At 33.0% G+C, this 144,179-nt stretch overlaps 7 protein-coding genes and 5 long non-coding RNA genes across 16 annotated transcripts in view; 7 read left to right on the top strand and 5 right to left on the bottom strand.

Annotated features, from left to right (window-relative positions):
• The window catches only part of LOC128183666 (four-jointed box protein 1-like), a 19,832-nt gene extending 18,773 nt beyond the window's left edge, over window positions 1-1,059 (bottom strand). Inside the window, exon 1 of the mRNA XM_052852774.1 lies at window positions 1,041-1,059. The gene's annotated coding sequence lies outside the window, so the exon portion shown is untranslated. The remainder of the gene's footprint in view (window positions 1-1,040) is intronic.
• On the top strand, window positions 885-6,671 carry LOC128183667 (uncharacterized). The gene is made up of 5 exons (XM_052852775.1): window positions 885-1,018; window positions 3,892-4,145; window positions 4,599-4,643; window positions 4,922-5,008; window positions 5,356-6,671. The coding sequence occupies exons 2-5, from the start codon at window positions 3,942-3,944 to the stop codon at window positions 6,205-6,207; spliced, it is 1,188 nt and encodes a 395-aa protein (XP_052708735.1). The 5' UTR covers window positions 885-1,018; window positions 3,892-3,941; the 3' UTR covers window positions 6,208-6,671.
• A 972-nt stretch (window positions 6,672-7,643) lies between these two features.
• LOC128183668 (uncharacterized) lies at window positions 7,644-23,476 on the top strand. 2 transcript variants are annotated; one of them, XR_008243640.1, is made up of 3 exons: window positions 7,644-7,721; window positions 8,195-8,350; window positions 23,033-23,476. It is a non-coding gene; the product is annotated as an uncharacterized LOC128183668 (long non-coding RNA). The 2 variants fall into 2 exon arrangements; XR_008243639.1 differs by lacking the exon at window positions 7,644-7,721 and adding an exon at window positions 7,825-8,033.
• Window positions 23,477-29,437: 5,961 nt separating this feature from the next.
• LOC128183669 (uncharacterized) lies at window positions 29,438-34,708 on the top strand. Its single transcript, XR_008243641.1, has 3 exons — window positions 29,438-29,587; window positions 34,256-34,411; window positions 34,571-34,708. It is a non-coding gene; the product is annotated as an uncharacterized LOC128183669 (long non-coding RNA).
• Window positions 34,709-35,715: 1,007 nt separating this feature from the next.
• On the bottom strand, window positions 35,716-42,812 carry LOC128183664 (uncharacterized). Of its 2 annotated transcripts, XM_052852767.1 has the most exons (16): window positions 42,657-42,812; window positions 42,319-42,507; window positions 41,513-41,718; window positions 41,149-41,398; window positions 40,854-40,997; window positions 40,568-40,750; window positions 40,240-40,445; window positions 39,442-39,682; window positions 38,878-39,027; window positions 38,572-38,751; window positions 38,085-38,273; window positions 37,541-37,752; window positions 37,209-37,446; window positions 36,809-36,952; window positions 36,523-36,683; window positions 35,716-36,169 (listed from the first exon to the last, which is right to left on the bottom strand). In XM_052852767.1, exons 1-16 carry the CDS (start codon window positions 42,706-42,708, stop codon window positions 35,717-35,719), a joined length of 3,198 nt encoding a protein of 1,065 aa, XP_052708727.1. In that variant the 5' UTR covers window positions 42,709-42,812; the 3' UTR covers window position 35,716. The 2 variants fall into 2 exon arrangements, with proteins under 2 accessions (XP_052708727.1, XP_052708728.1); XM_052852768.1 differs by lacking the exon at window positions 42,657-42,812 and having other exon boundaries at window positions 42,332-42,493.
• A 14,995-nt stretch (window positions 42,813-57,807) lies between these two features.
• Window positions 57,808-60,766, top strand: LOC128183671 (uncharacterized). Its single transcript, XR_008243643.1, has 3 exons — window positions 57,808-58,015; window positions 58,984-59,139; window positions 59,311-60,766. It is a non-coding gene; the product is annotated as an uncharacterized LOC128183671 (long non-coding RNA).
• A 2,659-nt stretch (window positions 60,767-63,425) lies between these two features.
• On the top strand, window positions 63,426-71,082 carry LOC128183670 (uncharacterized). Its single transcript, XR_008243642.1, has 3 exons — window positions 63,426-63,523; window positions 70,424-70,563; window positions 70,761-71,082. It is a non-coding gene; the product is annotated as an uncharacterized LOC128183670 (long non-coding RNA).
• A 3,112-nt stretch (window positions 71,083-74,194) lies between these two features.
• LOC128183665 (uncharacterized) lies at window positions 74,195-80,966 on the bottom strand. 2 transcript variants are annotated; one of them, XM_052852769.1, is made up of 13 exons: window positions 80,725-80,966; window positions 80,081-80,224; window positions 79,796-79,978; window positions 79,259-79,464; window positions 78,465-78,705; window positions 77,900-78,049; window positions 77,485-77,724; window positions 76,972-77,160; window positions 76,435-76,646; window positions 76,103-76,340; window positions 75,705-75,848; window positions 75,415-75,579; window positions 74,195-75,059 (listed from the first exon to the last, which is right to left on the bottom strand). In XM_052852769.1, exons 1-13 carry the CDS (start codon window positions 80,768-80,770, stop codon window positions 75,025-75,027), a joined length of 2,193 nt encoding a protein of 730 aa, XP_052708729.1. In that variant the 5' UTR covers window positions 80,771-80,966; the 3' UTR covers window positions 74,195-75,024. The 2 variants fall into 2 exon arrangements, with proteins under 2 accessions (XP_052708729.1, XP_052708730.1); XM_052852770.1 differs by having other exon boundaries at window positions 75,488-75,579.
• On the bottom strand, window positions 80,900-82,376 carry LOC128185448 (uncharacterized). The gene is made up of 4 exons (XM_052855040.1): window positions 82,240-82,376; window positions 81,889-82,077; window positions 81,077-81,275; window positions 80,900-80,972 (listed from the first exon to the last, which is right to left on the bottom strand). Exons 1-4 carry the CDS (start codon window positions 82,289-82,291, stop codon window positions 80,900-80,902), a joined length of 513 nt encoding a protein of 170 aa, XP_052711000.1. The 5' UTR covers window positions 82,292-82,376.
• Window positions 82,377-89,853: 7,477 nt separating this feature from the next.
• On the top strand, window positions 89,854-91,777 carry LOC128183663 (uncharacterized). The gene is made up of 3 exons (XR_008243638.1): window positions 89,854-89,989; window positions 90,957-91,112; window positions 91,269-91,777. It is a non-coding gene; the product is annotated as an uncharacterized LOC128183663 (long non-coding RNA).
• A 140-nt stretch (window positions 91,778-91,917) lies between these two features.
• On the bottom strand, window positions 91,918-101,073 carry LOC128183656 (uncharacterized). 2 transcript variants are annotated; one of them, XM_052852759.1, is made up of 18 exons: window positions 100,918-101,073; window positions 100,570-100,758; window positions 99,747-99,952; window positions 99,393-99,642; window positions 98,748-98,891; window positions 98,463-98,645; window positions 97,926-98,131; window positions 97,133-97,373; window positions 96,572-96,721; window positions 96,157-96,450; window positions 95,657-95,845; window positions 95,120-95,331; window positions 94,788-95,025; window positions 94,388-94,531; window positions 93,989-94,177; window positions 93,515-93,658; window positions 93,231-93,391; window positions 91,918-92,877 (listed from the first exon to the last, which is right to left on the bottom strand). In XM_052852759.1, exons 1-18 carry the CDS (start codon window positions 100,967-100,969, stop codon window positions 92,416-92,418), a joined length of 3,654 nt encoding a protein of 1,217 aa, XP_052708719.1. In that variant the 5' UTR covers window positions 100,970-101,073; the 3' UTR covers window positions 91,918-92,415. The 2 variants fall into 2 exon arrangements, with proteins under 2 accessions (XP_052708719.1, XP_052708720.1); XM_052852760.1 differs by lacking the exons at window positions 96,157-96,450; window positions 96,572-96,721; window positions 97,133-97,373; window positions 97,926-98,131 and having other exon boundaries at window positions 91,919-92,877.
• A 2,308-nt stretch (window positions 101,074-103,381) lies between these two features.
• On the top strand, window positions 103,382-135,576 carry LOC128183657 (uncharacterized). Its single transcript, XM_052852761.1, has 14 exons — window positions 103,382-103,423; window positions 108,616-108,709; window positions 109,000-109,035; window positions 114,664-114,741; window positions 116,280-116,310; window positions 117,311-117,351; window positions 117,546-118,718; window positions 119,089-119,165; window positions 119,619-121,197; window positions 122,986-123,045; window positions 123,246-123,293; window positions 125,563-125,604; window positions 127,394-127,486; window positions 134,758-135,576. The coding sequence occupies exons 7-14, from the start codon at window positions 117,575-117,577 to the stop codon at window positions 134,925-134,927; spliced, it is 3,213 nt and encodes a 1,070-aa protein (XP_052708721.1). The 5' UTR covers window positions 103,382-103,423; window positions 108,616-108,709; window positions 109,000-109,035; window positions 114,664-114,741; window positions 116,280-116,310; window positions 117,311-117,351; window positions 117,546-117,574; the 3' UTR covers window positions 134,928-135,576.
• The last annotated feature ends 8,603 nt before the right edge of the window (window positions 135,577-144,179 follow it).

Raw genomic sequence — 144,179 nt, 5'->3', positions numbered from 1 at the left:
AATAAATATCTGTAAAAAAAAAAACAAACAAAACAAAACAAAAAACAAACCAAAAAAACCCTTCTGTACATACTGCCACCATCCATATGTAGAAAGTACTCGATATATTTGACATTGTGATTGATAAGATGTCCAACGCCAAAATTAAACGCATTTACAATGTATATTTGATACATTGCTTTATTTAGTTGCATGAATTTCAATTTAAAATGTATTAAGCGACATAAATGGTTTTTCCGTACAATACAAAAGTACCGAAAATTTACAAACTTATCTGCAATTTATTTTATATCCCAACCTAATGTCTCTAATTTTTCTGATAACACACAGGGTTTGACAGGCTGTCTGATTTTATTCTTTATGTGCAGTTATGTACCTGTATTTGAATAAAATATTATTGAACTCATTATCTGAATACATTTTGAAATTTGTACTATAAACTTATACACGCTGGACATGTAAATAGATGCAGGAAAAATGTAAAGTTTCATGTAATCGTGATATATAGTTTGTCCAAGTTTTGGAAAAACAGAGAAAGACACATCTATAAGGCGTATACATGTAATTCATAACAGCATAATTAATGTACATGTATCTGGATTTGAGCAAAATGTCTTATTACTTGAAAACTCTCCACAAAACGGCATCTTATAATATTTGTAATCTTTAAGTTATTCGGTGTTTCTTTTTTATTTCAATAAAGAAGAAAACTACGTTTTTTGGTTTTCATTTCGTGAGTAAATGTTTATCAAAAAAAGGATAGAATAAATCTCTCTAAAGTGCGCCAGGAATTTCGGTTTAAGTTTTTGATTTGTCTGAGAGTTTTGCTCACACGTATTGAATACATATAAACTGCAGGTAATTATCTGTTACAGGTGGGCTTAGGGCTTCTCATCGTCAGGGAAAAAAATATGAAATAACACACGGAGATCAGAGACAAACTTCAGAAACAAGAGGATCTATCGCCATGACAACCAGAGAGGAGACTCTTACAAGTCTGCCGATCCCGATCCTAAAGGTTATATATCATTTCTACTCACCGATTTAGACCTGGGGTGCATTAGGCGCCATTGTGGTTCATGCTTTTGTATAAAAATGCCGAACATGGAGATAAAACCATTACGCAGGCATTTTGAAAACACATCTGACAGTTAAGAAAAAACGATTTTTCATTTAAGGAAATAACATTTACAATTCCTTCAGGTATTAGCGGTGAGCCGGGCAGTAGATTAAGGAAAACCGTAGTAACTCAGGCACGGGACCTTATCAAGCCGCACAAGAAAGGAGCAAAGCCGCCGCTTTATGCAGTATTTGTTTGGGAATATGATTTATTTGTTCTTCGAGTATGGGGGCTTTGAAAAATTACTTAATGATGGAGCGAGCTTTTGTTGAAATTTTTGGCAAGAAACGCATTCGGAAACCTGGTCAATTTGCAGGGTAGAAATCGGTATGATAACATTGTTAGTGATATCTTAAGTTGGTTACCTTAAAATCTAATTAAATCATGATAAGGAAATGTTACTTTGTGTTGGACAATGGCGATTAATGACTGACACTAAGTAAATAAAATGGAGGTTAATTTCTACTAATGACGCATTCTAAATGAAACTTCCTAAGTCTTTGGAATGTCAAATAATAAATACATGGGATAACTGTTTTCATTTTTTTCCCATCTTTGATAATGTTTATTTGAAATATTTAAATCAGCGACATTGACTAAGGTTTATATCATTTCAGAGAGAGAGAGAGAGAGAGAGAGAGAGAGAGAGAGAGAGAGAGAGAGAGAGAGAGAGCGCTTCTGAGTTTTGTGCACTGTGGCATATGAACAACCCACATCATAATATTGACATTATCCAAAATAAGATAACCATAGGCCTATGTATTTACAATCTAAATCATCTCTTCACCTATAGCTATAGACAATTGCCAAACTTAATTTTGAGTGTATATACAATCGAAGACAAAACTTTGTAAATATATTGATATTCATCTTAATTTGATTTACTTACTGCTTTTTTACATGCATGCATCTCAACTCTTTAATCCGTGATGGACTTTATTATATTAAGTTAGTATGAATTAAGATGACCTAGGTCAAATGGGTCGGGTGCTTATGATGTTCAATTTCTTTTTGTAAAGATAGTTTTAATTATTTTACGACACAAAACTTGTACATAAACTCGCACATGGCACTATATTGAATAAATAACTTACTTATTTACTTAAATGATACATCATTAATTAGAAATTGTTAATTTTCTTTTTTTTTAATTCGTTCAGATACTCCAGTTCCGCTAAAAGTTACGCAAGCAGTTACATATCAACAAAAAAGAAAATGATAAATAAATATAAAGCTCCGAATAAATGATATGTACATATTTATGGCTTACTTGTGCGATGATATCTTCGTTGATACACTCTCAGAATAAAATAAATCGTGGACAAGTAAAAACAAGATAGTTGGAATAGAGTGCAGATAACACCCGGGTTTATTTGTATTAAGAGTGCAAAAAACATATTTCTTAAAACATCCCATTCTAAGACCCAAAAACATAATCCCACCAACACAAGCAACTCCTTTTATGATTCAATGGGGTGGGCTGAATTTAAAAGTAGTAAGTTGGGGAGATGTTTATCAGGCAAAGCGACATTATTTAGTGGAATATTTTTGATAGCATGAGAAACTCATCAAAATGCTAAGATATGTTGAAGATGGCGGTGATAACATTCAGACACTAAATTGACAGCTGCCTCGCTAATTAATGACTGTCTTCCTATACTTTAGAATTTCTGTTGACAAAATCCTGGGGCACAGAGTTTTTGAGCCCATTGACTTGTCTATCTGTACATCTCTATCTGTGCCTTGTCAATTGATGGAAAATAATTGGATGCAAATTCATATAATGTTTTATAAACAAATTTATACATTGCATTCAATGACACAAGGTTTTCTGAAACCTTAGTATTAAAGATTAGTATCTTTCATGCAAATGAAATGGGCATATTTATTATCATATAGGATGCAAGTTCATTAGAAACTGTTGCAGGAATTAAGTTTACATGTGCATGTTTGTAGATAAGGCCTACTAGTTAACAGGAGTAGGAAAATAAATGTTACATGCATACTATTACATAGGTAGACATTTCATTTGCTTTCCACAAGTGTGTTGGAGTTACAGTTCTTAGTGTTCATGTTAATGTTCATATATATATAGCCTTTTCTTTTATTCTTTTAAAAATGTGCAAGTTGTTTTATGCGAGCGGTCAAAATTCTCTATAATATTAATGTCTCTACAAAAGATGATTTTCCAAAAGAAAATTCCAATTTTATTAACATAATTATTCCTTTATACTGCCAGATAGAAAAATATTAAAGATAAAATGTTTCAATTAGGATTTGATAATTTTGTATAACCTTTGAACGTATAATAGTATTAAAATGCTTTTATATGAAAAAAGAAATGTGTAATTTAATTATTACATGTATAATAGTTTGGTGGCAAATTTTTCAAAGAAATTTCTGCTAAGCGTTTTAATAAATTGAATTTAACAAGCAGAGAAATTATTAAAAATAGTTAGAAGGTAAAAATTATAATAGACAAATACCTTTGCAAAATTTAAGCACAACATCTTTAAAATCAAAGAAAATCACATAGGACAGTTAAAAAAGCCAACAAAAATAAATAAAACAACATAACAAAAAACTTAAGATGAAATATATATATATATATATATATATATATATATATATATATATATATATATATATATATATATATATATATATATATATATATAAAACTAAACTCACAAAACCCTCGGATATGACGCTAGTCACATGGACAGGGATTTTGTCAACCTAATTAATTTGTATATCTTACATGTACATAGAAACATATGCATCACGACAGATACATCTTATAAGTCAAAACAGCATTACAATGTCGTCTGCCGAAAATCAAACGAAAAATGTTGAAGGGCCCACAACAGCTAGTGATGGAAAGCAGGAATTTGAGAATGAGAATAATGAGGAAGAAGAGGATGGCGTCAAAAGGGAAGATGGTGAGGACGAAGTCGACCATAATGGCTACACCAAAAGTGATTTTTTGAAGATTCCCATAACAGTTTCTGCCCCAAAGACCGAGGTATTGAATTTATTATTTACACTAGATATCGTCTAGATAATGTTGTGTGCACATGGTGACAAACGTGAATATATTTATTTTGTAATTTTATATTTTAAAGAAAATTGGTCACTCCAAATTTGTGGTAAGGCGTTTCACTTGTGTATTCCCCTTTTGTTTTATTCTATAAATTCTTATGAATAATTATGAACATGGGAGTGATTTTTTGACATTCATAATATTTCAGAAAAAGACAAAATTTCATTATTTTCATGTATGAAGCAATTTATTATTTCATTTTCATCATTTTCAAATTATATTAACCCCATTAACGTGACGATTTTCAATGATATCAAAGTTTTATGATAACTTTTAAAATTCATTTTATAAAATTGTTTCAATATACATGTATCTCGTTTCTACATGTACATGTACGCTTTATTCAAGCAAAATTTACGTGCGATTTCATTTCAGAAGGAACAGCCAACTGACGAATCTTTCAAGCAGACTCATGAAAATGTAATATAATTTATTTCTGACTATAAAATCAGTCAAGAAATTTGATAAAGACAAATTAGTGAATTACCGATCTGATAATGATAAAATAAAATTTGATATATAGATAATTTAAAGATAAAATATGAACTCTTCTAAATTGATTAGTTTAAATGTAAATATTTTATGTAATATCCTCATTTTACGCACAATGATTAAATTTGATTTTGTCATTAAATGTTATAATATAATGGAGCGGTTACAAGAACATAGAATAGTAATGTAATTAATGTATTTTGCAGGAAGTGGCCAAACCTTCACAAAACAGCGCAAAGAAAACAGGAGATGAACCTTTGCCGGAAAAAGAAATTGACATCGTCCAAGTTCCGGTAATGCAGAAATACATGTAAATTTATGTTGTAAATAATTTTTCTATGTTCTTTTGCAGATAATAAAAGTAATTGTTTTTAAAGGAAATACATGTATAAATATTTTCTTTTTTCTATTTTCAATTCATCAGCATATTTAGTACATCTGAGTTTGTAGGCAAGGGGTAGGGAACCCTGAAATCCCCCAACTAAATGTAAAATATTGTATTCAATCATAATATTTAAATCATAATAAAACACCAGATACATGTACGAAAAATGACTGATAATAAAAAATAATTGTAAAATATTTTTTTTATTTCAAAATCTTTGATCGAGTTTGTTTTTTGAGTTTTTTATGTTTTCAGAATTTTCCAGAACCAGGCCCAAAATATGACACCCCCTCCCCTCGTAAGTCGCACCATCGCGAAGGTTCGTGCTGTGGATATAGAGAGAATAATCCCCCCTGCCATCATCTTTGTAACCAAGGAGTCGGGTGCCCTCTATTTTCTCCCTCTGCTGCCCTGCCATTCTTCGGGTACCCTGTAATGATCATGCCTGCTTTCTCTCCGATGGGATTTTACGGGCAATGCATGACCAACATGAATCGCCAATTTGCAGATTGTTATCGAGGTGGAAACCAATATTTTAATGGCTGTTGCCACCGTCAAAATGTATCACCATGTTGTCCTTACGACGAAACTAATTCTCGTAATCACCGCAATGAATCCCAGGATCATTGCTATGATGAACGTCGCCATTGCTATGAAGACCCGACAACAGAATACACTTCCGGTAACCACCACCATCATCAACAAGATGGCTGCTGCGAAAATCAGGATTATAACTATAATTGCGAACAAGATGTCGATAACGATGACGGATACGATGATGCAAAGTCAGTGGAGGAATTGTTAGAGGAATACCTAGAGGACATCGACGAGAAAACCGAACGGATCCATGACATCCTCGACGATTATGCAGCCATGGATCTGTTTATCAGCGTACATGGATTCCAACCGGAAGAAGTCCACGTCACTGTTAAGGATGCCATCGTCACTGTCAAGGGAGACCACCAGTACAGCGAGGCTATGTGGGTACGGGTCCGTAATTTCTCGGAGAGTTACGAGATCCCAGAGGAGTTTGATGTCTCCAGGACCACAGCAGTCATTACTGGGGACTCACTGTGTGTGAGAATTCCGCATGTTGATGGGGAATAGGGACACGGGACTTCTCGTCATTTGCCTTACTCAAACCTTTATGACGCTTAAAAATGTTGCATGTTTTTTTCTTGGTTTTATTTTGCATAAGCAATTATACAAATTGTTTCGATTTTGAGATTTATTTTTGTTGTATAAGACATATTTTCATTCAGATATATTAATTTATCAATTATAAGTTTTAGAATTACAAATTATATTGTAGTACAGTAAAGGTGCATTAAGACATACTGACGCTACATATGGAGCTGTCTTCTCTATATCTTATTTTCTTTGTTGTAAGCATGCTTCATATAATTACTTTTTATGATTAAAAAACATCAGGATAATATAGCCCTATGGAAATCAGATACTCTCACAAGTGTTCAAAAAACCTAAACTTATATGCAATGTAAGTTTGATTTGGCTAATAAAGCTTCATGTTTATTAAATATTTATATTGATTTGTAATTTTATTACAATTAATTTAAGGGAATAATAAAATAATTTCTAAATTTTACATTGTTTAACATTTTATCGGAAAGCTAATTTTTGTTCCTTGGGTGAAGGAGGGTATTGGGTGTCTCTTGGACGAATTGGACTTATAATTGGACGTCCAATTATTACTTGCAGAAATCAATCGGTCAGTGAAAAAACAACCGTAATTTAGAGTACATGTATCAAATTAAAAAAGTATACAATGTATGTGTTGTTCATTTTCAATTGACTTTTAAAACAATTCATCTTATAGGTAGATAGATTCCTATACTGAGATAATAACAGGGTTTGCAACGGATTCCTATAAAAGGAATTCGAACAGTTGTATTATTAATTCAGAATAATGTAGCAAATGCATACACATAAAGTTGTGCGGAGATTTCTGTAACCTTTAATTTTGAAAGAATTACGGACTGCAAATTGTGGCCGATGGATCTAAAATGTCCAAAGCCAGGACGTAACGGCCCATTTTTATAATAGTGAATGTAATTACATGTATCAACAAAAGAAATGACAATTATAATATTGCTAGGGTTATTTTCTGTACTATAACTATATGTATTTAATACAATTAATTTTATTTTTCCAAGGGGGTCAAGACCCCCACCCCCATAGATCCGCGCATGTTGTATGGTAAAGTGCCGGTGATACCGCTATAAAAAATTAAATAAATAAATTTTAACCAACTCTAACTTTTAATGCTCATAAAAAAGAGTTTGGTTGAGTCAAATTGCCAGTAAATATAAAAAGAACACTACAATGATATCTCGAATGTAAATCCATGCTCACTTCCTGTATTACAATGTACTTTATACACATGCAGAGTATACCGTGCTTATCATCTTAACAGTGCAACAATGGAACGTTATTGTTCGACTGATTTAACAAATAACAATGCACGATTCATCCCTTACTATGGTCCTCTCTCATGTCTAAAGTACAGAAGATTCATCTCCAATCCTTGCATGTCTACATCTCGTGTAGGAGAAACGACATAAATGTTCAGTGAACTTGCATGTTTAAGATCAGTGTGGCAGGTAATGAAATCTATATTTAGCTGGTCACAAGACGTCGAGAGTTTACCTTGACAATTGTCACGTGATTTTTCTCCTGTAAATAGACAGCGTGATTTTTTCCGTAATATATATTTTATCATGTACAAAAATTTAGTTCTTAGTTCAATTAAGCTAAGGATTAAAGTTTTCATGTTTATTTAGTTTTAACTTCCATTGGAGAGTGTAAGAAAATCGTGTTCTGAACTTTTGAAAAAAGATATCGTACAGAAATACACAGTGACTGTTACACAGTGACTGTTTGGTATAATAAGCTTGGGATATATCCTCTGAAAGGTACAGAAAACCTGATTTTTTTCTTTTCAGTTATGCGATTTTCTAGGTAAACTTTTGGAGATGTATTGCAAAGTGACCATCTAACTGTTTTACAATCATTTATCAGGTAAAACTAATTGCAAAGGGAACATTAATGTAATGGACTACATGTATACTTTCAGTTTTACAACTTCAGGGACAAATCTTAGCTGTAACAAGACATGGACGTTGTGGGTGTAGCTTTGTACGTGTTGTCATGGATACTGGCCGCCATGTTTCTGAAAGCAGGCTTGGTCAAAGTAACCAGTCGTTTATTTCCAAAGGAACACCAACAAGCAGTAAGCAATGAATCATGAATTATTCATAGAAATGCATCATAGAGAGAAAAATATCAATTGATGCTTTTGACGATGCTTATTTTGATGCTTTAAATTATGATTAATGATAAATTGAGTAATTAAAGGATAATAGGTTAGTAAGGCTTTTAAACACAAATTAGAAAAGCTAATACACTCAACTTAACTTTCGAAAATCTTTTTTTTTTCTTCAGTTTTCAACTACGTTTATTTATTCAAATATTGATTTCAATTTTAGGCACAACTAGATACGATCTCGTTACGAGTAACGAGTAGGTCTTCCTTGCGATTTCTGTTTTTAATCATACCATGAATAATCGATATAATTTTAGAATTACCCCCCCCCCCCCTCACACACACACACACACACACACTTTCAGATAATTTATACAAATCCCTAATTACGTAATAAATGGGTGTTGCAATGAGTTTTCCAGATAGATATTGCTACAATTAACAACTTTGCTTTTATAATGCATTACGAAATCTTAATCGTTTTTATGTAATTTGTAATAGACTTTACGAGTTTCTTGCCCCCCCCCCCCAAAAAAAAGGGGGCCAGCCCCTTTTTCTTGATTTCTTTGAAAAGGTCTTAAGAATACTAACAATTTTTGTTCTTACACCCATCTAAAATTGTTGATCATTTTTGAGATACAAATGTATGAATATTTTAGGGGCCAGCCCTCTTGATCCTTAATGGGGACAGGAATTCGTGTTTTGATTAGTGGAATCGATTTAAATCATGAATTTAAACATTTTCTCTTCTATCATGTCTAACAAAAATGTCTACTTCTCTAGTTATATTGCGTCAAAGTTTAAGTACTTTGGCCCCTAAAAATCCCTAATTACGTAATAAATGGGCGTGGCAATAATTTTTTCTAATAGATATTGGTACGATCAACAACTTTGCTTCTATATTGCATTACAAAATCTTTATCGTTTTTAAGTTATTTGTAATAGAGTTTAAGAGTGCCTTGGCCCCTTAATAAAGGGGCCAGCCCCTTTTTATTGATTTTGTTGGAAAGAACTTTTGATTCTCTACCACTTTTGTTATATATGTCTAAACAAAATATCAACTGATAAAAAGATATAAATTAAAACGTGTGAAAATTTTGAATGAAAATTCGTGCCCAATTTTCGTGCCCAGGCGAGCTCCAAGAAATGGCGCAACAGGCATTAAACAACTACATGCTGCACAACTTCAAACTATAGTCTACCTATCCTGAAAATTTCATATTCATATCTCTTATGGTTTCCGAGTTTATAGCTGCACAAAATGGGTCGTCAAAAATTACAAAATGGCCGACAATTCGGTACCGGAAGTGACTACGAAAAAAATAAGAAAAACGTATGAAGTTTAGATCACGGCCAACAATCTGTGAAAAAATGGTTGAGATCGGTCGAATAGATTTCGAGAAATCTCGTGCACAAAATTTGGAAAAAAAAAATAATAATAATAACTAGATCTCGTTACGAGTAACGAGTAGGTCTTCCGTCCGATTTTGTTTTCATATGATACGATGAAATATCGATATTCTCTGCCAAATCTGCGATCTTGGTGAATCTAGGTTTTTTGTCTCGAGACCGAAAACGGACGAACAAAAGAGGTTTATGAAAATAAAAGCTAGGGTTTTTTATACATATGTTTAGTGTACACTACTGTTAATCATAGCAGATGAAACACCAAAGATAATCAGTTAAACTTGTGAAAAAAATGAATTGTTTGAACTCTTCTGGTGAGTACCGGAAGTGACGGTTGACAAAAGAAAACCCGTTAAATATATCTTCAATCGATTGTCTATCATTTATAAAAGTTTGTGTCTCTCTCAATCACTTACAGTGACTAAAATCTCGCTGGTATCAATTTTGTAAAAAAGGCTAAGTACCAAAGATATTTGAAATCTTGCTTGTTTTCAAGTTATCTGTAATATAGTTTACGAGTGTCTTGGCTTCTCATTTAAGGGGCCAGCCCCTTTTTCTTGAGTTCAATCGACAGTTCTCACGAATACTAACATTTATTGTTCTTACACCCATCTAAAATTGTTGTTCATTTTTGAGATACAAATGATTGAATATTTTAGGGGCCAGCCCTCTAGATCCTTAATGGGGACAGACTTTAGAGTTTTGATTAGTGGAATTGATTAGAATCATCAATGCAAACATTTTCTTTTCTACATTGCCTAACAAAATATGTCTCCTTCTCTAGATATATTGCATCAAAGTTTAAGTACTTTGGCCCCTTAAAATCCCTAATTACGTCATAAATGGGTGTGAAAATGATTTTACCTGATAAATATTGCTACAATCAACAACTTTGCTTCTATATTGCATTACCAAATTTTGATCGTTTTCAAGTTATTTGCAATAGAGTTTACGAGTGTCTTGGCCCCTAATTTAAGGGGCCAGCCCCTTTTTCTTGATTTTGTTGGAAAGAACGTTTAATTATCTACTATATTTGTTATATATGTCTGAACAAAATATCAACTGATAAAAAGATACAGATGAAAACGTATGAAGAATTTGAATGAAAATTCGTACCCAATTTTCGTGCCTACGCGAGCTCCAAAAAATGGCGCCACTGGCGTAAAACAAAATAATAGTGCACAACTTCAGACTATAGACTACCTATCCTGAAAATTTCATAGTCATATCTCTGATAGTTTCTGAGATCAGCTCTGCACAAAATAGGTCGTAAAAATGTACAAAATGGCCGATAAATCGGTACCGGAAGTGCCGACAGGAAAAATCTCAAAAACGTATGAAGTTTACATCAAGACTCATCTTCTCTGAAAAAATGGTCGAAATCGGTCGAATAGTTTTTGAGAAATCTCGTGCACAAAATTTGTGGAAAAAAATAATAATAATAATAACTAGATACGATCTCGTTACGAGTAACGAGTAGGTCTTCCGTCCAATTTTTTAAACGATTCGATTAAAATATCAATGAAGTTTAAGACTTTTCCCTCAACCACTTCCTTTTAGATAATGTATACGATTGTCAATATCCTTTAAAATGCTTAACAAAGAGTTTTGCTCTTTAACATACAGCACATTAAAGATTTAAGATTTTTTGTCCCCTAAAATCTCTAATTACGTCATCAATGGGTTTGGAAATGAGTTTTACAAACTGATATTGCTGCGATCAACAACTTTGTTTCTATAATGCATTACAAAATCTTGATCATTTTTAAGGTATGAGTAATAGAGTTTAGGAGTCTTTTGGCCCCTAATTTAAGGGGCCAGCCCCTTTTTCTTGATTTTATACGAAAGGTCTCATGAATACTAACATTTTTTGTTCTTAGACCTAACTAAAATTGTTAATCACTTTTGAGATACAAATGATTGAATATTTTAGGGACCAGCCCTCTAGATCCTTAATGGGGGCAAAAATCGTGTTTTGATAATAGGAATCGATTTAAATCATAAATTCAAACATTTTCTCTTCTATGATGTCTATCAAAATATGTCTACTTCTCTAGTTATATTGCGTCAAAGTTTAAGTACTTTGGCCCCTAAAAATCCTTAATTACGTAATAAATGGGCGTGGCAATTATATTTTCTAATAGATATTGGTTCGATCAACAAGTTTGCTTCTATAATGCATTACAATATCTTTATCGTTTTTAAGTTATTTGTAATAGAATTTACAAGTCTCTTGGCCCCTAAAAAGAGGGGTCAGCCCCTTTTTCTAGATTTTTATGGAAAGAAATTTTAATTCTCTACCACTTTTGTTATATATGTCTTAACAAAATATCAGCTGATAAAAAGATATAAATCAAAACGTGTGAACATTTTGAATGAAAATTCGTATTCAATTTTCGTGCCTAAGCGAGCTCCAAGAAATAGCGCCACTGGCGTAAAACAACACAATAGTGCACAACTTCAAGCTATAGACTACCTATCCTAAAAATTTCATAGTCATATCTTTGTTAGTTTCTGAGATCAACTCTGCACAAAAAAGGTCGTAAAAATGTGCAAAATGGCCGATAAATCGGTACCGGAAGTGACGACAGGAAAAATCTCAAAAATGTATGAAGTTTATCTCAAGTCTCATCTTCTGTGAAAAAATGGTTGAAATCGATCGAGTAGTTTTCGAGAAATCGCGTGCACAAAATTTGTGGAAAAAAATAATAATAATAATAAGAAATCGTACGAAAACTAAAAGGTCTTCCGTTGGAAACGGAAGACCTTAATAACTAGATACGATCTCGTTACGAGTAACGAGTAGGTCTTCCGTTTAATTTTTTAAACGATTCGATTAAAATATCAATGAAATTTCAGAATTCTCCCTCAACCACCTCCTTTTAGATAATGTATACGATTGTCAATATCCTTTAAAATGCTTAACAAAGAGTTTTGCTTTTTAACATACAGCACATTAAAGATTTAATATTTTAGTCCCCTAAAATCTCTAATTACGTCATCAATGGGTTTGGAAATGAGTTTTACAAACAGATATTGCTGCTATCAACAACTTTGCTTCTATAATGCATTACAAAATCTTGATCATTTTTAAGGTATGAGTAATAGAGTTTAGGAGTCTATTGGCCCCTAATTTAAGGGGCCAGCCCCTTTTTCTTGATTTTATACGAAAGGTCTCATGAATATTAACATTTTTTGTTTTTACATCCATGTAAAATTGTTGATCACTTTTGAGATACAAATGATTGAATATTTTAGGGGCCAGCCCTCTAGATCCTTAATGGGGATAGAAATTCGTCTTTTGATAAGTGGAATCAATTTAAATCATTTTTTCAAACATTTTCTCTTCTATGATGTCTAACAAAATATGTATACTTCTCCAGTTATTTTTCGTCAAAGTTTAAGTACTTTGGCCCCTAAAATCCCTAATTACGTAATAAAAGGGCGTGGCAATGATTTTTTCAAATAGATATTGGTACGATCAACAACTTTGCTTCTATAATGCATTACAAAATCTTAATCGTTTTTAAGTTACTTGTAATAGAGTTTACGAAGGCCTTGGCCCCTAAAAAAAGGGGCCAGCCCCTTTTTCTTGATTTGTGTGAAAAGGTCTTAAGAATACAAATATTTTTTGTTCTTACACCCATGTGAAATTGTTGATCATTTTTGAGATACAAATGATTGAATATTTTAGGGGCCAGCCCTCTAGATCCTTAATGGGGACAGAAATTCGTGTTTTGATAAGTGGAATCAATTCAAATCATTTATTCAAACATTTTCTCTTCTATGATGTCTAACAAAATATGTATACTTCTCTAGTTATTTTTCGTCAAAGTTTAAGTACTTTGGCCCCTAAAAATCCCTAATTACGTAACAAAAGGGCGTGGCAATGATTTTTTCAAATAGATATTGGTACGATCAACAACTTTGCTTCTATAATGCATTACAAAATCTTTATCGTTTTTAAGTTATTCGTAATAGAGTTTATGACTGTCTTGGCCCCTAATTTAAGGGGCCAGCCCCTATTTCTTGATTTTGTTGAAAAGAACTTTTGATTATCTACCACTTTTGTTATATATGTTTTAAAAAAATATCAACTCATAAAAAGATACAGATCAAAACGTATGAAAAATTTGATTCGAAATTCGTACCCAATTTTCGAGCCTAGGCGAGCTCATAGAAATGGCGCCACTGGCGCAAAAAAACTACATTGTGCACAACTTCAACCTATAGTCTACCTATCCTGAAAATTTCATATTCCTATCTCTGATAGTCTCTGAGTTTATGTCTGCACAAAATTAGTCGTAAAAACTTACAAAATCGGCCGTAAATCGGAACCGGAAGTGCCGATTTCAAAATTTAAAAAAACTTCTAAAATTATGACCACTGGCAATCATCTGAGAAAAAATGGTCGAAATCGGCCGAATAGTTTTCGAGAAATCGCGTGCACAAAATTCGTGGAAAAAAATAATAATAACTAGATACGATCTCGTTACGAGTAACGAGTAGGTCTTCCGTTCAATTTTTAAACGATACGATTAAAATATAAATGAAATTTCAAATTTCCCCCCCCCCCCCAACCACTCCCTTTCAGATGATGCATACGATTGTCAATATCCCTTGAAATGCTTAGCAAAGAGTTTTGCGTTTTCACATACAGCACATTTAAGGTTTAAGATTTTAGTCCCCTAAAATCCCTAATTACGTTATTAATTGGTTTAGAAATTCGTTTTACAAAGTGATATTGTTACGACCAACAACTTTGTTTCTATTATGCATTACATAATCTTTATCGTTTTTAAGTTATTTGTAATAGACTTTACGAGTATCTTGGCCCCTAATTTAAGGGGCCAGTCCTATTTTCTTGAGTTCATTTGAACGGTCTCACGAATACTAACATTTTTTGTTCTTACACTTATCTAGAATTGTTGTTCATTTTTTAGATACAAATGATTGAATATTTTAGGGGCCAGCCCTCTAGATCCTTAATGGGGACAGACATTGGTGTTTTGATTAATGGAATCGATTAAAATCATCAATGCAAGCATTTTCTCTTCAACAATGTTTAACAAAATATGTCTATTTTTCTAGATAAATTGTGTCAAAGTTTTAGTACTTTGGCCCCTAAAAATCCCTAATTACGTAATGAATGGGCGTAGTAACGATCTTGCCTGAGAGATATTGTTACGGTCAACAACTTTGCTTCTGTAATGCATTACAAAATCTTTATCGTTTTGAAATTATTTGTAATAGAGTTTATGAGTGTCTTAGCCCCTTATTTAAGGGGCCAGCCCCTATTTCTTGATTTTGTTGGAAAGGACTTTTGATTATCTACCACTTTTGTTATATATGTTTAAACAAAATGTCAACTCATAAAAAGATACAGATCAAAACGTATGAAAAATTTGATTCGAAATTCGTACCCAATTTTCGAGCCTATGCGAGCTCCTAGAAATGGCGCCACTGGCGCTAAAAAACTACATTGTGCACAATTTTAACCTATGGTCTACCTATCCTGAAAATTTCATATTCCTATCTCTGATAGTCTCTGAGTTTATGTCTGCACAAAATGGGTCGTAAAAACTGACAAAATCGGCCGTAAATCGGAACCGGAAGTGCCGATTTCAAAATTTCAAAAAACTTCTAGAATTATGACCACTGGCAATCATCTGTGAAAAAATGGTCGAAATCGGCCGAATAGTTTTCGAGATATCGCGTGCACAAAATTTTGGGAAAAAAATAATAATAACTAGATACGATCTCGTTACGAGTAACGAGTAGGTCTTCCTTGCGACTTCTGTTTTAAATCATACCATGAATAATCGATACAATTTTAGAATTATCCCCCCCCCCCACTTTCAGATAATGTATACAAATCCATTATAACGTAATAAATGGGTGTGGCAATGAGTTTTCCAGATAGATATTGCTACAATTAACAACTTTGCTCTTATAATGCATTACGAAATCTTAATCGTTTTTATGTAATTTGTAATAGACTTTACGAGTTTCTTGCCCCCCCCCCAAAAAAAAAAAAATAGGGGCCAGCGTCTTTTTCTTGATTTCTTTGAAAAGGTCTTAAGAATACTAACAATTTTTGTTCTTACACCCATCTAAAATTGTTGATCATTTTTGAGATACAAATGTATGAATATTTTAGGGGCCAGCCCTCTAGATCCTTAATGGGGACAGAAGTTCGTGTTTTGATAAGTGGAATCAATTTAAATCATATATTCAAACATTTTCTCTGCTATGATGTCTAACAAAATATGTATACTTCTCTAGTTATATTGCGTCAAAGTGTAAGTACTTTGGCCCCTAAAAATCCCTAATTACGTAATAAATGGGCGTGGCAATAATTTTTTCTAATAAATATTGGTACGATCAACAACTTTGCTTCTATAATGCATTACAAAATCTTTATCGTTTTTAAGTAATTTGTAATAGAGTTTAAGAGTGCCTTGGCCCCTAAATAAAGAAGCCAGCCCCTTTTTCTTGATTTTGTTGGAAAGAACTTTTGATTATCAACCAGTTTTGTTATATATGTCTAAACAAAATATCAACTGATAAAAAGATATAAATCAAAACGTGTGAAAATTTTGAATGAAAATTCGTACCCAATTTTCGTGCCCAGGCGAGCTCCAAGAAATGGCGCAACAGGCATTAAACAACTACATGTTGCACAACTTCAAACTATCGTCTACCTATCCTGAAAATTTCATATTCATATCTCTTATGGTTTTCGAGTTTATAGCTGCACAAAATGGGTCGTCAAAAATTACAAAATGGCTGACAATTCGGTACCGGAAGTGACTACGAAAAAATTAAGAAAAATGTATTAAGTTTAGATCACGCCCTAACATCTGTGAAAAAATGGTTGAGATCGGTCGAATAGATTCCAAGAAATCGCGTGCACAAAATTTGGAAAATAATAATAATAATAATAAGAAACAGTACGAAAACAATAAGGTCTTCCGTTGGAAACGGAAGACCTTAACTAGATCTCGTTACGAGTAACGAGTAGGTCTTCCGTCCGATTTTGTTTTCTTATGATACGATGAAATATCGATATTCTCTGCCAAATCTGCGATCTTGGTGAATCTAGGTTTTTTGTCTCGAGACCGAAAACGGACGAACAAAAGAGGTTTATGAAAATAAAAGCTAGGGTTTTTTATACATATGTTTAGTGTACACTACTGTTAATCATAGCAGATGAAACACCAAAGATAATCAGGTAAACTTGTGAAAAAAATGAATTGTTTGAACTCTTCTGGTGAGTACCGGAAGTGACGGTTGACAAAAGAAAACCCGTTAAATATATCTTCAATCGATTGTCTATCATTTATAAAAGTTTGTGTCTCAATCACTTACAGTGACTAAAATCTCGCTGGTATCAATTTTGTAAAAAAGGCTAAGTACCAAAGATATTTGAAATCTTGCTTGTTTTCAAGTTATCTGTAATATAGTTTACGAGTGTCTTGGCTCCTCATTTAAGGGGCCAGCCCCTTTTTCTTGTGTTCAATCGAAAGTTCTCACGAATACTAACATTTTTTGTTCTTACACCCATCTAAAATTGTTGTTCATTTTTGAGATACAAATGATTGAATATTTTAGGGGCCAGCCCTATAGATCCTTAATGGGGACAGACTTTGGAGTTTTGATTAGTGGAATTGATTAGAATCATCAATGCAAACATTTTCTTTTCTACATTGCCTAACAAAATATGTCTCCTTCTCTAGATATATTGCATCAAAGTTTAAGTACTTTGGCCCCTTAAAATCCCTAATTACGTCATAAATGGGTGTGAAAATGATTTTACCTGATAAATATTGCTACAATCAACAACTTTGCTTCTATATTGCATTACAAAATTTTGATCGTTTTTAAGTTATTTGCAATAGAGTTTACGAGTGTCTTGGCCCCTAATTTAAGAGGCCAGCCCCTTTTTTTTGATTTTGTTGGAAAGAACTTTTAATTATCTACTATTTTTGTTATATATGTCTTAACAAAATATCAACTGATAAAAAGATACAGATGAAAACGTATGAAGAATTTGAATGAAAATTCGTACCCAATTTTCGTGCCTAGGCGAGCTCCAAGAAATGGCGCCACTGGCGTAAAACAAAATAATAGTGCACAACTTCAGACTATAGACTACCTATCCTGAAAATTTCATAGTCATATCTCTGATAGTTTCTGAGATCAGCTCTGCACAAAATAGGTCGTAAAAATGTACAAAATGGCCGATAAATCGGTACCGGAAGTGCCGACAGGAAAAATCTCAAAAACGTATGAAGTTTACATCAAGACTCATCTTCTCTGAAAAAATGGTCGAAATCGGTCGAATAGTTTTCGAGAAATCTCGTGCACAAAATTTGTGGAAAAAAATAATAATAATAATAATAACTAGATACGATCTCGTTACGAGTAACGAGTAGGTCTTCCGTTCAATTTTTTAAACGATTCTATTAAAATATCAAAGAAATTTCAGAATTTCCACTCAACCCCTCCTTTTCAGATAATGTATACGATTGTCAATATCCTTTCAAATGCTTAACAAAGAGTTTTGCTTTATCACATACAGCACATTAAAGATTTAAGATTTTAGTCCCCTAATATCCCTAATGACGTCATCAGTGGGTGTGGCAATGGGTTTTACAAACTAATATTGTTACAATCAACAACTTTACTTCTATAATGGTTTACAAAATCCTAATCGTTTTTAAGGTATTTGTAAGAGTTGTTTTTAAGTTATTTGTAATAGAAATTACGAGTCTCTTGGCCCCTAATTAAAGGGGCTAGCCCCTTTTTCTTGATTTCTGTGAAAAGGTCTTAAGAATACAGACATTTTGTGCTCTTACACCCATCTTAAATTGTTGTTCATTTTTGAGATACAAATGTTTGAATATTTTAGGGGCCAGACCTGTAGATCCCTAATGGGGACAGACATTGGTGTTGTGATAAGTGGAATCGATTTAAATCATAAATGCAAACATTTTCTCTTCTATGATGTCTAACAAAATATGTCTCCTTTTCTAGATATATTGCGTCAACGTTTATGTACTTTGGCCCCTAAAAATCCCTTATTGCGTAATAAAGGGGCGTGGCAATGATTTTTTCTGATAGATATTGGTATTATCAACAACTTTGCTTCTATAATTGATACCAATATCTTTATCGTTTTTAAGTTATTTGTAATAGAATTTACGAGTCTCTTGGTCCCTGATGAAAGGGGTCAGCCCCTTTTTCTTGATTTCTTTGAAAAGGTCTTAAGAATACAAACATTTTTGCTCTTGCACCTATCTTAAATTGTTGTTCATGTTTGAGATACACATGTTTGAATATTTTAGGGGCCAGCCCTGTAGTTCCCTAATGCGGACAGACATTAGTGTTTTGATAAGTGGAATCGATTTAAATCATTGATGCAAACATTTTCTTCTCTATGATGTCTAACAAAATATGTCTACTTCTCTTGATATATTGCGTCAAAGTTTAAGTACTTTGGCCCCTAAAAATCCCTAATTACGTAATAAATGGGCGTTGCAATGATTTTTTCTAATAGATATTGGTACGATCAACAACTTTGCTTCTATAATGCATTACAAAATCTTTATCATTTTTAAGCTATTTGTTATAGAGTTTACGAGTGTCTTGGCCCCTAATTTAAGGGGCCAGCCCCTTTTTCTTAAATTGAATCGAAAGGTCTCATAAATTCTAACATTTTTTGTTCTGATATCTATTTAAAATTGTTCTTCATTTTTGAAATACAAATGTTTGAATATTTTAGGGGCCAGACCTCTAAATCCTTAATGGGGACGGAAATTCGTGTTTTGATAAGTGGAATCGATTTAAATCATAAATTCAAACATTTTCTCTTCTATGATGTCTAACAAAATATTTCTGCTTCTCTAGTTATATTGCGTCAAAGTTTAAGTACTCTGGCCCCTAAAAATCCCTAATTACGTAATAAATGGGCGTGGCAATGATTTTTTCTAATAGATATTGGTACGATCAACAACTTTGCTTCTATAATGCATTACAAAATCATTATCGTTTTTGAGTTATTTGTAATAGAGTTTATGACTGTATTGGCCCCTAAATAAAGGGGCCAGCCCCGTTTTCTTGATTTCGTTGGAAAGAACTTTTGATTATCTACCACTTTTGTTATACATGTCTTAACAAAATATCAACTAATAAAAAGATATAAATCAAAACGTGTGAAAATTTTGAATGAAAATTCGTACCCAATTTTCGTGCCCAGGCGAGCTCCAAGAAATGGCGCAACAGGCATTAAACAACTACATGTTGCACAACTTCAAACTATCGTCTACCTATCCTGAAAATTTCATATTCATATCTCTTATGGTTTCCGAGTTTATAGCTGCACAAAATGGGTCGTCGAAAATTACAAAATGGCCGATAATTCGGTACCGGAAGTGACTACGAAAAAATTAAGAAAAATGTATTAAGTTTAGATCACGCCAAAACATCTGTGAAAAAATGGTTGAGATCGGTCGAATAGATTTCGAGAAATCTCGTGCACAAAATTTGGAAAAAAAAAATAATAATAATAAGAAACAGTACGAAAACAATAAGGTCTTCCGCTGGAAACGGAAGACCTTAATAAGAAATCGTACGAAAACTATAAGGTCTTCCGTTGGAAACGGAAGACCTTAACTAGATACGATCTCGTTACGAGTAACGAGTAGGTCTTCCGTTCAATTTTTTAAACGATTCCATTAAAATATCAAAGAAATTTCAGAATTTCCACTCAACCCCTCCTTTTCAGATAATGTATACGATTGTCAATATCCTTTCAAATGCTTAACAAAGAGTTTTGCTTTATCACATACAGCACATTAAAGATTTAAGATTTTAGTCCCCTAATATCCCTAATGACGTCATCAGTGGGTGTGGCAATGGGTTTTACAAACTAATATTGTTACAATCAACAACTTTACTTCTATAATGGTTTACAAAATCCTAATCGTTTTTAAGGTATTTGTAAGAGTTGTTTTTAAGTTATTTGTAATAGAAATTACGAGTCTCTTGGCCCCTAATTAAAGGGGCTAGCCCCTTTTTCTTGATTTCTGTGAAAAGGTCTTAAGAATACAGACATTTTGTGCTCTTACACCCATCTTAAATTGTTGTTCATTTTTGAGATACAAATGTTTGAATATTTTAGGGGCCAGACCTGTAGATCCCTAATGGGGACAGACATTGGTGTTGTGATAAGTGGAATCGATTTAAATCATAAATGCAAACATTTTCTCTTCTATGATGTCTAACAAAATATGTCTCCTTTTCTAGATATATTGCGTCAACGTTTATGTACTTTGGCCCCTAAAAATCCCTTATTGCGTAATAAAGGGGCGTGGCAATGATTTTTTCTGATAGATATTGGTATTATCAACAACTTTGCTTCTATAATTGATACCAATATCTTTATCGTTTTTAAGTTATTTGTAATAGAATTTACGAGTCTCTTGGCCCCTGATGAAAGGGGTCAGCCCCTTTTTCTTGATTTCTTTGAAAAGGTCTTAAGAATACAAACATTTTTGCTCTTGCACCTATCTTAAATTGTTGTTCATGTTTGAGATACAAATGTTTGAATATTTTAGGGGCCAGCCCTGTAGTTCCCTAATGCGGACAGACATTAGTGTTTTGATAAGTGGAATCGATTTAAATCATTGATGCAAACATTTTCTTCTCTATGATGTCTAACAAAATATGTCTACTTCTCTTGATATATTGCGTCAAAGTTTAAGTACTTTGGCCCCTAAAAATCCCTAATTACGTAATAAATGGGCGTTGCAATGATTTTTTCTAATAGATATTGGTACGATCAACAACTTTGCTTCTATAATGCATTACAAAATCTTTATCATTTTTAAGCTATTTGTTATAGAGTTTACGAGTGTCTTGCCCCTAATTTAAGGGGCCAGCCCCTTTTTCTTAAATTGAATCGAAAGGTCTCATAAATTCTAACATTTTTTGTTCTGATATCTATTTAAAATTGTTCTTCATTTTTGAAATACAAATGTTTGAATATTTTAGGGGCCAGACCTCTAAATCCTTAATGGGGACGGAAATTCGTGTTTTGATAAGTGGAATCGATTTAAATCATAAATTCAAACATTTTCTCTTCTATGATGTCTAACAAAATATTTCTGCTTCTCTAGTTATATTGCGTCAAAGTTTAAGTACTCTGGCCCCTAAAAATCCCTAATTACGTAATAAATGGGCGTGGCAATAATTTTTTCTAATAGATATTGGTACGATCAACAACTTTGCTTCTATAATGCATTACAAAATCATTATCGTTTTTGAGTTATTTGTAATAGAGTTTATGACTGTATTGGCCCCTAAATAAAGGGGCCAGCCCCTTTTTTTGTGATTTCGTTGGAAAGAACTTTTGATTATCTACCACTTTTGTTATACATGTCTTAACAAAATATCAACTAATAAAAAGATATAAATCAAAACGTGTGAAAATTTTGAATGAAAATTCGTACCCAATTTTCGTGCCCAGGCGAGCTCCAAGAAATGGCGCAACAGGCATTAAACAACTACATGTTGCACAACTTCAAACTATCGTCTACCTATCCTGAAAATTTCATATTCATATCTCTTATGGTTTCCGAGTTTATAGCTGCACAAAATGGGTCGTCGAAAATTACAAAATGGCCGATAATTCGGTACCGGAAGTGACTACGAAAAAATTAAGAAAAATGTATTAAGTTTAGATCACGCCAAAACATCTGTGAAAAAATGGTTGAGATCGGTCGAATAGATTTCGAGAAATCTCGTGCACAAAATTTGGAAAAAAAAAATAATAATAATAAGAAACAGTACGAAAACAATAAGGTCTTCCGCTGGAAACGGAAGACCTTAATAAGAAACAGTACGAAAACAATAAGGTCTTCCGCTGGAAACGGAAGACCTTAATTATACTTACAGTTACTGGTTAGTACTTAAAACATGTTGATTTAAACTGATGTATGAATGCCAAAATTTTTAATGTCGATGCAATAGTGCTTCATGTAAAAAAACCAAAACAAAACTTGGATCGATGACCCACTGTTTGAATTCTTTTTTTTTCAATGAGTACATGTATTCATAGATAAAAAGAAAAGAAAGCAGAAAAAAGTCTCCTTCTTATTCACCCCTATGTTTTTTTTAAAGATATTCTGTCAACAAGATTACAATAATAAGTTAATTGTTTATTGTCATACTTTTCAGAGTAAACGGTTTGTTCTCTGTGCTGATGTGTGCCCCACTGTTTTATTCGGATATACGCCACCACCAGATGGATACATGTTTGTGATCGGAGTCATAGAGACGCTTTGTTCTATCCTGCTTATGCTTCCTTTAACGAATTTGCACGCTAGGATTTATTTAATATTCGCTGTCCTAATGGCGCTTGCAATTTACACCCATGGTGTTCTAGCACAGTTTGGCAAAATGGTACTCCCAATGTGTCTTTTTCTAGCGTGTTTAGTATTATACAAAATGGAACCTTTAACGTTATCAAAAATGCCTATAAAATAGATTAGATTAAAATAGATTTATATTACTTTGAAGCTTAGAATGCAAATGACTGTTAATTATTGTAACAACAAGTTACTATCAACATCAATAAAGAGAACTTGTGTTATTTGAGTGTTTTTTTTTCTATAAGTGTTTATTGATTATTTTAAAGTATTGTTGAAACAACTCCAAAATCCGGAATTGAAACCGATACATGTATGAATAACAACACTGCAATACTTAGCTATGCAATGGTGGCATATCTCTGCCCCTTGTGTGCAAGTTATTTTTCTATTAATTATATCGACATGCAAGATAAAGGTGTTGACATGCAAGATAGTTATGTCAACATGCAACATAACTATGTTGACATGCAATAAAACTACAATCAAATAAGAGTTATAAAAAATCTCAAATATCGCCAACATGTGACATCCGAGATGCTAGATATGTCAGCATATTTATCTTGCATGTTAACATATATAAGTTGCATGTCGACATAAAAAGGTAGCATCTAGCATCCTGGATGTCACAGGTGGGCGATATTTGAGATTTTTTGAGAATCTGTATAATTCTTATCTGATTGCAATTTTCTTGCATGTCAACATAGTACATGTATGTTGTATGTTAACATATTTATCTTGCATGTCAACATGTTTATCTTGCATGTCGACATCTTTAATAGAAAAAAGACTTGCACACAAGGGGCAGAGATATGCCACCATACTATGCTTCTGCATTACCAGCTTACAATTTTTGGCCATTGTTGCAGTGTAGATAGTGCACATCTTAGGTGTACGACTTTGCATTTAGTCACGGAAAGTGTATATCAGTTGTCCGACTATCGGTAATAGAGTAATAGAGGAGGGGGAGGGAACTGAATTTTTTTTTCAAATCGATAGTTTAAGTAAAATAGAAACATTGAAATAAACATCCGAAAAATAAAATCACTGTCCACTTCACACAATGCAGAATGACGCTCCCCCTTTTGTGAAATGCGTAGAAAAAATCTTAATATGGGTTCATTTTTTGTATTCACTTTACTCAGTTCAACTTTCTCTTTTCTGTCCTTTATTACTATTTTCTCATACCTATGAAAGAGGTACGGGTTAAATCGATGTATTTTCCCGGGATATCTTTTTTTCTTCAGTTTTTGCCACGTACTTAAACCTTTCACAGAATAGGAAGTGCTTCAAAACAAAGTTCTTGGGGATTTTCATTTTGCTTCGATATTAAATGAGGTAAAAGATCCTGGGATATACTTTTGAAGGAGAGCGCCAATGCACAATATAATTTCAAGAAAGCTACATGCAACTCTGTTCCTTTTATTGAGAAAAAAGGGGTTGAGGTTGTATCATACATGAATGCATAAAAGAAAAGCAATAAACTTTTACATATATGTAGGATAGATCTACTCCAAAATAATATGCAAAATAGCATGGTTTTTTTTTTCGTGAGTTATCCTAAATCAACTTGCACGTGTACGTGCACTTTTCAAAGTGTGGTCAACTTTCAAGAAAATGTGGGGCACGAGATTGTGAGGAACGAAAATACTTGTCAGTTTAGTAAGCTCCGGACAAACCCTGTATTTCTTGAAAGAGGAGGTATTGTTCTTCAATGTCCTTTAATTAAATTCTGCTTATAAGAAAGTTATCAATAATGTACATCTTTGCTATTCAAACGTAGATAATTTTAAGATCAGGTGTAAGCTTTATACCACTAGTATGTAGTTTTACGCCATTTTGGTATTCTTTTTTTATCTCTGATATCCGAACAAATATCTCTATATATATAACCAACATGCTTGGCATTATATCGAAGTTGGAGGTAAGGTACAAATTAAAAAAAGCGTAAGAACTAATAAATCTAAAATTGTAGAATTATTATATTGTTGTAAATAAACATGCTATAATTGTACAAACAAACCTCACCTATTGATTGTTCTTTTGCTTTTAATATACTTCGTACTGTATAATGACGCCTGGTGTTAAGCGTCTTTACACTTGTGAAATCACGTACGTACTTCTACCACTATAAGTAGATCTTATAATGACTAAAAGCATTACTAGTAACTACCCAATACATTTGTACATAATTGCATGCTGAGGTCACATGGTACACAATTTACAACAGCCACATTAAAAATGATGCCGTTTTGTGATTCTAATGGACAAAGTTATAATGGGGATATAATGTATAAGATGCAAGTCCAAACGGGAAAGATTTGTTTAGCAGTATAACATACAGTGGCTTGTACAGAATTTGCTGCAAAAGAAATGAACGTAGAAATATGGCGGTAAAGGACAACTTGCTCCCTATAAAAGAGTCGTGTTCAACTATTAATTAATGTCGCAGTGATATTCAATTTTCGACTTCAGGGGAATGCTTGTTTTGTAAATCTGCTGGATAAAACATGGACATCGTGAGCGGGGCTTTGTACGTGTTGTCATGGATACTGACCCTCATGTTTCTAAAAACAGGCTTGGTCAAAGTAACCAGTCGTTATTTCCAAAAGAACACCAACAAACAGTGGTAAAAATGAACCCTTTATATTTCTTATAATAACAGTTAAACATGAATGTTAGCGATGTTCACATATAAACATTATGTTTTAAAAAGAACTGGGTACGATAAGTATAACATATCGGCCCTGTCGAAATGTGAAAAATCAAACACATGATATCTTTAAAATGTTCGCCGGAATAATTCATGTAGGACACCCCATGCATGAAAGTAACTTTCGTTTGCTAAAATTCACGTGCGTTTGGTAATTGTAAACTCCGAAACCGGACCTTGTTTACGGATTTTGTATAATATATGGGTTTTTGTAATGTTTGATCTGATATTTCTATAAGGCCGCATTCGAGTACATACACCAATATTTCAGAATAGCACAATTTTAGACTGCTTATTAACATAGAAACGGAAAAAAATATGTACAAGACTGCGGCCACTTTTGTTTTTTATTTTTTTCTATTTTCAAGATGCACAAAAAATGAATGTTTTCATTGGTTAGCTAAGACGTAAGATGAGTTTCTTTAATATGACAATGCCTAAATAAATACTTAACTGTAAAAAAAGACTTTTGTTGACAATACACTTTAATTAAAGAAAAATAAAACCGTTCTTAGACACAGCGTATTTGAATTACTCACAATTACATACCGTGTATTGCAGATAAAATGGTGAACATTGTTGTGTAGTAAAAACAAATATACAATATTGATTTCAGGATGGATATAAGAAGAAATATTATTTTTAAAAACCTCAAGATTTCTTATAATTTGCTATTTAATGAATATAAAGTTATCTGTGTGTCGTTGAACTGTACATAAATGACGTAACAAGTGTAAACAAATGACGTCATAAATTATCTCTGTGAGAGAGAGAGAGAGAGAGAGAGAGAGAGAGAGAGAAGTTTATACAGATACATTTAAAATTTCAAAACAGTTTTATTTTCAAATCAGAAGTCAGATTCAAAACATTATATTTGTGTAGATTTATATATTTGGTACAAAGTTATTAGAAATATATACTATAGTCTGTCCCAAGATATTTATGCTGCATATTTGAACGATTTTTAATAAAAATACACATACCTGTGACTGAAGTGCAATTAAAATCGATGAAAGGGAAAATTCCCAAGATAACTTCATTCACACATTATCATTTTTCCCTCGTAAAAATTCACAGGAACGAAAACAGATTTCCTACAGAGATTTATAATGGGGAATGTTGACATCTTTTCTCATTTCGGAAATACTCGGGACACCTCGCGCAATTTTTCAACGTTATCATCCGGGCGTCTTCATCTCCTTGGCAATGGAAAAACCTCGTAGACTTTTTATTTTTAGCCGTGTACTGATACCAGACAAGCTAGAGGGGGCGTTTCAAAGGGGAAATCTTGGGATTTTTTCATACTTTTGAATGAACATCGTCTGAACCAAGAGGTATTTATAAATATTGAATAATTTAAGAAAATATGCGGCAAAAATATCTTGGGACAGACTATAGTAAATCAGACACTGAATGTTTGCCGATCCTGTTGAAGTAATTAAATCAAACTTAAACAAAAATATTTTCACAAGAAAAATATAATAGTGATCATATTCCTAAATGCATGCATTTTAAGCGCCCAGTATATTCACTAGTACATGGATATCATTAGTCTCTGTAACGGGACATGTGTCTAAGGGTTAGTCGCGTACATATTCTACAGTATTTAAAAAAAATACAACATTTTGCGTAAGAATGTAGGAATTCAAAACTAATGATAGATCTAGCTGTGTTTAGCTTTTTAAATGACAACTTTAATTTTAGAAAATACATTAAATACTTTTTTTTACATCGTTCACGGATGTCTTGCGTTAATTATTTCTTGATCGATCTAAACTATCTATTACGGTAGAATGTTGGTAATAATTGGTGTTGGGTTATCATTATTAACAAAAAATAATCAGTTCAGATTAAAACATTGTCAAATATATATTCATGTCGCTGGAATATTTACTGGAGGAATTAGATCGCCGAACAGGGGTGTGTCCCGATTTTTGATCAATTGATCGATTCCATTCATCTTGAAAAGATATAACTCGCGTGTCTTACTGAATGTAAATTAATCAATTAGTAGTCAAGTGTGCATAGTGTTTCTTCGATAAATTTCTTCTAAAACATTCAATCTAAAGTATAATATATATAGTTGTTACAAAACAAATGTAAAAAAAAATCATTTGACCCCCTCCCAATGGATTTATTCAAAACATTGGAGATCTAATCCTTTGAGTGTTAGGTAATTTAAAATCAGGTCTTTTACCGCATTTCACCCATAGTGTTCTTGGAAACTCTGGCAAAGTGACGATAGCAAGCAGTATTTTACTGGCGTGTATAGTTTTATACAAAACAGGACCTATTGCCTAATTAATAAAAAATCTTACATTAGACAAAGAATAGATTATACGATTACATCTTTGGAATTGTTCATTCATGCTGACTATAAATATAATAAAAGTTTACTTATTAGTACATTGTATTAAAGAAAACTTGTGAAAATTTAACATATTATACGTTAGACTAGTGTGTTTTCATAATATATAATGAAAATATAAATTTTATATTATAGAATATATAACTGTATAAGATCCGTTTTTGTTTGTAGAAGCTATGAATAGTTTAGAAATTCAATGTTTTGACTATCTACAATAAAATTAATTCAGCCAATGCCACGTGATGAAATACTAACAAAGTTATAACATTTTCTGCATTGTAAATTGATTATTCTTTAATAGTTAGTGTGGGATTCTGGTTAGTACATGTATTTTATGGAATTTTATATGCAATCCAAAATGTTAATTTTCTAAATATAATTATATCAAATTTTGTACTTATAGAGAATACAGGAAAGTACTGCTTTCTTTCAATTGGGTATAAAATGCATTGAAAAAATTCAATTCAAGATATCTAAATGTGAATGTGTTTTTGAATCATTAACTGAGAACTCGAGCAAACATGTACAGATAGCTGACAATAAAAGGAATATGTTTATGCGAGAATGATAACTTTATGCAAACGTTTATATACAAATGTGGTATAAAATGTTAAACAGAGGAGGGCAGACTCACTCATATAAAATTTTCTTCACCTAGTGTTTTGACGCTGTGAGCTGACATAGTTAATTTTTTTTTTGGAAGTTTTATTACTTTTGGTCTTATGCAGTATCTACTATATACAATACATAGACAATATATACGCATGTAGATATTCTGACATGTTAGTATACATGTACTTGTGACTGCATGATGTGTGTTGACAATAGGCAGTTATATATCAGGAACGTTTGCAGTAAATACAATTGTACACACTATGCGTAGTAGTGCACATCGTCTATTCTTTAATTTATTTAGCTTTAATGAATTGATCGATTAAAAATATATAGAACACAGAGCCTTTCCTAAAACACCTTAAAGAATTTACTCTTAAACATTCACACGACGAATCGTTATATATGTACGCGTAGCAAAGATCTAGATCTGTTGCAAGACAGCACGATTTTCTCGGGTAAAAAATATCCGTATATGCACGGGTTAATTTAAAAGTTCTAGTCGATTTAAAATAATCAATCGCAACTTATCGGGCCTTTCCAGCAGAACTCGGAAAATCATTTAACAGCTGGTTAAAGGAAAGACCAGGCGTGAAGTTGGGAAATTGTGAACAAATTCCGGGGCAAGAAATTGAGGAAAACGAAGAAACCTGTATATCTACTGTAAAGAGGTATTTGGTCCCTACTATCTCGTTAAGATATAATAATTTGTGCCTGTATTTTGTAAATACAGGGGGGGGGGGGGGGCAGATTGTTGTTGGCGTTTTAATTAAGGTCTTCCGTTTCCAACGGAAGACCTTTCTATTATTGTGCGGGTTAAGATTATTCTTATTTTTCTTTTTTTTTTTTTTCTTCCTAGACGCGAACTTTGAGGCTTCATATCTTGCTCATTTCTGAACGGATTTTGCTCAAATTTTCAGGGCTAATGGACTTTACAAAACACTATCTTCATCAATTCATAAAAGTTAGAATTCCCTTTCCGTTAACGAGTTATTCCCCTTTTAAAATTTTTTAGGGCCTTTGGTTTCCAGACAAAGGCTCCGAGACTATGATAGCAGGGAATGGGAATCCAACGAATTTGAATAACAAAGACATTGAAGTTGTATACATCGGTTTTTGTTTTTGGATTACGTTCCTTATTTAGGAAAAGGTAGGGGGTCAAAAAACAGGATTCCAAAAAGTGCAAAAATTTAGACATATTTTCCTTTATATCTTTTTAACGAAAAATATTTTGTTAAGACATGTAGAATAAAAGTTGTGCAGAATATCAAGGGCTTTCATTTGACACCAATAAAAAAGGGCTGGCCCCTTAAATTAAGGGCCAATAGCCCCTAAAAGTGTTTGCTTAATAACTCAAAAACGGTTTGGATTTTGATATGGATGTCGCTGGAAAAGTTGTTTGTTGGGATCTCATAAAGGTCGTAACAATATTTTTTTGTAAGTGATTTGTGTAGTATGAGTGTAAAAAGCTTTACATGTTGACATGTACCTGTTTTCATTTGACAAGTGAACGAAAGTCTTCGTGCGTACAACTGGCATAAAGTTGCCGCAGAAAGTATGCTGGTTTATACAGGAGGCATTAATTTATAAGAATTTTTTTTTGTTGGAGTACATGCTTTTTTTTAGGAGTTTAAGTCATTGTTGTTAAGTTCTTATAGTGCACAATCATTAAAAACGGCAATTGGAAAACAAAACATTCTTTTTCTTTTCTTTTTAACCACAAAATATGGAATTAAAAAACTCTATGCATTAAATTTTATTTATTAACTCCATGCATTTAAAATCTACCTTGTATCAGAGCTGTGTGTGTGTGTGTGTACCATTACGTAAGCTCTCCCTCGCCCGCGGCCGAGAAAATCGGTCACCATGCTCGCGGCTGGACTACCTAGCGGTCAGCGGTTTTCTAATACACGAGAGTTGCGTCTCTCATATTTGAGTTTATTTAGCCGCGAACTCAAGAATTGTTTTAGTTTTGATTACACAAAATCTTTTGTTGATTAAACGATTGGATGTCAAGTAAGAAATAGTTCATTTAATTAATAAAAGCAATGTCATTCTCTAAAGCAATAATAGACAAAGATCAATTGTGGGGTTTAAGTTTAAAATATATAACTTCTATTTGATAGAGTAAGGTCATTATATTGCGTTTCTGTGCGTTGTACCTTTACGAAATATATTCTTTGCCCACGGCCGAGGAGATCAGCGACGGCTGCATTACCTAGCGGTAAGCGGTTATTTAATACACAAGATTCGCACACCGCGACTTACACTTACATGCATATGAACGTGTTTGAGTTAATATAGCCGTATATACAAGAACTGTTTTAATTTTATGTTATAAAAGTTTGTCCTACTTGTATATATTTAATTAAATATTTGAGTGTAAATGAATATTAATGAACGATATTACTCCAAATCGGAAAAATCGTTAGACATAAACTAATGGTTGGTTTGTTTATGTAAACTACTTTAAAACCTGTACAATTAATGTTTTAAATCAACACCCCCCCCCCCTCAAATATTAAACATTTAAATGATGATAATCCCTCGCACATGGCTGAGGAAATCCGGCGCGAGTGGATAAGTGATCCGCGGTCGGTTCGTGTTCTTCTACATGTACATTATGACGCGTTTATGTTTCATATTTTGCACGGACACAACTATATTTTATTATGTTTTCAACTATTATATTGGTTTAAGATGAAAAAATAAATTTATTTTACTTGTACAGTTGATTAAGCATTGGTTAATACGATAGCGTATAAGGTAGTTTAAAAATCAAATCAAATTGTAATCAAAGTTCCATGTTACATGTTTGCGGTAGGTGCTAGCACGATAAAGGAATGCCCTGAATTGAGGCATTCGATGATTATTTAAAAATATATTCACATGAGTTTAAACAACTTTAGATTAGATTCTATCGGTCACATATTAATCACTACTGTAGTTTCATTGTGGAAGCGAACTCATTGCTGCACCCCCCCCCCCCTCCTCCCGCCCCGCTGACTGGTGCTCGCGCTGGATTTTTTTTTTAATTGGAGAAAAGATAGCAAGATCTGTCGAAAATCATTTTTGGTGGTTTCTTATGTGTAACATTTTGTTTCACTTTCCCACCCCTTTGTTTATTCGGCCAGTCTGTGTTAATTCAATTGCCGCATGCGACCGAGAATCATGTGTCGCTTCAGCGCACACAGCTCAGAACATTTATAGCCCCAGGTCATCAATTGTTATGTAATTGAGTAACAGTTGGAAGGGTGATTTTACTACATAAAATAATAAAATCATAATATAATCTATTTGAATTGAGTACCATGCGTATAGATTCCCATAATAATTAATTTTTTTATTACCTTTCTATGTTTACATTTAATTTTGTTCAAATAATTAATAAATTTTCTATCATTTAAATTGTGTGCTTCATCAAATACGTATTCCGATTACCTTGAAGTCATTAATTTTCCATTGGCTTTTGACAAAAGAGAGACGCCTGACCATCCAATGAAAACAAATACACAGAGTTTGATTGACAGGTTTAGCCAGGTGCAGGTCTCACCCGATGTCCGAGGTTATGTGTGCTGCTTGTACACAGCCGAATGGTCTCAGTAAGAGTTATCGATGTAAATAAATAATAAAAATACATGCTTATCAAAACATGATCGTGCAAGTTAAAGTTGATTTAGGTTTGTTCCAATAGAAATCATGTTTCACTAACTGTATTTAATATTTTTTATGTATAGCGAATTTTAATATTGTTTCAGTACTGAAACATCGCATGAAAACGTTAAATATACATGTAATTATCTGTTACTAGTCGTCTTTTAATATATATATACCTTTCTTTTGTTTGTTAAAAATTCGCTCAATTTTGTTAAAGTAATGTAAAACACGGGCGCCATTTTGAAACAATTAACTTGTCAGAGAGTTCCGAATGAAATCTGATGAACGTTTCACACGGTTCTCGCACGCTTTGCTCGAAACGATTTACACGCTTTGCCCGAAACGCTAAACGGTTTACATGAAACTCTAAAAGGTTTACACGCAACGTTTCTCGCATGTAGGCCGCACGCTTTTTTGGTGTAGTAGTACGTTTTAGGGTCTGTGAATTTTGTCAACACGCAATTCTAAACTTGCACATAGTCTTCAAAAATTTAGAAATATTTTAATATAGAAGTTATCTTTGAGAAAGGTTTACGTGTTTTGTAGGCGGGTTCAGTTTAAAAAAGAAATACAATTCCTGACATGAATCATGAGTACATACTGTTTATAACAATGCTTGCTACCCTTGAAAATTTAACTCGCCATTAAACATCTCACTTTTTAAAGAATGTTTGAAACGATTACATAAACTCTGCTCGACAAATAGTTTTCCTAAAATATTTTCTTCCTTTCTTTGTTTCAAAACACGTTTTATATACAGGCTTTCAATCACAACACGTTTTTATAACAAAAGCAGAACTGAAAGTATAGTCATTATAATCGTTTGACACCATATAACATATATTTTGAACTCGCAGCAACAACGGAAGACCTACTCGGGGCTTTGCCACGAGCTCTGCTCTAGTTAAAATAAGTCCCTTTGAACTTTTTTTTCTCCAAAATAGACTGTTTATGTCTAAATCGACTTTCAGCCTCTCTTCGAACATGAAATGCGTGTTCTTACCACATTGAACCACTATGATGCCAAACCTAATTCAGTCTTAGCAATATTAATATTGTGAAGTTTACTTTGTTATTTATGAAATGTCTCTAAAATTTAATTATCGTATATTACGAAAATTAAGAGAATTGTTTCAAGATGATACATTGTACAGCTATACATAATCAAAGTAGCAAGTCGAATTTACAACAGCATGTTAAGGAAACCTGGCGCTGTTTTAAATGATGTTCATTTATAAAGAAATAAAAGAGCCCTTTTTATTATATTTAGAGCATATGGAGAAAAAAGGGGTTTTCAACACAGTAATTTTCTACATGTTTTGATTGTTCATACAAACACACTGTCGAACTGGTTTTCCTTTTAAAGGGTCAATGATCGGCCTTGATAAATTTATGTAAACAATGCGGACAGTGCACCAGTCTATTGATTGACAAAAAGGATTTGCTGCGTTCTTTGTTATATATGGAGTAACGTTTATTCTCGCATTGATCTTCGAATGAAGCTCTGTATAAAAAATTTGCTTTTCAATGAAAATGAATGAATTTGAAATAATGTTCCTTAAGCACTTCATGTACTAATACTTACATTTGCAAATATGTTTCCTTATATGTTTCCTTATATGAACCTATAGAGTAACGAAAAAAGGTAAATTATGTGTGATCTTTTTGATTTCTGACTTTAGGGTAACATCTGATTTGTAACAAGAAGTGCAGGACAAAACATGGACTTTCTGAGCGTGGCTTTGTACGTGTTGTCATGGATACTGACCCTCATATTTCTGAGAGCAGGCTTGGTCAAAGTAACTAGTCGATTATTTTCAAAGGACCATAAAGAAACGGTTAGTAAAGATAAAATTGTAAGCCATGCATAATTAATAGGACAATGATGGGGATAAAGTTGATGACTAATCATAGTGTAATTGAAAATTAAAAACAATTATTGTACTAGTTGTAAAATTTGTAAAGAATGATTATTTAGTTTATTTTTTAATATCTAGAGACAAGAGTTTGCACAATATGCTACTGTGTGCCCCACTGTGTTATTTGGAATCACACCTTCACCAGATGGATACATGCTTTTGGTCGGAGTCATCGAGACGCTTGCCTCTATCCTGCTTTTGGTGCCTTACACCGATTTGCATACTTGGATATATTTAGTATTCTGTGTCATGTTGGCGCTTTCAATTTACACACATGATGTTTTAGAACAATACTTCAAAATGGTGTATGATATATGTCTTTTTCTAACATTTATAGTGTTATATAAAGTTGGACCTATAGCTTTAACAAACCAGGAAAACGATCTCGAATAAATTATAATTATACTTGTGTGACTGCAACTCTGAAATTTTAAGTAACAGTTGATTACAAAGCGTTGTAAACGAACACTTTAAAAAATCAATAAAGAAAACTTGTTCGATTTAAACATTATGATTCTACATTAATGTGCTGTTTTAATTTCGTCCATAATACACATGTCAATCAATATTGCCCCATTTGCACTTAGTTGAACTTGCATGTATTGTATGTGCAGGTTTTACTAAATGCAGTCTTGGGAACAATCTTTTTTACAGTTAAGCCACAGAAAATGGCTTACAAACACAGTGTAATAAAACAATGCATATAGTAATAACATATTTTATTGCATCGTATACTGTTTATTTTCATTAATTTTTTCGTTCAATGTGGAGCTTTTTTTTAATATTATGGAACAGTTATATAGAACACAATTATGAAAACTGCCTAACATTTCATGTGCATGATAATACATGTAGTTAAAGAATAAAATGGAAATTCATGGTGGAATACGTCTGACCATGACAAAAAGCATTCCCTTTTTCTCTGATTATCTCTGTGGCATTTCTGCCTATTTAATAAACGCTATAAGCTTAAATGGATGGGGGAAAATGAATGTTTGCTGATGAAAATGTATATATGAAAATGTATACATTGTAAGTTTTTTAAGTACTTCTTGAAAAACATGTAAAAAAGTAAAAATTATTAGTAATATACCTAGTATAAAAATCCTAAAATATAATAAAGTATATTGATAAAATGTTACATTCTACAAATATAATGTTAATTTTAAACATTTTGATTATTCTCATGCATCTCATTATCACAAATAATCTCATAGAGTTTAATTAATCTGGATCTGACATTTCCGGTTCCGGTACATATATCTGGAAGTTGTCATAATCACTGAGAGTCCTGCATGGAGCCTTATCAGGCTCCGTCTCTTTAGCCTTATTAATGACGACAGCAACATTACTTTCATTTTTATGACGTAACGGCCGCCATTTTCCTTCTCGGACGTTCTCGAAAACAGGTGGCTGCGCTGTAATACATTCTTCATTGTCGATGTTAATGTCAATTATAGTATTAAGGACGTCCAATGCTTTAGCCTCGTTTGCACTTGCAAAAGTGGATTTTTCGATTTTTTCGTCCTGGTAAGTCCAGTTTGGATCGTTTGTGGAACTACTTTTACTTGGAATAAGTTCTTCGTGACTTCTTCTGAGGTACTCGTCCGATTTGACTGACACACCGTCTCCTGACTTAGCGTCACTTGATACATCTGCATGAGATGTTCTTCTCTTCTGCAGAATGGGAAATGAACGCATGATAAATTGAATGTTAAAATATAAATAAAAGAGAGATTTTGATGATATTTGCTTTCAATAAAACAAGTAAATGTATGTAGAGACATATTTTAAAGTTACAAAATAAATTTTCTTCATTTATGATCAAGTACATTCATGATTGAAGAATAATTATTAAGATTATCAATATGTAAAAGAAAAAAAGTATAATTTTTTTTACCATCAATTTTTTCCCTTACTATAATCCAAGACACCAAAACACAAAAATTGAGAAAACTGCGCTGGAGTGGGATTGTTAGTTGTGTAATAGGTGATATTAAATAGAAAAAAAACTTTAGTTCTGTACTTACTGCTTTAGACTTCTTGCAGTAGTATACTGTTGCTATAACAACAAGTAAAAAAAACAAACAGACAGACACCGCTGCAATGACGATTATTTCCGTTTCCGTTAGGCCTGTGGGTCCTACTTGTGATTTTCCGAGGTTGAAATCATTTTCATCATCAACTATTTCTAATAAAACAAAAGCATAATTATAAATTTGGAGAATGAGAACAGCAATGACTAGAAATAAAAGCCAATGCTAGGCTCCATTTTTTCTTTAAAGCTCATGTTACTATTCCGCAGTTTATTTTTACCTGTACAGTTTGTTCCACTCTCCACCACCGTCCTGTTTTCAGTGCATGGTTCACATGTGAGCTGACCCGGAAGTGGTTGGTAATGACCTTCAGGACAAAGGATACATTGAGAGGATACCATGTACATTCCGGGGGCACAGGGAACTAGTAAAACAAAAACGTCATTTTGTTTCAATGAAAACTGCATGGTAGCAAATGATTTACTTATCCAGCAATATACATTGTGTAAAAAACTTAAAAAATAACAATCACTGTTTATCAATAACTATAATTGAGTCCTTCATATAAAGTTTAATTTATGGGCAATTTACAATATATAACATTGCAATACATGCAACCTTTCTAGGCAATGAAACATTACTAAAATGCGGCAACTTTCTATTGCTATTGAATTACATACCACAATATACTTGGCTTGTCCTGTTCACCAGATATGTCCTGTTATTACAACTATAGGACGGACTGCCGTGACTGGCGGACACTTTGGTAACGTCGGATAACCCCGAGGTACAGTTGAGTCGAGAGTACGGCATGAGTAGGGAAGGAACGTTAAGAAATATCAGCGTGATATAGTCAAGGCAAACCTCACGGACGTTAACGCTTTCTTCGTAGAACGTAATCAGTATTGTATTTGTTATCTGCAAAGAAAGCCCAATAATAACATTAAAGAATATCTTTTAAACCACTCTGTTTGATACTTTAACTTAACAATGCTATCATTAATGATCTTACTTGAAACGAGAGTGAAATTGATGTGATGTTTTCGATCTTCACACCCCCAGCGTTTATACCCAAATCCCCACAGTAGTCCGTGATGGTCTTCTGAAATAGTTCCTTGTTTCTTTCTGTGATTTCTCGGAAATCTTGAAGACAGGACAAAGCTACTTGGTCCACAGTGCTGTAAGTCATGTAGAGGGCGCTTGTTGTAAAGGGAATATCGTATTCTGTAGAGAGAAACCAGAACACATTACCTGTCGATTTTTCTTTCTTTTGAATTACCAAATATAAAATAATTTTACGAATACACCCGTTTTGTATTTTTTCATTGAAGTGGTAACCTTAATTATATCCTCCTAAGGGTTTAAGCAGTTTTTGGAAACATTCTATAATCATAATTAAAACAGTATTTATTTAGTATTTAGCAATTAAGCAATGCCCAGGTTTTAATTTTCATTGGTGAATATTTATGAAGTAAAGTGACGGTTGTTCAGTATAAGGTTTTCATTGCGATACAGATAAAAGATAGTTTTGTATAAAATTACATTTAGGTTCTTACCCAGACAGACTTTCCGGTCTGGAGTCCACACATCGCCCTCACACCTGTACTCTACAGACGCCTCCCCCTCACTGGTGACGTATCCACTACTACACTCTACCGTACAGGTTTGGTTGTGTGCAGCGCACGTGTATTTTGAATTTGAAATGGCTGAGGAAAGTTGGTTCAAACCACAAGGAATGGTGTAACCTTACAACATAGAAAAACACATATTTTGGAACATAAAATTGTCCCTGAATCTTCTGTTCCAACTGCAAATTTAAGTTTCATGATTTCCTAAAACTATTTTGTCGAGTTTTACAATCACTTATCTGGCAACAAGTCTGACTTCCATTCTATAAACCTATTAAATGACAAGGACTCTATGTCACTTTTTATATATTTTTGAACAATCTCGTAATACAATAATGTAATACTTATTTTATACGGGTGAGAACAGATGCCTTGGATAAATATGTTAATTTATCCATCAGTATCTTCCACCGACCTTTGGTAGTCCGCATTGCTGTAGTAGTCGGTGAAGAGCTCGTGGATTTCTCTGTCGATGTTGTAGTAAATGAGTATGTTGTGAAACTTTCCGTCGACTGCTCTGTGACATTTGGTATTAAAGTCACTTCCGTTACTGGCGAGGACCCAGTGTAAGATATATTACCCAAAGTTGTGATTTCTAAATTGTCATAAAAAACCTCAAACATAATAAAATCTAATGGCAAAACCTAGATAGTTAACGCTTTACGTTCTTATACTAAAAATTAATAAAAGTTCAAACCTATTTTTCTCATCATAGTCATACCTTCTAGCCGACATTCAGTGCGGTCCTCGTTTACTTTTGTCCAATCAGAGCAGTTGTGACAAAAGGTTTGGCCAATAATTGGTTGAAAAGTTCCATTGGGACACGGTAAGCATATCAAATCATTTTGAAATGTCCCAGCTGAACATGGAACTATGAAGAATGGTCAAAATAAAAAAAATGTCAAATCTCGTACGTAAGATATTATGATAAAGACAATATCTTATAATGATACCATTAATATAAACAAACTAAGGTAGTAATAAGGAATTTGTAGAGGAATTACTATAAAGAAATATTGTAATATACTGAATTAATAACATCTGTATAGGCAGGTATAGTATCATCTTTTGCAATGGAACTGAAACTAATGTGAATCAGACCATTACTTTTCATTATACTGTATACGTTTTCTTTTGATTATAGTTTTGAACTCGTACAGTTGGTTTCTACACAATCATCTTTTTACATTGATATGTAAAAATTTTACTTGGTTTCAGTAAAACAAACCCATAAAATGACAAAATCAGTTCATGCACTTTGTTTAGTTTTAGAACTCTGACTTACTGCAGTAGGACGCCTCTGTGGAGTTGATGACGAGCCGTCCATCCGGACAGTTAAGCACATCGCCGGATCTTTGTGCCGATACTTTGGTCACATTGGTTCGCCCGTCTGTGCATTGTAAGATTGTGTATGGATGTAGATAAGTCGTCCGACTTTTAAAAGTGATTTCTATTATGTCCATGCACAAATCCATTGTTTTTGTTGGCCATGATCCATAAAATTTCAGATGAAATGTCATCTTTATCTGTTAGAACATTAATAATTGTATTAGTGCAAAAAACATTTTTTTTAAAATTGATACTGACGCATTTACCATAATTAAATATTTAGAGAAAAGTTAAATAGCACACTTTTTACAAAATAATTCTCCAAAAGTAAGTAAATAATCTTAAAATATGATAGAAAATAAACTACATGTAAGTCAATACAAAAACTTTTTAATCAATATTTGGGCAATGGCATTCATAAAATGGGAAATTTAGATTGTACAGGTTTTCTCAAAATGAAAACTAATGAAATTTTGTTACTTTTTTAATAAATTCAAGCAAACCTTTCAACGGGATTTCAGGCAGAATTACAAATCATTATAAGGTCACTAAACTGTCTTGAAAAGCAAAATAGGTGTATATTTTGTGTTATCTGCTCAAAAGTGACATTTTACTTAGTTACACTGCCATGCGTTCTTATCACTGTTAAATAAAATGAAATATCTTATATCAAGCTAAAAAAGTAAAAAAAAAATTCAGATGAAATTAAAACTATTAATTTCAATATTATGAAACAACAACATCTATACTTTACTTGGAATGCGATGGATCCAATAGTTATATTTTCAATGGTCACGTTTCCGTCATGAAGTTCGCTACAGGAGGTAGATATATTTGTTTGGAAGTAATCTCTGTGAGCAGAAGTAAAGGCTTGGAATTGACTTAAACAAGTGGCCGCCACTGCATCGTTGGTCCTATAGACAGCTTCTAGGTCAACGTTGTATGTGGAATATTCATATTCTATTAATATAAAATGTTAAATGAAAAGCACATTTATGAATTAAAAATCAAATAAACTTAATGATCAGTAGCAATCAATGTTACATGGTTCCTTCAATGCAATTAATCAACAAGAGACTTACTTATACAACTCTTAAGAGGAGGAAACCATTCTTCACCGCTGCAGTTATACACTGTAGAAAGTCCCCCGTCATTTTGTATGTACCCACCCAAGCAGGTGGACATACACATTTGACTCTCGGAGTTACACGTTAAATCAATACTTTGGGTCTTCTGAGTAAGGAAAGTAGATACACACATCGAATCTAGAAAAGATTGAAAGAGATATCTTCAATTCTTATTTTCTAATATATGTTTATTGTCAAACAGGGACATAAAACGATAAAATGGATTTTTCTGCACAAGTACTTAGGCATTCAGTTCTGTCCTCTGTGACGTGTTTTCTGGATGGGCATACGTCACAGATCAGCTGACCCGGAACCGCCTGATACGTTCCTTGGAGGCAGGGCTCACATCGGGTCGAGTTTAGGTAATTTCCAGGAAAGCAAGGAACTTAAAAAAATTGTACATGTATATAAGGTTCAGTCATGAAATCTACTATACGATTGGTACATGTACCATCAATAGCAATTGCCGTCCAGGAATTTCTTCAGGACTAAAATCACTTTGCATCACAATATGTAGGTTCGATGGCATTTCTTACCACATCGAACACCCCCTGAACTCGCCAACGGCTGTGAACCCAACATCTCGGTACAGTTGTACTCAAAGGCGGCGCTCCATGTCGTCTGCTTCTTTGTTACTGTGCTGTGTGAAGCATTGCAGGAAATGACGGAGAAAGGTTTCAGATAGTTCTGATTCCCGTTAGATATGATTTCAATTATATGCATGCAGATATCGCGGGATGTTTCGGTGCCTTCTCCTGAGAATTTAACGTCGAATACAACATTAATCTGTAAAAAAAACAATATGGCAACTTGTCATTTATTTAATAAATATGAAGTCACATGTATTTTCATTTCTAAAAGTTGGATCTTTGTAGGTTAGTACAGTCATATAAAACTTACCTGAAAAGCCAAAGGTGAAAGTTCCAGATGTTCAATTGAAATAGATCCTGTCTCCAACTCTCCGCATGTCGAACGAATAGCATTCCGGAAGCTGCTTATACTCTCCCACATTCGGACGTTAAAACCGTAGAGACAGTTTCCGGCTGGCTGGTCCTCTGTCACATACACGATGGTAAAGTTTGTCGTCATCACTGGAGTCCTTGCAGCTGTCAACAACAAATATACCAATCTTGATAATCCAGCTTTCTTTGTTACATGTGCATGACGAAACGTGTTTTTTTTTTATAATACATGTATCTTGAAATATGTGTATATTACTTTTCAAGTAAGTCAAACACATAACAACAAGTTTACTTGCAAATTGTTCCTGACAAAAACACCCCATTCTAACAGTTAACCCACGCCGACTCTAAATATTGTCATTGAGCTTGTTAATGGCAAATCGTTAATGTAAGGATTTGATTTTGTTCGGAATATTAACTTCGTGTTAATATTTGATTTATTAGACCATATTTAACACAGCAACAATTAGTGAAAGCTTGACAATGAATGTCTTATAAGTTTAAAACACTTTTTATTTCAGTATCCAACAGATCTGATCTTTATTGGGAACGTTCTCAGAAATGTTGCATTTTTCAACATAAGATAAAGGTCTGATATTTCATTTTTTGTGTTCTTAAAATTCCATTTTTAAAAAGTATTGAGTACTGAGTAGTGTAGGATTAAACTATCACTCTAAGTTAAGATTCACTGCATTACACCCCCTGACACACACCACCCAAAAAATCCGTCTGAATTGTACGTACGCAGACATGTTACCGTGTTCGGGATCCATGAGGTACCGTTACAGACGTGATTCGTCGTCTGACTTCCGTTTTCTAACACATGACCGGAAGAGCAGGTGGACTGACAAGAGGTAGCGTTTTGATAACAGTTTTCCTGGAGTGTTGCGTTGTAAAGATGTCTGGACAGTTCCTCATTATCACAGGCGTACACTGGTTGTTAAGGAAAAAAACCGAAAATGTCACAGTAGAGTTGTTGCTTGTGTTTAATGGTGTTAACTTACTCCAATAAATTCTGCATATCATGAAAAAAATCTCATTTTTTGCTCAAGAAGTAAATATCCCCTCCCCACAATTCTTACCTTCTGTCTTCACAGTGACCAAACACAAAAGGAACACAACACAATTCTTCATTTCACGCACACCCGGAAGGTAATTCGGTCATAAAATGCACATTTGTTGATGCCAACATGATTAAACTTGGTGTCTTCTACGAGACGGGAAAATATTGATTAAATAGGTCGTTACGTTAAATGCCTTACTCAATTACTATTGCGACTGAAAGCGATCAGGCGGAACCAATCCATGGGAGATCTAATCGGTGAAATAATACCAGTATTTAACTTGACAGCTAAAATGAAAACTCTCTGAAAAAAAAATGATTATGCTTTTGAGCATTGACTTCTAAGTATGTAAAATCTTTGCATTGGTAACAAAATTTCTCATGTTGCAATATATCATTATTCAATTATTCAGTTCAGATATATGAACAGTTGCAATAAAAAGAAAGTTTATTGTTGTGCGCATCTAATGGCTTGAAATACATTTAAATTGCAGTGACGGAATTACTTCTAGATTTGTTTTTTGATATTTTAAAAAATCAAATATTTAAAAAGCCTGTCAAATAGTAAGAAAAATTCCATTTTAAGGAGGCTGAATGGCAAACACCTTGCCCGTCATTATTACCTTAAAGTAACTATAGTTTCAGAGATGAATCCCTTAGCTAAAACTTACTTTGTAAACAATCGAAATATTTTTAAAGTTTTAAAATGAGAACATTTTTCTATTTATTTAAACAGGGCTATAACTCTTCTTTTAAAGGGAATTTATTGAGGGAAACAAGTAGTTGGTTAGAACTTGTTTCTGATCAATTTAATTTTCATCAACTTCGTCTCGTGAGGTCAAACCCAGGGTCGTGAACCATACCATGGTATAATTTACACAACACCACAAAACGGTTTAAAATGTACGGTGTATCTATTACTTATTTGCTTGTGAAAAATTTGTATGTACATTATTGTATAGGGAAAGGGCTAAATAAGTTTTAGAACTTGTGCCCGATCCCATTGTAATCATTTTACAATAAAATAAGTTCAAACTAAACCTATGATTTGTTATAAATAACATATCCGGGTGTTTGCAAGCACAAAGTGATGCCGATGGACAGCACAGTTCAGAGGTTCGATATCGATGAAGATGAACAACGTTCACTATAGTTCACTCATGGTCCTAAAAAGTTCAACTAGCCTTTTTCTATTGTTTGCATTCATTGAACTTGTGCCGTATCGTACAGAGCGCCATTAGGATCTTCTGTTGAATTTGAGAGGTATGGAATGAAATTACAATTTTAGTGCTTAATATATATACAAGATACGTTTTCGTATTTTAATGTTGAAAAAAGCAAACACGAGTTGTCCTTCTTATCTCTGAAAATGTATGCCAATCCCCTTTAAAAAGTTACGTATATGGAATGTTTGCCATATGTTCGTATTCGTGGGTCAATCCAATCCATTTTTAGCTCACCGAGACGAAGTCAGGGGGAGCTTATTCTATACCCTCGGCGTCGGTGTCGGCGTCGGCGTCCGGACCTGGTTAAAGTTTTTGTTGCAGGTCCTGTATCTAAGCTATTACTTGACCTATCTTCGCCAAACTTGCATGGATGATGCATCTGGACCTACTTATGGACTTGAAAGACTTGGATGCTGAATCTGAGTCCTAAATTTCAGATGCTGGAGGAGGTTAAGGTTTTTGGAGCTGGTTAAAGTTTTTGTTGCAGGTGCCCTTTGATAGCAATATCTAAGTTACTGCAGGTCCGTACTTCACCGAACTTGCATGGATGGTGTGTCTTATGATACTGATGCTTCTGGCAGGCTTGAGTGCTGAATCTGAGCTATAGGTTTTGGATGCTGGAGGAGGTTAAGGTTTTTGGAGCTGGTAAAAGTTTTTGTTGCAGGTGCCCTTTGATAGCAAAATCTTAAGTTACTGCAGGCCCGTACTTCACCAAACTTGCATGGATGGTGTGTCTTATGATACTGATGCACCAGACAGGCTTGAGTGCTGAATCTGGGCTATAGGTTTCGGATGCTGGAGGAGGTTAAGGTTTTTGGAGCTGGTAAAATTTTTTGTTGCAGGTGCCCTTTGATAGCAATATCTAAGTTACTGCTAGTCCTAACTTCACCAAACTTGCATGGATGGTGTGTCTTATGATACTGATGCTTCTGGCAGGCTTGGGTGCTGATTCTGTGCTATAGGTTTCGGATGCTGGAGGAGGTTAAGGTTTTTAGAGCTGGTTAAAGTTTTTGTTGCAGGTGCCCTCTGATGATCATATCTTAGTTACTGCTGGTCTGTACTTCACCAGACTTCCATGGAATGTGTGTCTTATGATACTGATGCACCAGACAGGCTTGAATGCTGAATCTGAGCCATATGTTTCGGATGCTGAAGGAGGTTAAGGTTTTTAGAGCTGGTTAAAGTTTTTGAAACAGGTGCCCTCTGATGATTATATCTTAGTTATTACTTGTCCTAACTTCACCAGACTTCCATGGATGGTGCGTCTTGTGATACTGATGCACCTGATAGGTTTGAATGCTGAGTCTGAACCATAGGTTTCAGATGCTGGATATGGTTAAGTTTTTTGGAACAGGTCACATTTTTAATAGATAATAGTACTTTTTCAAACTTGCATAGTTGATTAAACTGTAGTATGAATGAATCACAGAGGAAGCTTCAGTTGCAGAGCTTGATCTCCATTATCAAGGATGCTAAAAATATATCTTAGTTATTACAGGTCCTAACTTCACCAAACTTGAATGGATGGTATGTCTTATGATACAGATTCACCTGACATGGATGTTGAATCTGAGCCAAAGGTTGCGGATGCTGGATCAGGTTAAGGTTTTAATTTCTAGTGCCCTCTGATGATGATATCTTAGTTATTACTGGTCTGAACTTCACCAAACTTGCATGGAGATGCGTCTTATGTATACTGATGCACCTGACAGACTTGAATGCTGAATCTGAGCCATAGGTTTCGGATGCTGGATGAGGTTTAGTTTTTTGGGAACAGGCCACATGTTTTATAGATGATAGCTTGCATAGTTGATTTAACTATATTATAAATGAAACGCAGAGCTTGCTTCAGATGGGGAGCCTAATCTCCATTATCAAGGATGCTTAAGAAATATCCTACCTCACTCAAACCTGTTCGATAGATAGATGTGTTTGTTGATAAATGATATAACATGATTCATATGATATAGTATTGTATGGTATGAAACATATTATTTAATATGATACAATATAATATCAATAATATATGTAATTTTATAAAAAGTTATATGATACGATATGATATTTTATAATTTTTTTGATATTTTATGTTATGATATTGTATCATGATATCGTTATGTATAGTATTGTATATTATAATACAATATTGTATAATATTATATTGTATTATTAATTTATTATTTAATCACATGAAACTATTACATAAGATATTGCAAAATATGATATTGTATCCTATTATACTATATTATATATTCTATAATATTGTATCATACGATTTTGTATAACATGATATTAGTTTCTGTAATATAGAATTATATCACAATGTATAATATGATACTGTTATTAATTATTTAATATCGTATCATACGATATTGTATAATATGATATTGGTTTATAATATGATATATTATCTCATCAAATAAAATTGTATTGTTTTACATTGTAAAATATATTATTGTATCATATGATACAATATGTATAATATAATATTGTATTATATAGTATTTTACTTTAACATATAATATTGTATCATTTGATATGATACAATGTTGTATCAAATGATATTGTATCATATGATACAATATCATATTCTGTATCAAAACTGATACAGTATCATACAATATCATACTATATTGTACAATATAATATCATATGTTTCAATGTTATGATGCATTATGTAATATGATATTGTAATATAATACTATATTGTTTTATATATTATGATATTGTATAATTTGATCAAATACAATAACATTTAACACAATACAATGTCATACCATACTTTACAATATCATATCTCATCATTGTTTATTATGGTATTTACTGTATTATATGATATATGATGTAAATATGATAGGGTGCAATATTTAATTTTATATCATTGTATTGATTTACATATGAACATATGATTATCATACAATTTTTAACAGATGATTTACGATATTGTGTCAAAACAGAATCCATGAATATCCATGATCATAAAGTATGATTTTCATTTAATATGATAAAGGTGGTCTCATAAAGGTGAAGTCTCATAAGGGTGATGTCTCGTCTCGGTGAGCTTTGTAATCTGTGATTACCTTTGTTTAAAAAATAAAAGCAGTAATAATGGATACAGCGTGGAAAAATTCATCGATAAAACCTACATGTACAATGTAACTCTATGAGATTCTGTGCTCTCGTACTGGATAATTAGCACAGGGTTGGTGTCAGTTACTTTGAAATGTAATTAATGGCATTTCATAATTAAAATCTACTTTGGTATCTAATGACATGCCAAATCAATTTGTCATTTTATCTATTATACCAGCCTCTGTAGAAATATAAGACATTGATGGAAAGTATTTTGACTCAAAATATAGTAATATAATGTGCTCTACATGTGTAGAGCGGTGCGGATCAGAAACTGTTGACTTGGGAAGATGTCAGTTCATGTACAACAATGGATTACTACATCTCCTTTTTTCCTACGCAAATATTTATTTAGATTCTGTTAAAAAAACCAAAATCTTTGATTATATATCAACATTTTACAGATGATTGGACAGTCTGCCACACGTTGTCTTGTAGTCGCAATCGTCTTGGAGGGATTTTTGATGACGTCAGAAGGTTGTGGGAGATCTGGGCCACGCCTCTCTGGACCAGCTTTGGAAGAGTGCCAAAATAATTGCGCGAGCATCCATAACACTCGACATTGTCAAGGCCGTACAATCCGCAAGGGTACCCGGATGTGTATTCGCCGGGTCGCCTCTGATTACCAAGGCTGTATACAGGAGTGCTGATGACGTCATGAAGATAGCTTAAGATGTCTGTACATGCATTGCAGCTTTTAAATGCTGACAAACTTACAGAGTACAGAACTGACCAACGAATATATCCAAGATACTGCGAACAGTTACAGAAAAAAACCCACTTAATCATAATTTTAAAGTTAAAATGATAGCCTAAGGTAAACTACTCTTTGGTTAAGCATGCAATATTGTGTGCACATAATTGATTTGAACAGTTATTCCAGTCACTTTTGTGTTTCCCTTTTGTTTTATTCTATAAATTCTTATGAATGATCATGCACATGGGAATGATTTTTGACATTCGTTATATTTCAGAAAAAGACAAAATTCTAGTATAAATTAATGAAGAAATTGATCATAAGGATTTCATTTTGCATTTTTTACAATTATTAACCCCGTTTACATGACGACTTGTAATGATTTCAATGTTTTATCATAACTTTCAAAGAATCATTTTATAAAATTGTTTTAATATAATATTATCCCTTTTCTATACTACATGGTTTATAAAGGCATAGTTTACCTCGTGCGTTTTTTAATTTTTTTTTCTCAAAGGAACAGCCAACCGGCAAACCTATCAAGCAGTCTGCTGAAGTGGTACATGTATTACTGACAAAAATGAGCAAAGAAATTCGATATAGACAGACTAGTGAATTACCTCTCTGATAATGAAAATTTTAAAAATGCTTTGCATTGACATATAGATAATTTGAAAAGAAAATATGAACTCTTCAAAGCCGTTTGTTTAAATGTAAATAAATTTTGTAAAATTCTCACTTTTCGCACAAGAATTTTTTTAATGTCATTAATTAAAATAATGCCGAGTTTACATAAACAAAAATACTGTGAATGTAATTAATAATGTTTTTTTTTTCAGGAAGTGGCTGAGCCTTCACAAAATAACACAAAGAAAACAAGAGATGAACCTTTACCGGAAAAAGAAATTGACATCGTCCAAGTTCTGGTAATGCAGAAAAACAGGTAAATTTATGTTGTAAATTATAATTTTTCTACAATATGATTTTTTGGCAGTTGGTAAAAGTAATATTTCAAGGAAATATGAATATTTTCCCTTTTCTAATTTTAATTCCTCAGCATATTTAGTATGTTTGAATTTGTAGGCAAGGGGTAGGGAGCCCTTGATTCCCAAACTAAATGTAAAATATTGTATTCAATCATAATAATCAAATCGTAATAAGACACTATGTATATGTACAAAAAAATGACCGATGATAAAAAGTAATTGTAATTTTTTTTTAAATTTCAAAATCGATGACCGAGTTTGGTTTTTTCCAGAATTTTCCAGAACCAGGCCTAACATATGACACACCCTCCCCTCGTAAGCCGAACCATCGCGAAGGCTCGTGCTGTGGATATAGAGAGAATAATCCCCCCTGCCATCATCTTTGTAACCAAGGAGTCGGGTGCCCTCTATTTTCTCCCTCTGCTGGCCTGCCATTCTTCGGGCACCCTGTTATGATCATGCCTGCTTTCTCTCCGATGGGATTTTACGGACAGTGCATGACCAACATGAATCGCCAATTTGCAGTTTGTTATCGGGGTGGAAACCATTATTTTAATGGCTGTTGCCACCGTCAAAATGTATCACCATGTTGTCCTTACGACGAAACTAACGCTCGCAATCACTATAATGAAACCTACGATCACTGCAATGATGAACGTCGCCATTGCTATGGAGGCTACACCTCCTGTAACCACAACCATCATCAACAAGATGGCTGCTGCGAAAATCAGGATTATAACTATAATTGCGAACAAGATGTCGATAACGATGACGAATACGATGATGCAAAGTCAGTGGAGGAACTGTTAGAGGAATACCTAGAAGACATCGACGAGAAAACCGAACGGATCCATGACATCCTCGACGATTATGCAGCCATGGATCTGTTTATCAGCGTGCATGGATTCCAACCGGAAGAAGTCCACGTCACTGCTAAGGATGGCATCGTCACTGTCAAGGGAGACCACCAGTACAGCGAGGCTATGTGGGTACGAGTCCGTAATTTCTCGGAGAGTTACGAGATCCCAGAGGAGTTTGATGTCTCCAGGACCACAGCCGTCATTACTGGGGACTCACTGTGTGTCAGAATTCCGCATGTTGATGGGGAATAGGGACTCGGAACTCCTCGTCATTTGATTTACTCAAACCTTTAAAATGCTAATAGTTACTGCATGTGTTTTGTTTTAATTTTTTGTGTGTTTATGTATAAACGTTGCCATGTATTTTGAATTCATTCAAATACATTTATTTATCAATTATAAGTTTTAGAATTTCAATACATGTAAATCTATTATTTTGTTGCATAATACATTATGATATGCCACCAACAGTCTTCTTTATATTTCATTTTATTTGTTGTAAGCATGCTTTATATTACTTTTTATGATTAAAAATCAAAAAGTGTGTTTATGAGATTGCGTGATTATTGATGAAAAATAAATCTTTGATATCACGATTCGTTACCCCTGTGGAAATCAAAATCCTGTTTCAGACTTTAAGAAAAAAAGTGATGCAATGTACATTTGATTCGGTTAGTATAGCTCCATATATATTAGATGTTTGTAATGATCTGTCATTTAATTACATTTAATTTTAAGGAATAATAAATCAATTTCTAAAGTTTACACTGTTAACATTGATATCGGAAAACTAATTTGTTTTCCTTGGGTTGAAGGAGGGGATTGGGTGTCTCTTGGGTCGAGGACTACGTCTAGTTATTACAGATATCAATCGGGCAGCGAAAAAACAATCGATCGTAAAAAGAGTACACGTTTTCAACAACACTATAGTATACGATATATGTGCTGTTCAAAGGCACTTGACATAGAAACATTTCATTTTAAAGGTAGATAATTGTCTGTATTAATTATGCATTATGCTGATGTAAAACAAAGTTTGTCACGGTGCAGCACATGCATACACATAAAAGTAGTTCGTGGCGAACTGACATTTTTGTAACCGTTAATTTTGCACGAAGTACGGAAAATTATGGCAGATGAGTCTTAAATGCTCAAATTAGGACGCGATCATCCTTTTTGATTATAGTAGATGTACAAAGAAATGATCCAAGACCTTGTTTTGGTAATTTTACTGTACAAATGAATATGAATATAATCAGTTTTATTTTTATAAGGGGGTCAGGACCCCTCCCCATTAGATCCCCGCATGTTGAAAGGCCTGTAGAACCGCTACATAAAAATGAACTACTCTAAATTTAAACACTCTATATATAAAGAGTTTGCCCTTTCTCCTGTTGTTGAGTTAAATTACCAGAAATATCAAGAGGACACTACAGTGATATCTCTGTTGGAAATTCGTGCTCTCTTCCTGTATTACAATGTACTTTATATAAAGTTTGTATGTATCAAATGATACGGTACTTATTATTGTAAGAGTGCAACAATGGAACATTATAGAGCTCGACTGATTTAACAAAAAACAATGAACGATTCATCTCCGAATCTGATCCTCTCTCAGGTCAAAAGTACAGTACAAGTTTTTAGTGATCTTGCATGTTGAGGACAAGTGTCGTAGCCTATGACACAGGGTTTTGACAATATGTGCAAAAACCTTGTGGTTTATGAAATCTATATTTAGTTTACTAAAACTAGTTAGTACTTGAAACAATTAATTCAAACTGGTGTATAAATACCAAAATCTTTAATGTCAATGCAATAGTACTTAATGTCAAAAAAACTTGGATCGATTACCCACTGTTTTTGAATCTTTCTTTTTTGCATTGAGTACATTCATAGAATGGAAAAAGCAGAAAAAATGTTTTTGTCTCATTCACACATGTTCTTTTTGAAAAAATATTCTGTCAACAAGATTACAATAATAAGTTAATTGTTTATTGTCATACTTTTCAGAGTAAACGGTTTGCTCTCTGTGCTGATGTGTGCCCCACTGTTCGGATACACGCCACCACCAGATGGATACATGTTTGTGATCGGAGTCATAGAGACGCTTTGTTCTAACCTGCTTATGCTTCCTTTAACTAATTTGCACACTAGGATTTATTTAGTATTCGCTGTCCTAATGGCGCTTGCAATTTACACCCATGGTGTTCTAGCACAGTTTGGCAAAATGGTAGTCCCAATGTGTCTTTTTCTAGCGTGTTTAGTATTATACAAAATGGAACCTTTAACGTTATCAAATATGCCTATAAAATAGATTAGATTAAAATCAATTTATATTACTTAGATTGCAAATGACTGTTAATTATTGTAACAATTTACTATCAACATCAGAAAAGAGAACTTGTGCCATTTAATGTTAGTGTTAATTGATTATTTTAAATTATTGTTGAAACAACTCCGAAATCCGGAATTGGAACTGATACATGTATAGTCTGGTACCCGCCCCCGCCACTGCGTTTTCACTTCGTTTTGGGGACCCCAAAACGAAGTGGCGGGGGCGGGTACCAGACTAATACATGTATGAATAACAAAACTGCAATATTCCAGACTTAGGTATGCTTCTGCATTACCAGCTTGCACTTATTTGGCCATTGTTGCAGTGTAGATTGTGCACATCTTAAGTGTACGACTTTGCATTTAGTCACGGAAAGTGTATATCAGTTGTCCGACTATCGGTAATAGAGTAATGCTCACGCATTATTGATAGATTAGAGGTGGGAGAGGGAACTGATTTTTTTTTTTCAAATCGATAGTTTAATTAAAATCGAAAAATTGAAATAAACATCGGAGAAATGAAATCACTATCCCCTTCACACAATGCAGAATGACGCTCCCCCTTTTGTGAAATGCATAGAAAAAATCTCAATGTGGGTTCATATTTTATTCACTTTACTCGGTTCAGCTTTCTCTTTTCTGTTCCTTATTACCATCTTCACATACTAGTACCTATGAAAGAGGTACGAGTTAAATCGTTTCCCGGGATATCTTTTTTTCTTCAATTTTTGGCACGTCCTTCAACTTTTCAAAGAATAGGAAGCGCTTCAAAACAAAGATCTTAGAGATTTTCATTTTGCTTGGATATTGAGGTAAAAAAATCCTTGGAAATACTTTTAAAGAAGAGCGCCAATGCACTATATAATTTCAAGAAAGCTAACTCCTTTTATTGAGAAAAAAGAGGTAGAGGTTTTTCCATACATGGATGCATAAAAGAAAAAGCAAAAAACTGTTACATACATGTAGGATAGATCTGCTCCAAAATAATATGCAAAATAGCATGGTCTTTTTCTTGAGTTATCCTAAATCAACTCGCACGTGTACGTGCACATTTCAAAGTGTTGTCAACTTTCAAGAAAATGTGGGGCACGAGATTGTGAGGAACGAAAATACTTGTCAGTTTAGTAAGCTCCGGACATACCCTGTATCTACTGAAAGAGGATGTAATGTTCTTTAATGTCCTTCAATTCAATTCTGCTTATAATAAGGAAGTTATTAACAATGTTCATATTTGCTATTGATACGTAGATAGTTTTAAGATCAGGTGTAAGCTTTACACCCCTAGTAAGTAGTTTTACGCCATTTTGTTTTTTTTTTATCTTTGATATCCGAACAAATATCTCGTTATATATAACCAACATGCTTGGCATTCTATCAAAGTTGGAGGTAAGGTACAAGTTTAATTAAAAGTTTAAGAACTAATAATTTAATTCTGGTTGGAACGCGCTTTCTGATTGGCTAAACAATTATTTTAAATTGTATAAAGAATGTTGCCTACGTACGTCATAATAACACAAACGTCGAAAACGTATTAATACGCCTGACGTTACGTTCGAATTTTGTACAATTTTACGTTATTTTAAAGGACAAATAACCTTTTTTATCTACAATGAATAGTAAAAAATTAAATCTTCGCGGTTTATAAAGCGTAAACTGCCCTAAACCATTTTATATCGTATAAAACAAATACATATTGAATTCATTGCTTAAATAAATCTAAAATTGTAGAATTATTATATTGTTGTAAATAAACATACTATTGTACAAACAAATCCTCACTTATTGATTTTTCTTTTGCTTTGAATATACTTCGTAATGTCGCCTTGTGTTATACTTCTACTACTAAAGCATTATTTTGCAAACTATCCAATACATGTGTACATAATAGCATGCTGAGGTCACATGGTACACAATTTACAACAGCCGCATTAAAAATGATGCCGCTTTGTGATTCTAATGGACAAAGTTATAATAGGATATAATGTATAAGATGCAAGTCCAAACGGGTAAGAGTTGCTAAGCAGTATAAAATACAGTGGCTTGTACAGAATTAGCTGCAAAAGAAATGAACGTAGAAATATGGCGGTAAAGGGCAACTCTCTACCTATGAAAGAGTCGTGTTCAACTATTAATTAATGTCGCAGTGATATTCAATTTTCAACTTCAGGGGATTGAATGTTTTGTAAATCTGCTGGATTAAACATGGACATCGTGAGTGGGGCTTTGTACGTGTTGTCATGGATACTGGCCGTCATGTTTCTAAAAACAGGCTTGGTCAAAGTAACCAGTCGTTTATTTCCAAAAGAACATCAACAAACAGTACGTTAAGATGAAGCCCTTATATTTCTTATAATAAAAGTTAAACATGAATGTTAGCGATGTTCACAAACAAACATGTTTTAAAAATCATAACAGAGGTGGCTTAAAACAAATTATTTAGCTAAGCGAATGGTAAAATTTCAAAAATGATGCATGTGCTGGAATTTTTCAAGTAGAATGTAACTATTCTAAGTTTATCCTTTATTTTCCAGAGTGAAGAGTTCGTGCTGTATGCTTCTATATGTCCAACTAAATTATTCGGGTACACTCCACCGCCACGCGGATTCATGTTTGTGATCGGGTTCATACAGACGCTTGCTTCATTCCTACTTTTGCTGCCTTTTACCGCATTACACCCTTGGATGTATTTAGTATTCTGTGTCATGATGACGCTTTCAATTTACAGCCATAGTGTTCTTGGAAACTTTGGCAAAGTGGCGATAGCAAGCTGTGTTGCAACCACTATTGAAATAAAACCACTATTGAAATAAATTATTTCAATAGTGGTCGGGAATGCATTTCATTAGAAAAATCGCTTTGCAACCACTATTGAAATAAAACCACTATTGAAATAAATTATTTCAATAGTGGTTGGGGATGTATTTCATTTGAAGAATCACATTGTAACCACTATTGAAATAAATTATTTAAATATTGTTCCGGGATGTAATCCATTTTAAAAATCAATTTACAGACACTGTTGAAGAACATATCCTATTAAAATTATTTTTCAATCGTAGCTTAGAATGAATATCTTTATAAGTATTACTTTGAAAATTTATATTTTTTTCTTTTTTCTATTTTTTTCTTTCTCTTTTCTCTTTCTACAGACATATCATGTTCTATGAAAATTGTATATTACATGTATTTAAATGATAGTGAACATATTGTCAATTGCCAGAACTAGAACTATTCAAACCCCCTGTATAATGAATCATTATTTATTGATAAATATTATTATAAATATTACTATTGAGATAAATTATTTCAATAGTGGTTAGGAATGTACGTCATTACGACAACTATTTGAATATATTATTTCAATAGTGGTTAAGGATGCGTTTCATTTCAACCACTATTGAAATAAATTATTTCAATAGAGGTTATGGATACCTTTCATTTCAACCACTATTTAAAAAAGTATTTCAATAGTGATTGATGATGCATATCAGTTTTATGTCTATTATTATGTCTATTTGTAGCACTTTCCTTTCTGCTAGGGGAATTTTTTTCAGATATGAAGTATGTCTTATGATATGATAAATTCCTTTTCAATCATGATTTACCTTTATATGGTCATGCTTTTCATACCACATGTCATCTGGAACTGACAGTGCTATACGCAGACGGAATAATAGGCATAAAAATGACATGCATCCCTACCACTTTTGAAATAGTTTATTTCAATAGTAGTTGTAATGAAACGGGTCCTTAACCACTATTTAAATAAATTATTTCAATAGTGGTTGTAATGAAACGCCTCCCTAACCACTATTGAAATAACTTATTTCAATAGTGGTTGTAATGAATCGCCTCCCTAACCACTATTGAAATAACTTATTTCAATAGTGGTTGTAATGAAACGCGTCCTTTACCACTATTGAAATAATTTGTTTCAAACCGCTATTTAAATTACTTATCTTTCTCTCTCATATATATATATATATATATATATATATATATATATATATATATATAATGAAATAACATTTATATATAATTTATAAAAAATATCGAATTACTATTTGCAAATTGATACTTGAAATGAAGTACATCCACGACCTACACAAAAACAATATCATAAATGTGGTGTGGAAAATGAAATTTATTGCCAATACTGCACATTTTTTCTTGTACTGAAGTACATTTATACAATTACGATTATCATAATGTACTTCAATAAAGATTATTATAATGATATATGTTATATAATGTTTTATATATTGTTTGTATTTCAAAAGTGGTTGCAAATTATTTCTCATGATAAGCTTCATAACCCAACACTATTGAAGTAATTTATTTTAACAGTGGTCGTAATAAAACTCATTACCAACCACTATAAAAGTAATTTATTTCAATAGTGGTAGTAATAAAATTCATCATCAACCACTATTGAAATAATTTATTTCAATAGTGGTCGTAATAAAATTCATCAACAACCATTATTGAAATAATTTATTTCAATAGGGGTCGTAATAAAATTCATCACTAACCACTATTGAAATAATTTATTTCAACAGTGGTCGTAATAATCTTCATCACCAACCACTATTGAAATAATTTATTTCAATAGTGGTCGTAATAAAATTCATCACTAACCACTATTGAAATAAATTATCTTAATATTGATGTTTATAATTACATGTATCCTTAATTGATTTAGTTTAATATGCAGGGGGTTTAAGTTCCGGTAATTTCTAATGTGTTAATTCTTGTACAAATAATTTACGATTTTCACATTATATATCAATAGAAAGAAAAAGGTAAAGAAAAGAATATGAAAACAATTCTATACATCATTCTACGAGATTTTTTTTATTTCTGCACAACAGTAAAAATCCGAAAAGAGGTACGTTAAATTGATAGTCTCGGTTATAATTACTATAAAATATAAGTCTTCAATACCTTTATTGTGAATTTGAAATCAATCGTTTGTTCGAAAAAAAAAGTTGTTTGCATTTTAATTTTCGTGAATTGGTTATATATTTTTGCACACCCGTGAAAATTGTAACATTATACCATATTTCCTTTTAGTCTTGATTATTAATACCGTAAAATTTGCAAGTATAATACCTACATTTTGTATCTGATATTGTTCGTTAGATAAAGTGTTTCTTGCGTTACAATAGTAATAACAAAGTAATATTTCTAAAAAGTTCATTCTCGTATACAAAAAAAAATAAATAATTAAACATAAGTCTTTAAAAGTGTCTGTAAAGTGACTCTTAAAATGAAATGCATCCCCAACTACTATTGATATAATTACTTCGATAGTAATTGTATTTCAATAGTGGTTGCAAAGTGATTCTTCAAATGAAATATTCCCCAACCACTATTGAAATAATTTATTTCAATAGTGGTTTTATTTCAATAGTGGTTGCAAAGTGATTTTTCTAATGAAATGCATTCCCAACCACTATTGAAATAATTTATTTCAATAGTGGTTTTATTTCAATAGTGGTTGCAACAAAGCTGTATTTTTATAGTGTGTTTAGTTCCCCCACGGATTAGGATTTTGAAGATTTTTTGAAAGTTTAAATTTCATCTTTTTTCTTTTTCTTTTGCTTGTCAAGATTTTTTGGATGAGTCTGCCCCCCCCCACCCCCACACACACACTTTCAAAAACGATTCTACGTGCCTGTATTAGGAATGTTTGCAGTAACTACAATTGTACAAAATATTTTTGGTTGACATTATTTGGAAACGCATATCGTTCATTATTTAATTTCGTTAACAATAATGATTGATTAATAAATGGACTATAGAGCCTTTCCTTAATCACCTTTAAAGAAAATAAGAAAATTTACTCTCTCACACATATTTTCATGACGTTAAATACGCGTAGCAATGACCTGTTGCAAGGCTGCACGATTTTCTCGGGTAAAAAATATCCGTACATGCATATGTTAATTCTAAAGATCTAGTCGTTTTAAAATAATCAATTGCAACTTATCGGGCTTTTCTAGCAGAACTCGGAATATCATTTAACAGCTGGTTGAAGGAAAGGTCGTGCGTGAAGTTGCGAAATTGTAAACAAATTCTGGGGGAAAAGATTGTGAAAAAGGGAAATACGCATCGTTTAAGCTGCATATCTACTGTGAAAGGTATTTGATATATTTTAGTTGTGCTCATTAAGATACATTATTGTACATCTGTGCATATTTCAAAAACATGTCATATTATTTCAACATTAGTTCATGAACAAGAGTTTATTCTGTTGGTTTACGCTGGACTATCCACTAAGGATATTCTGGGGGTGCAGGAGGGGGGGGGGGCAGATTGGCGTTTTAATGTCAAAACACAATCCTTTAGAATTTCAAAATACATGTAGACTATTTATGTGTAAATCTACCTTCACATCATTTACTGCGTATTTTTATCCAGTGAACAAGAAATATGCCAAAAGATATTGTTATTTTTACTTTGTCGTCTATGTAATGTCTCTAAGATTATAATTATCGTATTACAAAAGTCAAAAGTATTTGTTCCAAGATAATACAATGTACATTTTCTATACATAATCAAAGTAGCATATCGAATTAATAACAGCATGTTATTATAGAAACGTGACATTATTTTTAATTGTCTTTGTTTACGAAAAAAGATACGCTTTTTCATTTGAAGAAAAGGACTTTTTCAACCCTCAGTTTTCTATTTGTTTTAATTGTTCAAACGAACAAACTGTCGAACTAGTTTTCCGTTTAAAGGGTCGATGATCGGCCTTTATATAGATTTAGGTAAACAATGCGACAGTGCACCCTGCTATTGATTGACAAAAAGGATTTGCTGCGTTCTTCGTTATTTAGAGTAAAGTTTATTCTAGCATTGATCTTCGAAAAAAAACTTCTCCTGTTAAGAAAGATACACATGAGTTTAAACCCCATGTAACTGTATTAATCATTTGCCTCTCAATGAAAATGAATCAATTGAAAATATTGCTCCTTAAGCACATTACATATTAATACTTAGATTTCCAAAAAGGTTTTCTTATATAAGTACCTATAAAATAACAAAAAAAAAGGTCAATTAAGTGTGAACTTTTTGAGTGACGTCATTTAATTTCTGACTTTAGGGTAACATTTGATTTGTAACAAGAAGTGCAGGACAAAACATGGACTTTATCAGCGTGGCTTTGTACGTGTTGTCATGGATACTGACCCTCATATTTCTGAGAGCAGGCTTGGTCAAAGTAACCAGTCGTTTACTCTCAAAGGACCATAAGAAAACGGTTAGTAAAGTAATTAAAAGTATATCTTATTGTTAGACATGCATAATTGATAGGGCAAAGATGAGGATTAGCTTGATGACTATAAATATTCATAATGTAATTGAAAATAAAAAAAATTTTACTTGTGTAATTTGTAAAGAATGATTATTATGGTTACTGTTTATTATCTAGAGACAAGAGTTTGCACAATATGCTACTGTGTGCCCAACTATGTTATTTGGAATCACACCTTCACCAGATGGATACATGCTTTTGGTTGGAGTCATCGAAACGCTTGCCTCTATCCTGCTTTTGGTGCCTTACACCGATTTGCATACTTGGGTATATTTAGTATTCTGTGTCATGTTGGCGCTTTCAATTTACACACATGATGTTTTAGAACAATACTTCAAAATGGTGTATGATATATGTCTTTTTCTAACATTTATACTGCTTTATAAAGTAGGACCTATTGCTTTAGCAAACCAGGAAAACGATCTTGAATAATACATGATAATTATACATGTATAACTGCAACTTTCAAATCTTACGTTACAGTTGATAGTAAGGCATTCTTAATGAACACGTTTAAAAAAATCAAAATTGAGAACTTGTTCGATTTAAACATTTTACTTTAATACGCTGTTTTAATTCCGTGTATGATATACAATCAATGTTGACCCAATGATGTTTTGTTGAACCTATTAGCGTTTTATTCCACAAAATGCAGTTACGGTATAAATCCTCTGTAAAAGTCATAGTTATACATTGCTACACAACACAATGTAATAAAACAAGGCACATATTAATTATATATTTCATTGCACTGTATAGGATTATTCTCAATCCTTTTTTCGTTTATTGCAGAACCTTTAAGAAGATTTTATGCACAGTAAGAACACAATGCAAACTATTTAATATTTTATATAAATGTCGTTATAGAAAAAATTAGATAATTTAATATGCGAGGAATACTGCTGACTAATTAACATAAAATGCATTGAAAATCTTCTAAATTTATATATAAAGAATGTAAGTTTAAAAAAGATAGTTACATTTAAAATCTCTAATGTGAATGTTCATAATAATCTGTAAATTGCTAATTCGAACAAATATAATAATGCTTTAGTAATCAATTGTAAGCTTGATTCGGTAGATCATACCGATTATATAAATTCATGACCTATAACTTTAGAATGCAAATAATATACAAGAAGCCAAATCATATATATGAAGATGTAGAAAATTGGAGTTATATACCCATTTGCTGAATTTGCAGGTAATGATACAGAAAATGACAGTACTTGATACACTGAGTAAGAAAAAACTATTTATTTTTCTATAGGTCAATGGTAAAGTTAGGACTACATATTGTTCAATAATCCCTTATTTTATGCAAACAAAATATCAATTATATTACTTTGTTAACCAATGATACTATACTTTATGTATACTATCAATTTTATGTAACTCAAGTACTTGACTTTTTATTTGGAAGAGGATATGAATCGGCTTTGCCTGTTACTATACTATCCATAAGAGGATAAATAAAATATGTTTGAATTTTATGGCAATATTTGTTTCTGTTTTGTACTGAAATTCTTGCATAATCAGAACATCAAATATATTTGTTAAACAAGCACACATAAAAAATCTTCAAAATATGAAAACTATCATTTTTGATTTATAGCCACTGTTTTGTCATTACAAAGTGGTACACGTAAATTTATACATGTCATAATAAGAGCAAAAAAACCCAAAAACCAAAAAAAAACCACCAAAAAACAAAAATACAACAACCCCAAACCCCCCATCCCCCCCAAAAAAATAACAAAACAAAAAACAACAACGTATTTTTCAATTTTCAATAGCAATGTAGAAAACTGTAATATTTTAAATAAATGAAATGCACTACATGTATATCTATTTCGAGGCACTTAGTCTTTATAATAATTTTAAATCAAACACACCTTTTTCTCTTCTCTCATATTAAATTTATCTAAGGCCGAGAATTGGAAAATGAATGTTTGTTGGTGAAAATGTATATCTATGTTCTTTTATGCATTATGCACCAGAGCTTAATAAAATGTCATTCTTAAAAAAAGAAAGAAAAATAAAGTAGAAAAATGCTTAATTAGTACAGGTCGACTATAATTTTTTTCCCTAAATCATAATCTACCTTATAAAACTCTCCGAGTGCATGTATACTAGTAATGCTTCAACCATTTAAATTTTTCTATTGCATAACCTTATCACAAATACATGTAATTACATTGTTCTGTCAAACTGGCACCATCTTCGTGACGGGCAGATACTTTACCTCTATAGGCAACTAAGTCGAGAGTACAGGTGAAGATGCAGAGAAACGTTAGGAAATATCTGCTCAAGACAAACATCGCGGACTTCAATGCCTTTTTCATAGAGCTTTAGCGTTACTGCATTTCTTATCTGCAAAGGGAGTGTTTAGATAAAATTGCTTACAAATAATTTTCAATTTCATCAACATTGAAACAGGTTTAACAGTTATATAAGTATATTTGCCAATATTTCAATAGCTTCTGCGTATTATCTTGCTCAAGAGACCACAGAAGAATTTTATTGTTAGAATTGTTTGTAACCACCAAAACTAAAATCGGAGTAGTAAAATCAACCAGTTTTGCAAAACCCATTTTGAATTACAACAAATCTCTCTCTAAGTATTTATAACATTGGGCTGTAAAAACGGATTACATGGCTTAGTGTTCATTAACCTCATGCACGCTGCTTCAAGCTCCGCTGTGCGAACTTGATGTTGAGGTATGCGTCATTAGGCAATCTACACATATAATTAATAATACATCGTTTCAGGGGTTATCCTGCTATGTATTGTTGTCCCATTCAGTATCGCGAATACCTGACAAAAAGACTTTAGAGTGCTGGACAGTGGTGTCCATTTTTTACTACTGTAATTTCCTTGAGAATAAGGGTTCTGTATAAAATACAAAGATATAAATATACTTAGTTGCCTATAACTTTGTATTTTATACAGAACTCTTATTCTCTCGGAACAACGGACCGTATATAAACCCAGAATTCGGAGCAGTTGTATAGCGATCGAATATATTACAGTGACCAATATTACAATGACTCTGTACATGTTGTCATGGATTTTGAACATCTTATTTCTGAAATCAGACTTTCTGTGTCATGTTGGCAATTTCAATGTACACACTTGATGTTTTAGAACAATACGTAGACGTTGCGATTACTTTATGTATTTTCTTAGTATGTATTGTGTTATACAATTCAATTCAATTCAGTTTATTCGCTCACACCATGTAATCGTACATGAGGTCAATCATTATATACAGTTCAAAAGTCAGAGGTACATTGTATAAATGAATAGATAAGTAGTAGATAAATAGTAAATAAGCATAAATATACAATATATACAATGAAAGACCTTTAGCGTTATCAAAACAGGAAAACAATCTCATATAACGATGTTTATATGATCGCAACTTTGAAATTAAATCACTTACTTTGTAGTAGGTGTATATAAAGTATTTTGATAACACCTTAGTTTTGAAATAAAATGTATAAATGATTATTTTTATTATTATTATTTTTATAATATTTTGAGAATATGAATTTTTTTATCAAGATATAATAAGTAGTTTCTTATTATGTCAATATATATGTAGATCCATTAATTTTTTTGTAGAACTTATTAGCAATTTTATGTACATAATTATACAGGTTTTTAAAGAATAAAGTTCAATGAGATATGCAATGAATACCTCTGACAAATATAGAATGCATTGAGTTTAAAAAAAAATAAAGTGACCTAAAAAGAATATAAATAGACAAAAAAATCTATTGGGTACAGTATTGTGGAAAACGAAATAAGCATCGTATTAACTGAGTCTAGAAAACATAGTGAAGAGTTACAATTGCCCTTTGATTCTTGTTATTTCTCTTGTGCATTTTAAGATAATAAATTCACATTGCATGTTTGTTGTTTATTAATGATTAGATTAAAGATAGCATGAGTCTTAAATATCCATGCGCTATTTGGGTTCTCTCTACGATACCATCACAAGAGTTTACCTTGCAATGGTGTATATACATGATGTATATGTTTATATTTTTCTGTAACGATATATTAATCAGAATTAAAATTAATATATATTTTATGATAAATCAAAACCTATGAGAGCTGTTTCGGTATATATTATAAAGTGATATCACCACTGAATTTTAAAACAATAAAGAGCTACTTCTCGGGTCTTCTCGGAAGAGCTCGGAAATAAACTTGAAGGGTAGCCCCGGCGAGAAGTTGTGATTGTAAAAATCGGGCACAAGGTTGTTGAAAACGAAAATACAGATCGTTTTAGAACGTTTGCAGCTTATATACTGTGAAGAGGTATTTTTCTTTGATTTCTATTTCTGTCGGTTGCAGTTATAAAGAATTTTAGTAATGGACATCTGTACATATTTTGCCAGGTAAATAATTGTAAAAGCTGAACACAACTCCTAAAATATCAATACGCCATATCAGTTTGATCTCCAATATCAGTACTAAAGTGTATTCTGTCGCCCTGGCGTGTTGATTACAAAACACAGTCCTTATAGTCTTTTTAACGGTATTTCAATTTCCTCATTATGACCCATGTGGTTTCTTAAATGGTTGCGTGTATATATGCAATTCTTGGTATCTCATTCTTAAACAAGAGGCCCATGGGCCACATCGCTCACCTGAGGAACAATAAGAATGATAGAATCAGCTAAAGGTTATCCGATCCTCATCCTCAAAGTATTTTTTTCCTCATAAGAATGATATTTTTCTTTCAACCTTTATAAATGAAATGATATAAAATGAATTTTTTAGAGAGCATCGATGCAATTTACAAAGTCATTGTAAATTTGCATAGAATAGATATAATGGAATAAAGAAACAAGTTGAGTTAAAAAAAATTCCGCTGCATCAATTGGCTCGAACTCTATACAAAGATGTATACTAGTATAAGTGGGAGTGCTCCGTGGATCCACTACGCCAAGCATGCAGTTGTATAACTGATGGTTTTACTAGCAGTAGAATACTAAACTTAAATTGTCTGTATAAAAGTAAGATTTATGGTACGAATAAAAGAAATCCAGATAATTTAGAGTTATCGAACTTTGCTGCGGATCGGAGATCGTTAATGGAGTTATGATACAAACTATCTGGATAATGTACAAAAATACATATCGATCTTGTATAAATAAAATCCATTTCCCCCCTGGATTTTCTTATGATTATAATCATAAGTTCATTATTTAACACAATGATTTTATAGTCATATCACATGTTGAGTACTGTAGTTCTCAAAACGATCCTTAACAATTGTCTATGTATGGGATATAAACCTACATCAAACTCTGAACCTCCTGTGAGGCCGAAGAATTGTCCTGGGGCCAAAGTCCTAGCAATTATAAATGATCACCTGGCTGATTAGTTTCTGAGAATAAGATTTTTAAACATTTACTCTATGATATTCCTATGTAAAACTTCGACTACAAAGTTACATATGATATTCCAATGTAAAACTTCGACTACAAAGTTACAGCTTCCCGGGCTGATTAGTTTCTGAGAATTTTTTTTTTAAGATTTACTCTGTATATTCCTATGTAAAACTTCGACCCGCCCCCCAATTGTGGCTCCATCCTACCACTGCGGAACATGATTTGTACAAATTTGAATCTACACTACCTGAGGATTTCAGAAGTTCAGCTTTCCTGGCTGATCAGTTTCTGAGAAGAAGATTTTTAAAGATTTACTCTAAATATTCCTATGTAAAACTTCGACCCCCCCCCCCCCATTGTAGCCCCACCCTCCACCCCGGCGATCATAATATATACAACTATGAATCTACATTACTTGGGTAAGCCTTTTCACAAGTTTCAGCTTTCCTGGCTGATTAGTTTATAAGAAGATTTTTTACAGATTTATTCAATATATTCATATGTAAAACTTCGACCCCCCCCCCCCCAATTGTGGCCCCACCCTACCCCCGGGGATCATGATTTTAACAACTTTGAATCTACAACAAGTTTCGACTGTTGAAAATGTAAAAAGTTTACAGACAGACAGACAGACAGATAGAGGTGGGCTAAAACAGAAAATAGTACATGATACTAAATACATGTATTAAACGTTGTAAATTAATTAGGAAATAACTTTACCCCCACCCCCTCTTTGCTAAAAGTTGGGGTTCCGTTCGTTCGTTTAATTTTTAATTTTTTTTTTAATATGAGTAATTGACGCCTTCAAACATAAATTTGGGCCCAGCACCGCTTCTTTTGTTGGTACATGCCTTAATAATTGTGAGGTAACAGAAAGAAAGTGAGATTATTTTCTACAGAAGTTATCTCTCGTATGGGAGGGATATTCCACCTTAAGTCGTAAAATACAATTTCAAATATAATATCTTTTTCAAAGAATAGATTTGATGTTGAAATACAAGTTAGCAGAAGGATAATTTCTAACTATATTCCAATTGGAATATTTTAGCAAACGATCAGAAATCGATCAGAAAAAAAATCTATAAATGCGAAAGGTTTGATGGAATCGAAATCACATCCTAAAAACCCTAGTTCTCTAATGTTATCTAGTGTCTGGTGCTCTAACCATAGTCCAATTCATTCACAACAGAGTGCTTTGTTTTAAATGCAATATGAAACGTTGGCCACGAATTTACATACTTGCATTATTTTTCATTCATCTTTTGGTAAACAAATGGACATTTTATAAATATAGTGGGTCATCTTTCCACGTTGTGAAAGCTCAAGTGAGCTATTCTGATCACATTTTGTCTCTGTCTGTCTGTCTGTAAACTTTTCACATTTTGACAATCTTCTCTAGAACCAACGGGCCAGTTTAAACTAAACTTAATACAAAGCACCCTTGGGCAAAGGGGATTCAAAGTTGTGAAACAATCGCAAGTTCTCGGGCCTTTCCGGCAGGCTCGGAAAAACACCTCGAATGTATTAACATTACCGGATATTAGAATTTTATACAAAATGGAGTCGCTTCCCTTTAGAATAAGTATCGGCTAGACAGCCTTATAAGTCGCTTCTGTGTTATATTTTAGGGTACATCATTTACTTCAATGAAGTCGAGCTTACATCTCAACAGATCGTAAAATGTGTTGTATTTATATCAAGTTTTATAAAAAAAAAAGGGGGGGGGTGGGGTTGTCATGGACGCCTAGGTAATACATTCGAGGTGTTTTTCCGAGCCTGCCGGAAAGGCCCGAGAAGTTGCGATTGAGTTGTGTAATTTAAAGATCACGCACCTTCACAAGGGGAGATAATAAGGATTTATTAAAAAAAAAATAGAATTTTTCAAAAATCTTCTTCTCAAGAACCATCTGGCCAGAAAAGCTGAAACTCATGTGGAAACATCCTCAGGTAGTGACCCCTGAGGTAGGGTGGGGGCACAATGGGGGGGGGGGGTGTCAAATTTTTACAAAGGAATATATAGAGTAAATCTTTAAAAAAAATCTTCTTCTCATTAATCATCAGCTAGGAAAGCTGAAATTTATGTTGAAGCATCTTCAAGTAGTATAAATTTAAAGTTGTTCAAATCATAACTCCCAGGGGTTGGGCGGGGCTACAACGGGGGTTCAGGGTTTTTTTTACATAGGAATATATAGATTAAATCTTTAAATATCTTCTCCAGAACCATATGGCCAGGGAAGCTGACACTTCTGTGGTAGCATCCTTAGGTAGTGTAAAGTTAAAGTTGTTCAAATCATGACCCCTGGGAAAAGAGTGGGGCCACAATGGGGCTCGAATTTTTACATCGAAATATATACTTAGAGTAAATCTTTAAAACTCTTCTTCTCAAAAACCAATCAGCCAAGAAAGCTAAAACATATCTGGAAGCATCCTCAGGTAGTGTAGGTTAAAAGATGTGAAAATCATGACTCCCGTGGGTAGGGCGGGGCCACTATGGGAGGGGAGGTCGAATTTAAGATAAGAATTTATAGAGTAAATCTTTAAAAATCCTCTTCTCAGAAACCAATCAGCCGGGAAAACTGAAACTTGTGTGGAAGCATCGTTAGGTAGTGTAGATTCAATTTTTTTTCAAACCATGATCCCGGGGGTAGGATTGGGTCACAATGGGGGGATATTTACATAGGGAGAAAAATCTTAAAATTTCATCTAAAACTTTTTGCCTAGAAAAGCTGTAACTTTAATGTATGCCACTTCAGATAGAGCAGATTCAAATTCATGAAACTCAAAATTTTGAGAAGTTGGGTGGAGCCACATTGTGGATCCAGTTGTAGAATATAAAACATTTTAATTATTCACAAAAAATGAAATCTAACCATATATGATTTTACTTATATGCAAGCATTTTGATATATTGCTGATTCTTTAAAATTGTTAAGAGTTTTATATCACTATAAAATCATCTTGTTAAATAATACCCCCCGGGGCGGCATTATTATTTATACAGGATAAATTATGTATTATACCACATTGTCCAGATATTTTGTATTATGACTCCATTAAACTGTTTAATCATGCCTAATGTTGCTCAGATGAGCGATGTGGCCCATGGGCCTATTGTTGATTGAAATCGGTTAAGTTCAATAAATCTTATTTAGATTATGACAAATATGGAGCTTCGACCCTCTTTCTTAAAGAAAAGGCATTGAAGGTCTCGTAAAGATACGCCAGTTTAAGTCAACTTATTCCAAGTATTTAACATATTTAAGGGATACAAAACGGTGGTGTGTTAAATACATGTATACATTGTTTTCAGCAATTAAAAAAAAATATCAGATTTATTGGTATATTAATTTTGCAGTATATCATCTGTCCCTATATAGGCGTTTTACACGCCTTATTCACCAATCTTCTTTGGCATACATAAAGGAAGACATACAAGGTGAAAGGCAAACTTTGATGTCATAAAAAAAGTATGCGAAAAATGAATCTATATAGTAGTAGTATGTTTTTCTGCAGCGTAATTTAAATTCGTCTCAAATCTAAAAAATAATCCACAGAAACCATTTTTACATAGCCAGTGTATGTTTATAAAACTTGAACAAAAGGCTCACGGGCCACATCGCTCACCTGAGCAACAATAGGCATGATGAAATCAGCTTCATGGAGTCATAATACAAAATATCTGGACAATGTGGTATAATACACGTAGATCCTATACAAAAAAATCTGTTTCCTTCTGGATATTCTTATATCTATAATCAAGACCCTTTTCTAACAGGATGATTTTATAGTCATATCACATTCAGCATTGCAGTTCTTAAAAAGACCCTTAACAATTGTTTATATACAGGATATAAACCTACTTCAAACTTTGAACCCCTTGTAAGGCCCAATAATCGTCCAAGGGCCAAAGTTTAAACAATTTTAAAGAATCAGCAATATATAAAAATGCTTGCATATAAGTAAAAGCATATATAATATCATTTTAGTTTTTGTGAATAATTTAAATCTTTTCCTTTGTACAACTGAATCTCCAATGTGGCCCCACACTACTCCTAAAGATTTTGATTTGAACAAATTTGAATCTACACTATCAGAAGTTGCTTTTACTAAAGTTAAAGCTTTTCTAGGCAAATGGGTTTTTATAGAATTTTTTTCCATATATTCCTATGTAAAAATTTGCCCCGCCCCCGTGACCCATCCTACCCCCCCCCCCTCCGGAAATCATGATTTGAATAAACTTGAAATCAACCTACCTGACGTTGCTTCCAAACAAGTTTCAGCTTTCCTACTCAAATAGTTCTTGAGGAGACGATTTTACTCCTATTTTCCCTATATATTCCTATGTAAAACGTCGAGCCCCCATTGTGGCCCCACCGCACCCACGAGGGTCATGATTTTCACAACGTTGAATTTTCACTACCTAAGGATGCTTCCATACAAGTTTCAGTTTTCCTGGCATAATGGTTTCTGAGAAGAAGATTTTTAAAGATTTACTCAACAATGTATATATTCCTATGCAAATACCCCCCCCCCCATTGTGGCTCCACTATACCCTCGGAAGTCATGATTTTCACAATCTTGAATCTACACTACCTGTGGATGATTCTATATAATTTTCAGCTTTCCTGGCCAAATGATTCTTGAAATGAAGATTTCTAAGGATTTACTCTATATATTCTTATGTAAAAATTTGACCCTCATTGTGGCCCCACCCTACCCCCTAGGGTCATGATTTTCACAATCTTGCATTTACGCTAGCTAAGGATGCTTCCACATGGGTTTCAACTTTCCTTGCCGAATGGTTCTTGAGAAGAAGATTTTTAAAGATTTACTTTATATATTCATATGCAAAAAGTTGAACCCCCCTTGTGACCCCATCCTATCTCTGAGGGTCATGATTTTCACAAATTTGAATCTACACTACCCGAGGATGCTTCCACACAAGTTTCAGCTTTCCTGGATAATTGCTTTTTGAGAAGAAGGTTTTTGAAAATTTCTCGAAAATTTTTAATAATTCCTAACTACTGTGGAATCATTTGAATTCGTGGTGGCTTAATTTTCGTGGTGTTCGTGGTAAGCCCTCCCCAACGAATTTATATCCTCAACGAAAACAATTTTAGAAAGAGTTATCTCTCTTGCTGAAACAGTAACCGACGCATCCACGAAATTATATCCCCACGAATCACCAAAAAAGTCATAATCCGAGAAAATTGGCCCCAATGAATTTAAATGATTCCACAGTATCTCCCTTTGCAAATGGGCGTGGTCCTTAACTTTCACAACTTTGAATCCATTTAGCCTAAGGATGCTCTGTGCAGAGTTTGGTTGAAATTGGCCTAGTGGTTCTGGAGAAAATGTTGAAAATGTGAAAAGTTTACAGACAGACAGACAGACGGACGACAGACAAAATATGATCAGAATAGCACACTTGAGCTTTCAGCTCAGGTGAGCTAAAAACTGAAAAAGAGAAAGGATAAATGACATTGAAAGAACAATGTCCAAAAGTAGGTCGACGATGACGTGGGGTTATTATTTTGCTCCATTTTTCAAGACAAATGAGTTTTTTTTTCTTATAATTAAAATAGGCAGTCATTTGCTTCAGTTTTCAATTCAGTATTTTTGTAAGTTTTGAGACTAATGTTTTGCAAAATATCGTTGCTTCAAACTCTTAGGAAGTTGAAGGCTAATATAGGGATTGAAGAAATAAGGAGAGCAATAATAGGTAATATCGTAGATACGGATAACTTTTTTCTAATCAGAAGTTGTGATAAGTTTTTAAATACTTTCACGTCAGACATATATTTTACTTTTGACATTAAAGGAACAAGAACATCTGGACAAAACATGGACCTTATGAGTATGGCTTTGTACATGTTGTCATGGCTACTTAACATCGTATTTCTGAGATTTGGCTTGGTGAAATTAACTTCCTTTTTATTTCCCAAAGTTAACCAACTAACGGTAAGTAAAAATGAATTATGATTTTTTTGTCAGATAAGAATGAATGATAGGACAACGATAAAGACAAGAATAACTAATACACGTACATTTTTCGTCGAAACCACAATTATTGGAGTTGCAGCATTTAAATCAATACTAGCATTCTTTGAAGAAGAATTGAAGGTAACATATATTTGATTTACATTTTTAATATCCAGAGACGAAATTACGAAGACTATGCCACTGTGTTTCCCACTGCTTTATTCGGATACCAACCATCACCAGATAGATACATGTTTCTGATCGGAGTTATAGAGACGCTTGCCTCTTTCTTGCTTTTGCTGCCTTATTCTGATTTACAAAACTGGATTTATTTAGTAATCTGTGTCAGGATGGCGCTTGCAATATACACACATGATGTTCTAGAAGAATACGTAAAAATGACATTTGCTATTTGTCTTTTTCTAGCAAGTGTTGTGTTATATAAAGTAGGCCCTATCGCCTTAACAAAACAGGAATAAAAACGTACTTTAAAAAAAATATCAATACGAGGAACATGTGTGAACATATAACTTCCATGTGGTGTTTTTTTGTTTATAATAAACAATTGATGTTGACCCATTGATGATTTAGAGCATATAAGTTGTTTTGTGATAAATCTTTTGTACAATTTAGCTGCAGTGCCACACAACATGATATAATAAAGCAATACATAAAGTGATAACTTTTTTTTTGCTGTGTATGTTATTAATTCTGAAGAAAATTTTCGGATCTACCATGGGTATAGATTTAAATTGTGGATGAGGGGATTCAAGAAATAAATGAAAATTGAGCCAAAACGAGTTCCATTGATTAAACAGTATCATGTCAGTCTACATGTGCTGGCTAGTGCTAGATTCAGAGATGACAACCATAAGAATTCCAGCGTCTGCGAGGATAATTCGACATTAATATTAGTAATAATAACAATATGTGTCCAAAAAATAAAAACATACTCATGTCGATATAGCTATAATGTATTAGTTTACATTGTTCCAAGTCAATATTTCTTTCTCGATATGACTAAAATTCATTTTTTGGTAAAGTCGGTAGATCAGATAGCATGAAAACTGATTTAAATAAAGAGATTTAAATCTTGTAAACAGATAACACTACAATTCAAACTATTTGCATAAATAAAAAATGCGTTGGTAAGACGATATAAAAGAATATCAATCATTTATGTATGTTATAACACATCAAGTGTAGGCCCCTAACGTTTCCGTAATAAAGACAGTGTAGGTTCCGTACCTCTAGAGACTATTTTTATACACCTAATCAAAGTTAGGCCTACCTAACGAGATAATATCTTGTTATTATGAGTTAGGTTTCTCGTTAAAACGAGGTAATTTTCTCGTTTTTAGAATAACGGGATAGTTATCTCGTCATAACGAGACAATTTACTTGTTATAACGAGTTAAAATAACTCTCTCGTCATAACGAGATAATTTTTTCGTTACAAGGAGATATTTTTCTTTACAAGGAGATAAATTTTTTTGTTATTTCGAGTTTTTTTTTTTTAAAATTTTAAAGAATGAGACTAATATTTATGTTTTCGTAGTAAACCAATTTTACCACATTCTATAGTGGAAAAATTATGTAACTCCACTACTTGATACATGACTGTATTTAGAAGAGGACTTTTACGGGCTTACCTACCTACCTACCTACCTACCTACCTACCTACCTACCTACCTACCTACCTACCTACCTACCTACCTACCTACCTACCTACCTACCTACCTACCTACCTACCTACCTACCTACCTACCTACCTACCTACCTACCTACCTACCTACCTACCTACCTACCTACCTACCTACCTACCTACCTACCTACCTACCTACCTACCTACCTACCTACCTACCTACCTACCTACCTACCTACCTACCTACCTACCTACCTACCTACCTACCTACCTACCTACCTACCTACCTACCTACCTACCTACCACCTAGTCCTAGACCACCCGAAGGCACCCAGGGCAAGGACTTGGGATCTACATTCTTCTATGCTCTTTGCCATCCTTTCGTCCTCTTTCCAGGTAAGGTTCAGGCTTTGTCTGTTATCAAATCCATTTGAATATCAATAAAATACCCACACTTGTTTATCATTTGGACAGAAATTCTTGCAATCCCAACTACGCATAATCAAAACATCAAATACATTTTGTAAACAAGCACATATATAGAAAATCTCCAATATAATGTATTTTTCATTTTTGATTTAAAGTCAATATTTTGTCATAACAAATTAGTAATTTTATGTGTTTAATAAAAGTAACCATTTTTCAATTAATACAAAATACATTGTATACATACATGTATAATGGAAGGTATTATTAAGGTCTTCCGTTTCCAGCGGAAGACCTTATTGTTTTCGTACTGTTTCTTATTATTATTATTATTTTTTTTTTCCAAATTTTGTGCACGAGATTTCTCGAAATCTATTCGACCGATCTCAACCATTTTTTCACAGATTGTTGGGCGTGATCTAAACTTCATACATTTTTCTTAATTTTTTCGTAGTCACTTCCGGTACCGAATTGTCGGCCATTTTGTAATTTTTGACGACCCATTTTGTGCAGCTATAAACTCGGAAACCATAAGAGATATGAATATGAAATTTTCAGGATAGGTAGACTATAGTTTGAAGTTGTGCAGCATGTAGTTGTTTAATGCCTGTTGCGCCATTTCTTGGAGCTCGCCTGGGCACGAAAATTGGGCACGAATTTTCATTCAAAATTTTCACACGTTTTGATTTATATCTTTTTATCAGTTGATATTTTGTTTAGACATATATAACAAAAGTGGTAGAGAATCAAAAGTTCTTTCCAACAAAATCAAGAAAAAGGGGCTGGCCCCTTTATTAAGGGGCCAAGGCACTCTTAAACTCTATTACAAATAACTTAAAAACGATAAAGATTTTGTAATGCAATATAGAAGCAAAGTTGTTGATCGTACCAATATCTAATCGAAAAAATTATTGCCACGCCCATTTATTACGTAATTAGGGATTTTTAGGGGCCAAAGTACTTAAACTTTGACGCAATATAACTAGAGAAGTAGACATTTTTTGTTAGACATGATAGAAGAGAAAATGTTTGAATTTATGATTTAAATCGATTCCACTTATCAAAACACGAATTCCTGTCCCCATTAAGGATCTAGAGGGCTGGCCCCTAAAATATTCATACATTTGTATCTCAAAAATGATCAACAATTTTAGATGGGTGTAAGAACAAAAATTGTTAGTATTCTTAAGACCTTTTCAAAGAAATCAAGAAAAAGGGGCTGGCCCCCTTTTTTTTTTGGGGGGGGGGGCAAGAAACTCTTAAAGTATATTACAAATTACATAAACACGATTAAGATTTCGTAATGCATTATAAAAGCAAAGTTGTTAATTGTAGCAATATCTATCTGGAAAACTCATTGCAACACCCATTTATTACGTAATTAGGGATTTGTATACATTATCTGAAAGTGTGTGTGTGTGTGTGTGGGGGGGGGGGGGGTAATTCTAAAATTATATCGATTATTCATGGTATGATTAAAAACAGAAATCGCAAGGAAGACCTACTCGTTACTCGTAACGAGATCGTATCTAGTTCAATTTATAATTACATGTACAATTTAGAAAACTATGTCATTTTAGATAAATGAATTTTGAGGCACTGAATAATAATATTCAATCAAGCACATCTTTTTCTCTTTTTTTTTCTCTCTGTTTCATGTAAGCATTTTGAATATATTTAAAGCTGAAAAGGGAAAAATGTATGTATGTCGGTGAAAATGTCTATTAAAAGTTAAGCGTCAAAGCTTAATCTGTCGTTCTTCATAAGATATAAAAGAAGACAAAATAATAAATTAGTACATGATTACAATAAAAATTCCTAAAAATATAACATTATATGAACCTACTTTATAAAATTCTATGACTATAATGCTACAAACATTTTGATTTTTTTTTCTTGCTTCACGCTATCGCTGTGAAATATACATTTGTAAACTCATAAAGCTTTTTAATCCGGACCTGAGAGTTCCGGTTCCGGTACATATATCTGGAAGTTGTCATAATCACTGAGAGTTCTGCATGGCGTCTTATCAGGCTCTGTCTCTTTAGCCTTATTGATGACGTCAGCTACATTGCTTTCATTTTTATGACGTAACGGCCACCATTTTCCTTCTCGGACGTTCTCGAATACAGGTGGCTGTGCTGTAATGCATTCTTCATTGTCGATTTTAATGTCAATTATAGTATTTAGGACGTCCAATGCTTTAGCCTCGTTTGCACTTGCAAAAGTGGATTTTTCGATTTTTTCGTCCTGGTAAGTCCAGTTTGGATCGTTAGTGGAACTACTTTTACTTGGAATCAGTTCTTTATGCATGACTTCCTCTGAGGTATTCGTCCGATTTGACTGACACACCGTCTGCTGACTTAACATCACCTGACACATCTGCATGAGATGTTCTTCTCTTCTGCAGAATGGAAAATGAACGCATGATAAATTGAATGTTAAATATAAATAAAAGAGACATTTTGATGATATTTGCTTTAAATAAAACAAGTAAATGTGTGTAGAGACTAGAGACATATTTTAAAGTTACAAAATAAATTATCTTCATTTATGATCAAGTACATTCATGATTGAAGAATAATTATTAAGATTATCAATATGTAAAAGGAAAAAAGTATAATTTTTTTTACCATCAATTTTTCCCTTACTATAATCCAAGACACCAAAAAAACAAAAATTGAGAAAACTGTGCTGGAGTGGGATTGTTAGTTGTGTAATATGTGATATTAAATAGAAAAAAAACTTAAATTCTGTACTTGCTGCTTTAGACTTTTTGCAGTAGTATACTGTTGCTATAACAACAAGTAAAAAAACCACACAGACAGATACCGCTGCAATGACGATTATTTCCGTTTCCGTTAGGCCTGTGGGTCCTACTTGTGATTTTCCGTAGTTGAAATCATTTTCATCATCAACTATTTCTAATAAAACAAAAACATGATTATAAATTTGGAGAATGAGAACAGCAATGAATAGAAATAAAGGTCAATGCTAGGCTCCATTTTTTCTTTAAAGCTCATGTTACTATTCCGCAGATTATTTTTACCTGTACAGTTTGTATCACTCTCCACCACCGTCCTGTTTTCAGTGCATGGTTCACATGTGAGCTGACCCGGAAGTGGTTGATAATGACTTTCAGGACAAGGGACACATTGAGAGGATACTATGTACATTCCGGGGGCACAGGGAACTAGTAAAACAAAAACGTCATTTTGTTTCAATGAAAACTGCATGGAAGCAAATAATTTACTTATCCAGCAATATACATTGTGTAAAAAAACTTAAGAAATAACAATCACTGTTGATCTATAACTATAATCGAGTCCTTCATATAAAATTTAATTCATGAGAATTTACAATATATAACATTGCAATACATGCAACCTTTCTAGGCAATGAAACATTACTAAAATTTCTATTTTCTATTGCTATTGAATTACATACCACAATATACTTGGCTTGTCCTGTTCACCAGATATGTCCTGTTATTACAGCTATAGGACGGACTGCCGTGACTGGCGGACACTTTGGTAACGTCTGATAACCCTGAGGTACAGTTGAGTCGAGAGTACGGCATGAGTAGAGAAGGAACGTTAAGAAATATCAGCGTGATATAGTCAAGACAAACCTCACGGACGTCAACGCTTTCTTCGTAGAACGTAATCAGTATTGTATTTGTTATCTGCAAAGAAATCCCAATTATAACGTTAAAGAAGTTCTTTTAAACCACTCTGTTTGATACTTTTATTTAACAATGCTATCATTAATGATCTTACTTGAAACGAGAGTGAAATTGATGTGATGTTTTCGATCTTCAAACCCCCAGCGTTTATACCCAAATCCCCACAGTAGTCTGTGATGGTCTTCTGAAATAGGTCCTTGTTTCTTTCTGTGATTTCTCGGAAATCTTGAAGACAGGACAAAGCTACTTGGTCCACAGTGCTGTAAGTCGTGTAGAGGGCGCTTGTCGTAAAGGGAATATCGTATTCTGTAGAGAGAAACGAGAACACATTAACTGTCGATTTTTCTTTCTTTTGAATTACCAAATATTAAATAATTACACGAAATACACCCGTTTTGCATTTGAAGTGGTACCCTTAATAATATCCTCGTAAGGGTTTAAGCAGTTTTTGGAAACATTCTATTATAATAATTATAACAGCATTAGTATTTAGCAATTAAGCATGCAATGCTCAGGTTTTAATTTTCATTGGAGAATTTTTATAAAATAAAATGACGGTTGTCCAATATAAGGTTTTCATTGTGATACAAATCAAAGACAGTTATGTATAAAATTACAATTAGGTTCTTACCCAGACAGAGTTTCCGGTTTGGAGTCCACACATCGCCCTCACACCTGTACTCTACAGACGCCTCCCCCTCACTGGTGACATATCCACTGCTACACTCTACCGTACAGGTTTGGTTGTGTGCAGCGCGCGTGTATTTTGAGTTTGGAATGGCTGAGGAAAGTTGGTCCAAACCACAAGGAATTGTATAACCTAGTTACAACATAGAAAAACACATATTTTGGAACATAAAATTGTCCCTCAACCGACGCATATCTTCTGTTCCAACTGCAAATTTAAGTTTCATAATTTCCTAAAACTTTCTTGTCGAGTTTTACAATCACTTATCTGGCAACAAGTCTGGCTGTACTATAACAACTTCCATTCTATAAACTTATTAAATGACAAGGACTCTATGCCACTTTTTATATATTTTTGAACAACCTCGTAATTCAATAATGAATAGTTATTTTATACGGGTGAGAACAGATGCCTTGGATAAATATGTTAATTTGTCCATCAGTATCTTCCACTAACCTTTGGTAGTCCGCAGTGCTGTGGTAGTCGGTGAAGAGCTCGTGGATTTCTCTGTCGATGTTTCAGTCGTTTCTATGGTAACAACCGTTGTTGTCAAAGACGCAGACGTTGACAATATTGTCAAAATTGACGTAAAGACGTTTTGTGTCGTTTCCTTTGTCTCTGCTAAATCAGTTGTTATGGTCTGCTCTGTTGTAGTCAATTCCGTTGATTGCTCTGTGACATTTGGTAATAACATCACTTCCGTTGGTGGCGAGGACCCAGTGTAAGATATATTACCCAAAGTTGTGATTTTTAAATTGTAATAAAAAACCTTAAACATAATAAAATCTAATGGCAAATTCTACATAGTTAACTCTTTATGTTCTTATACTAATAATTAAGTTCAAACCTACTTTTCTCATCATAGTCATACCTTCTAGTCGACATTCAGTGCGGTCCTCGTTTACTTTTGTCCAATCAGAGCAGTTTTGACAAAAGTTTTGGCCAAGAATTGGTTGATAAGTTCCATTGGGACACGGTAAGCATATCAAATCATTTTGAAATGTCCCAGCTGAACATGGAACTATGAAGAATGGTCAAAATAAAAAAAAAATTGTCAAATCTCGTACCTAAAATATTATAATAAAGACTATATCTTATAATGGTACCATTAATATAAACAAACTAAGGTAGTAATAAGGAATTTGTAGAGGAATTACTATAAAGAAATATTGTAATATACTGAATTAATAACAACTGTATAGGCAGGTATAGTATCATCTTTTGCAATGGAACTGAAACTAATGTGAATCAGACCATTACTTTTCATTATACAGTATACGTTTTCTTTTGATTATAGTTTTGAACTCGTACAGTTGGTTTCTACACAATCATCTTTTAACATTGATATGTACAAATTTTACTTGGTTTCAGTAAAACAAACCCAAAATGACAAAATCAGTTCACTCACTTTGTTTAGTTTTAGAACTCTGACTTACTGCAGTAGGACGCCTCTGTGGAGTTGATGATGAGCCGTCCATCCGGACAGTTAAGCACATCGCCGGATCTTTGTGCCGATACTTTGGTCACATTGGTTCGCCCGTCCGTGCATTGTAGGACTGTGTATGGATGGAGATAAGTCGTCCGACTTTGAAAAGTAATTTTTATTATGTCCATGCACACATCCATTATTTTTGTTGGCCATGATCCATAAAATTTCAGATGAAATGTCATCTTTATCTGTTAGAACATTTGTAATTATATTATAACAAAAACACTTTTTTTAAATTGATACTGACGCATTTACCATAATTAAATATTTAGAGAAAAGTTGAATAGCACACTTTTACAAAATTATTCTCCAAAAGTAAGTAAATAATCTTAAAATATGATAGAAAATAAACTTAGTCAATACAAAACTTTGTAATCAATATTTGGGCAATGGCATTCATAAAATGGGGGATTTAGATTGTACAGGTTTTCCCAAAATAAAAAAATTAATGAAATTTTGTAATTATTTTAATAAATTTAAGCAAAAATTTCAAAAGGATTTCAGGCAGAATTACAAATCATAATGAGGTCACCAAACTGTCTTGAAATGCACAAAAGGGTGTATATTTTGTGTAATCTGCTCAAAAGCGACATTTTACTTAGTTACACTGTCATGCGTTTTTAGTACTGTCAAATAAGATGAAATATCTAATATCAAGCTAAAAACGTAAAAAAAAAAAAAATCAGACGAAATTAAAACTATTAATTTCAAAATTATGAATCAACAACATCGATATTTTACTTGGAATGCGATGGATCCAATAGTTATATTTTCAATGGTCACATTACCGTCATGAAGTTCGCTACAGGAGGTAGATATGTTTGTTTGGAAGTAATCTCTGTGAGCAGAAGTAAAGGCTTGGAATTGACTTAAACAAGTGGCCGCCACTGCGTCGTTGGTTGAATAGACAGCTTCTAGGTCAACATTGTATGTGGAATATTCATATTCTATTAATATAAAATGTTAAATGTAAAGAACATTTATTAATTAAAAATCAATTTAACTTTATGATCGGTAGTGCAACATGAATTCATACAATTATGCATAAAACGTTACTTGCAAAGTCGCTCTTGAAATAGACAAAAGTCAATGATTTTGTCTTCTCAAGAAAATTTCTTTTTACTTTCGTGTTAAGAAAATGTATCTATATAAACGCTGCTCCCTCCTTTGTTTAATCAAACGTTTTTATTTAAAATATTTTTTGTTATGAGTTTGCTGCGTTATTACATAAAACAATGGCCTGGTTCCTTCAATGCAATTAATCAATAAGAGACTTACTTATACAACTCTTAAGAGGAGGAAACCATCCTTCTCCGCTGCAGTTATACACTGTAGAAAGTCCCCCGTCATCTTGTATGTACCCACCCAAGCAGGTGGACATACACATTTGACTCTCAGAGGTACACGTTAAATCAATATTTTGGGTCTTCTGGGAAAGGAAAGTAGAAACACACACCGAATCTGGAAAAGTTTGAAAGGAATTTCTTCAATTCCTTTTTTCTAACCTATCTTTATTGTCAAACAGGAACATAAAAGAAAAAAAGGATTTTTGTCTACATGTACCTAGACATTTAGTTCTGTCCTCTGTGACGTGTTTTCCGGTTGGACATACGTCACAGATCAGCTGACCCGGAACTGCCTGATACGTTCCTAGGAGGCAGGGCTTACATCGGGTCGAGTTTAGGTAATTTCCAGGAAAGCAATGAACTTAAAAAAATTTATATAATGTTCAGTCATGAAATCAACATATATTATTATTCTTTCATGTTAAATACTGAAATCTGATTGGTTTAGACGCAGTTGATAATCCGTTCTATTACCCTCAGCGTTAGCAACACACTTAGCAACGGGTAACACAACGAATTGTTACATGCGCGTAAATTATGCGCGTACGGTTCGCCGTGGAATTCACGTCATTTCTATATAAAATCTCTAAAATTAAGACATTCAGTATAATAAAATAAATAGTGCCTGTTTGGTCATTGACACCCCATCGAAAACCATTGTCAACCTCCGCTTCGCGTCGGTTGACAATGGTTTCCTCGGGGGGTCAATTTCAACTGTTACCCTCCCAAACAGGCACTATTTATATACTAGTATACTATAGGATTGGTACATGTAACATAAATAGCAATGACCGTCCAGGAATTTCTTCAAGACTAAAATCACTTTGCATCACAATATGCAGGTTCGATGGGGATTCTTACCACATCGAACACCCCCTGAACTCGCCAACGGCTGTGAACCCAACATCTCGGTACAGTTGTACTCAAAGGCGGCGCTCCTTGTCGTCTGCTTTTTTTACTGCGCTGTGCGAAGCACCGCAGGAAATGACGGAGAAAGGTTTCAGATAGTTCTGATTCCCGTTAGATATGATTTCAATCATATCCATGCAGATAACGCGGAATGTCTCGGTACCTTCTCCTGAGAATTTGACGTGGAATACAACATTAACCTGTAAAAAACAATATGACAACTTGTCATTTATTTAATATGAAGTCACAAATATTTTCATTTCTAAAAGTTGGATCTTTGTAGGTTAGTACAAATATAATTTACCTGAAAAGCCAAAGGTGAAGATTTTCAATTGAAATAGATCCGGTCTCCAGCTCTCTGCATGTCGAACGAATAGCATTCCGGAAGCTGCTGATACTCTCCCATATTCTGACGTTAAAACTGTAGAGACAGTTTCCGGCTGGCTGGTCCTCTGTCACATACACGATGGTAAAGTTTGTCGTCATCACTGGAGTCCTTGCAGCTGTCAACAACAAATATTCAAATCTTGATAATCCAGCTTTCTTTGTTACATGTGCATGACGAAACGTGTTTCTTATAATACATGTATCTTGAAATATGTGTATATTACTTTTCAAGTAAGTCAAACACATAACAACAAGTTTACTTGCAAATTGTTCCTGAAAAAAACACCCCATTTAACAGTTAACCCACGCCGACTCTTAATATTGTCATTGAGCTTGTTAATGGCAAATCGTTAATGTAAGGATTTGATTTTGTTCGGAATATAAACTTGGTGTTAATATTTGATTTATTAGACCATATTTAACACAGCAACAATTAGTGAAAGCCTTACAAGTTCAAAACACGTTTTATGTCAGTGTTAAATAGTTCCGATCTTTATTGGGTTGGTTCTCCGAAATGTTGCCTTTTTCAACAAAAGATAAAGGTCTGAAAATTTCACTTTTCGTGTACTTAAAAAATCAATATTTCAAAAATAATTAGTACTGAGTAATCTAGGACTAACGGATTAATAAATCACTCCTAATTAAGACTAATTGCATTACCCCCTCCCCTCCCCCACACACAAAACCAAAAAAAAATTTCCTCAAATCATATCTGAATATTAAACGTACGCAGACATGTAACCGTGTTCGGGATCCATGAGGTACCGTTACAGACGTGACTCGTCGTCTGACTTCCGTTTTCTAACACATGACCGGAAGTGCAGGTGGACTGACAAGAGGTAGCATTTTGATAACAGTTTTCCTGGAGTGTTGCGTTGTAAAGATGCCTCGACAGCTCCTCATCATCACAGGCGTACACTGGTTGTTACGACAAAAAAAAAAATAATAAGAGAAAGGCACAGTTCAGTTGGTTGTGTTTTATGGTTTTAACTTAGCCCGATAAAATCTGCCTATAATGAACATCATACTCATTGATTGTGTTTTGTTGTTCAAGAAGCTATCACCTTCCACAATTCTTACCTTTTGTCTTCACAGTGACCAAACACAAAAGGAACACAACACAATTCCTCATTTCAGGCACACCCGGAAGGTAATTCGGTTATAATATGCACATTTGTTGATGCCAACATGATTAAACTTGGTGTCTTCCACGAAACAGGAAAATATTGATTAAATAGGTCGTTACGTAAAATGCCTTACTCAATTACTATTGCGACTGAAAGCGATCAGGCAGAACCAATCAATGGGAGATCTAATCAGTGAAATAATACCAGTATTTAACTTGACAGCTAAAATGAAAACTTTCTGAAAAAAAAAATGATTATGCTTTTGAGCATTGACTTCTAAGTATGTAAAATCTTTGCATTGGTAACAAAATTTCTCATGTTGCAATGTATCATTATTCAATTATTCATTTCAGATATATGAACAGTTGCAATGAAATGAAAGTTTATTGTTGTGCGCATCTAATGGCTTGAAATACATTTAAATTGCAGCGACAGAATTGTTTCTGATTTGTTTCGGCTGCGTTTTTTGATGTTTTAAAAAATCTGAAGAAATTTTGTTATCAAATATTTTAAAAGACTGTCGTGAGTCAAAAAGTAAGAAAAATTCCATTTTAAGCATTTTAAGGAGGCTGAATGGCAAACACCTTGCCCGTCATTTCTACCTTAAAGTAATAATAGTTTCAGAGATGTATTCCTTAGCTAATTAAAACTTACTTTGTAAACAACCTAAATATTTTAAAGCTTTAAAATGAGAACATTTTTCTATATCTTTAAACAGAACTAGAGCTCTTCTTTTAAAGGGAATTTATTGAGGGGAACTAGTAGGTGGTTAGCACTTGTTTCTGATCCATTTAATTTTCATCAACTTCGTCTCGTGAGGTCAAACCCTGGGTCGTGAACCATACCATGGTATAATTTACATAACACCAAACAACAGTTAAAAATGTACGGTATATCTATTACTTGTTTGCATGTGAAAATTTTTGTATATAAGTTATTGTATAGGGAGAGGGCTAAATAAGTTTTAGAACTGATGCCCAATCCAATTGTAATCATTTTACAATAAACTAAGTTCAAACCAAACCAATGATTTGTTATAAAAATAACATATCCGGGTGTTTGCAAGCATAAAGTGATGCCGATTGACAGCACAGTTCAGAGGTTCGATATCGATGAAGATGAACAACGTTCACTACAGTTCACTCATGGTCCTCAAAAGTTCAACTAGCCTTTTCTATTGTTTGCATTCATTGAACTTGTGCCGTGTCGTACAGAGTGCCATTAGGACCTTCTATGGAATTTGAGAGGTATGGAATGAAATTACAATTTTAGTGCTTAATATATATATATGTATACAAGAGACGTTATTAATTATTGTATTTTAATGTTAAAAAAAGCAAACACGAGTTGTCCTTCTTATCTCTGAAAATGAATACTAATCCCCTTTAAAAAGTTACGTATATGGAATGTGTGCCATATGTTCGTATTTGTGGGTCAATCCAATCCTTCTTTAAAAATTAAAGCAGTAATAATGGATACAGCGTGGAATAATTCATCGATAAAACATACGTGTACAATGTAACTCTACGAGATTTTGTGCTCTCGTACCGGATAAATAGCATAGGGGTGGTGTCGGTTACTTTAAAGTGTAATTAATGGCATTTCATGATTAAAATCTACTTTGGTATTTAATGACATGCAAAATCAATTTGTTATTTTATCTATTATACCAGCCTCTGTAGAATTATAAGACATAGAAGGAAACTGTTTTGACACAAAATATAGTAACATAGTGTGTTCGATTCGACTCTTCGATGATTGTGCTGTGTACGCCATTTTGACTTGTACAGAGGAATAATAAGCAGTACTATCAGCATCTGGAATATTGTCCAATTTCTTTGAAATGTAAAAGGAAGCTCTACAGATTTCCGTGTTTTATATGATAACAATATATATTTCTCTTACTTCTGCCTGATTTTATTAAGTGATTACAAGTTTTAATACGAAATGAATGGGTTTCAACGATAAACATAAATTGTGTCAGGAATGAAATTGCCGACATTGGTTGTGGAAATTTTGATTTTCTGGTTTGATACGAAAACTATTCGTAGGACAAAATTGGAATGAAATCAAGACCAATTTTTAGCCATTATACTCTTTATTTAACACGAATGGAGGAGTTTATGTAATGACATGCAATTCGAACATAATCAATTTTATTGTCTATCCCTCCCCCCTCCCTAAAAAATCAACTATAGTTATCAGTTCATCATCTTCCCAAGTCAACGGTTACTGATCCTATCTGCTCTACATGTGTAGAGCGGTGCGGATCAGAAACTGTTGACTTGGGAAGATGTCAGTTCATGTACAACATCTCGTTTTTCATTACGTAAATAATTATTTAGATTCAGTTAAAAAAAAATCTTTCATTGATTATCAACATCTTACAGATGATTGGACAGTCTGCAACACTTTTCAAAGTGTTGTCAACTTTCAAGAAAATGTGTGGCACGAGAATGTGGGGAACAAAAATACTTGTCAGTTTAGTAAGCTCCGGACATACCTTGTATCTACTGAAAGAGGAGGTATTGTTCTTTAATGTCCTTTAATTCAATTCTGCTTATAATAAGGAAGTTATTTATAATGTACATATTTGCTATTGAAACGTAGATAATTTTAAGATCAGGTGTAAGTTTAACACCACTTGTAAGTAGTTTTACGCCATTTTGGTATTTTTTTAATCTCCGATATCTGAACAAATATTTCATTATATAACCAACATGCTTGGCATTCTATCGAAGTTGGAGGTAAAGTACAAATTAAAAAAACCTTAAGAACTAATAAATCTAAAATTGTAGAATAATTATATCATTGTAAATAAACATACTATTGTACAAACAAACACTCACTTATTGATTTTTCTTTTGCTTTTAATATACTTCGTACTGAATAATGTAGCCTTGTGTTAAACGTCTTTACACTTGTAAAATCACGTACGTACTCCTACCACTATAAGTAGATCTTATAAAATGCCTCAAAGCATTATTTTGCAAACTATCCAATACATTTGTACATAATGGCATGCTGAGGTCACATGGTGCACAATTTACAACAGCCATATTAAAAATGATGACGCTTTGTGATTCTAATGGACAAAGTTATAATGGGGATATAATGTATAAGATGCAAGTCCAAACGGGGAAGATTTGTTTAGCAGTACTAGTATAAAATACAGTGGCTTGTACAGAAATTGCTGCGAAAGAAATGATTGTAGAAATAGGGCGGTAAAGGACAACTCTCTCCCTATGAAAGAGTCGTGTTCAACTATTAATTAATGTCGCAGTGATATTCATTTTCGACTTCAGGGGAATGCATGTTTTGTAAATCTGCTGGATAAAACATGGACATCGTGAGCGGGGATTTATACGTGCTGTCATGGATACTGACCCTCATGTTTCTAAAAACAGGCTTGGTCAAAGTAACCAGTCGTTTATTTCCAAAAGAACACCAACAAACGGTAAGTAAAGATGAATCCTTTATATTTCTTATATTAACAGTGAGAAATGAATGTTAGCGATGTTCACATACAAACATTATGTTTTAAAAATTATTATAGAGGTGACTGAAAACAAAACATTTAAACTAAGCAAATTGTAAAATTTCAGAAATGATGCATGTACTAAAATTCTTTAAGTAGAATGTAACTATTATAATACTAAGTTTATCATTTATTTTCCAGAGTGAAGAGTTCGTGCTGTATGCTTCTGTATGTCCAACTAAATTATTCGGGTACACTCCACCGCCACGCGGATACATGTTTGTGATCGGGTTCATACGCTTGCTTCGTTCTTGCTTTTGTTGCCTCTTACCGCATTACACCCTTGGATGTATTTAGCATTCTTTGTCATGATGACGCTTTCAATTTACAGTCATAGTGTTCTTGTAAACTTTGGCAAAGTGGCGATAGCAAGCTGTATTTTTCTAGCCTGTGTAGATTTATACAAAAGAAGACCAGTCCTATCGCTGTCCTTTAAAAAAGGACTACAATACGTGGACCATTTGCTTGTGTTTAATACGAAAACGTGAAAGCTTTAAGATTATCAGAGATTCCACCGACTCTAGCCCTCTGCTTTTAACCAATAAATTTGTACGTTGTATAACGTATACATGTATGTATAGCCCTGACTTTTTATCTCAGAATTTAAAGGGTTCCTACTTCTAAAATAATTATGATCTATCTATGAATGAAGTTTGCATTTACAGTATCAGGCATTCGGTGAATTCTACTATTTGCGCACACATTACGATTCGCACTACTTTGTTAATTATGCAGTGACAGCTTTGTGTAAATTAAAAATTTCATATTTTGATGCATTTTTCTTGAGTTTTAAACTTTTATACAGTGACATAATTATTCAATCATACTCAAATGCTTAAAAAAAATTAATCGGGAAGTACTCTAGCCTCGCCTACTATAAAAGTAAAGTTAAGTTACATGTGTATTCGGAAAACAACAAAACATTGCAAATTATACTATTTGATGCATGTTGTAGTTTCGGCATAACATTTAATTTAACTTATTTCATAATACTGATAGTTCATATCACATGCCAATCATTTCTTTAAAAGGAATACTTTATTACTGTACTGTTTACCGACAACTGTACAATTACAGCGCGTTCCAACTTATGTGTGCATATGGCACGGAATCCCGATCCCGATTCAGATAAACGTGAGCTACCAACGCACAGGAACCAAGCTAGCTCATGCACAGGCTGAATTTTCCCCTTAGCATCCGGTTTAACCTCGCTTACATGTATATATTTTCTGCGTGAACCTCAGGGTCCACGAAAAAATATTGTATAAAATGGAGAATAAATTATATGATTTCATCTTTAGAATCATTCATTCCTGCTGACTATAAATATAACAACAACTTACATATTAGTACATTGTATTAAAGAAAACTTGTGAAAATTGAACATATTATACGTGTGTTTTAAAAAATATTATGATAGATCTAATATATGTACATGTTTACATTATAGAATGAATACAAAAGCTATGAATAGTTTTGAAATTTCAATGTTTTGACTATCTACAATAAAATTAACTCAGTCAATGCCACGTGATGAAATACTAAAAATTAAAAACAATAACATTTTGTGCATTGTAAATTGTTTATTCTTTTAGGTTTACATTTTAAAGGGTCTTTGCCTGTGATAACACTACGTTTCGATTTGCACTATATAACTCATAACTTCACATGACGCCAAATTGAGGCGTCAGCGGGGTTTGCTTATTTACATTTAAATATTCAATCGTACGATGGTTTAAAATTATATAAATAGAAGTAATAAGGAATCAATCTTTGAATATTATTAGGTATTAATTTCGGTCGGGGCGTGATCAAATCTATCATAAAGCCCTTCAGTCTTTATTGGATTTGATCACGCTCCGACCGAAATTATCACCTCATTATACTCAAAAAATGATTGTTAAGGAATATAATTATATCAAATTTTGTACTTATATTGATAGAGAATGCAGGAAAGTACATGTACTGCTTTTTTTAAAATATAAAATGCATTGAAAAATTCAATTCAAGATATATAAATGTGAATTTGTTTTTGAATCATTAACTGAAAGCTCTAGCAAACATGTACAAGTAGCTGCCAATAAAAGGAATATGTTTATGTGAGAATGATAACTATATAAGGAATAAGGAATCATTCTTTGAGTATTATGAGGTGATAATTTTAGTCGGGGCGTGATCAAATCCAATAAAGCCCTAAGGGCTTTATGATAGATTTGATCAAGCCCCGACCGAAATTATCATCTCATTATATTCAAAGAATGATTCTTTATTACTTATATTTATATAATTTTAAGCCATCGTACGATTAAATATAAATAAGCAAACCTCGCTGGCGCCCCAATTTGTAGTTACGGGTTTTATAGTACAAAATCGATACGTAGTGTTATCACAGGCAATGACACTGGAAAATGTAAATATATGCATATATGAGGGTCAATCAAAAAATACGAAGACAATGTGGCTGTCTATCACATATTTTTCATGTAAGTCAAACTAAACAGATTAATCTGTGCACCAACACTTATGTTATTGATATGCAAAGTTTTAGTCCATTTCATTAAACGGTATTTTTGTTACCCCTTTTTAAAAACAACATGTTTTGTCACCACGGCGCATGGTAACGTTCAAAACATGACGTCAAGATCAAACACGCACAGTTTATAGATATATCCCTTCATTATAACACGCTTAGTCTTTTGAGCCTTTCTTCTTACAATTTAAAATGGCACTGAACCACTTAACATCTTATTTGCACACATTTGTTCGAGAATCATTAGTTAGTTCTTCAAAGTTTTCATTTTCTAACCGTGTATGTCTTGGTTTACAGTAAAGATAACCCTGAACGTCGTTTGACATTACTTATTTTATGACCAAATATTTACAGATATTCTACTCTCTTTCGGACTGATTATATTCAAAATACAATTACCACCACCTCCACAAAATTTATTACAGTATAAACTTGCAAATAATTGTTGACTTATTTTTTGTACCATTGAGCATTTTCACAGCTTGTATCGGCTTTTTCCTGAGTTAAAACCATTCTGTTTGTACTTCTTGTTGCGCCGTGACGTCCGGCGACGTCGATGTTTTTGTCAATTCTAAAGAGGACTATCTGTCTTTAGTTACTAATATCTGTTAGACAAAGCAATATATCCCGTCATAATTTTGTACATAGAATACCATGACTATACTTAATTTGAGGTTTAAATATTATTTGGTTTTAAGCCCCATTTATAGAGATATTATTTTCAACATTAAAATGTTTATTGTTGTCATAACACAAATTTTGACCGTGCGCCATAACTTTAGATTAGATTCTAAATAATTCTTAGAAATAAAGGATTTTATTAACTTTTTTCTTGCAAATTGTTTGAAATTATTGCTAAATTATGTCTACCAAATTTAGTAATGATATGACTTTAAGTAACATAGCTATGACAAAAGTCTTCGTATTTTTTTATTGACCCTCGTATTTATATACAGATTTGGTATAAAATGTAAAACAGAAGAGGGCAGACTCATATAAAATTTTCTTCACCTACTGTTTTGATGCTGTGAGCTGACATAGTTTTTTTTGTAAGTTTTATTACTTTTGGTCTCATGCAGTATCTATCATATACACGAATGTAGATATTCTTACATGTTAGTATACATATACTTGTCACTGCATGAGGTGTATTGACAATAAGCAGTTATATATGAGGAACGTTTGCAGTAAATACCATTGTAATCAATTTTTTTAGTCGACATTATTTGGAAGTGCACATCGCCCATTCTTTGATTTAATTAGCTTTAATGAATTGATTGATTTAAAATATATAGAACACAGAGTCTTTCCTAAAACACCTTAAAGAATTTACTCTTAAACATTCACACGACGAATCGTTATATATGTACGCGTAGCAAAGATCTAGATCTGTTGCAAGACAGCACGATTTTTTCGGGTAAAAAATATCCATACATGCACAGGTCAATTTAAAAGATCTAGTCGATTTAAAATAATCAATCGCAACTTTCCAGCAGAACTCGGAAAATCATTTAACAGCTGATTATAGGAAAGGCCAGGCGTGAAGTTGGGAAATTGTGAACAAATCCGGGCCAAAAAATTGTGGAAAACGGAGATACATACTGATTTAGAAACCTGTATATCTACTGTAAAGAGGTATTTGATTTGATCCCTACTATTTAGTTGTTCTCGTTAAGATATAATAAGTGGTGCCTATTTTATAAATACGCCATACTAATTCATCATTAGTTCATAAACAAGGCTTTATTCTGTCGCGTTACTCTGGACCATCCAATAGGGCAATTGTGAGATTCTGATAGGGGGAGGGGGGGGGGACAAATTGTTGTTGGCGTTTTAATTTACAAAAGTCCCTTTGAACTCTTATTTCAAAGTAGACAGTTTATGTCTAAATCGACTTTCTGCCTCTCTTCGAAATTGTATTGCGTGTTCTTACCACAATAAACCACTATAATGCCAAACCTAATTAAGTCCTAGCAGTATTGTGAAGTTTACTTTGTTATTTATGTAATGTCTCTAAAATTTTAATTATCGTTTTACGAAAATTAGGAGTATTGCTTCAAAATGATATATTGTACAGCTATACATAATCAAAGTAGCATGTCGAATTTACAACAGCATGTTAAGGAAACCTGGGCAGGCGCTGTTTTAAATGATGTTCATTTATAAAGAAATAAAAGAGCCCTTTCATTGTATTTAGAGCACATGGAGAAAAAAGGGTTTTCAACACAGTTATTTTTAACTTGTTTTGATTGTTCATATAAACACACTGTCGAACTGGTTTTCCTTTTAAAGGGTCAATGATTGGCCTTTATAGATTTATGTAAACAATGCGGACAGTGCACCAGTCTATTGATTGCAAAAAGGATTTGCTGCGTTCTTTGTTGTAAATGGAGTAAAATTTATTCTCGCATTGATCTTCGAATTTAAACTTGTATCTGTATAAAACATTTGCTTTTCAATGAAAATGAATCAATTGGAAAAAATGTTCCTTAAGCACTTTACGTACTAATACTTACATTTGCAAATATGTTTCCTTATATGAACCTATAAAATAACGAAAAAAAGGTAAATTATGTGTGATCTTTTTAATTTCTGACTTTAGGGTAACATCTGATTTGTAACAAGAGGTGCAGGACAAAATATGGACTTTCTGAGCGTGGCTTTGTATGTGTTGTCATGGATACTGTCCCTCATATTTCTGAGAGCAGGCTTGGTCAAAGTAACTAGTCGTTTATTTTCAAAGGACCATAAAGAAACGGTAAGTAAAGATAAAATTGTTAGAAATGTATAATCAATAGGGCAATGATGAGGATAAAGTTGATGACTAATCATAGTGTAATTGAAAATTAAAAACATTTATTGTAGTTGTAAAATTTGTAAAGAATGATTATTTAGTTTATTTTTTAATATCTAGAGACAAGAGTTTGCACAATATGCTACTGTGTGCCCCACTATGTTATTCGGAATCACACCTTCACCAGATGGATACATGCTTTTGGTCGGAGTCATCGAGACGCTTTCCTCTATCCTGCTTTTGGTGCCTGATACCGATTTGCATACTTGGATGTATTTAATATTCTGTGTCATGTTGGCGCTTTCAATTTACACACATGATGTTTTAGAACAATACTTCAAAATGGTCTATGATATATGTCTTTTCCTAGCATTTATAGTGTTATATAAAGTTGGACCTATAGCTTTAACAAACCAGGAAAACGATCTCGAATAAACTATAATACTTGTGTGACTGCAACTCTGAAATTTTAAGTAACAATTGATTACAAAGCGTTGTAAACGAACACTTTAAAAATCAATAAAGAAAACTTGTTCGATTTAAACATTATGATTCTACATTAATGTGCTGTTTTGATTTCGTTCATAATACACATGTCAATTAATGTTGCCCCATTTGCACTTAGTAAAACTTACATCTATTGTATGTGCAGGTTTTATTAAATGCAGTCTTGGGAACAATCTTTTTTACAGTTTAGCCACAGAAAGCGGCTTACATACACAGAGTTACTGTAACAAAACAATGCATATAGTAAAACATATTTTATTGCATCGTATACTGTTTATTTTCATTCATTTTTTCGTTCAATGTGGAGCTTGCTTTTAATATTATGGAACAGTTATATAGAACACAATTATGAAAACTGCCTAACATTTTATGTGCGCGATACTACATGTAGATAAAGAATAAAATGAAAAGAATTCATTGTGGAATACGTCTGACCATGACAAAAAGCATTCCCTTTCTCTCTGATTATCTTTCTGTTGCATTTCTGCCTATTTAATAAACTCTATAAGCTTAAATGGGGAAAATGAATGTTTGCTGATGAAAATGTGTATTTTTTTTTATCGTATCAAAGCTAATTAAGCCATTCTTGAAAAACATGTGAAATAAAGTAAAAATTATTATTAATATACGGAGTATAAAAATCCTAAAATATAATATACTACATTGATATAATGTTATATTCTACAAATATAATGTTAATTTTAAAAATTTTGATTATTCTCATGCATCTCATTATCACAAATAAACTCATAAAGCTTAGTTAGTCCGGATGTGACGGTTCTGGTTCTGGTACATATATCTGGAAGTTGTCATAATCACTAAGAGTCCTGCATGGAGCCTTATCAGGCTCCGTCTCTTTAGCCTTATTAATGACGACAGCAACATTACTTTCATTTTTATGACGTACATGTAACGGTCGCCATTTCCCTTCTCGGACATTCTCGCAAACAGGTGGTTGCGCTGTAATACATTCTTCATTGTCGATGTTAATGTCAATTATAGTATTAAGGACGTCCAATGCTTTAGCCTCGTTTGCACTTGCAAAAGTGGATTTTTCGATTATTTTTTCGTCCCGGTAAGTCCATTTTGGATCGTTTGTGGAGCCACTTTTACCTGGAATCAGTTCTTCATGACTTCCTCTAAGGTACTCGTCCGATTTGACTGACACACTGTCTCCTGACTTAGCGTCACCTGGCACATCTGCATGAGATGTTCTTCTCTTCTTCAGAATGGGAAATGAACGCATGATAAATTGAATGTTAAATATAAATAAAAGAGACATTTTGATGATATTTGCTTTAAATAAAACAAGTAAATGTATGTAGAGACATATTTTAAAGTTACAAGATAAATTATCTTCATTTATGATCAAGTACATTCATGATTGAAGAATAATTATTAAGAATATCAATATGTAAAAGAAAAAAAGTATAATTTTTTTTTACTATCAATTTTTTCCCTTACCATAATCCAAGACACCAAAAAACAAAAATTGAGAAAACTGCACTGGAGTGGGATTGTAAGTTGTGTAATAGGTGATATTAAACAGAAAAAAACCTTTAGTTCTGTACTTACTGCTTTAGACTTCTTGCAGTAGTATACTGTTGCTATAACAACAAGGAAAAAAACCACACAGACAGATACCGCTGCAATGACTATTATTTCCGTTTCCGTTAGGCCTGTACGTCCTACTTGTGATTTTCTGAGGTTGAAATCATTTTCATCATCAACTATTTCTAAAATAACAAAAGCATAATTATAAATTTGGAGAATGAGAACAGCAATGAATAGAAATAAAGCGCAATGCTAGGCTCCATTTTTCTTTAACGTTCATGTTATATTCCGCAGTTTATTTTTACCAGTACAGTTTGTACCACTCCCCACCACCGTCCTGTTTTCAGTGCATGGTTCACATGTGAGCTGACCTGAAAGTGGTTGATAATGACCTTCAGGACAAGGGACACATTGAGAGGATACCATGTACATTCCGGGGGCACAGGGAACTAGTAAAACAAAAACGTCATTTTGTTTCAATGAAAACTGCATGGAAGCAAATGATTTACTTATCCAGCAATAATTACACGAAATACACCCGTTTTGCATTTGAAGTGGTAACCTTAATAATATCCTCATAAGGGTTTAAGCAGTTTTTGGAAACATTCTATTATAATAATTATAACAGCATTAGTATTTAGCAATTAAGCATGCAATGCTCAGGTTTTAATTTTCATTGGAGAATATTTATAAAATAAAGTGACGGTTGTCCAATATAAGGTTTTCATTGTGATACAAATCAAAGACAGTTATGTATAAAATTACAATTAGGTTCTTACCCAGACAGAGTTTCCGGTTTGGAGTCCACACATCGCCCTCACACCTGTACTCTACAGACGCCTCCCCCTCACTGGTGACGTATCCACTGCTACACTCTACCGTACAGGTTTGGTTGTGTGCAGCGCACGTGTATTTTGAGTTTGGAATGGCTGAGGAAAGTTGGTCCAAACCACAAGGAATTGTATAACCTAGTTACAACATAGAAAAACACATAATTTGGAACATAAAATTGTCCCTAAACCGACGCATATCTTCTGTTCAAATCAACTATTTCTAATAAAACAAAAGCATAATTATAAATTTGGAGAATGAGAACAGCAATGAATAGAAATAAAGGTCACTGCTAGGCTCCGTTTTTTCTTTCAAGTTCATGTTACTATTCCGCAGTTTATTTTTACCTGTACAGTTTGTACCACTCTCCACCACCGTCCTGTTTTCAGTGCATGGTTCACATGTGAGCTGACCCGGAAGTGGTTGATAATGACCTTCAGGACAAGGGACACATTTAGAGGATACCATGTACATTCCGGGGGCACAGGGAACTAGTAAAACAAAAACGTCATTTTGTTTCAATGAAAACTGCATGGAAGCAAATGATTTACTTATTCAGCAATATACATTGTGTAAAAAAACTTAAGAAATAACAATCACTGTTGATCTATAACTATAATCGAGTCCTTCATATAAAATTTAATTCATGAGAATTTACAATATATAACATTGCAATACATGCAACCTTTCTAGGCAATGAAACATTATTAAAATGTTTCAACTTTCTATTGCTATTGAATTACATACCACAATATACTTGGCTTGTCCTGTTCACCAGATATGTCCTGTTATTACAGCTATAGGACGGACTGCCATGACTGGCGGACACTTTGGTAACGTCGGATAACCCTGAGGTACAGTTGAGTCGAGAGTACGGCATGAGTAGAGAAGGAACGTTAAGAAATATCAGCGTGATATAGTCAAGACAAACCTCACGGACGTCAACGCTTTCTTCGTAGAACGTAATCAGTATTGTATTTGTTATCTGCAAAGAAATCCCAATTATAACGTTAAAGAAGTTCTTTTAAACCACTCTGTTTGATACTTTTATTTAACAATGCTATCATTAATGATCTTACTTGAAACGAGAGTGAAATTGATGTGATGTTTTCGATCTTCAAACCCCCAGCGTTTATACCCAAATCCCCACAGTAGTCTGTGATGGTCTTCTGAAATAGGTCCTTGTTTCTTTCTGTGATTTCTCGGAAATCTTGAAGACAGGACAAAGCTACTTGGTCCACAGTGCTGTAAGTCGTGTAGAGGGCGCTTGTTGTAAAGGGAATATCGTATTCTGTAGAGAGAAACGAGAACACATTACCTGTCGATTTTTCTTTCTTTTGAATTACCAAATATTAAATAATTACACGAAATATACCCGTTTTGCATTTAAAGTGGTAACCTTAATAATATCCTCGTAAGGGTTTAAGCAGTTTTTGGAATCATTCTATTATAATAATTATAACAGCATTAGTATTTAGCAATTAAGCATGCAATGCTCAGGTTTTAATTTTCATTGGAGAATATTTATAAAATAAAGTGACGGTTGTCCAATATAAGGTTTTCATTGTGATACAAATCAAAGACAGTTATGTATAAAATTACAATTAGGTTCTTACCCAGACAGAGTTTCCGGTTTGGAGTCCACACATCGCCCTCACACCTGTACTCTACAGACGCCTCCCCCTCACTGGTGACGTATCCACTGCTACACTCTACCGTACAGGTTTGGTTGTGTGCAGCGCACGTGTATTTTGAGTTTGGAATGGCTGAGGAAAGTTGGTCCAAACCACAAGGAATTGTATAACCTAGTTACAACATAGAAAAACACATAATTTGGAACATAAAATTGTCCCTAAACCGACGCATATCTTCTGTTCCAACTGCAAATTTAAGTTTCATAATTTCCTAAAACTTTTTTGTCGAGTTTTACAATCACTTATCTGGCAACAAGTCTGGTTGTACTATAACAACTTCCATTCTATAAACCTATTAAATGACAAGGACTCTATGCCACTTTTTATATATTTTTGAACAATCTATTAATTCAATTTCATACGGGTGAGAACAGATGCCTTGGATAAATATGTTAATTTGTCCATCAGTATCTTCCACTGACCTTTGGTAGTCCGCAGTGCTGTGGTAGTCGGCGAAGAGCTCGTGGATTTCTCTGTCGATATTTCAGTCGTTTCTATGGTAACAACCGTTGTTGTCAAAGACGCAGACGTTGACAATATTGTCGATATTGACGTCACGACGTTTTGTGTCGTTTCCTTTGTCTCTGCTAAATCAGTTGTTATGGTCTGCTCTGTTGTAGTCAATTCCGTTGATTGCTCTGTGACATTTGGTAATAACATCACTTCCGTTGGTGGCGAGGACCCAGTGTAAGATATATTACCCAAAGTTGTGATTTCTAAATTGAAATAAAAAACCTCAAACATAATAAAATCTAATGGCAAATTCTACATACTTAACTCTTTATGTTCTTATACTAATAATTAAGTTCAAACCTACTTTTCTCATCATAGTCATACCTTCTAGTCGACATTCAGTGCGGTCCTCGTTTACTTTTGTCCAATCAGAGCAGTTTTGACAAAAGGTTTGGCCAATAATTGGTTGATAAGTTCCATTGGGACACGGTAAGCATATCAAATCATTTTGAAATGTCCCAGCTGAACATGGAACTATGAAGAATGGTCAAAATGAAAAAAAAATTGTCAAATCTCGTACCTAAAATATTATAATAAAGACTATATCTTATAATGGTACCATTAATATAAACAAACTAAGGTAGTAATAAGGAATTTGTAGAGGAATTACTATAAAGAAATATTGTAATATACTGAATTAATAACAACTGTATAGGCAGGTATAGTATCATCTTTTGCAATGGAACTGAAACTAATGTGAATCAGACACTTTTCATTATACAGTATACGTTTTCTTTTGATTATAGTTTTGAACTCGTACAGTTGGTTTCTACACAATCATCTTTTTACATTGATATGTAAAAATTTTACTTGGTTTCAGTAAAACAAACCCAAAATGACAAAATCAGTTCACTCACTTTGTTTAGTTTTAGAACTCTGACTTACTGCAGTAGGACGCCTCTGTGGAGTTGATGATGAGCCGTCCATCCGGACAGTTAAGCACATCGCCGGATCTTTGTGCCGATACTTTGGTCACATTGGTTCGCCCGTCCGTGCATTGTAGGACTGTGTATGGATGGAGATAAGTCGTCCGACTTTGAAAAGTAATTTTTATTATGTCCATGCACACATCCATTATTTTTGTTGGCCATGATCCATAAAATTTCAGATGAAATGTCATCTTTATCTGTTAGAACATTTGTAATTGTATTATAACAAAAACACTTTTTTTTAAATTGATACTGACGCATTTACCATAATTAAATATTTAGAGAAAAGTTAAATAGCACACTTTTACAAAATAATTCTCCAAAAGTAATTAAATAATCTTAAAATATGATAGAAAATAAACTAAGTCAATACAAAACTTTGTAATCAATATTTGGGCAATGGCATTCATAAAATGGGGGATTTAGATTGTACAGGTTTTCCCAAAATGAAAAACTAATGAAATTTTGTAATTATTTTAATAAATTTAAGCAAAAATTCCAAAAGGATTTCAGGCAGAATTACAAATCATTATGAGGTCACCAAACTGTCTTGAAGTGTACAATAGGTGTATATTTTGTGTAATCTGCTCAAAAGCGACATTTTACTTAGTTACACTGTCATGCGTTTTTAGTACTGTCAAATGAAATGAAATATCTAATATCAAGCTAAAAACGTAAAAAAAAAAAAATTCAGACGAAATTAAAACTATTAATTTCAAAATTATGAATCAACAACATCGATATTTTACTTGGAATGCGATGGATCCAATAGTTATATTTTCAATGGTCACATTTCCGTCATGAAGTTCGCTACAGGAGGTAGATATATTTGTTTGGAAGTAATCTCTGTGACCAGAAGTAAAGGCTTGGAATTGACTTAAACAAGTGGCCGCCACTGCGTCGTTGGTCGTATAGACAGCTTCTAGGTCAACATTGTATGTGGAATATTCATATTCTATTAATATAAAATGTTAAATGTAAAGAACATTTATTAATTAAAAATCAATTTAACTTTATGATCGGTAATGCAACATGAATTCATACAATTATGCATAAAACGTTACTTGCAAAGTCGCTCTTGAAATAAACAAAAGTCAAGGATTTTGTCTTCTCAAGAAAATTTCCTTTTACTTTCGTGTTACGAAAATGTATTTATATAAACGCTGCTCCCTCCTTTGTTTAATCAAATGTTTTTATTTAGAATATTTTTTGTTACGAGTTTGCTGCGTTATTACATAAAGCAATGGCCTGGTTCCTTCAATGCAATTAATCAACAAGAGACTTACTTATACAACTCTTAAGAGGAGGAAACCATCCTTCTCCGCTGCAGTTATACACTGTAGAAAGTCCCCCGTCATCTTGTATGTACCCACCCAAGCAGGTGGACATACACATTTGATTTTCAGAGGTACACGTTAAATCAATATTTTGGGTCTTCTGGGAAAGGAAAGTAGAAACACACACCGAATCTGGAAAAGTTTGAAAGGAATTTCTTCAATTCCTTTTTTCTAACCTATCTTTATTGTCAAACAGGAACATAAAAGAAAAAAAGGATTTTTGTCTACATGTACCTAGACATTTAGTTCTGTCCTCTGTGACGTGTTTTCCGGTTGGACATACGTCACAGGTCAGCTGACCCGGAACTGCCTGATACGTTCCTTGGAGGCAGGGCTTACATCGGGTCGAGTTTAGGTAATTTCCAGGAAAGCAATGAACTTAAAAAAAATTATATAAGGTTCAGTCATTGAAATCAACATATATTATTATACTTTCATGTTAAATACTGAAATCTGATTGGTTTAGACGCAGTTGATAATCCTTTCTATTACCCTCAGCGTTAGCAACACACTTAGCAACGGGTAACACAACGAATTGTTACATGCGCGTAAATTATGCGCGTACGGTTCGCCGTGGAATTCACGTCATTTCTATATAAAATCTCTAAAATTAAGACATTCAGTATAATAAAATAAATAGTGCATGTTTGGTCATTGACACCCCATCGAAAACCATTGTCAACCTCCGCTTCGCGTCGGTTGACAATGGTTTCCTCGGGGTGTCAATTTCAACTGTTATCCTCCCATACAGGCACTATTTATATACTAGTATACTATAGGATTGGTACATGTAACATAAATAGCAATGACCGTCCAGGAATTTCTTCAAGACTAAAATCACTTTGCATCACAATATGCAGGTTCGATGGGGATTCTTACCACATCGAACACCCCCTGAACTCGCCAACGGCTGTGAACCCAACATCTCGGTACAGTTGTACTCAAAGGCGGCGCTCCTTGTCGTCTGCTTTTTTTTTACTGCGCTGTGCGAAGCACCGCAGGAAATGACGGAGAAAGGTTTCAGATAGTTCTGATTTCCGTTAGATATGATTTCAATCATATCCATGCAGATATCGCGGGATGTCTCGGTACCTTCTCCTGAGAATTTGACGTGGAATACAACATTAACCTGTAAAAAACAATATGACAACTTGTCATTTATTTAATATGAAGTCACAAATATTTTCATTTCTAAAAGTTGGATCTTTGTAGGTTAGTACATATATAACTTACCTGAAAAGCCAAAGGTGAAAGTTCCAGATTTTCAATTGAAATAGATCCGGTCTCCAGCTCTCTGCATGTCGAACGAATAGCATTCCGGAAGCTGCTGATACTCTCCCACATTCTGACGTTAAAACTGTAGAAACAGTTTCCGGCTGGCTGGTCCTCTGTCACATACACGATGGTAAAGTTTGTCGTCATCACTGGAGTCCTTGCAGCTGTCAACAACAAATATTCAAATCTTGATAATCCAGCTTTCTTTGTTACATGTGCATGACGAAACGTGTTTCTTATAATACATGTATCTTGAAATATGTGTATATTACTTTTCAAGTAAGTCAAACACATAACAACAAGTTTACTTGCAAATTGTTCCTGACAAAAACACCCCATTTAACAGTTAACCCACGCCGACTCTAAATATTGTCATTGAGCTTGTTAATGGCAAATCGTTAATGTAAGGATTTGATTTTGTTGGGAATATTAACTTGGTGTTAATATTTGATTTATTAGACCATTTTTAACACAGCAACAATTAGTGAAAGCCTTACAAGTTCAAAACACGTTTTATGTCAGTGTTAAATAGTTCCGATCTTTATTGGGTTGGTTCTCCGAAATGTTGCCTTTTTCAACATAAGATAAAGGTCTGAAAATTTCACTTTTCGTGTACTTAAAAATCAATATTTCAAAAATAATTAGTACTGAGTAGTCTAGGACTAACGGATTAATAAATCACTCCTAATTAAGACTAATTGCATTACCCCCTCACCCCCCCCCCCACACACACAAAACCAAAAAAAAAAATCCTCAAATAATATCTGAATATTAAACGTACGCAGACATGTAACCGTGTTCGGGATCCATGAGGTACCGTTACAGACGTGACTCGTCGTCTGACTTCCGTTTTCTAACACATGACCGGAAGTGCAGGTGGACTGACAAGAGGTAGCGTTTTGATAACAGTTTTCCTGGAGTGTTGCGTTGTAAAGATGCCTCGACAGCTCCTCATCATCACAGGCGTACACTGGTTGTTACGACAAAAAAAATAATAAGAGAAAGGCACAGTTTAGTTGGTTGTGTTTTATGGTTTTAACTTAGCCCGATAAAATCTGCCTATAATGAACATCATACTCATTGATTGTGTTTTGTTGTTCAAGAAGCTATCACCTTCCACAATTCTTACCTTTTGTCTTCACAGTGACCAAACACAAAAGGAACACAACACAATTCCTCATTTCACGCACACCCGGAAGGTAATTCGGTTATAATATGCACATTTGTTGATGTCAACATGATTAAACTTGGTGTCTTCCACGAAACGGGAAAATATTGATTAAATAGGTCGTTATGTAAAATGCCTTACTCAATTACTATTGCGAATGAAAGCGATCAGGCGGAACCAATCAATGGGAGATCTAATCGGTGAAATAATACCAGTATTTAACTTGACAGCTAAAATGAAAACTTTCTGAAAAAAAAAATGATTATGCTTTTGAGCATTGACTTCTAAGTATGTAAAATCTTTGCATTGGTAACAAAATTTCTCATGTTGCAATGTATCATTATTCAATTATTCATTTCAGATATATGAACAGTTGCAATAAAATGAAAGTTTATTGTTGTGCACATCTAATGGCTTGAAATACATTTAAATTGCAGCGGCAGAATTATTTCTGATTTGTTTCGGCTGCGTTTTTTGATGTTTTAAAAAACTGAAGAAATTTTGTTATCAAATATTTTAAAAGACTGTCGTGAGTCAAAAAGTAAGAAAAATTCCATTTTAAGGAGGCTGAATGGCAAACACCTTGCCCGTCATTTCTACCTTAAAGTAATAATAGTTTCAGAGATGTATTCCTTAGCTAATTAAAACTTACTTTGTAAACAACCTAAATATTTTTAAAGCTTTAAAATGAGAACATTTTTCTATATCTTTAAACAGAACTAGAGCTCTTCTTTTAAAGGGAATTTATTGAGGGGAACTAGTAGGTGGTTAGAACTTGTTTCTGATCCATTTAATTTTCATAAACTTCGTCTCGTGAGGTCAAACCCTGGGTCGTGAACCATACCATGGTATAATTTACATAACACCAAACAACAGTTAAAAATGTACAGTATATCTATTACTTGTTTGCATGTGAAATTTTTTGTATATAAATTATTGTATAGGGAGAGGGCTAAATAAGTTTTAGAACTGATGCCCAATCCAATTGTAATCATTTTACAATAAACTAAGTTCAAACCAAACCAATGATTTGTCATAAAAATAACATATCCGGGTGTTTGCAAGCATAAAGTGATGCCGATGGACAGCACAGTTCAGAGGTTCGATATCGATGAAGATGAACAACGTTCACTACAGTTCACTCATGGTCCTCAAAAGTTCAACTAGCCTTTTATATTGTTTGCATTCATTGAACTTGTGCCGTGTCGTACAGAGTGCCATTAGGACCTTCTATGGAATTTGAGAGGTATTTTTACAATTTTAGTGCTTAATATATATATATATATATATATATATATATATATATATATATATATATATATATATATATACAGAGTTTCAACATTAGGGACACCGGCTGTGAATTTATATACATGTTAAGGGGACCTGTAGAATAAGGGGACACCAAACCGGGTTCCCTAATATTCATGCTTAATTTGTATGCCAAAGCAACCTTGATTAATAGTAAATTGTTAATTGCCTAATAATTAAAGACATATCCTTACTGTATCCTGTTAACAATTTTTGTTCTGTTGCATTTTAAAGATTTAAAAGGTGCCACAATCATTGACCACATATATGTCAAAATACATAAAAATACGCAACAAGGGTACCGCGGAAATTCGACGATTTCTCCCAATTTTGCCATGTATGTAGTTAAAATTTTTAAATCATAAGTCACAATGGTCATTTTGGAAGGTTTTTGGATGGTTTATTTCGTAATATGGAAACACATAAAAATTCGAATTTTTACCTCACCGTGAAGAATTCAATTTTGTCTACGCGCATTTATCATCCGGGTACTTCGAACATAATCCGGGGATTTCCAAAGAAAAATGGCATCTTGCATTTTCAATGTCACCGGTCACAAGGTGAGTAAATGTTGCTTTATTCTTTAAATTTGTTTATTCGTAGGGAAAACTACCTCAAACAACAATAAAGTTAATAGCCGACGATATTTTAATGTACAATGCACATCGCATCCAACGCCGCTAATGTACAATTTGAATACCGTGGCACACAACCTTCTTACAAATTTCATACGGTGGTTCTGTCTGTATCATAATTATTTCAACTTTCCGATGAGTGTTTTTTTTTTTATAAAATTTAATTTGCAATATAGAATATCTAACGTTGTATGACTCGCGGTGTGTGTGCGTGTGTGTGTTGGGGGGGGGGGGGGGGGGGTCCGGAGTTCACAAGTTTACCAAGGGCTGCTGGGCTCAATGTGTCGTCGATAGATTTAATATTTATGAATTAAATCAAATTACTGATTCAAATAATTATTGTCGATCGATTAAGGTCTCGTACTCGCACAGTTTATATTGCTTGCATGCTTGTGTTTGGGTTTTAAAACAGAATTCGAATTCATTGATGTACGAGTTATTGAAATACCGTTAAAGAAATGGTAGACCCCCACCAATGGCACCATGAGCCTTTTAGTTTTGGGAACTTTCAACGGATTCTGGTAAGATATTTCAAATTATTTCATAATCTTTCAAACAATAACAAAGAGATAAAATGTTTACGCTGCCACCGTTGATATATGATTAAATTCACCCACAGGTTATTGATAAATATCACTATGATAACCTTGATGGTCTGTCCCGATATTCATGCCGCACATTTGGACAATTTTTAATAAAAATACAATTACCTGTGAATGAACATCAATTGAAATAGATAGCTGGGGAAATATCCAAGATAACATTATTCAAACATTACCATATTTCACTCGTAAAAAATCACAGGAACGAGAACAGATTTCCTACGGAGATTTATAATGGAACAGACTGGAAAACATCGACATCTTTTCTTCATTCGAAAGTCACTCGGAGTACCTCGTACACTATTTCAACGTCTGTTGCAATACAGAAAGTCTGCATATAAATCAATAAGTCAAATTTTTTATCATATACGACATAAAATCTGATTTCACTTCAGTTCAGCATTGCCAGACCAAAATTTAAAATCATATCTTCTTTGGTACCTGCAGCAATAGACGTCTTCACAATAACTGTGGTACTGCTTTCTTGCAGGGCAAAATGATATACTTTGCCGAAGATTTGGTAGATAGACAATTAAATGACGTAGATAAAACAATTGACATTATGTCATATTTCACCAAACTACATCAATTTGCCCTGCAAAACAGCAGTACCGCAGTTACTGTGAAAAGGTGAATAAAATTTTAGCCAGATCTACTTTTCTCTGCTGTTCTGATTTAGCACTATTCATAGAACGGGAATTTCCAAAATAAACAGTCAACAAAATGAAAAGTTCATACTCCATAATTTCAAGCAAACATTATTAAACTATATATACATTAAAAATATTAAAAATATAGCATTTAATTATAAACAATACCCATTGATTACTTCAAGAAATAAAAAATTAAGTGTTGTCTAACTTGTCTCACGATTTCGTCTGCTTGAGGCAACGATCAACATTTACGGCAAGCCTGGATGTTCTGGGAATATACATGTATAATCTGTCACGGTAACACAGTGGTTGAAATTTTTAACGCTGAAGTGTTTTAGAATATTGGCCATCATGATTTTGAACACTTGTAGCGTCATTACAGCTTGTGCATCCTCCTATTAATTCAGCATATTCCAAGCGATAGATATACCATTTAAGGACGACGGACCTAATTCACTTCTACAATATTGAATTTCATGAAAATTTTATATAAGTTAGACATGTTAGAGTAACTACAGATTTATCAAAATATAACATAAAAATTGAATTATATTTTTAGTAGGGACCATTTCAAAAATTGTTTGTATTTCTTCTCTTTTCCCAAGAACATAATTATTGGAAAAAGCTTTGTTGTGAGGAAAAAAATAATGTGAAAAATTCTGCCATTGATTTTCTATCCAAATTGAAATATGATACTTGTATGATGATTTTGATTTAATATCATTTATAAAATAAGTCTGACCATGTGATCGACTTCATTTTAATTGTGGTACATGCCAAAGTGTGGTCTGTCGTTATTTTTCTTACAATTTTTCATATAAGATACTGTAACAACTCTATGAAAAAGGCAGTGCACATCATTTTGAGGTGGATTTATGAAACAAAACAACTAATAGAGTGTGCTAAACATTTCTTTCATGATAAAATACTTCAAATCTTTAGTACAGGAAGTTAGGAACGGTTTAACCTATTTTCAGTACGAGTATTGAACAATTTGTAATGTAAATGATTTGTTTCCTGGCTCAAACTATGTTAATTAAACTATACAGGGGTAGACACTAACTTAAAATTCATGGTTGCCTGCAGGGCTACCAAATTGAATTTCTTACTAGCCCTGTCTGTGAATAAGTAGCCCAGCAGCCACAGGCTGCTGGCCGAGTCGTGGAGCGACGAGGGGGGTGTGTCCCCCTCCTGGTGGGGGGAGGTTATGGGGGGCCACCCCCGGAAAATTTTGGAAATAAATACCCGGTATGCAAAATCCTGCATTCTGGCTCTATTTTTTTTTTTTTTTAGCAAAATTGTAACTATCAATAAAAAGTAAAATGATTTTTTCACCTTAACTGAAGAAAAAAAGTTTATTTAGGCAAGTAGGCCTATATTTAACGTCATCTGTCAATTTTTTACTTTAAAAAAAGTACTGGTACTAAGATTTCTATCATGGGAATCCATATATTGTTCCAAAATAAAGAGATTCTAAAGAGTTAGAACCCATAATAATGCCAAATCTTTAAACAAAATTGACACTCGGTTACTATAGATGCGGTAGAACCATCAGTGTTATTCTTGATCCGCCAGGCAATGCCATATTTTTCCCAGATTAATTGTCTATGGCAATAAATAACTTGAGCAAATAAAAAGCTCACGACAGTACTGTGACATCCTCTAAAGAAATTTATGCATGTTAAATTATGTTGAAAAGCGTATTTTAACATGTTAAATTATAGCAAGGTCAGCCACTACTTGCGCCTTATAAAGTGTGTATATATGAATTAAGTTAAACAACCATATATTGCGTCATAAACGATTTTTCATTGAGTTTTATAAATTAGTTATTGTGACGTAATATTGTGAATTCGATGTTGGTAACAATCGCTCATTTTAGATGCGAGATAAATTTGTGCGAAGATAAGGTCTGTTATCCCTAAGTACCACATTGGCTATCAAATTACCACGGCATTTGCAAAAATTATACATACATATTATTTTTGTCGACATTTAAACTATGTTCATTCACCGGAAAACATTCATGATCAATGTAATACACGCAGTGGTGAAGTTTTCTGGTAAATTTTTGCATTGATATGTCGATCAAAGAAAGATTATTAAATTAATTTCTTAAAGGAAGAAAACCAGTGCATCAAAAAATAGGTGTTTTATTGACAATTTTCTACGGTAACCGTTACCCCCAGGTCGCCAAAAAGTTCATTTTCCCCGTTTATCAAATAAAGATGTCCCAACATAAAATTGAACAAATATTAGCTTTATTTAGATTTCTACAACTATCTGTTCTTAGGCTTTTTTTCTAATAAAAAATACTAAATCCACTCACCAAATGTTAATTGAATGTCCAGAATGTCCGTTGAGAAAGAGCAGTGTGAACAGTTTTCAATCTTTTAGTATTACTATTACCAGAGTTGGCGAAATGTGCCGGATTGCCAGTGATCTGTGGTTGTTTTTATGTTTGTCCGGTAAATTTTAGAACTCCGTTGGACATCGTGTCTGGTAAATTTTGAAACGCAGTATAGAAAATAAAATTCAATTGAGTAACTCAAAGATTGGTTGTTTGATATTTGGGGGTTTCCTCCATTTATCAATTTACCGGTAATAAGACGTTCGTATCAAGTTCAGAGGAAGTTAAAAGTAAATGACCAACAACCATTTAATGATCGAGTTAACTTTGTTAAAAAAATGGTGGCGCCAATGAGATGGAAGAAATGCTTGATGATAGTAACCCTAATTCAACTTCTATTTTTGAAAATGATTTTCTCATATAGGTATGTGTTACCTTTATATAAGCCTTGCTAGGCTCAGTATTTAAGGGTATTCTAACTTATTTTTAAACATCAGCAGTATATATGATCATAAAGCCTCTAGACTTTACCAAGATTCTACATAACATGAGAAGGCATTACAAAATTTTGACAAAACTGCAGCGAAACAAACACTGCAAAACCATTTCAGAACTGTTCATATTGAAGTAAACAGAATTCAAGCCGAGTGGCTTTAAATATAAACAATGAAAATGTTTTCACATATTAAACGTGTATTTTTGTCATTTTATTTACTTGTCTGAATAATTGTCAAGATGTCTGGCAAATTTTGAAAATTTATAGGACACAATGTCTGGTGGATTTCTAGGCCATTTCTCCAACTCTGTATAACTATTAGATGGTGTAAATTAACATGTTAATGTTATTAAATACACTTTTATATGGATTAAGATAATTAATAACTTAACTCGTCTTTAGTTTATTAAACTGAAATTGAATGTTGCAACTACTTTAATAACTTGTGAAAATTGTAACTTCCACGACAGCATAGTGAATGAGTGATTCAAACAAGAATTTATTTTAACAAATTGTCCTAATTGAGTCAAATAAATTAAAACTTCTTAAAGTAGAACATGAAACGTAGCCAGTACTCTTGGTTTGTCAACATGTTGTTTACAGTTCTCATTTCACTAAACGGGTCATTTCGGTTTGAGGGTACCTGCAGATTTTGCAGCATTTCCAGTATATCACGGCAAATAATGACTTTAAAGAAGTCACACATTATCTTCAAATACATATCATATGTGTTGTAACAGTGTAATAAATTGTTTAAATTGTAAAAATGCATATCTAAGATTATCAACATTGCTACTTCCCATGCTGTTCTGAGATTTTCCCCGGGCTTTGTCATTACATAAAGGTGAGGGTCACTTCTCTAAAATTATTGACCAAAGAAATCGTCAGAATTAATGGGGAACACGTCAAAACCTGTAATTCCAGGGTTACATGCGTTGGGACACTTTCCCACGAAATAAAATTTGAGGTGGCACACCTATCATTCCGGCAATGCTAGTAAGATTGATTTGTTAAAACTCCCATGAGAATCATGTACAGTCCCTAATAAGTGGAATTTACGGAAATCAATGGAATCCTCAAAATCTTATTTCACCAAATGTAGTCATTCAAATAAAGGCAGGTTACAAACACCTATCCAACTCCGAAGAAATGTCCTTATTTGTTAGCTGTTGTGAGATTCTTAGAGTTCGATAATTCAGAGAGATTTCGGTAATTCGAATTACTGTCATAACAGAGTTATTTCCCTTTATATAAAGTTATTGAGACGTCAGAGTGTATGTTGGTTTTGTGTCCTCTGGCGTTTTAAAAACTCTCCTGAGAATTGCGTATGAGAAGAATATTGTTGTATTTCCTTTAAAAGCATGTTGATGTTTAGTCGCTTTCTGATGCTTTGTCAACAGAGAGAGAGAGAGAGAGAGAGAGAGAGAAAGGGAGAGGGGGGATTGTTGGTCTTTTCTGCACAATATGCATAATAACACATCCAAAGAGCCCGGCTTTCAGTTCTTCAGTACTTTGATTGTCATGCTGTACATCATGTACATTGTACATGTATTACTGTAGGTGATATTACTATTGTGTTATTCCAATGTATTTTTTGTGTGTTTTGTTTCAGATGTTTTTAGTAAGTGGTTGCTAGTTTGAAAGTGGTTGCTAGTTTAAAAACTAGCTTTCAGAAGATGGCTGCATTGTCTTATGGAAAACGCATGGTGAGAGTTTTATTGATATAGCTTTACAATACAGTTGAGCATTGTTTTTCTCATCCATATGCTTCTGTTCTAAATTGAATTGTTGGATAGATAAAGCATCTAGATATATAAAGTGAGTCTTTTGCAGTCATATTTTTTTAAAGATATATATTGGGAAGGAGTTATGTTTGTGTTTTGTTTTATTTTGGGTAATCACAATTTGCTTTTTTTATTTATTGGATGATTATACATGTACACAATAGTATTTTTAGATAAAATGGTTTTAAAAAACTTTTCTTTATTAATCATAGCTGAAAGCAGGATTGAAGAAGAATGACCCTAGAAAGGTTGGTAACATATTACATTACCTAATGTGTTTGCATACTTTAGTTCTTGTATTCGCAACCAAGCAATGTATCAACAACGTTTGTGTTAACATTGGTAACACATACGTTACTTACTAGTTACTTAGTGTTTTTGCATAATAAAGTTTTTGTGTTTGCAACCAGCTACTGAGCTTTATTTCTACAGTCTTGAAGCTGAACACAGCTATTAAATAGGCATCTTCACAACTGAAATGTGTGGCCAACATGTTGTATTCTGTATGTTGTCTTAGATTTTTGCAATGCTCGACAGTCTTCTTAAGATTGTGCAGAATTTTCTACTGCAACTCCTTCTAAACATTGTTAAATACACGAAAGAAACGTCCCATTCCTAAATAGAGAAAATATTGAAAGATTTTTTTATTTATTAAACTAAATTGTGTAAAAAAAAGAAGAAAATATGTCTTCCTGTCTATGTCTATAAATTCCTGTTTAATGGTAATTAAATTGGAAAAGCATATTGTAGCTTAATTAGTGATGTGAAATTACAGATGAATATAATAACGCAATAGAGTAAATATCACTAGACACAATTGTGACTTTGTTGCAATGATATAAAGAAAGTAGCATCACCAAAAGTGCCAATATTGAATATACAGCCTACTCTGGAAATATTGAAATTCAGGGGACAATTCAAATTATTTCAATATATCCGTAATTCAATATAAGCGAAATCGACTGACATGAAGCCGCAATTTTGTAAAAGTTCAATCCCGATCTTAAATAAAGAAGAACAAACCCGAACAAATTAATTTGATCATCGTTTATATAATGGATACATGTATTGAACATGGAATAATATTATTTAAAAGTTTAATTGAGAAAGTAAAAGACAACCTTTAACCTCATTATAATTCCCTGATCGCATTCGTTTACATTTTGGGGAATAATCACCGTACTCAAGCGCTTCAATCACTGCTGAACGCTGCTTGTAAATAATTGTGAGCGTACTTAGGTTAATCCCAAAATCCTTAGCTATTTCAGATTTAGGCTTTGTTTTCTTATCAATAACCATAACTAGTTCGTATATAGTGTCCTACGATAATTTTTTTTCATTTCTGTAGGGTTTCCCCAACCACACCATAATCTTGATTCAACAAGGCAAATTCAGAATTTTGTCTGAAATAAGCAATTCTTCTTTTAGCCAGCATCACCATATTTGTCCAAAAATTAATTAATGTTCTTCTACATAATTTTTTCTAGAGAAGGCGATTGTCACCAGAAGAGGATGCTAAATTTTATATTCAGTCTGGTCTGGATAAAGACGGATTTCAAGTTAAATACATTTCTGATTTCAAAGGTAAATTTGAGGTTATACAATACATATACTTGTATCTAGAGACATTGTTGCTCAGGTGAGCTACAGTACCCGCAACATTATTTTTTACAATCCTATTCTATCCTATCGTGCGTTAATCCTATCGTATCGTGCTTGTATACTGTTCTATCGTGCGTTAATCCTATCCTATCGTGCGTTAATCCTATCATGTTTATCGTTTACTTTATCAGTTTTTTCATTTATCCTATCGTGTTAATCATATGCTACCTTATCGTGGGAAAATGATTTTATATTCAAGTTAAAAGTCATTCAGTAAGCAGCAAACAATAATTTATCGAATAATAATGCACAACTAGATAAAGCACTCAATCAAATGAACAATATTGAGTTAGATGTAGCCAATTACTTTATTTCAAAGATATTTTAAAAAAAAATAAACGAAATATAATCATCTCTACAAAACGGATATAAATGAGTAATATGAGCAGTCGAAATTCTAAGGAACAAGGTAACATATTTACCTGTATATTTAATTTATTAAATCGTACACGGAGAGTGTCTTACTGCTTCACACAACTTGTACGTTACGCGATGTACATATTTTATGCAATAATCTTTAAAAAAATAATTATATTAATAATAGATTTTATAATAATTCAGAACAAGATTGAATTTTATTCTAGGCCACTATTTTCCGTGTGAATTTTACTCAGGCTGAGCTGTTCCGCGATCGGCTGATCAGTAACGTAAACAACATTAGTGTATATCTACAATACAGATAATTTTAGACAACCTCAACTTATATTTTCAGTATTTTTTAATTTCAAATGACGCATCTATATTTAGCAATATATTTGGTTTGAAAATAAAATAAAATTTCTGCTTATAACTTCGTGATAATGAGGTTATCCTGAACATCGTTTATCCTTTCCTATCGTGTATCAATCCTATTATATCGTGCGTGTATCCTGCTCTATCGTGTGTTAATCCTATCCTATCGTGCGTGTATCCTATCGTATTGTCTATCTTGTAAAAAATAACGTTGCGGGTAAAGTATGTGACACAAATCGTTGAAAGTATAGAATGGTTTTCTGTTTAGGGATGAGGATGAGCTAGAGACAAAGCATAACAAATTTTCAAATGATATGCATAATTTACATTGATGTAAATACTAGATTAACTTTCTTACTTCATGGTATTTGAGAAGAGCCAAAATGACGCTAAATTGAAAGGAAGAAATTGAAACACTCAAAATATGTTATTCATTATCATCCTAAAGGTTTTGGTGTTTTTGCAAAAGAACAGTTCAAAAAAGGAGAGTTTTTGCTGGAATATTGCGGTGAAAATATTTCACCAGAAGAGTCTGCTGTTCGCTCCAAGAAGCTGGATTGTAACATGATATTTCATTTTTTTCATAAAGGAAAGCAATACTGGTAAGTTACTGTAGATTCATCAATATTCATTGAAAACCAATATTGTAGTTTTCGTTGTTGAACTGATTAAAAAATTACTAAAATCGAGTGTTCTTGTAATGCAATATCTAATAACAAGTTGAATTTAAAGGGTCATTACTCTACCCTTTAAACTGATTTTCACTTAATACATGAAAATCAATATCCATGACTATTTACTTATCACAGTATCTTCATTTTTCATATCAATAAAAGTTGCCAAAAAAAGTTATACATGTATATCAATAATTTACTATGTTAATGATGTATATAAATATATATAAATTATATAGTTATTATGATGCTTTCATTTTGCTCTTTATTTCAGCATTGATGCTGCATCTTGTGTTGACCATATTTGTCAGTATGTGAACGACAACAATGTCAAGGACGCAAACGCCAGGATGAAACTACTGGATATCGATGGGAGGCCGAAACTATGTCTTTTTGCTACAAAAGACATAGGAGTAGGCGACGAATTGTCTTATCCATATGGAGATGACAAAAATCTTTGGTGGAGAAATAAGGCATGTTCTGTTTATGTTGAAACTTAATTTTAAAATGCTTATTTTTTATGGTTTATTAAAAAGAATTTTAATTAAGGTAATGCAATGTCTGTTAATCAATATTTTATTAACTAGGAGTGTGCTAAATGCCTGTTAAATTAAAATTAAACAAGAAAATCTTATTAGCTTAATGAATAGTATCATCTTATTTGATTTAGAGATGTTTTTGCTTGACAGGCACTAAGCTTTTTTGGCTGGTTGTATTTTGTGCAAAATGTGCATTGACTGTAATAATTGTGGAGAAGGGATGTGATGTACAGTTGTATAGTTCAGATAGGGTATACCGTAATTACAGCTAATTATGAAAATTTTGGATGATTAAAGCATTCAAAGTTATATTTATATATACCCCAGTTTCAGTGCAGAAATGGTTTATTATAAAAAAAAGAAAAAAAAGAATAAGAATTCTGTAAATATTTGAATCTTTTAGTTAGAATATTAAGGCAAGAATTAACAAAATGCCAAAGTTCTCAGATGCCAGTTTATATTATTTTTCCCTTATGTTTGCTATGGAAATCTGTGACATTCAATTTTTAATAATGTCAAATCTGATCACGGAGTACGAGCACAAGTGAACGTTAAAAGTTTTTAATATATTTCTTATTGTAAGATTAAATGAAACATTCAAAGTTACATAACCAATTTGATACATACTTTTAAAAAATAATTGTTAAAACTTAAAAATTCAGTCTTAAAAAGAATTTTCTGGGCAAAGTTTTTAGCAGCAGAAGCACACATTTTTTTATTGCTGCTCCATTTGTTATTCATATTTTGGTCAAGGAGCGGGTATAATGACTTTTTAGTGTGATAAAAAAATATTTAATTACAAATAAACATAAAAATCAATATAAATAAAAGCTTATTTTAGGATATCTTTGGTCCTATCCTATAACTCACCGGGCCATGCAGACAAATTATCATACCATGTCAATAAGCGGTATTCAATTTGTCTACATGGCCAGGTGTGTTATAGGACTTTAAAAGTCTTAATATTTATCAATAAAATTAATGGTTAAGTCTTGCCAATTATCAATTTAAGATTCATCCTTTTCTTTTAGGAAAAAATTATACCTGATTTGTATACCTATGGTAATTGGAAAAATACTATTTTTTATTGTTGTATTATTTGAAGGTTTTACACCAACATTAATCTGCATTTAGTTGATAAAATTATTATCAGTTGCTGTATTTCTATGTTTTGATAACTTATTCCAGTTATTGAATTATCTGCATTTAGTTGACAAAGTTATTATTAGTTGCTGTTTTTCTATGTTTTGATAACTTATTCCTTTTATTTTTTATCAATCTTTGATGGCCATATTTAAGTTATTACTAGTCATTACTTAACTAAACTTGCATGGATGGCATCTTATGATACATATACAGCTGACATGCTTGAATGCTGAATATGAGCCATCAATTTTAGATGATGAAAGAGGTTAATGTTTTTAGAGCAAGTGAAAGTTATTTGGGCATGTGCCCTTAGATAGAAACATCTAAATGCTTTACTACACTTAAATGGATGATACATTTTCTCATACTGAAGTACTTAATTGTCTTTAATGCTGAATCTGACCCATAGATTTCAGGTGCTTGAGTTGTTTAATGTTTTTGAACAGGTTATATTTTTTGGAGCAGGTGCCCTTTGATGGTCATTACTAAGTTATTAATTACTAGTCCTTACTACAGTAAACTTGCATGAATGGTATATCTTATGATACTTTAAATGCAAATGACATGCTTGGATCAGTTGGATGTTTGGAATCTGAGCAGTCAATTTCAGATGATGGAGGAAGTTAAGGTTTTTGAAGCAGGTCAAATATTTGGAATCAGGTGCTTTTTGATGGCCACATCTAAGTAATTATTGGTTCTACTCTTTGCCAAATTTTGCTGGATGATGCATCTTGTGGTAATTATGCACCACAAGGGAAAGGGGAATTGGCCATTAATGAATTGCTGTTTTCGAAATAGTTTGTGAATTTTTATCATATTAATACCCCCCCCCCCCAAAAAAAAATACTTAATTTGTGCAATTTGGAGATTGAGTTATCAGGCTTTGAATTCAATAGTATGCCAACTTAGATATACATGTATTCAAGATCTTTCACATAGAGTTCATGATGTGAATGATTGGTCATGGCAAATCATTTTTATTACAAGTCTTGTCAGTTGTGAAATCATAAGTTATTGAGAAAGAATGATTTGGGCCACTTTTTTTTTCAATTTTTTTCATAACTGCTGCAAATCTATTTTTAAAAAATTGACATTAATGTATATAATTGTTACTTTCTTGCAGATAGTGACTCAGATCCATTTGACTTAAATGAGTCATCTTTGGTGGAAGACTCATATAGCGATAGTCTCTCCTCTGTAGGTAAGAATTCATCATACATTTCTTTATTCATCTAAGTTTTTTAAGGGGACCAAATTAGTGACGTCTGTATTGGGTATCTTCTATGGGATGATTAAGGAGACCAATAAAGTGATATATGTGTACTTTATATTTTGTGTGTCTTCTTTGGGATGATTAAGGGGACCAGTTAAGTTTCTTATTAAAGAGTAGGTCATAATCATGTTGTTTATCCTATATTATATGATTAAGGGACCTATTTATTAATGTGTTTTTTATCATATTAAATGATTCTTATTTGAGATGATAAAAAGAACTAATTCAATAACCTATGTATATATACGCTACATTTTGAGTATCTTTGTTGGTATGATTATGGAGACCAATTTAGTATCTTTTGTTTTATACTTTACATTTTATGTATCTGTTGGAATGATTAAGGGGACCACTTTTGTATATCTTTGCTGGGATGATTAAGGGGACCAATTTCATATCTTTAGTTTGTGTACTTTAGATTTTGTGCATCTTTGTTGGGATGATTTAAGGGGCCATTTCAGGTACTTATCTGTGTTTTATTTTGGGTAGCTTCCTTCCAAGTTGGGATAACTATAAGAGGACCAGCTCTTAGTCCTACATACACTATTCTTACTTAACATAACTTACAGGGAATTGGACACGATTTGAGGTCAAAATTTTACTTTTTAATGTTTAAAATGGTTTGAATGTGCATTATGAATGATCAGACAAAATTTGAATGTTAGGAGTCAAATTACAAGCTAAATACAGAGATGAAAACTCATTTTTACGCAAAAAAACATCTCAAGTCTTGTGTTTGTTTACAGATAATGTAAAGTAAAGTTAGTCACAAATGACTTGTGGCAAACAAGATAATTTGATTTAATATGTTCATAAATAATAATATTGTCAGCAAAGAAAGAAACACTTGATCAAAATTTATACAATACAACACATAGTAAACAATAACAAAACTTGAGCTTTGTTTTCAAAACAAAGAATTCTAAACTCTTTCCTTGCAGGTTACTCGATATTGACTTTCAAATTTAGATGAAGCCTTAAAGATAACCATGCATATTTACAATTCTAAACATTATAAATGGAGAACCAAATATGAAAAATTGTAGCTCAAATCGTGTCTTGGTCCCTTTAAAAATATATATCGCTTCTGATAATGTAATTTTTAAGGGCATTGGGTAATCAACAAGTTGTCTATCAAATACTACTTGAAAACTACAGCAATTCTTTTTTTATGTTGGCCATAATAATCAGAAACACACAAATCAAAATAGCATAGCTTATATATATATATACCGGTAGTTTTATACAGAGCTCTTCTTTTAAAGGAGACTGATATTGTTGAAAAATGGCAATGACCATCTAGCCCTCTTAAACCGAAGTTATGCCTAATGATGTGACATGAGGCAGTCAAGTGCATGCAATTCACTAAACTTAAAACCCTTTAAATGATTTATAAAACCTGTTTCTAGGATGTACAGATTCTTACTATTTCCTTACATTAATCTTTCAACAAAATCTTTTTACAGTTCCTCTTTCTGAACTGAACGCACTGTCTTGGTAAGTAAAGCAGAACTTAATGTTGAAAGAATTTAACTGATGTGTTATACTGTTTCGAAATAATGGAAAGAAATCTAAATAGTGTCACATTCTTAAATTAGGTTATTCAAGGTTGAAAACAATTCTTTGCATATTTATATTATAGTGATGTTTTGTGCAAGTACTATGCCTAAATAGTAGTCAGGGTTTGATATATAGTGCACGAGCCTGTATCAAACTCTGACCACTATTTAAGCATAGTATATGCACAACACTATTATTATTATTATGCCGACTGTTGAATATACTGGCGTGCCTTTCGATAAGTAGCTGTGACGTTCGAGTGTTGTCTAGTCACCAGAAAGGCAAACGTTTGTTCATTCAAATGAATCAATTGATTTGATTGATTATTTAATCAACAAGTTGCTGTTCAATAAATAAATTAACAAACGTTTAATATGTTCTTTTCAAGAAATGAGATGCAAGGGACTCTACCGAGGAAACTTCAGTTGTTTAGCAGACAAAATCTTATTTAATTTTTCCCTATATATTCCTATATCAAGCATCATTTAGAATAGGGTTTTCTGGATTCTCAAGTACAATTTCGTTCACAAATGTTTAATCAATTTGTTCAAATGTTTATTTGAAACTTTAGCTTTAGAATTCCCGTCAGTATTATATGCTTTTGGAAAGGTTATTTATATTCATTGTTCGATGTCAATCGTATGTATCTACGTTTCATAAATGTAAAAACCGCGGTTGTCATCCCTTTGTATACTATGCGAAAATAGATGAGTATTGAATATATATAGAGAAAATGACCGAAGGCATAATGATGATTTATTCAAGGTTGGCAAAATTGTGTCATTTTTCGGATGAAAAATATTTACAATGTTCACACTGTTGATCATTATTCATAAGTAGTATCCTATTTCATACTTGGCTCAATTTGGAATTCAGAAAATTGATATCTAAATATTTTGGTTTGGAAAATGATCCTAGTTTTCATATTCTTTATTAGGAAGGAATGTGATGCTGAAAGGCCCATTTCATCACTGGCAGGTAATGTTGAAAAAAATGGTTGTGGGAATGTACAGCAAGATTGTTGTTAGAATTGAATAATTTTTCATAAAGTGATTCTTTAAATTGATTTATGTTTCTTCTCAAAGTAGGTTAATTTTGGCTAATTGTTTTAATTTATCAATATTTGGTTTGCTCTAACTTAAAATTGATTTTTATGAATTTTTTGAACACAGCAGTCAAAGAGGACACTAGAATTGCCAACATGCCCCTAGTATCGTCAATGACAGTCCAAGAGGACACCAGTAATGCTGAGATACCCAGAGTGTCATCCATGATTGTCCAAGAGAACACCATGAATGTGGAAATGTCCAGAGTGTCACCCTTGACTGTCCAAGAGGACATCAGTAATGCCAAAATGCCCAGAGGGTCATCCCTGACTGTCCAAGAGGACACAAGTAATGTTAAGATGTCCAGATTGTCATCCTTGACTGTCCAAGAGGACACCAGTTATGCCGAAATGCCAAAAGGATCCTCCTTGACTGTTCAAGAGGACATCAGAATTGCCAACATGCCCCTAGTATCGTCAATGACAGTCCAAGAGGACACCAGTAATGCTGAGATACCCAGAGTGTCATCCATGATTGTCCAAGAGAACACCGTGAATGCGGAAATGTCCAGAGTGTCACCCTTGACTGTCCAAGAGGACATCAGTAATGCCAAAATGTCCAGAGGGTCATCCCTGACTGTCCAAGAGGACACAAGTAATGTTAAGATGCCCAGAGTGTCATCATTGACAGTACAAGAGGACACCAGTTATGCCGAAATGCCAAAAGGATACTCCTTGACTGTTCAAGAGGACACCAGTTATGCCGAAATGCCAAAAGGATCATCCTTGACTGTTCAAGAGGACACAAGTTATGCTAAGATGTCCAGATTGTCATCCATGACTGTCCAAGAGGACACCAGTTATGCCGAAATGCCAAGAGGGTCATCCTTGACTGTCGAGGACACCAGTTATGCCGAAATGCCCAGAGGGTCATCCTTGATTGTCCAAGAGGACACCAGTTATGCAGAAATGCCCAGAGTGTCATCATTGACAGTACAAGAGGACACCAGTTATGCCAAAATGCCAAGATGGTCATCCTTGACCGTCCAAGAGGACACCAGTAATACTGAGATGCCCAGAGTGTCTTCCATGATTGTTCAAGAGGACTCCAGTAATGCCGAAATGCCAAATGGGTCATCCTTGACTGTTCAAGAGGACACCAGAAATGCAAAGATGTCCAGATTGTCATCCATGACTGTCCAAGAGGACACCAGTAATGCCGAAATGCCAAGAGTGTCTTCCTTGACTGTCCAAGAGGACACCCAAGAGGACACCAGTAATGCCGAAATGCCATTGAAAGGTATTTATATTTATTATTGTTGTAAATTGTGTAAGTTATTTAAAAATTTAAAAGAGGAAAGATGCATATCTTCTAAACATGATTGACATGATCAATATTAATTTATTTCTGTGACAAATAACCTATTTTCTCAATTATTTAAGATAATTTATTATGGAAAGTTGTCAAGTTTTTGGAATTTGTTAACTTTGGTATCTTTGGTATTGAAACCATATTCATGATACATGTAGTTGGAAAAAAAAGCTATTCAATTAAATAGCATACTGGTTACATGTTGATTATATATCAAGTGATCAATAGAATGTGTAGTGTTTATTTTTTTTTTTACATAAGTGTGTTTTAACCAATATTTACTTCATGCTATTGACAGGTGACATGCTATTGACAGGTGACACAAATAGCTGTAAATCAGAAAATGCATCACAGAAGAAAACCAATGTGTACAAGGTATGTCTGCTCAGACATAAAATATATGTAAATAATGGTCCCAACATGCATGAATGAGTTTACTTTTTGAATGAACCACAGAGCTAGTTTTACATACATTACAAAGAGTTATTTTGATTATCCAGATGTTTAGGCAGGTTAAGATTTTAGAACTTCTCCAATTGTGTAATTGTCTCGGAGCCTGTTACACGATGAAATAAATCATGTTCATCCCCAGTCAAACTTGCACTGTTGATAGAATTATTAATGGGTTATATAAATAGAGGCAGCTTCAGATAAAGAACTTGGTCTTGATTATTTGGATGCTGGGCAGTCATAGGTTCTAAGAGAGAGTCAGAATCTTTGCCAAGAACTTCAAGCAGTGCCCCCAGGCCCCTATCTCTAAAAAAAAATACCCCCATGAAATTTTTACAATATTTCCATATTCATTTATTTAAGTGCTCTATTTTTCAGAAACCTGACAGGTACTGTGTGTACTGTAGGCAAGTTATCCACAATGGCAAACTGAAGAGGCATATAATGAGGAAACACAAATCAGAACCCGAAGTTGCGGAAGTTTTGAAAAAAAGTACCATGCAACAAAACATTTTCTTTGACAGAAAGCGCAAGGATGGAATATATGAATATAACGTACTTTTAATCTCAGACAACAGAGATCCATTGATGAGAGAAAGACAGCCAAACCAAAAGGATCAATTGCGTGTTTGTGCTTCATGCAAAAGTTTTGTGTCCAGTAGGTTTTTTTACAAGCATAAATGTATTGTCTCTCAGCCTGATCCAGTCAAACCCAGATTACTACAGAAAGCAAAAACCAGAATGGATGATGATAAACAGTTCAGGGAAATATTGAACAGTTTTCGTGATGGCCAAGTTGGTGAGTTATGCAGGTCAGATCCAATGATAAAGCTGATAGGTTTCAGGCACTTCAATTTAAGAAGACATGAAACAGGAAAAGAAAATGAAGTGAAAAGGGTAGTTATGGCAGAAATGAGAGAATTAGCTCGACTTTACTTAACATTTTGTGACATAAGTGGTGAATCAGAAACAAATTCTGTGGAAACAATGTTTAATAGAAGTCATTTACAAGATCTCTATGATGCTATTGACCAACAGGTTTCTATTGTTGATGACCACACTGAAAGGAAAGAGAAACATGGACAAAAACTATTCTTGAATGCAATTATTCTAAGATCTATCAAAGCATTGCATGGGCATTTTGCGGAAACAATGCAAGACGCAAAGGCTAAAGAACTGAAAATTTTCAAGGATGCATACAAATTCAAGTCATGTGAGTTATTCTCAGGTGCACGGCAAATGTGTGTTAAGAATAGCATGGAGAAATTGAGAAAACCTGAAAATCTTCCAAAGGAGACTGATATACAGATACTGAAACGCTATATAAGTGAAGAAATTTCTGAAAATGTTTCCAATTTTACCATGGAAAGATATACATGGCTTAGAACTTTGATTGTAGCAAGACTGACGCTGTTTAATGCAAGGCGAGGTGAAGAGGCATCTAGAATGTTGAGAGCAGAGTGGGAAGATGCTGAGCAAAATGTCTGGGTTCCGCAGGAGCAGGTAGAAAATGTGGAAGATGCGGCCGAAAAGTTCCTGGTCGGACAGTTTAAACTTGTTTACCTTAAAGGGAAAGGTAAAAAGTTTGTTCCAGTTCTCGTTCCAAAAGATTTGGTTCCAGGAATAAGACTTCTTATCCAATATAGAACCTTGTATGGTATCTCTGCAGAAAACCCATTTTTATTTGCAACAAAATCTGGGAAGTCACATTGTTCCGGTTGGCATGCTCTAAAAAATGTGTGCAGTAGAGCAGATGTCAGTATGACCATAAATGCAGGCAAAATGAGACATAGACTGTCCACTATATATGCAAGTCTACACATGCTACCACAAAACCAGGAAATATTTTTGGATCATATGGGACATGAGAAGGAAATTAATAAAGACAACTATCAGTGCCCAGCTGGAATTAGGACTCTGCGTGTAATGGGACGCATGCTGACTGATGCAGATGAAGGTATTTAAAATCTTTGTTCAAAATGAATGCAATCAATATCAAATGGTAGATTTTTAAACCTAAGCCTCAGCTTTTGTCCTTTTGATACCCCCTGCAACATTTAGTTTTTAATTCATCTGAGCCGAAGTGAGCTTTTCTAATTTGTCCAACGAATTTGAAACGTTCACATTCCATCTTCTTCTATGGAACCATTTTGCCACTTTCAACCAACTTGGTACAAAGAATCCTTGGCGACAGGCTTTCATGGTTTATTTTTCATATGAAAGGAAGATAATTGCGGTTGGGCAAAAAATGTGCCTGTCATTACAAATAATAATAAAATCACTATATTTTAATACTAAGAGGGTTCGTCATGACCACCATTTTGAATTTTGTATTTTAGTGTTTGATTTTTTCTACTTTGAGCCTACAATGAGCCAATCCAGGGGATAAGCCAAGTCTTGTGCATCAGACAAAAAAATAGCCTATGCCCGAAAAAATACGGTATACCAAAACTGAATTCATGAAAACCAGGAGGCCCTCTACCAAAATTATAAATGTCAGAGTAGGGGTTTTAACTCTAGGATGGGGCTAAAATGGTTATATAGAACCATTGCACATAATGTTTTAATCTCCATTTTCTTACTGGCAATGAATTGAAACTTACTGCATATTTAGTAAAGCCCTGAACCAGTAAATTTCATGTCCCCTTGGGTGGGATGGGAAGGGGGGAGGGTTAAAGGTAAATGAAGTTTTCTTCCCTTGCTTGTTCATATCTAAAAATGAATCATTGTAAATAATGTAATGAATAAAAGAGTTATACAAGCATTAAATTATGAGATTCCTCCACAGTTCTGTGTGTGGGCTATGGTACTTTGGTGAGTGTTATGTCCTGTTGGCCTCTTGTTAAATTGTTGTAGTATTTTTAACTATACTAGCATTCTTATTGTTTCCACTTGCAATAATTTGAACACCGAAGATACAAGGGGCTTTAAATGATGAGATAAACAATTCTCATGTCCAAATATTTTTTATTATAATGACTGCATATATCTTATTTTATTATCATGGCAATTACTATGGTTTCATCAATATTTGTTAAATACAAATTTTTTTGGATTTCATTGTTGATTGAATCAACAAAATATGATATTCGTTGAAGTGCAACTTTTAATAATAATCTGTATTGTTATGAACATTATCCAATAATTTACTTATCCTTTAAACTGTGATATTCATTTTATCAATGAATATTGTTGCTCACGAAAATTGATGAAACCACAGTATTTTTATTTTTGGCTATTGTTCTGTAGGTGAGCAATATGGTCCATGGTTCTCTTGTTTAAAAGATGCAAATTAGTTCAGTTGGTCTTGCCCATTTCAATTTTTTTTTAACATGTACGTGTGAACTGGCTTGACCTTACATGTAAGTGTTATTTGCCAACCTATTCAGTAAGCTTGTTTTATGTGACTAACCTTTGCTTATGCAAATATATTGATTTTAAGTCGTATTTTTATGGCAGTTCTGATTGCCAACTGATAAGCAATATCTTAGATATGAGTCATGTCAAATCTGCTTGATTTCTTCGTATAGTAATCTTCTATTTATTAGACCTGCCTTTTCTATTCATTTTTATTCATTAAAAGAACAAACTAGTTTAAAACTCGCTTTTAATGGATCTAAAAATGCATTGATCATGCATCAAAATTACAATATAAAATCATCAAAGCTCTTAACAAAAATCAGGATATGTCCCTTTCTTCCCTCTTATTATATATTTTCCAAAATTCATTCACTTGTAATTTTAGGAAAGGATATGTCAGTTTCTAAAGAGGTTTCTAAGAAGGTGGAAGAAGAGGCCAGTGAAGGTATTACATTGTATTGTCATCATCATATTACTGCTCTTTTCAAATTATTATTATGAGGGAGAAAAACAGTTACAATTTAAACCCATAATTGAATGACACTTAATATATTCAGTGTCAGTAGTATTTATAGGTGGTTTTTAACTAAAATTTGATGTCTTCATACAACATGAACAAACAATGCAATTGTCTTTATTTACTAGAATTGGATGATATGGAATCATCACAGGGTCCAGAAATTGATATGGATGGTAAGTTGTGACCAAATCTAAATGTACAGCTTTAAATCTGAGCATTTAATGCAAGAACATCTAGTAAACCCCAAAACTGAATGACAAATGCCAAATTGTATGGTAAAGGGCTGTTACTTGGTTCAAGGAAGGGCTAGGCTCCTCTTCATGGGAGGGGGGAATAAATATCTCTTAATGCTTTTTTTTAACAACTTGTTATTATTGTTATTATTTTATTGTTGTAAAAACTATAGTACAGTGCTGCCATAGTGAAAGTTGACAAGGATAGGATAGGATACAGGACGCACAATACATGATAGAAATATAGAAGTTAAATCCTATCCTATCCTATCTTTTTCTGCATCCAGTAGCCAATCAAATTTCATAATGTTTTTGCAAAACGAAAATCAGTGTATTTATTACCTTACAGCATCAATTAATACATTTAAAACATCAATTTTATTTGTTATACAAAGTAAAACATTAATGAGTATCTAGCACTGTGCTGAATTAACTAAATGGTGAAAAATTTTGATGCGTATATTACATTTTATCAAATCGTGGATAACATAGGAAGTGTTCACAATACAGGGTATAAATTTTCAACATATTAAGTATATTTCTATCGCTTCGTGTACAGAACGCAGCAGTTAAACTGTTTTAATTGACTGTCATTTCGAAAAATACAGAAATAAACACGAAACATACTTTATGTGTGCACTCATATGTTCACGTTCACATAATGTCTACGATGCCCGATAACTTGGACGTATATTCCTGCCTGATAATTAAGTGATCAGATTGAATTAAGTAATGTCAACTCACCATAAATTCGTACAAATTCATATTTTAACAAAATCAAATGATTAAACAATTTTGATTGATTCAAGTAAATATAAATTCCCGTATCGACAGAACATCAATCACTCAGAATTTAAACGATACGGAAAAGTAATTGATAAAAATATTAATCAATAATTCCTTGCATCTATATTAGTTGTTTTATTTGCATTTTAGCAGTTTATGATATGAACATCAAATAAAAACAAAACCATAATTGTGTACCTGTCTATTAACATAATTTTGTACATTTCACATACTATTTAATTTATCGATGCACTGGTTAAAATGCTACATCGCTCTGAAAATCCTCAAGTTTATGTACCTGTATTAATTGGATCTTTTAAGCATAATATTAGTTGATAAAGTCATGAATTTCTTTTTTTTGGTTTCATTTATCTTTTATTCCTAAATATGGACTGTATGGGACAGGATAGGACAGAGCTGGTTTGCAGTATAGGATGCACGATACAGGATATAGGATAGAATAGGATTGTTTTGTTTTGTTTTGTTTTGTCAACTTTCATTATATCAGTGCTGTAATAGGAAAAACATATTTAATATTCAGTCGATCGACTTAAAGGGACTTGGACACGATTTGACTTTAAAAAAATTAAATCTCATTTTTCTATTTTCAATGTTTATACTTATAAATATAGAAGTTTATAATGCTACGTCAAATATCAAGTTATTGGCAAGATACAGAGTTCATAATTCTTTGTTTTGTAAACAAAGCTCAAATATTGTCATTTTTTACATATGTGTTATATTGGTGTAAGTTTCAATCAGCTGTATCTTTCTTTTGTTGATAATAGTATTTATGAATATATTGAATTAGTTTAAATTGTTTTTTACATGTCATTTTGTCTAAGAAATGGTCATTCTCTACATTACACTTTTTGCAAACAACTGTAAGACTTGAGCTTTGTTTACATAACAATCAATTTTTACCTTTGTATCTCGCTTGTAACTTGATTTTAACATTCAATATTTTTGTCAATCATTTAAAATGCACAAGTTAACCATTTTATACGAAAAAAAATAAAAATAAGAATTTTGATCTCAAATTGTGTCCAAGTCCCTTTTAAGTGCTCCTGTACCTGCAGTGTTTTATGAAAATCAAATCATTTGGTTTTATTTTAGGGGGCATCATAAAAAATTAATTACCGGTACCTATCTTTACTATATTACCAGATTTTTAAACATCCCAAATTGTTTTGATTGGTAATTTGTTATTTGGTTTAATATTGGTAAATGGTATCAAAACAATTTGTAAAGACATGGCAAGCACAAAAGCATGTGCAACAAAATCCAAAGTTGGCCACCTTAGTTTTAAATTCTTAATGTTAATATTACTTATGTAAAAGCAACTTGAATGACAGATGATGTGAAACCATATATTTAACATATCACATAGGCCTATGATTAATTTGTCTTTTTTCCTACTTAGATGAAATTCTAGAGTCAAAAGAGAAGAACAACCCAAAGACTGGTAAATATTTATGTATTATTAATGTCAATGTATTTTGGGGCAAAATAGAATTACTGTTTGTTTGGAATTGCCTCCAGCCTAATTGAAACAGTAACTATAATCACCCCTTCCTTCCCCACCCCTGCTAAAAAAAAATTGCATATTTTTCTTAATTGTTTACAAGTTAGTTCAGTTGAGATGTCAGATAATGTTTGAGGTGGAAAACTTCTCCTTTATGCATATATTTCCATTCAAGTAAATGGTGAAGTAAAAATAAAGTAATGGGATAAGCAGTTTTAGTAAAGATGATACATGGAAAAAGATAGTAGTGGAATCAGACAAGTCTGACATGTCAAAATTGAAATAAATATGGAGGGGACAGTTCAGTTATTATCAGAATTACTTGGATCAGAAATATTTTATCCCAGCATTGAATAGTAAATGATCTCCATCAGTTTGACAAGACTTTGGAGTATGTAACTTTTAAATATTATAGTTAAAATGTTAATTTGATACTTTTTCAGTGAGTCAAAAATTCGTTACATCACATCCTGCAAAGCATAACATGAATCATTTTCATTTCAACATGTTGGACTTGACTTATTTCATTGTTTTTTTCTGCCAGTATCTTTTTCCATGCTATGCTTCACTATCTGTCAAAAATCGGCAGTAAAGAAATGGAATAAAGTTTAATCATATATGAAGATTGAATGACAAGAACAAAGATAAGAAACATTTCCTGTTTATTGATGTTTCTACTGTGAAATCATTAAATTTCGTAGGGGCCAATTTTCGTGGATTGCTTAAATTTTACAGGTTCATTCGTGTATTCACTGAAACCTACAAAGGAAATATGACTTTTTGTATCCTAATATATTAATTCGTTGAGGATGTTAATTCGTGGTTGAGAGGTACCCACGAATTCCACGAAAATTGAGCCACCACGAAATCTAATGGTTCTACAGTATTTATCAATTTTTCAAACGAATTTGAAAAAGAAATTTCCTTCCTCTCTCCTGGATCTGAAAACCCTAAGGTGGCAATTCCAAACAAACAATTTTTAACAGGGTTTTCTGAAGGAAAAATCCAGTTTTTGAAACTGAAAATGGGGGGCGGATGGGTGACTGCCAAAAGGGTACTCCTTTTGTATTGATAATTCCTCCTAAGTTTTTAAAAGAAGAAATTTACATATAAATAAAAACTCATAGAATAACCAAAAAATATATAAATATAAGTAATAAGGAATCATTATTTGAATATTATGAGGTGAAAATTTTGGTTGAGGCGTTATCAAATCTATCATAAAGCCCTTTGGGCTTTATTAGATTTGATCATGCTCGATCAAATTTATCACATCAAAATACTCAAAGAATGATTCTTTATTCCTTAAATATAGACAATATTGTACTTTATTTATAGATTATAAAGTGTCTTAATTTTCTGGATTGGATATCAATTTAGGATTGACAAATGTATAATGGATACTGTTCACACAAAAGAAAACCTGGTTTGCTGTCATTTTGACAGCTTTTTTCTTGTTTAAGTATGGCCCTGAATTTTTTTTTGGGGGGGAGGGAGGGGGCAGGTTGTGTTGATGACAATTTCATAAGGTATGCGCTTTTGCAACCCAAGATGGCCAATGAATATATAAAAAAGCCCTCCCGCATCTATTTATTTATTACTTTAAAAAAAATTGCCACCATCCTCCATTTTTTTTAGGAGAAATTTGGCCGAGAAACGTAATGTTAATTTTACATCACCTAACCCAACAAATTTGAATTATCAATGTTTTTTTTCTGTATTTCAACAGTGAAATGGTCAAAGGAAGATACAGCCAATTTGAAATCCTTTTTCAGGAAGTACATATTGACTCAGAAAGACCATAACACAGGCAATCTACCATGTAAGTTACACTTTGCTCATGAACTGTAAATTAAAGGTGATCATCTGAATTGTAACTTCAAGCGAACCTGGCTAATGACATGTAGTTGTAGCTGTTAGCCATCCTGTCTGTTGACTATTTTGTCACAAGACCACTAACTACATGAGAATAGACTTAAGTTAAAGTTTTTATTGCAATGTGATTCCTGCAGGATATGATTGTAGCGACAAGCCAAAAAATACATAACCTGCATTAGATGTTAAATAATTAAGGTCTTCCGTTTCCAACGGAAGACCTTATAGTGATTGTTAGGTTTTTTCTTTCTTATTAAGGTCTTCCGTTTCCAACGGAAGACCTTATAGTGATTGTAATGTTTCTTTTTATTAAGGTCTTCCGTTTCCAACGGAAGACCTTATTGTTATTGCTTTGTTTCTTTTTCCCTTTTATTATTTTTTTTTTTTCTTACGCTTTTTTGTACAAGCGATTTTTTGAAAACGACTTGACCGATTTTCGTGAAAATTTCAGATCTTGTAGATATTGATAAAAACCTTATATATAATTTTTTATTTTAATGACGTCATTTCCGTTCGGGAGATATTGACGTTTTAGTGATTTTTAGAGGGTCATTTTGTCCTGCTATCTCCTCCTAAACGAAAAAAGATATTGAATTTAAATTTTCAGGGATTGTAGACAAAAGATTGTAGATGTGTTTAAAGGCATTTGTGGTTGTCTGGCTTCAAAGGCGTCGAAGCTCGCCTGGACCCGAAAATCGGGTTTAAAAAAACGACGTAATTTTTAATGGTTTTCGTTCTTTATCTCCTTTCCTGAAAATATTTTACCATAATATATAGAGCAAATAAAATTTATATTTACAGGATCTTCTGTTTGATAACAAGAAAAAGGGGCTGGTCCCTTAAATAAGGGGCCAAAAGGGCTCTAAAGTCTTTCTCCCATAGCACTTTACTGAGAAATATTTTGTAATATGTTTAAGAAGCAAAAATGTTCATCTTTTACTAATAAAACTATACATTATAAATTTTTTATTATGCGTTACGTAATTAGGGGTTTTAAGGGGCCAAAAATCCAAAACTTCGATCGAATATATCTCAAAAAGGACAAATATTTTGAAAAGCAATATAGAATAAAAGATGCTTAGAATGATGTTTTAAACAATATTCAATCATAAAATTTTCGTTATCTGGCCCCAATAAGGAGATTAGGGGTCGGCCCCTAAAATGTCCTTTCCCAGATAGCTCTTAAACGGCAAAGAATTTCTAAACACTTGTTGAACAAAATATGTTTAATATCAAAAGAACTTTCGTATGATGCCAAGAAAAAGGGGCTGGCCCTTCAATTTAGGGGCCAAAAGGGCTCTAAAGTCTTTCTTCTATAGCACTTTATTGAGAAATGTTTTGTAATATGTTTAAGAAGCAAAAATGTTCATCTTTTACTAATTAAACTATACATTATAAATTTTTTATTATGCGTTACGTAATTAGGGGTTTTAAGGGGCCTAAAGTCCAAAACTTCGATCGAATATATCTCAAAAAGGACAAATATTTTGAAAAGCAATATAGAATATAAGATGTTTAGAATGATGTTTTAAACAATATTCAATCATAAAATTTTCGTTATCTGGCCCCAATAAGGAGATTAGGGGTCGGCCCCTAAAACGTCATATCCCAGATAGCTCAAAAACGGCAAAGAATTTCTAAACACTTGTTGAACAAAATATGTTTAATATCAAAAGAACTTTCGTATGATGCCAAGAAAAAGGGGCTGGCCCTTCAATTTAGGGACCAAGAGGGCTCTAAAGTCTTTCTTCCATAGCACTTTACTGAAAAATGTTTTGTTATATGTTTAGGAAGCAAAAATGTTCATCTCACATTTATTTAACAACATATTATGATTATTTTATCATGTGTTCCGTATTAAGGGGTTTTAATGGGTTTTAAGGGGCCAGAAGTACCAAACTTTGATAACATACCTCAAACAGAACAAATATTTTAAAAAACATTATTTTGAAAATCAATATAGAATAAAATGCTGAGAATGATGTTCCTAATAAAATTCAACCATCAATTTTTTTTTTGTTGCCCCAATAAGGAGATAAAGGGTCAAATATCAAAGTCAAGGTCATATAACCTTCAAAAAATCGCACGGAAGACCTCCTCGTTGCTCGCAACGAGATCGTGTCTAGTTATTATTATTATTTTTTTCCCCTTTTTGTCTTGTGAATTTCTCAGAGATGTCTCAATGGATTTTCATATAATTTTTAGGGATGATTGGAAATAAAAACATCTAGAGGTTTGTGATAAAAGTTTTTCAAAATTCACTTCCGTTCGTCCGTTTCCTGTCCCGCAACGAAAAGCTTGTCACCTCGAGATCTCAAAAACGGTAGAGACTTGAACATCCAAACTTTGTAAGATGGTAGACCTATAGCTGTAGATGTGTTTAAATTATTTTGTATTGTTCGTCGTAACTTCCGGTCGTCACCGGAAGCACTTCAAAAATAATTATTTTTTTGCATTAAACTCTTTTTCCATAGAATAAATATATAAGTTTAAATTTATACATAGGTTATTCATGCGATGTTATATCAACAACTTTTTTTTACATCCGGTGAGATATCTCAATTATCTCAGGTTGCTTTTTTAAAACACATTTTGTACCCGTGAGATCTCAAAAACTGTAAGTGATCAAAGCACGAAACTTTCATGGATGATAGACAATTGATTGAAGAGGTGTTAAACCGGTTTCATTTTGTCAGCCGTCACTTCCGGTCCACACCGGAAGAGTTTTAAAAAATCGAGCTGTTTATCAGTTTAACTGTTTTCTTTTGATATTTTTTAGTTAGATAAATGAAAAATAATGTACAAAAGGCAAGTATACAAGAAATATTGAATACAATTTAGATTGAATACTTCCGTTTGCCCGTTTCCTGTCCAGAGACCAAAAACCTAATTTCGACGAGATCTCAAAAATAGTAACGACTTGAACAACCAAACTTTGTGGGATGATAGACCTATGTATGTACATGTGTTAACAATATTTTGTTTTATCCGGCGTAACTTCCGGTCGTCACAGGAAGTACATCCAATTTTGATTTTTTTAAAATATTTTGGTTATTTAGCATTGAAGTAACATTTTAGCTATAGAAATACAAAAAGTCATCTACACATGGTAAAAAAAACATCTACTTCCGGTGAGACATCTCAAATATCTCAAGTAGCCTTCTTTTTCAAAAACAAAGTACCCAAAAGATCTCAGAAACTGTGATAGATCAAGACTTATATAGATAATGGACATTGATTGAACATGTGTTCAACGGGTTTCATTGGGTCCTACGTCACTTCCGGTAAATACTTGAAACGTTCAAAGCAATAGAACTTTCTTTAAAACTTTTAACTTTTTCAAAAACATTTTACTCAATGTGATGAACAGTAACGTACGTAAGTAAATGAACTAAAATATCTACTTTCCGTTTCTTAAATCACTTCCGTTTGTTCGTTTCCGGTCCCTAGATAAAAAACTTTTTTCAACGAGATACTATAACTTACGAAAACTTGAACATCCAAACTTTGAGGAAAGACAAAATGTACATGTATCCATTTTCTGTTTACAAGATAACTGGATTTTTTGTGTAGATTAATACATGAGGAACGGAAGACCTTTTTGTTGCTATAGCAACAAAAGTCTAGTTATTATTATTATTTTTTTCCCCTTTTTCTCTCGTTAATTTCTCAGAGATGTCTTGATGGATTTTTATGAAATTTTCAGGAATGACAGAAAATAAAAAGATCTAGAGGATTTTAATTAAAAATGTTCTAAATTCACTTCCGGTCGTCCGTTTCCTGTCCCGCGACAAAAAGCTTGTCACCTCGAGATCTAAAAAACTGTAAACACTTAAAACATTCAAACTTTGTGGGATGATAGACCCATAGTTGTAGATGTGTTTAAACACTTTTGTTTTGTTCGTCATAACTTCCGGTCCTCACCGGAAGCACTTAAAAAATATTTTTTTTTACGCATCAAATTTTTTGTCCATAGAATAAATATATAGAATAAATCTATACATAGGTTATCAATGCAATGTAATATCAACAAAAAAATTCTACATCCGGTGAGATATCTCAATTATCTCAGGTAGTTTTTTGTAAAAAACATTTTGTACCCGCAAGATCTCAGAAACTATAAGCGATCAAGACACGAAACTTTCATGGATGATAGACATTTGATTGAAGATGTGTTTAACCGGTTTTATTTTGTCTTCCGTCACTTCCGGTCCATACCAGAAGAGTTAAAAAATGGAGCTGATTATCAGTATAACTGTTTTCCTTTGATATTTTTTAGTTAGATAAATGAAAAATAATGTACAAAAGGCAAGTATACAAGAACTATTGAATACAATTTAGATTGAACACTTCCGTTTGTCCGTTTCCTGTCCCGAGACAAAAAACCTTATTTCGACGAGATCTCATAAACGGTGTTGACTTAAACAATCAAACTTTGTGGGATGATAGACCTATATATGTACATGTTTTTAAACTATTTTATTTTGTTCGGCGTAACTTCCGGTCAACACCGGAAGCACTACAAAAATCATGTTTTTTCTTTCTTTATTTCTTTTAGATAGAATGAATATATCAGTATACAATCTTAAATGTGTCATCTTTATAATGTTAAACTTTCAAATAACTGTTACTTCTGGTGAGATATCTCAAATATCTCTAGGTAGCTTTCCATTTTACAAACTTGATGCCCGCAAGATTTTTGACACTGTAAGTGATGGAGACACAAAGCTTTCATGAATGATAGACATTTGATTGATGATATGTTTATTGGGTTTTATTTTGTCAACTGTCACTTCCGGTTTTCACCGGAAGGATTCAAATAAATCATATTTTTAAAAAGTTTAACTGAATTTCTTGGGTGTTTCATCTAGCCTGATAAACAGTGATGTACGTTAAGCAAATGTACGAAAAATACCAGCTTTTCTTATCAATCACTTCCGTTCGTCCGTTTCCCGTCTCCAGACAAAAACTATTGTTTCAAAGAGATTTCAGACTTGGCAGAAACGTTAACAACCAAACTTTGATTAAAGATTGACTTATGATTGTACAAATGTTTAACCTGTTTTGCTTAGTTCGGCATCACTTCCGGTCGTCACAGAGAGTACTTCAAAAATTGATTTCTTTTTTTAATCTCGTTGTTTTACATGGAAGTAACGTCTGGATATATCATTCACAATAATTATCATATCAACTATTTTCTCTTTGTAAGAGAAGCAATGTCTACGGTAAAATTGATTCATGTATATCAAAACGGAAGACCTTTTTGTTGCTTTTGCAACAAGAGTCTAGTTCTTATATAATATTTTATATTATAATTTAAATTTTACATCATAAAGTTATGTAAAATTTAACTCAGTTATTTTTCATTTACAAAACATTGAGTGCAGGCTTGAAAAATGAAAACCTCTTAAATAAAGATTTATCAATACAAGACTAAATACTCAAAATTTTGAATCATTTTGGACCAAATTTAACTCTTATCATATATATAGACCTTTTAATCCTGGGGGTAGGGTGGGCAACAATGGGGGAGGGTTGACTATAAAGGTTGAATTTAGATTTAAAAATTATTTGATATTATATATTATTATATACATTTTATATTATAAATTTACATAAAAATTGCAGGCAGTTGTTTTTCGTTCACAGAACTTTAAGCAGAGGCCACGCATATGGATAATATTGATAAATATAAATTGTTCTCACTTGTTTGATAATTAGATATTGAATAATTAAATTGTTGTCATTCAATTGTTGAAATTTATCTTATAAGTTAATAGCAAATTCAGAAATTCATATGTTCACATTAACTATGATTGACCTAAATGATGCTGATTATGTTTTGCCTCTCCATGAGGCAAAGTCTGTCCTCTAGACATAAGTCATGTGACAAAACAGACAAATTGACCCTTGAAAACAGGCATGTTCAAAACATGGGACCTAAAAACACTTGTTGCTGACTGTGGTGGACAGATTGTTGCTAAAATAAGTTTAGATATATTAAAAAAAAACATTGATACTGGCGACTTGTTAAAGGTAGCCATAATGGAAGGTGTGGCTGAATTTTAGACTTGTTCATATGTATAGAAGAATTATAAAATTGCTTTAATGTGGCCTCAAATTTTGCCATGGCAATACATGAAGGTTATAAAACAGCTTTAGATTTAAGATATGGGCTTTGTTTACATTGTAATGAATTGTGTGTAATGAGTCTTGCTTATAAATCAATAACTAAAACTTTTTAAAAAATTAGCTCACTGAGAGTATTGCATAAACAATACACGTTCCCTACTGGTACCCCTTTAATTAAGAATGGCAAAATTTTGAGACCTTTTGTATTAAATATCCCCCATCATAAATGTTGAAATTTTCAAAAATTAAAGACTTCTTGTATAGTATGAAATTATGAAAAATAATTACAACAAACAGCTAGCAACCTTGAAAATCCATTTTAAAAATACATATTCGAAGCGAAGCAGACACAGTCGATGTTGAAATTAAATACAAAGTGGGTAAACTAATACTCTTTATTTTATCTCGTATAATTTTGCCAAGTTAATTGTTTCCTGCTAGAGGAATTCCCTGTCATACTCAATATCATCACAGTCTTCTGTACTCCGAACCTCAAACCAAACTTTAATATTTAACAGCCCAGACACGATAACACTGGATTGTTATAATACAAAAAAAAAACTGCCGATAAAATGTACAGCACAATGCTTGACACAGTTTACAGAACTTTTTTGTTTGTAAGAAATGATAAAAGTAATGATACATGTACATGATATTATTACTGACCACATACTGGCCTCATTTATTGAGTACATACACCGAATCCAGTCATTAAAAAAATTGGAATGTAAAAATCAATTCTCTCAAAAATATGACGACCAGAGGCTACTAAAATGTATACTTGATCTGTTGTTTGACATTATGAAGCAAGTTCATATTATTCTTCAAACCCATAATGAAAAAAATTGTGAAAAACTGAAGTGGGATAGACAGATAGAGAAAAAAGCTCTAGTTCCCTTCAGTGAAGTCGGTTGGGGAATTTGTTACCGAATTTAGGATTATTTCATTGAGATTGATTAAAATATTAATGTTTAAAATGATGACTTTATGCCTATGACTTTATGCCTATTTATGTGGTGTTCATAAACATGTTTTTAAAAATATAATATCAATGACAAATCATTCACTCCTCTTTATTTTTTACAGGTAAGAAAGAAATTGAAGACTTCCTGCAGACAAATAACATCTCATCATTAGATGGTCTTCATATGAAGACAAAAATTTCTAAAGCTAGAACAAAGATTTTTAATGAGAGAAAAACGGCGAGGCTAAGAACTTCCAAAAAACTCGCAGAGTTGGAGTTGGTGGCTGTATGAACAATTTAGAAATGAACATGTCTTGTGAATTTCTATAGTCTGTCCCAAGATATTTTTGCCGCATATTTTCTTAAATTACTCAATATTTATAAATACCTCTTGGTTCAAACGATGTTCATTTAATAGTATGGAAAAATTCCAAGATTTCCTCTTTGAAACGCCCCCTCTAGCTTGTCGGGTATCAGTACACTGCTAAAAATAAAAAGTCTACGAGGTTTTTCCATTGCCAAGGAGATGAAGACGCCCGGATGATAACGTTGAAAAATTGCGCGAGGTGTCCCGAGTACTTCCGAATAGAGAAAAGATGTCAACATTCCCCATTATAAATCTCCGTAGGAAATCTGTTTTCGTTCCTGTGAATTTTTACGAGGGAAAAATGATAATGTATGAATGAAATTATCTTGGGAATTTTCCCTTTCATCGATTTTAATTGCACTTCAGTCACAGGTATGTGTATTTTTATTTAAAATCGTTCAAATATGCAGCATAAATATCTTGGGACAGACTATAGTCAGATATTAGCAATTAGTACACCTCATGGGGGAGTGGTCACGATTTTGGTCAGATTTTTATTTTTGTATTTTTAGCTCACCTGAGCTGAAAGCTCAAGTGAGCTATTCTGATCACATTTTGTCTGTCGTCTGTCCGTCCGTCTGTCTGTAAACTTTTCACATTTTCAACATCTTCTCAACAACTACTGAGCCAATTTCAACCAAACTTGGCACAAATCATCCTTAGGCAAAGGGGATTCAAAGTTGTGAAAATTAAGGGCCACGCCCTTTTTCAAGGGGAGATAATTAGAAATTAATTAAAAATTTTGAGAAATTTTCAAAAATCTTCTTCTCAATAACCATAAAGCCAGGAAAGCTGAAACTTGTGTGGAAGCATCCTCAGGTAGTGTAGATTCAAAGTTGTGAAATTCATGGCCCCCGGGGGTTGGGTGGGGCCACAATGGGGGGTCAAAGTTTTACATAGGAATTTATAGAGTAAATCTTTAAAAATCTTCTTCTCAGAAACTAATCAGCCAGGAAAGCTGAAACTTGTGTGGAAGCATCCTCAGGTAGTGTAGACTCAAAGTTGTGAAATTCATGATCCCTGGGGGTGGGTGGGGCCACAATGGGGGCTCGAATGTTTACATAGTTATATATAGAGTAAATCTTTAAAAATCTTCTTCTCAGAAACTAATCAGCCAGGAAAGCTGAAACTTGTGTGGAAGCATCCTCAGGTAGTGTAGACTCAAAGTTGTGAAATTCATGATCCCTGGGGGTGGGTGGGGTCACAATGGGGGCTCGAATGTTTACATAGTTATATATAGAGTAAATCGTTAAAAATCTTCTTCTCAGAAACTAATCAGCCAGGAAAGCTGAAACTTGTGTGGAAGTATCCCCAGGTAGTGTAGATTCAAAGTTGTGAAAATCATGAGCCCCGGGGTTAGGGTGGGGCCACAATGGGGGGTCAAAGTTTTACATAGGAATTTATAGAGTAAATCTTTAAAAATCTTCTTCTCAGAAACTAATCAGCCAGGAAAGCTGAAACTTGTGTGGAAGCATCCTCAGGTACTGTAGACTCAGAGTTGTGAAATTCATGATCCCTGGGGGTGGGTGGGGCCACAATGGGGGCTCGAAGTTTTACATAGTAATATATAGAGTAAATCTTTAAAAATCTTCATCTCAGAAACTAATCAGCCAGGAAAGCTGAAACTTGTGTGGAAGTATCCCCAGGTAGTGTTGATTCAAAGTTGTGAAAATCATGATCCCTGGGGGTAAGGTGGGGCTACAATGGGGGTCAAAATTTTACATAGGAATATATAGAGTAAATCTTTAAAAATCTTCTTCTCAGAAACTAATCAGCCAGGAAAGCTGAAACTTGTGTGGAAGCATCCTCAGGTAGTGTAGATTCAAAGTTGTGAAAATCGTGATCCCTGGGGGTAGGGTGGGCCACGGGGGGGGGGGGGGGAGAGGGGTCGAAGTTTTACATAAGAATATATAGTTTAAATCTTTAAAAATATTCTTCCCAAAAACTAATCAGCTAGGAAAGCTGAAACTTGTGTGGAAGCATCCTCAGGTAGTGTAGATTCAAAGTTGTGAAAATCATGATCCCTGGGGGTAGGGTTGAGCCACATGGGGGGGAGGGGTTAAAGTTTTACATAGGAATATATAGAGTAAAACTTTTAAAATCTTCTCAGAAACTAATCAGCCAGATAATTCTTTATAATTGTTAAGACTTTGGCTCCAGGACAATTCTTCGGCCTCACAAGAAGGTTCAGAGTTTGATGTAGCTTTATATCCCATAGATAAACAATTATTAAGGATCTTTTTGAGAACTACAATACTCATCATGTGATATGACTATAAAACCATCCTGTTAGAAAAGGGACTAATGATTATAAACATAAAAAATATCCAGGGGGAAAATGGATTTTATTTATACAGGATCTACATGTATTATTGTACATTGTCCAGATTGTTTGTATTATGACTCCATTAAGCTGATTTTATCGTACCTATTGTTCCTCAGGTGAGCGATGTGGCCCATGGGCCTCTTGTTTATTGTTTATAATGCATTAGTATAATGCATTTCTAATGACCAACCAAAATTTGAGTGTTAGTTGTAGTGTTATGAGCCAGATGCAGAGCTTCAATTCTTTGTTTTGTAAAAAGGCTTGTGTCTTATTTTTTTAATTTACATTGGTTTAATATACTGGTAAAAGTTCTTTTTCAAGCTGAATTTTTTTTATCTCCTAATTTGTTTTGTACATCAATAAACAGCTCCTTGTATTTGTCAAATTCATTTCATGTCTTAACCTGGAATTTCAAAATGTAAACAAACACATGGCACAAGTCTTGTTAACATACCAAAGAATTGTTAGCCCTGTGTCTTGCTTAAAACTGGACAACTGAAACTCAAAGTTTGGTTGACTATTAGAAATGCATTACTTGAGCATGATGAACATTCAAAATAGAAAAATAAATTTTGACCTAAATCATGACCATGCTCCTTTTAAAACAAACATGGAACGTGGCCTATATGTACATGCAGTATTCTGTGAATTGCCATATTGTCTGCATTTTTATTGTGCTGGTTTATTGTATTTTAATACTCCACTCCAAAGGAGAGGGGGTATACTGCGTTACCCTTGTGTGTCTGTCTGCCTGTCTTTTTGTTGGTTCTTTACAAATTTCTGTCTCATTTTTTCAGGAACTATTGATTGCAAATGCTTTAAATTTTAAAACACTCTTTGTTTTGGTATGCTGTATTGTTGGATCCAAATTTGTACCAATCAGATGTGAACTTTTTGTTAAATGACGACTGTTTTTTTTAGCTTAAATTTTCAAACAAATTGTTGTCAAAAATTTCTCGGCACCTATTAATAGCAGAGGCTTAAAATTTTAACTTCTTTGTGTAAGCATGCCATATGGTGGGATCCATTTTTTAAAAAATGATGTCAACTCCCTGTTAAATATCGACTGCTTATTTTGTATATTCAGATCAGAGCGGGGGTATCACTTTTGAGTATTGGCTCACAGATATCTTGTTTGTTTGTAATGAATTGACCTTTAGAATTATGTTTCTTTTAAAAAAAATTGATATTTGTTGTTACCAAAAATAATTGCAGATGTAACCTGTACATCCCTATAGAAAAGATCTGTGTTGCAAAATGTTACATACTGCAAATAACTTGATGCCTTTTATATTAAAGGGGCATGGTCACGATTTGGCTCAAAATTTATTTTTCTTTTTAATGTTTACAATGACTTAATTAGGTATTTCTAATAATCAACCAAAAATTTGAGTGTAAACCCTCAGTCGTGGAGTTATAAGCGAGATATAGAGCTCACAATTTTGATTATGTAACCAAAGCTGAGGTCATGATTTTGTTTACATTTTAAATGTTGAGGAAAAAATTTCAGGTTTAGACCAAAAATGAATGTTACAAACGCTAGGAACTGTTTCTTTAAGTTAAATACGAATTAGTAATTAGAAAACTCAGCCTGAAAAAGAACCTTTACCGGTATATTGAACTTATGTAAACAAAAACATGGCGCGAGCCTTATCTACATTATATTTTATTGAAAATGTTTGAAACATGATTTTTCATAGTGTTCACCAAAAGTTTAGCCCCACCACACCGAATCAAACAAAGCTGTTTTTATGAAGCATCAATGAAAATATTTATATCTTGAATTTCATAATCCTGTAGGCACATTGCATGTACAAGATCTTGATCTTAAAGATGCTTTGTTTAATTTTCTAGGTTTTAAAGTAAGTTATGATAATGTCGTGTGTTGGAAAAGGTGCATAGAATAAATTTAAACAAAAACATTGAGTTATTGTGAAATTGTCTACTGAAGAATTGAATGAAATAACTCTGATTAAATGGACATTTATTTAAGTAATGATGCAAACTTATGTATTAGATTACTAGTTTGATGAAACAACTCATCAATTTTCTGAATTTAATCCTATGAAATATTGAGAAAAAAATGAAAGTATTTAAAATTAATGATACACTGAAGATGAATAACATTTTTGTTCTGAACTTGCTTATAAGAATTTAAGTCTTAATTTGTTAAATGAGAAAAAATATTAGATTGTAATGATATTTGCATTACATTTATATATAGTAGATTATGCAATAATGAATTACTTTTATGATCAGTAGTTATTTCTTAACTTTAAATGGATGTTTAATTTAAAACTTGATTGTCTTCTGAACATCATATTATTTAGTTTTAACACGGTCTTGCTCAACTAAAAGTGCAAAGTGTTGAAAAAAAAGTTTGGTTAAGAATCACTTTGTAACTGACAGACTGCATTATATTTTGCTGATTTGAGCTTTGATTGAATGTAGACTGGTCATTCAAGGGAGACATGAAAGACATTGACTAAAATGTTCCACATTGTTGTAATTCTCTGACTTTTGCTCAAGAATTTTTGAAAACAGTATAATTAATGTTTTAATTTCTATGTTGTTTTTAAAGAAATGAAGTTAGAACAAATTAAATTGTTCCTATAAAATTGTTTGAATATGTAATAAAAGAATTTTAGAAAGCCCAATTTCGTTTTTCTGGTATTTTTTAAAGTTCCCAATAGTTGTACTTTGAGATGCAGATAATGAAATGAATTAATTTGGAACTTTGGTATTGTTTGAGACACTTATGTAGGCACTGAAATATCTCATACATTTGTGTAGTTATTTTTTATTTGTCACTCGCTTCTCAAAGTCAGAAAATACCTACACCTTTTCACCTTTTGACATGCCTTTAACTGAATTTTAACCTAATATTAGAGATTAAAAAATATATATAATAAAAAGTAGGAATCATCGCAAATTTAGAAATTAAAGAACTAAAGAACTGATAAGAAAAGAAGTTTCTTTATGGTAAGAAAAACTTGATGATATTATAAATTTATCCTAATGGCGGGCCTTCAGCCATGTAAGGAATGTTTCACTAAACTATTTAAAATTATCTCATTATAAATACAAAAAGAACACAATGTAACACTTTAAATGAGATAAATTAAAATTTTGGGCACCTTAAGTTGGAATATATCAATATACATCTGGTCTACTTAAAGTGCCCATTGTAAATAAATATACAAATGTCCCCGTAAACTGTGCGACATGGTTTCTAAATTTTAAGGGGACACGAAAATTGTATATTTTTTTTCTTTACGAGTTTTATGATTTTCTATAAAAAATTGGCCTTTGGTAACCATACAATTAATGTTCATGTAACTCATATAGTGTTGAGAGTAACATATCAAATTATACGAAATGTCCCCTTAAGGTTCAAAAAAATATATAGTCACCCTAAGGTTGAAAGCAGATATATATATATATATATATATATATATGTATACAAGAGACGTTATTAATTATTGTATTTTAATGTTAAAAAAAGCAAACACGAGTTGTCCTTCTTATCTCTGAAAATGAATACTAATCCCCTTTAAAAAGTTACGTATATGGAATGTGTGCCATATGTTCCTATTTGTGGGTCAATCTAATCCTTTTTTAAAAATTAAAGCAGTAATAATAGATACAGCGTGGAATAATTCATCGATAAAACATACGTGTACAATGTAACTCTACGAGATTTTGTGCTCTCGTACCGGATAAATAGCATAGGGGTGGTGTCGGTTACTTTAAAGTGTAATTAATGGCATTTCATGATTAAAATCTACTTTGGTATTTAATGACATGCCAAATCAATTTGTTATTTTATCTATTATACCAGCCTCTGTAGAATTATAAGACATAGAAGGAAACTGTTTTGGCACAAAATATAGTAACATAGTGTGTTCGATTCGACTCCTCGATGATTGTGCTGTGTACGCAATTTTGACTTGTATAGAGGAATAATAAGCAGGACTGTCAGCATCTGGAATATTGTCCAATTTCTTTGAAATGTAAAAGGAAGCTCTACAGATTTCCGTGTTTTATATGATAACAATATATATTTCTCTTACTTCTGCGTGATTTTATTAAGTGATTACAAGTTTTAATACGAAATGAATGGGTTTCAATGATAAACATAAATTGTGTCAGGAATGAAATCGCCGACATTGGTTGTGGAAATTTTGATTTTCTGGTTTGATACGAAAACTATTCGTGGGACAAAATTGGAATGAAATCAAGACCAATTTTTAGCCATTTTACTCTGTATTTAACACGAATGGAGGATTTTATGTAATGACATGCAATTCGAACATAATCAATTTTATTGTCTATCCCTCCCCCCCCCTACCTAAAAAATCAACTATAGTTATCAGTTCATCATCTTCCCAAGTCAACGGTTACTGATCCACTCTGCTCTACATGTGTAGAGCGGCGCGGATCAGAAACTGTTGACTTGAAAAGATGTCAGTTCATGTACAACATCTCGTTTTTCATAACGTAAATAATTATTTAGATTCAGTTAAAAAAAATCTTTCATTGATTATCAACATCTTACAGATAATTGGACATTCTGCAACACTTTTCAAAGTGTTGTCAACTTTCAAGAAAATGTGCAGCACGAGATTGTGGGGAACAAAATTACTTGTCAGTTTAGTAAGCTCCGGGCATACCCTGTATCTACTGAAAGAGGAGGTATTGTTCTTTAATGTCCTTTAATTCAATTCTGCTTATAATAAGGAAGTTATTTATAATGTACATATTTGCTATTGAAACGTAGATAATTTTAAGATCAGGTATAAGTTTAACACCACTTGTAAATAGTTTTACGCCATTTTGGTATTTTTTTAACCTCCGATATCTGAACAAATATTTTATTATATAACCAACATGCTTGGCATTCTATCGAAGTTGGAGGTAAAGTACAAGTTAAAAAAAAGCTAAAGAACTAATAAATCTAAAATTGTGGAATAATTATATTGTTGTGAATAAACATACTATTGTACAAACAAACACTCACTTATTAGGTCTTTCCACCTTTCAGGTGAAAGACCTCTTGTTAGGTCTTTCCACCTTTCAGGTGAAAGACCTATTGTATTTCTTATGTTTTTTATTATTAGGTCTTTCTACCTTTCAGGTGAAAGACCTTTTGTACTTCTTATGTTTTTAGGTCTTTCCACCTTTCAGGTGAAAGACCTTTTGTTAGGTCTTTCCACCTTTCAGGTGAAAGACCTTTTGTTTTCTTTATGTTTTTTATTCTTATTATTTTTCTTTTCTATTTTCCAAGGGACACCTTTTTTATTATAAGACATATTGAAACAATTTTTTCTTCATGTAATTGACAATTTAAAGTTATAATACCAAATGACCCTGATCCTGATAACCCCCAGAACTTACAAAGTTATAGCCCTTGTTTACGAAATGCTTGTTATCGCTACTCCTCTGAAACCATCAGAGATAGATACTTAAAACTTTTACCAATGTCTTCAGTACACTTAGAGGGTTCTTCAATCTACTAATACCGAATGGATCCGAGACCCCCTTCTATCAGTTATTGCCCCTGAAAGTATTTGAATTTCCATAAAACCACTTCCAACTTTTTTATTACTTATCATAGAGACTTTGGACCACTTGGGATGGAAGCGTCTACCTTGACCGAACAAAATAACATAAAAGTCAAAGGTCAAGGTCATTTAGAAATCTGTTAATTAATGAGTTTGTAGATCTCTTTTGTTAAGGGTGGTAGAGAAAAACTTTTTCATGGATGTATTAGGACATCTTAAGACATTTTAAAATATAGCCCCTCGGCTCATACGTTTGAATAAACACAAAGTTATTGCCCCTATTGTACGAAATGTTTGTAATCACTACTCCTCTGAAACCATAAGAGATAGAGACTTGAAATGTTTACCAATGTCTTCAGAACACATAGACGGTTCTTCAATCTATTCATACCGAAAGGATCTGAGGTCCACATCTAGAAGTTATTGCCCCTGAAAGTATTTACATTTCCATAAAATCACTTCAAACTTTTTTTATTACTTATCATAGAGACTTCAGACCACTTGGGATGGAAGCATCTACCTTGGCCAAACAAAATAACATAAAGGTCAAGGTCATTTGAAAATCTCTTAATTAATGAGTTTTTGTATCTCTTTTGTTTAAGATGGTAGAGAAAAACTTTTTCATGGATGTAGTAGGACATCTTATGACATTTCAAAATATAACCCTTTGACCCTTACCATGTAATAATTATAGAGTTATTGCCCCTATTGTACAAAATGCTTGTTATCGCAACTCCTCATTAACCATTAGAGATAGAGACTTGAAACTTTTACTAATGTATTCAGTATACTTAGACGCTTCTCCAATCCATTCATACCGACAGGGTCCAAAGTCCCTTTCTAGCAGTTATTGCCCCTGAAGGTTTCGAACATTCAATAAAGAAACACAAATAACTTTTGAATCAATAATCATAGATACATCGGACCATTTGGTTTTGAAGCGTCTACCTTGTCAGATGAAAATGACATGAAGGTCAAAGGTCAAGGTCAAGCATTAAAAAATTGCAAACTTAATCGTTTGACACTTTTTTTATGAAGTAACGCAGACAAAATAATTTATTCTATTGAAGCAATCTTATTTCAAACATAGAAAACAATGAGGTGAAAAGACCTCTAATTGTTCGAGAACAATTAGTCTACTAGTTAGGTCTTTCCACCTTTCAGGTGAAAGACCTCTTGGTTTCTTTATGTTTTTTATTCTTCTTCTTTTTTTCTATTTAGCTCGGGGTGACTTTTTTGTTATAAGAGTTATCCAAACAATTTAAACTTTATGTAATCGCTCATTAA

The sequence above is a fragment of the Crassostrea angulata genome, chromosome 5, assembly GCF_025612915.1.
Source record: "Crassostrea angulata isolate pt1a10 chromosome 5, ASM2561291v2, whole genome shotgun sequence".
Lineage (NCBI taxonomy): Eukaryota > Metazoa > Mollusca > Bivalvia > Ostreida > Ostreidae > Magallana > Magallana angulata.
Note: the sequence above shows the minus strand (reverse complement) of the source record. Positions and strands in the feature narration are given on the sequence as shown.

Excerpts from the sequence above, each read along its gene's own strand:
- LOC128183667 (XM_052852775.1), top strand. The coding sequence starts at position 3,942 with ATGTCGTCTGCCGAAAATCAAACGAAAAATGTTGAAGGGCCCACAACA. Across the intron at positions 4,644-4,921 it reads TCAAGCAGACTCATGAAAAT|GAAGTGGCCAAACCTTCACA; the intron begins GTAATATAATTT and ends TGTATTTTGCAG. Across the intron at positions 5,009-5,355 it reads TTGACATCGTCCAAGTTCCG|AATTTTCCAGAACCAGGCCC; the intron begins GTAATGCAGAAA and ends TTATGTTTTCAG.
- LOC128183664 (XM_052852767.1), bottom strand. The coding sequence starts at position 42,708 with ATGAAGAATTGTGTTGTGTTCCTTTTGTGTTTGGTCACTGTGAAGACA. Across the intron at positions 41,399-41,512 it reads TTTCACCTTTGGCTTTTCAG|ATTAATGTTGTATTCGACGT; the intron begins GTAAGTTTTATA and ends TTTTTTTTACAG. Across the intron at positions 38,752-38,877 it reads CACTGAATGTCGGCTAGAAG|AAATCACAACTTTGGGTAAT; the intron begins GTATGACTATGA and ends ATGACAATTTAG.
- LOC128183665 (XM_052852769.1), bottom strand. The coding sequence starts at position 80,770 with ATGTTGGGTTCACAGCCGTTGGCGAGTTCAGGGGGTGTTCGATGTG. Across the intron at positions 80,225-80,724 it reads TTCAGGGGGTGTTCGATGTG|TTCATTGCTTTCCTGGAAAT; the intron begins GTAAGAATCCCC and ends AATTTTTTTAAG. Across the intron at positions 79,465-79,795 it reads TCCTCTTAAGAGTTGTATAA|AATATGAATATTCCACATAC; the intron begins GTAAGTCTCTTA and ends TTATATTAATAG.
- LOC128185448 (XM_052855040.1), bottom strand. The coding sequence starts at position 82,291 with ATGAGGAATTGTGTTGTGTTCCTTTTGTGTTTGGTCACTGTGAAGACA. Across the intron at positions 82,078-82,239 it reads GGTCACTGTGAAGACAAAAG|TGTACGCCTGTGATGATGAG; the intron begins GTAAGAATTGTG and ends CGTAACAACCAG. Across the intron at positions 81,276-81,888 it reads GAACACGGTTACATGTCTGC|CTGCAAGGACTCCAGTGATG; the intron begins GTACGTTTAATA and ends TGTTGTTGACAG.
- LOC128183656 (XM_052852759.1), bottom strand. The coding sequence starts at position 100,969 with ATGAGGAATTGTGTTGTGTTCCTTTTGTGTTTGGTCACTGTGAAGACA. Across the intron at positions 100,759-100,917 it reads GGTCACTGTGAAGACAAAAG|TGTACGCCTGTGATGATGAG; the intron begins GTAAGAATTGTG and ends CGTAACAACCAG. Across the intron at positions 96,722-97,132 it reads CACAGAGGCGTCCTACTGCA|TTCCATGTTCAGCTGGGACA; the intron begins GTAAGTCAGAGT and ends CATTCTTCATAG.
- LOC128183657 (XM_052852761.1), top strand. The coding sequence starts at position 117,575 with ATGCCCCTAGTATCGTCAATGACAGTCCAAGAGGACACCAGTAATGCT. Across the intron at positions 119,166-119,618 it reads AGAAAACCAATGTGTACAAG|AAACCTGACAGGTACTGTGT; the intron begins GTATGTCTGCTC and ends TCTATTTTTCAG. Across the intron at positions 123,294-125,562 it reads TCCAGAAATTGATATGGATG|ATGAAATTCTAGAGTCAAAA; the intron begins GTAAGTTGTGAC and ends TTTCCTACTTAG.